At 41.3% G+C, this 144,179-nt stretch overlaps 5 protein-coding genes and 1 non-coding gene across 10 annotated transcripts; 3 read left to right on the top strand and 3 right to left on the bottom strand.

The window, feature by feature from the left end:
- Window positions 1–37,959: 37,959 nt before the first annotated feature.
- Window positions 37,960–63,409, bottom strand: pax3b (paired box 3b). 3 transcript variants are annotated; one of them, XM_038694272.1, is made up of 9 exons: window positions 62,960–63,409; window positions 62,112–62,347; window positions 61,745–61,874; window positions 61,183–61,326; window positions 48,128–48,327; window positions 47,113–47,278; window positions 45,668–45,870; window positions 42,419–42,703; window positions 37,960–39,672 (listed from the first exon to the last, which is right to left on the bottom strand). In XM_038694272.1, exons 1-9 carry the CDS (start codon window positions 63,042–63,044, stop codon window positions 39,655–39,657), a joined length of 1,467 nt encoding a protein of 488 aa, XP_038550200.1. In that variant the 5' UTR covers window positions 63,045–63,409; the 3' UTR covers window positions 37,960–39,654. The 3 variants fall into 3 exon arrangements, with proteins under 3 accessions (XP_038550200.1, XP_038550199.1, XP_038550201.1); XM_038694271.1 differs by having other exon boundaries at window positions 42,424–42,703; XM_038694273.1 differs by having other exon boundaries at window positions 42,424–42,703; window positions 61,817–61,874.
- A 4,675-nt stretch (window positions 63,410–68,084) lies between these two features.
- On the bottom strand, window positions 68,085–71,640 carry LOC119882266 (E3 ubiquitin-protein ligase rnf152-B). Its single transcript, XM_038692260.1, has one exon. It carries the CDS (start codon window positions 71,319–71,321, stop codon window positions 70,551–70,553), a length of 771 nt encoding a protein of 256 aa, XP_038548188.1. The 5' UTR covers window positions 71,322–71,640; the 3' UTR covers window positions 68,085–70,550.
- Window positions 71,641–74,993: 3,353 nt separating this feature from the next.
- sgpp2 (sphingosine-1-phosphate phosphatase 2) lies at window positions 74,994–87,580 on the top strand. 2 transcript variants are annotated; one of them, XM_038693040.1, is made up of 5 exons: window positions 74,994–75,333; window positions 76,130–76,294; window positions 82,864–83,043; window positions 85,318–85,407; window positions 86,876–87,580. In XM_038693040.1, exons 1-5 carry the CDS (start codon window positions 75,124–75,126, stop codon window positions 87,419–87,421), a joined length of 1,191 nt encoding a protein of 396 aa, XP_038548968.1. In that variant the 5' UTR covers window positions 74,994–75,123; the 3' UTR covers window positions 87,422–87,580. The 2 variants fall into 2 exon arrangements, with proteins under 2 accessions (XP_038548968.1, XP_038548969.1); XM_038693041.1 differs by lacking the exon at window positions 74,994–75,333 and adding an exon at window positions 81,816–81,851 and having other exon boundaries at window positions 76,161–76,294.
- Window positions 87,581–88,147: 567 nt separating this feature from the next.
- Window positions 88,148–107,575, bottom strand: farsb (phenylalanyl-tRNA synthetase subunit beta). Its single transcript, XM_038693039.1, has 18 exons — window positions 107,450–107,575; window positions 106,953–107,008; window positions 106,613–106,767; window positions 106,201–106,273; window positions 105,933–106,048; window positions 105,214–105,364; window positions 105,018–105,126; window positions 104,661–104,731; window positions 104,510–104,571; window positions 102,563–102,614; window positions 102,387–102,448; window positions 101,409–101,616; window positions 100,385–100,465; window positions 98,872–98,964; window positions 98,100–98,217; window positions 97,809–97,961; window positions 89,579–89,726; window positions 88,148–89,148 (listed from the first exon to the last, which is right to left on the bottom strand). The coding sequence occupies exons 1-18, from the start codon at window positions 107,505–107,507 to the stop codon at window positions 88,377–88,379; spliced, it is 2,538 nt and encodes an 845-aa protein (XP_038548967.1). The 5' UTR covers window positions 107,508–107,575; the 3' UTR covers window positions 88,148–88,376.
- Window positions 93,181–93,288, top strand: LOC119883630. Its single transcript, XR_005440703.1, has one exon. It is a non-coding gene; the product is annotated as a U6 spliceosomal RNA (small nuclear RNA).
- A 5,325-nt stretch (window positions 107,576–112,900) lies between the features above and the next one.
- On the top strand, window positions 112,901–142,901 carry acsl3a (acyl-CoA synthetase long chain family member 3a). Of its 2 annotated transcripts, none has more exons than XM_038692941.1 (15): window positions 112,901–113,069; window positions 118,580–119,111; window positions 121,301–121,478; window positions 125,391–125,500; window positions 126,685–126,823; window positions 130,703–130,853; window positions 133,150–133,273; window positions 133,357–133,428; window positions 136,317–136,456; window positions 136,607–136,779; window positions 138,303–138,377; window positions 138,811–139,002; window positions 139,204–139,318; window positions 140,525–140,682; window positions 140,801–142,901. In XM_038692941.1, the coding sequence occupies exons 2-15, from the start codon at window positions 118,737–118,739 to the stop codon at window positions 140,956–140,958; spliced, it is 2,160 nt and encodes a 719-aa protein (XP_038548869.1). In that variant the 5' UTR covers window positions 112,901–113,069; window positions 118,580–118,736; the 3' UTR covers window positions 140,959–142,901. The 2 variants fall into 2 exon arrangements, with proteins under 2 accessions (XP_038548869.1, XP_038548868.1); XM_038692940.1 differs by having other exon boundaries at window positions 118,549–119,111.
- Window positions 142,902–144,179: the final 1,278 nt, after the last annotated feature.

Genomic DNA, 144,179 nt, shown 5'->3' with positions numbered 1-144,179 from the left:
GAGACCACTAAGGTCTAACATACCCATAACCATCAGTTACTGTAAAAAATGGCAAAACCTGTTGTGGTTTTAAAGCTGTAAATGAACATCTTAGCATCTAAAAGAAAGAAAGGAAGGAAAAAAGCCTGTGAACTAATCTTCAACAATGTTCTAATGTGTTTATTATAAAGAAATTATCACTTCATTTGCAGCAGAACTGTCAAATCTCTCATCTGCTAATAAGCGCTTTGGAGCTGATGACCAAACATAGATGACAGGCTCTTTGTGTCTCTAAACTGCCTCCCAAACAAATCCGACCGACTCTCCATGAAATCCATTCATCGAGCCATTAACGTAATTGTGTCGTATGACATGTATGAAATCAACAACAATGCTGCACTGCCTTAGCCTATTTAGACATTGATGGACTGACAAACCGATTGGGGAAAGGGACAGAGAGATGGGAATGGGAGGAAGAGAAGAGAAGACAGCTGCGATGACAGAGGTTTATGTGAAATGAAGACAGGTGGGTTATACAAAGACAAAGGAAGGTTATGCAGTGCTTCTTTGATGAAGACAGGAGTTCTATAACAATGTAATGACAGAAAGAAACGTGTAATTTGTTTAAACAAGACTAATAGTCTACAACAACAATAGTGGCTCTGTGAAGCTGTGTTTGGACCAAGCGGGAAACTTCCAGTGTGATACACAAAGCCAATACGGAAGTCCCTTAAACCTGCATACTATCGAACAGACAGCAGGGGGCGACTCTTCTGGTTGCTCCATTAGAAATAATGGTAAAATGAGCCTACTTCTCACCTGATTTATTACCTCAGTACACTTTCCAGATGAGTTTATGGTCTCGGTCACCAGTTTCATGTCTTCTTCAATGCAACATGATGTTCATTTAGTAAATTATGGTCCCATTTAGAGGAAAATAGACCATAAAGCAGAGTATGCTTCAGGGCTGGATTATCTATGATTGACAAGTCATTACCATGGCGACCTGTCAATCAGGCTGGAGTGACACACGACTGTTAGCTCCACCGTCTCGTCCAAATATGGTCACATCCGGTGCCACTGGTTGCAAAAACTCAACATGGCAGCGCCCTATTGGCCAAACTCGAGGCTTCAAAACGGCAGTCCACAAACCAACGGGTGACGTCAAGATGATTACGTCCACTTCTTGTATACAGTCCATGATTGATGCACTGGAGCTTTGAGCCAAATGACAATGCTAAGATGCTGATGTTTAACAGACATAATGTTTATCATGTTAACCATCTTAGTTTAGCACGGTAATATTATCTAATTTCCACAGTCAGTAGGATTTATCCATTAGGGAACTTGAATGTCAATACAAACTGGGCAATCCAAGTTCTGACACAGAGGTTGACAAAACACACAGACATGCTATATCTGTTATCTCTCCCTTCTCTGTCTTATTGTCATAGAACAGCGTTCACAACATTCAGCTAGCAGCTTCTCATTTTTAGCTGACCATCTTAATCACTGGTTAAAATGACATCTGCATCATATCAGCTGTCGCTAATTCATTTTAATTCCATAAGTAACTTGATTTGCCAGAGTTGGAACCTCCTACATAAACTTTCATTCATATCAATTATTTAAGATGATAAATATAATATTTCTGAATGAGCACCTTCAGTATCTGTACTAAGTAGGTCGTGAAAAATTAGGTGTGTGTTGTGTGTCATTTAGGTAAATATAAGTATTGGATCACAATCTGTATCAGCAGATACCTATTCAGGGCCCAGAGTAACTTGGTCAGTACACCCCTAGAGGAGATACATCAGTCTGAACTGAAATCAGTGAAATCATCAGTGTACAAAGACCAATTTACTTAAAGGGTTTTCATGGCACTAAACAAGGCTTTGGCAAATACCTGTAAACCAATTATCTGATATGACATGAGAGCCTTTTATAAAGGATAGTTAAAATAGGACAAGCATTAGAAGCCAATAACTAAAACTGACAGTCACAGAGGAAACGTGTGTGGTTGTTTGTGTGTGTGTGTGTGTGTGTATGTGTGTTTATGTGGTTGTGTGTCAGCATGCTTTCCACACTCACATTCATGGACATTCTGAAATCTCATGGACATGCAAGGTACATAAATCTAAAAAGTACAAAAATAAGAAAACCAGACAATCAGCCCCCCCTAAAATGATACAAGGTCAAAACTGTAGTGCAACATCTCATGTCCTTGTCATGTCTGTGTCACGGGTTAGAGGTCTGACTGCAGCGCAGTGGTGTTGCGCCTCTGTTAATGATGACCCAACTCTCTCTCAGGGTTAGAGTCATTTACTAGGCCTGTTCTCCGGCCTCATTCCTCAGTAGCAAAACACAGCCACTATCCCTCAATGGCACATAACCGAGAGCAGCAGAGACAGGTCATATTTATCACACTAAGCCAATGGTAAATGACTCAGGCCAGAACACTCTCTCTGTACTTCCAGTACATGATCAGTGAATGCAGGAGTAGCACTTGTAAAATGTAAAACATTAGAATGGCTGACACTGTGTGCAGTGCAGAGTTTTTTTCTTACTATTGCAATAATTTGGACCTCTGAAAAAGCTGCTAGTTTTATTACTGAAAGAGTAATAGTAGCATGCAATAGAAGCATACTGCTAACAGGTCTCACACATATGTTGGTCTTTACAACATTGTACTTTACATCCAGCTGCTACAATTAGCCATGGTATCTCTTAGTGGTTGACCTGTTCTTATCTTTTTTTTATTTTATTCAACTTTGACATCAATTTAATCTCCTGGCATCTATTATAGAGAAGGTTCGGGTATGTTTAGTCTAGCTAAGCACAAAGACTGGAAGAAGGGGGGAAATGGTTAGCCTAGTTCTTTCAAAAGTAAAAACAAAGCCGAAACATTAATAATGACTTTGTTCCAATATGATGTGTCATTAACCCATGCAAGTGATCCAGCACAATACTGGCATGGGTACACCTTAATTGAATGCAGCCAGCATTAATGATATTCTAGCATAAACATGTCTGATGTGTCAGAAATTGACTGGCTTGCTAAACAAGGCTGAGTGAAAACAATCTTTTCAAATGACTGTGGGTATAACATATTCTCCCAAATTATCAAAGTATTTTTAAATCTAATTTTACATAAAGGCTAAAATGGAACACAACACTTTGTGATATATACTCCATAATTCATCCTGTCACACCTGTCTATGCCGCAAACACTGACCTTACATTTTAGCCATGCAAACGTCGTTACTTAAGGGATGGCAATAATGCTCAGACGTTTGGTTCACCAGTTTGGTTGGACGTTTGGTGATCCTCTGGGAATATTCATGGTTCCCAGAGGATGAATCCTACCTCAAACAAGCTAAGAAATATTAATAAATATTTTACCTGCTTAACATCAGCATGTTAGCATTTCCATGGTGTGCTTGGTAGCATGCTGACATTAGCATTTAAGGCTTTTTGCTTTTATCAGATTTATTTTTTAGGGACCATGTACAAAGAAACATTTTGCCTACAACTACTAATCATCTGCAAAAGGAAGCATGGAGTTTGAGATCCTTGATGTTCGTTTTTTTTTTATCAGAGAATTCTCCTACTTCTTTCACGTATGCGTCATTATTAGGTATTTCTCAGTAATTCCACAGGTTCACTCATGCTGTTATCCAATCATTATTACATCCAACCACACTCCACTAACACAGATTTAAAGTATCACCAGAATATAAAAAAAACACACTAGTTTATTTATTCTGATTTACTTCACAAATTAGGCCCGTCCCTTAATTTTTTAATGCAGACCCTGATGTCTGTCAAACTGGTACTGTGTGTTCTGTGTTGCTCTCACTCTTTTAGGCACACATTACACTGTATCCAAGAGTCCTGTCACTCTCTTCCCATGAGGCTGGGTTACAGTCCTATATGTCAGTGTTAACTGTAGCCATATGGCATTTCTTAGAAGAGTGGCTGTGGGTGTCAGTCATAGACCAGCCGTTGGGGACGAGCCCACAGGCCATTGACAGATGACAATTACCTGCCATTAAAACCCTTTGACAGAGACAGAAAGAGAGAGAGGTAGCAGAATGAATATTTAATGTTCTAGGGAATATTTGGAGGAATGTGTGCACTGTGGTGTATAAACAGACAATACTAAAGTGTGTTAAGTATTTGTGTATACATAAAGAAAATAAGAGTTCCTTGTGGTTCCTTCGGTTAGGGTAATGGGATGCACTATCTCACAGACAATGTAAAAGTGTTAGGCCAACATGAAGGGTTGCTCTGGTCAGAGAAAGCATTCTCATTTCCTAATGAATAATGTATAGATTTATTTCAGAGACGGGAGAAAATGTGTGTGAAAAATGTGCATGGACGTGTGTGTGTGTGTGTGTGTGTGTGTGTGTGTGATCACAGCTCCTTATGGTCCGCCCTTAGGACAGCAGAGAAACAAAAGCTGCCACATCTTCCTTGTCAGAGGCCAAGCGTTCCTTATTGACATCTTCTGCATCTTCCTCCCTCCTGTCACCCTGCTTCCCCCACCGAGTTGCATCTCCCAGCCTTATTTAACATCAGAAAGGACCTGGTGTCTTCAGTGCGTTGCTTTAAATCTCACAAATCCTCCTGAGTCACTTACCAAACACTTAATCACGTTTTGGGATGTCAACCCTCTCCACCAATATTACTAATCCTCCCCAAGCCACACCGCTTTTGTCTTCTGCTAAGACTGAGGCTTAAAGGGGCTTAGAGCCTTCCGGAGAGGCCGAGTCCAGGTATCTAGGAGTCAGACGGCGCTCCCGTGAGGAGTAAAATGTTCAGGGGATTCCCAATTACTGCAACATTATGAATTGGAGCATGGAATTGCTTCTGTTTAGGAAGAAACCCAGCAGCGTGTGTGTGTACAAGTGGGACCGCACATAAATATTCACATTTCAGCACACACAGAGCAGTGTGTAGCACCCAACATCATGCAGAGGGTAATACGTCTTAATTGGTTCGGTCTGATTATTATTTATTATTATTTGCCTTTATCCAGAAAGCCTCTGGATACACACTCAGGAAACAGCTCTTAATTACAAATGGACGATGACAAACGCCAGGGTCAGCCAGGGCGTGTGTGTGGGTGTGTGTGAGAGTGTGAGAGAGGGAAAAAAGAAAGTGAGAAGAAAGTGGATGATGTACTGTTTAACTGTCTTCCCAAATGTCAGTGAATCGAGATTCGAACAACCCAAATCTATGAAACCAGACGCTATGTTCTGCATTCCTTATTCCTTCTGACCTAGCCAGCTGGCTCATTTGTTTGTAAAAACTACTTTTAGGTGAATAAAAAGAAAGAAATGTTTGAAATCTGGCTTTTAGAACATGTAAAGCTGAAACTTGAATCATCCTCAATAGAGAAACTGGCTTGAAAATAACGCAGAAAAGTTTTTAAATTTGGAACAGGAGTTTCAAACACTAACTCTGTCAATCACAACTCAGTAACTGAGCTTAATTTACTCTCCTTATTGCCTGTTTTTAGCAGTATTTCCCAGGAGACTCACCACAGTGACATAATCTATTGGCCAACTCCATTTGAAGCTTAATAACTGGCAAAGATACATAGCTGCAATGAAATGTACTTAAAAAAAACTTTTTAGTGTTATCTGTACCATCATGCTCCAACAAAATAAACTCTATTCAGTGGTGAATAATGTGAGTCTAAAAACTGACAACGTGCTGGGCCTTCTTGCTGGTGAGTAAGTAATAACTTATTAGCTAGCTCGCTAGGTCTTGTGTTGTTGTGCTCACTTGCTGTTTGCAGAGTTTTCACATACGTTTTAGCCACTAGTTATAGCAAACTTACTGGATAACACATTCGGACATAGGTAGCATAGGTAGCTTTGTTGGAAAGCAGTTTGCCAGTTTCAAACTGCAACATTATGCTGCTGTTGATGGAGAGCAGCGCCAGTGTCGTTTCAGAGCCAGGCAAGCAGGCAACATAATTGTCGACACACTCGTTTTTGATCAGAAGTAGTATAATCATAACAACTGCACGTTTACATCTGTGTCCTTATTGATGAAAGCGGTGAATCAGGTGGGAGAGCAAAATCACAGACAAACAAATCTTACATAATGCATAATGTTGCTTTAAAGGGACAGAATTTTGAATGAAGCTTGGTGTAACAATTTTGACCTACAACACATCAAATAATGCTAATTCTTCCCCACCCCCTCAGTTCACCAAGCCAAAGCTGACAACAGAGCCACAAAAGTTCAATCCCCATTTGGGGGGTTGGTGTTCTTTCAGGTACACCCACGGGTGGCTTAGAGACACCCTGCCGCTCCATCATTAAACCCCCACCACCACCACTGAACACATACACACACTCTTTTCACCCCACTAAAAGGGGTTCCAGGCAGTTGGGTGGACAGGCCTGCTGGGATGCAGGAGTAGTAGGAGGAAGGGGGATGTTGATTGAGGTTGTGTGTGGGTGTAAGTCCCCTGCAGCTAAAAGTACATAGGCTAATTCTCTATGAGCAGTCCCTACAATGCACATGTACACAAAGAGCCACATGAACACAGTCACACACACACACACACACACACACATATTTGTGTCTTACCCTAAAGGTATCCTTACATCCCCTGGAAGATCGGTGTTAAACTGCCCATTGATTTGTTCTGGCTTCTCCTTCAGTGCACATCTTAATTTAGCTGTTCTGTGTGTGTGTGTGTGTGTGTGTGTGTGTGTGTGTGTGTGTGTGTGTGCATTCCTTTCATTCAGAGAGATAAGAGTGGCCTCCAGACATTCTTGACGCCCCCCTGCCTTGCTCTCCCAACTTAAAATCCATCTATCCCTTTATTTCTGCTCCACATTCAGCCTCTCGTCGCATCCCTCCAGCCCCCAACAAACGCACACACACAGTGACTAGTGTTGACTTTATCGTTTTTCCTCACTCGCTTTTGTCCTCTCTCTCTTTGTTTCTTCATCAATTTACACTACATTACAGTTGCCTTGATCCTTTGGCCCTGGATAAACACCATTTATCAAGGCAAGCTGATGTTTGCACCTCTAATTCAAACAGGAAAGTCAGACTAGGGCTGAAAAATGGCATTCCTTTTGGGAGAGAGAAGTCTATGTGTGTGTGTGTGTGTGTGTGTGTGTGTGTGTGTGTGTGTGTGTGTGTGTGTATGTGATGATCCCATCTACCTCCCAGTCTCTCCCAGTCTGACCTGTGACATAAAAACACAAACTTGCGCTCAGGAAGTCACACGTGTGCACACATTCACGTCTCTGACACTTATTTGTACGCTCCTACACACTGTAATACACGCAAACCCACACACTTTGCCTCACACACATACACCCTGACATTTATTCTTCAGCACTGATTCCCTCCCACATGCACCTACACACACACATGCACATAAACGTCCAGGTGCAGAGTCTCCCACTGATAAAGGCCCAGCAGGTCTGAGGGAGCCTAGATAGATCTGCTGGCTCTGTCTAATGGATGCGTGTGTTAACATGGGAAGTAACACGGCTGTACATCTAAACATTTACACTTCTGACTACAGAGGAGAGATTGATCACTGCTATTCTGCCTGCACTCTGCACTTCTTATCACAGAGAGTTAATTAGAGCTTGACATGATGTCAGATGAGAGAGGTGACATTACAGCTCAGGTTGGCATAAATCATTGAAATTGTATTGAAATGCATCGCATCAGAAAGAATGATTATATTGCTGACAAGCCCCTAATTTCACTGACATATACAGATACAATATCCCTGGAAACATAAAATCAGAGTCAATGATGGCACCTTGTAATTAAATTTGACAGGATTCAGTTTAATTTGATACAAATTCTCATAATCATCGTGAAGTAAACTTGGGTTATCACAGCAGCAAATAGTGAGAGGGTACAGGAAAAGAAAAGATCAAAAGCATACGGGCAATATTAACAATAAACGTACAGCAATTCAAATTGTAGTTATAAAAGTAATATACACAAAAATAGATTAAAGAAAAGATAGAAATGTCTCAAAATAATAAGGTTGCACAATTAATATATTTGTGATGTAAAGGTTTAAATTTAAACTATATATTTCTTTTTTAAAAACGGGGTCTCAAATAATCCATTAATCAATATTTTTACATCGACAGTGGATTAAATTAAATGCGTATGGTGAAAGGTGTCACAAACTCAAAGAGCATTATCATCCGACCTGATCTTTTAACTAATTGTTTTTTCTTTTGATTCACTCTCACTGCTCATCAACCTTATTTCCAGCGGCAGCAGGCAGCAGTGAAAAAGCTGTAAAAACGCTCTGCACACTACTCGCCCAGCACCAAAAGGCAGACTAAGTTAGCATAGTTGAGCATTTAGCAGCTAAAGAGCCAGATATTTTTCTTAGAGGTTGGTGGAGACCAAAACACAATTCAAGTGTTTTCTAACAGATTCAATTTAGTATGTGCACTAAGTTGAATGTGCAAATGAAAAAAAAGAGATAAAATGAATTTCAGAATGTTTAATTCAACAAACGTGTCCATTTATATCTTATTTTAATAGTGACTGAGTAAAGGTTGGGTTGAAGGTTGGTAGCTGTCGTTGGTTAAATTCATTTCCCCCCAACATTTGTCTCAGACCGCCCTCTCTCACCAGACCTATAATTTCCTGACTTACCACCAAGCATCACCTACTGGCCCACTAGATGTGGGAGAGAGAAACAGAGAGAGCTGAAGATATGTGCTCTTCCAGTTCACGTTCACAAGTGAGAAAGTGAAATGTCTAGAATGCTTGTCATGAAAGACTTTTGTCAGCAAAGTGCAAAATACTGGAAATCTTTTTCTAACCCCACGCCACTAAGCATTCTGCACTTTAACAAGGGTTCACACACACACACACACACACTTACATTCACACACAAGCCTCAAGCAGAGACTGAAAAAAGAGTAATGAGTAAGAGCAGAAGGCTGGAACCTTCCCTGAACCTTTCCTCTAAGCCGATATCATGCCAAGCTGCACCTGTGATGCTGTGGCTGTTAACTGATAAGTAAATCTTTTCTGCATCTTATCCTCCCTTAGTTAGAAAGACCAACTGTGTACTCATTGCGCCTTTAGGCCCCAAGTCCCTAAGTCCCTGGCTCTGTCACCCTTTCACCTTTGCTCCCATGGGACTGCAGCCCGCTCTAACCAACTGGGCAGCAGAGTCTGAGGCCGAGACGACTATTTAATTGACCCATCTGTAAAAGAAGAGGAGAACAGGGGAGCATTGCTCAGGTCGTCAATAATTAGGGCAGCCTCTGTATTATCAGCCATTGATTATGTGCGAGTCATCATCTGAGGCCCGAGCCAACTCTTGTTCCGCTTGCGTTAGCCCATTGCCCTGGATTGAATGATAAATTACCAATCAATAGAAACAGTTTGATGAATCCCCAATCGGGATGGCACAGAATCTGGATTTTATTTCCTAATTCCCCTTGATGTAGTGGTAAATCTAACTTTTTTATAGGCTCTTTTTTTTTACATCCTGCAACATCACTTCAGTCTTGGCAAGCCTTGGTATGAACCGCTATTAAAAAAAACCCTGTAAAACACTGCTTAAGCTGTAATGTTTATAAATAAATAATTAGCAAAGCACAGAGAGGAAGAGTGGAGGAAATGGCTGTAATATTTATGATGCTGGTAAAAACATGTGAAATATCACCACGGCGACATGCGAGCAGCCTATTCATTTGGTTAAGTGATTGGTGAGTTGAAGATGAAATAATGTGGCTGGGGGTGGGAGTCAGACCCTGCCAGGGGCCCGTGCTGCCAACTGGTTTACCCACAATTCACGTAGTTGATTAAAACATCCCATCCTCCTTCATTACATTAGCTCATGAACTATAGGGCCAATTAGAAAAATGAAAATCATAAAAGCGCCCGCAGCAATCCTTCTTTTTAAGGTTTAAGCAAAATGATGTTGACCACGGGCGCAAATGTCCTCATTAAAGCATGATAACATTAAGTTCCTGGATATCTCCTCCGAAACAGTTCAGGTGGCGCGACCATTCCCTCCGTGCCCTCTCCTCCTCAAGGAGAGCCCGGCCCCAAGCATGTAAATGTAATTATCCAAATGACTGAGGTAACCTTTAACATTGGTATAATCGTGTTTCGGTGTCCCATTTGTACAATTTGCAGGTGGTAATTACATATTTAAATTCTCTTGCCCTTGGATGCATGAAGCCACAGATAGAGACATTTGCTGCAAGTGTGTGTTTTTTTTAAGAGGAAACAGGAAATGGTAAAAACCTCATCCAAAGCATCCTTCCCAGCAGGCACAAATGTAAACACATTCCAATCCTTTCTCCTCTGGGTACACTCCAAAGAGAATAATTTCAATCTTTTATTCATGCTGTTTAATGTAACCCTTTAATCTGGGTGGGAGCCCAGGGGGCTTCTAATCCAGGAGTGCCAGTCGCCTGCTGTGTGCTGTATACCGCTCTGAGTACATGAGCCCCTATTGTGGTCCCAATCAATCACACACTCATTACACCAGCACTATAAATGCCAAGGCGTGCCAACAGCCATGCCCAAGGCCCCAGTCGGCAGCTCTTCCAGATCATGTTTCTGCCAGGCCTACCAGTTTGTGAGCATGATTGTCACTTCGCCAACCTGGCTATACTGCTGTGTCAATATGGCCTGAGTGTGCCAATGATGTATTGTTATGATGCATGGGTTCTGTCTGATGCTGCAAGGCAGTGGCACACAACAATGCTCTCAGGCTGTAAGAGCCTTCTGGTGATGCCAATGTCTGTTCCAACCACCTGTGATTATTCATGCTCATTTACATGAATGGAGAAATGCACAATGGAATGATGGGGTACTGTCAGATTTGCATGATTGGCGTTTTTATTCAGAAGGTTTTACAATTCAAAAGTAAAAGCAGGTTCCAACACCAGGATTCATCTACATAGGCTCGTCTCAGCCACATGCTTTCCACAGTGGTGGTTTTCAAAGAGGCATTTGCTTTACAAGCAAACTTAAAAACACTAAAACTTCTTTTGCTGCTTTTTCTCCACTGGCTGTAGTTGTTTCAAGAAGCATTTCAAGAAAGTGCTAGGCACACATCACACCAATTAACCTCCTCCTTCTTTGCTAGTAATGACCTGAATGGTGTCCAGAGGAAGGGGGCTGATGGACAGAGGGGAGTGCAGGAAGGGGGTGAGATGAAGGAGAGGACCAAAAGGCAAATCCCAGAACATTTGGACCTGCGTAAACCTCACACAGCTGTATTTAGGAAGCACACTCTGCCTAGTGATGACCTTTGTAAAGCCCCCTCTTTCTATTTGATAACAGTGAGTATACTCTGTAGACTGATTTAATGTATAATTACAAGACATGATCCACAGCAATTTCATGTAAATTAATGTCTTGCCATGTCTGTTGCTGATTGCTAGAGCCAGTTAATTTATGACTTTGCATTTGCTGAGGTGCACAGAAGTGATGCATTTTAGATGCATGCAGTTTATTCTTAGAGAGACGGGTTTCCAAGGGACATCATCATGAAATGTGTGGGCACATGGAAAGCAAACCGGAATGAATGAGAGCTTTTGACATGACAAGTTGTTTTGCTTTATGTCGTAAACTGTCACATCGCAAACGTAAAAGGTGGGAAAGGAGGAAATCTCTCTTTCAGCTCAGAGTGAATAAATATCCATTTGCATCTTGTGATGTTATGGGTACAAGGTAGTTTTATTAATCATTTCACAACTCGGATGTATAACGAAATTGTGGTTCCCTTTATGCTAAATCGTGGTGTACTGAGGATGAATTGAGGAGTGTCATGGCATGAGGGAAGAAGCTGTTGAACAGTACCATCATACAACTGCTCTATCCCTTGCCAGACGGCAGCAGGGTGAATAGGCTGTGGTTGGGTTGTTTTCTGTTTCTTGTAGTATCCTTTGGGTTTAGCACTTCCCATACCAGTTTGGGGTGTTTCCAGTTAGGATGCTTTCTGTTGCTCCTCTGTAACAAGTTAACAGGAACTTGGCACTGGAACCTTGCCTTCTTAAGTTCAATAGACATCAGACACCATAATATCCAGAATAAGGGGGTTCTGTGCTTTAACTTTTAACTGTCAGAAGAGCTGGAAAAGGAGCAGGTGTGTGACGGGGAAGCTGAATAACAGAGCGAGAGTGTAGTTGAAGTAAGGAACATACAGGAAAATAGGGACTCTCAGGGAGGGTGCAGGGATGTAGTGTGTGTGTGTGCCCTGTCATGATGACGATGCCGTATGCCGACGACAACAATAAGATAAGATAACATAATTGTAACACTATCATAATCAGCTACTGCTTACTCAGGCAGTCAGTTTTTGTAGCCCAGCATAATTGATGCTAATGTTAATTAGCTATTGTAGCAACTAAGCGGTGAGTGACCTAGGTCCAGATTGTATTATTAAAATAATTAGGCTAAAGGTTCTCTTGATAAGATGAGAGACAAGGCTGTATAAAACAGTCATTTTACTGGCTTTGCTCACAAGAGGGATTTTTTTACATTATCCCTAACTACTGAAAATGTCCACATGTAAGGTATTCTGACAACAGGAAATATATCAGAATCGGAATCAGAATCAGTTTTATTGCCAGGTATGTGTACACATACGAGGAATTTGACTCAGGATTGTACATTGCTCACGATGTGCTTACTTATACAATAATAAAATAATAATATAAAAAAATAAAATCAGACACAAATTACAGAGTAGACAACACTAATATACACACACTTTGAACAAAACAATATAGCAATGTAGCACTACCAGGAACAGGAAGAAAACTAAGGAATACTTCCTTACTGGTAGAGTAAGGAAAGAATTAATAAAGTGAAAAACACATCACCAGAAAATCCAAAGACAAATAGTCACACCATCTGTTGAGAGAGGCTTTATCACATGTATCAGATTAATGTCTTTGTCCAGTAATGGACAATTTGTGGCACAGTTTGTATTTAAATAAGGTCATTATCAGTAATGTACATGATTCATGGAAATATGGAAACTGAGAAGGACATTTCCTATCCTTTTAAATTTCACTTAAAGCTGCAGTAGGTTTAATGAGGTGTCTAAAAGCATAAAGCTATTACCGAATCTAAAGGCACACCCTTTCATGTGCTCTGAACTATTGGATCGGTGTACAATTTATCTGTTTGAACAACGTGTACAGGACTGAACTCTCTCAGTTTGTTCACAGTTTTGGACAGACAAGGCTTAAAAATGGAAAATGGACAGCATACAGAATGTACAGTATACTAATGCAATATCTCAATAGCTTTTACCTAGAACGGTTTATTACAGTAGAGTCAATGGTGTACCTTAATGACAACAATTTAATTGAAATAGGAAAGAATCCAACAATGCATTTGGGTGTTTAAGAGCAATGGGGAAACCTAAAAAGGCTGACAAAAATTCCCTTAAAAGCTATAACCACTACAATCAATACATACAATCCCATTAACACAGTTACTATTACTGCCATTTCCTTTTCTCCCCATTAAAGTGTTGTACTTTTTTCCATTTCAGCCTCCAACCACGGGAAATGAGGTCAAGTCTGACTCACATTCTTCTGTTCTTTCTAAAGTTCATCATCTTCCAGCTCTCCCAACCGAGGGCCAGCTGTCCAATTCTTCTTCCTTTCCTTCTCTGCTTTGATCACCTGTAGCTTGTCACCCCCTGTAGGCCACATTAGGTCACCTCACACACTGACTGGTCATCTGTCAACACATATCTGTAAATCCCCCCCTTAGGAGAGGAAACACAATAAGCTTAAGAGGGTTATTGGAACACTTTCGTCTTACACTCAAGGCAATCACACATCCTTGGAGCTACTGATAACCTGAAGGCTTCATTAAAATGTAATAGCTATCCCTAAATTGGTAAAAAATAGCAAAGCAGATATAGTTAGGTGACGAAATAAAGGAGGTGTAAGGTGTTGGGCCACCACGAGACTTCAGAACAGCTTCGGTGCTCCTTGTTATAGATTATACAAATATGGAAGAATCTGGTGTTTTGATGAGTGCTCCAAAATTTCCAAAAGGTTTAGTTTAGTTAAGATATGGTGACTGTGAAGACCACTGCATATGATTTACATAATTGTCAGGCTCATCACCTAATGTATATCCTTTTTGTATTTATATTGCACTTGGTAAACAGTTGTTATGAAGATCTTCACAAAGCATTAAAAAGATAATTTACATAAGCAAAATTAGCACTATTAAAACAAAGCTGCGATATGAGAAAAAAAGATTAAAAGATATAGAAAAGAAAAGATAGTACTGAAATAGGAAAAACAAATTAAACAAGGGATTTTCAGCAACTTAAAAATGCACTTGTAAAAAGACACCCTTTATATATATGTTTGTTTGTTTATTTTACACACACACATACACACATTGTGTGCATGATGTGTAAAATGTCTACATCGTGAAAACCACGTTTTTTAAATGAGCACTAAAAGTTTCCTTTTATTCCAACAGTTCAGTCAAGCGTAGATAATAGCTGCTACAGTAGCTGTGTTGAGTCCTGCTGTGATTAGTTACATAATCACACCCACTTCAGTTTGGGCCTGTGCAGCGGCTCCTGGCGTCTACTCCCGTCTTCAAGTGGCTAGCTGGCTTTGGCTATCTCGTAGCGAATTAAAGGTCATATCTGTGAGGAACAGAAAAATACACTTCACGCTGATATGACCTTACAGGTTGTCTTTGTGTTGTTAATCTCTGGGCACAGGAGTCAACTGATCAGTTCTACTTCAGTCTGTCTATGCCTGATAGGTAGCTAATGCTAGTTAGCCAACTGTCAGATATCAGGCTTGTCTTGTCTAGAAATACAAATACTTTTCTGTTCTATCTGTGCTCAAACTGATTATTAAAGTTAATATCTGTTCCCTACTTAGTTAGTTGTTGCAGCTCTTTTATTATTTTTTGCTATTCATTATGCTCAACTTAATTATGCTCAGCTTGCTGCACCCAGTCTGCAAGGTTTTTATATTATCCTTCTGGACGTGCACCCGGCAGAAGCGCTTCCTGTGATGGTGACATCACGTACTGATCCTTCGGCTGATGTCTGCGACTTTGCTGCAGTGGAATAAAGACACATGCGATGGAGTTTACTTTCTATTGTGATAGTTATTGTAACACCTCTTGTGAGACCTGGACACCGCTTCCTCTAGTGAGGAGGAAACTTTGATATGTAGTGCCAGAAACTTGTTTCCATGAGATGAGATCTCTCTCTCTCTTTCTCGGCCATTGCCCTGAATGTTTAGGTTGTTTAGGTTGCAATGTTGCCAGAGCACATATTCACAAATAACAATAAAAAATATAATTAATTAAAGATGTGATAATTAAGTTACTTTATACAAACAACAATGGTTCTCTGTTTGTTGCATGAGGAAATACATTTAGCTGTAATGATATGGCACTAAGTAGGAGAGTTTCTGTGTGTCTGATTTAGCTCTCTCTCACAAACACACACACACACACACTGTTTGGAGCAGGTTTTTAGTCTTTCTTCAATTGCTACTGTGGAATGAAGTTAGTTCAATATGAACAAGGCCTATACTGTGTGTGTGTGTGTGTGTGTGTGTGTGTGTGTGTGTGTGTGTGTGTGTGTCTATATATAGCCTATATATATTTATAGTTAGGTCATATATATATATATATATATATATATATATATATGACCTAACTATAAAATATAAAAAAATTTGAAGCAGCTTTGATGTAACTAAGCTACTTTTGACACGTTGCTGTAGCTTAGCTTGCTACATTTCACTGTGGGGTAGCTTCTGTGTAGTGAAGCTTCATTTATTGTAGAGTAGCTAGTAGCTTAGCTCACTACATGTTTGTTACCGTTGACACCCCCCCTTATCTTATGTGTTAAAATGTATCATTATCTGCGTTGAATACATTGTATGTTGCCATGATGTCCTAAAAATATGATGTTTCAAGCATGTTTTTGTCTTTTTGCATTTTGTAGTTTGTAGGGGAAAAAAGGTTACAATCATGAATTGGCCCCAAGCCCCACATCACCAAGCCCTGGTTTATATTTTAGTTAGCTACAAAATACAATGAAACGAAAGATGCCCATCATAAATTCCTAAAGACCAAGATGATGTCCAGTTGCTTGTTTAGTCTTAAATTTCAAATATATTCAATTTACTAGAATTTAAGACTATACTGAAAACTAGGGAAAGGTTGTCAAGTTTCCAGTATAGTTTATATAGTTTAGCAGATAATTTTTATGTCCATCGAGTGATTGTATACACGTTTATTTTTTTTCTTAGAGTTAGTAACAGCAAGAAGTAACAATTTAGAGGATCGAAAACCACAATCATACTTAGAGCGTGTTAAGAGATCTATTGTATACTCTGGGGCCGGTTTGAGTTGTGCTGTAAAAGTAAGTAACAGAATTTTAAAACCACTTCTAAAATGTAAAGAAAGCCACTGCACTGACAGATGTGGTGGGGTTATGTGCCACAGACACCTCTCTTTGTATTTCAACACAAAAATCAAATCAAGGTTGCAGACAATTAGCCTTGCTGATAGTGGACCATTGCCACCATTAATTAGTGTATTTGTCTTGGTGGCAAGCCAAGCACTGGCCTAAATGAACTACAACACCTGCATTTGGGTTGGAACCCCACCACAGAGGTCACCCAAAGACCAGGTGACTGAATTAACTATTAAAAATATGGTTGATAAGACAGCACTAATACAGCATAGGACAGAGAGTTAGGCCTCTGAGCCAGGCAAAAACCCACGTGTTCTTCCATGGACCGCAAGTCATATTGACCTTCCAACAGTGACAGAGATTATCAGGATAAGCATGGCTGCAGTGCTAAAAGGAACATTGTTAAGCCATTTTGCTGTTATTATGCTCCTCCCAGCCTCCTGACATAGAAGGATATTGTGAGAGAATTCATTGACATTGCTCTTTCCTTATTCATGCCTTTAGGACCCTTCCTGATTGGCTCTATTGTCTCTAAAAACGCCGGCTGACGCTGTTTTATCATTTCAATTTAGCCGTTTCACCTCTTGTATTGTGTTTAACTGCAGCTGGGAAAGTGCCTCAGCTTTGCCAGGGGAAATCAGTTGAATTCCAATATTTCTATCATTCTGTATGAGGCCGGCAAACGGCAGAGGTATCAAGGGTACAGACAATGTCAGTGGAGTTGTATTGGCGGCATCCTGCAAGCTTGCCAAGTCTTAGCCCAGCTTTAATGGGTTTTCGCTCAATAACAATGAAGCGACAGAGTGTACCATAAAGACAGAATCAGCCAGTCCTTTCTGAATCTTAATAAGGACCGATGCATTTTAATACGACCGGTTGTGCACATAAGCCTGCTTTCTGTGTCAGGCTCTCATGCCCTGCCAATCAAACAAGTTGCAGTCATTTACAGTCAGGCAAGAGTTTGGGAAAATAGCCCAAAGGAGCTATAGTTACAGTACATGTTTGGCATATGAGCAAGGGAGCAGAAAGGCTTTTCTAATTACGCTGAGGAAGAAAATATGTCCCAAACAAGTCTCTGCTGTAATCTAACCCAGGACAGCCACACCCAGCTACACCATACGTGAACAATCGAAAGTGCATGTTATTTTTCATGCTGTGGATGACATATCAAGCCTTGCACAATCAGTCAGTCCAATATATGAACACGGAAATTAAGTGTTTACAGTGGGAAGTGTGCTTATTGCTGTTGTGACTCAAGTAAAACTATTCATGCATTCTTTGTATCATACACTCAATTATTGATGTTGGATGCAAGTTGAAACAGCTTCTGTGCAAACTCAGGGCATTTCAGCGGGTATGACATGTGGCATGCAAGATACATATATATAGGATGTGAAGCGTGTACAAATATAGGCAAGCAGGTGGTGTGAGCTGAACAGCAGATGCTGTATTGCATGGCCAAACCATGGCTGCTGATATGGTATAAAGTATGTTAGTGGGTCGGAGGATCACGCTGATAGGAAACATATACCTTTCTAGATTTTATTTGTCATCTTCATTCTTTAGATGTTGAGTCAGCGTACAACACTCAAGCGGCAATAAAACATTCACACGCAATGTGGGAGAGAATACAAGTCTTCAAGCCGGATTCAAACTCTAAAAAGAGAGTTTTTGTGCTTTCTCTTGTGTAACATAAAAGGGTATAACAACAAAGTAAAATCAAAAGAGGGACATAAGTTATCACACACATATTGCACCTTAGTAAATGATTTATGTTTTGCTATACAAGATATATAAGACGTTTACCTCCCCCTGATGCAGTGATGGTTTTTAAGGGGAGAGGTTCTTGCTGACTCACTCGCAGAGGCAAATCGTCAGACAAGCACATTGTGTTGATGCCTCGTCAGCAAGGATGGACGGTAAGCTGGAGCTTCCTATGCATCATCGAAGTGTGACGCTCAATTGAGACCCAAGAAAAGTTTGTATCTTCCCTAAAAAACACATTCTTACTCTCTTAGAAATGAACAGCTTACAACGTTAAATGCATATTATTAGTTATGTTATATACAGTCATTTACTTTTTTTTGCCAGTTCTTACTACTTTTACTTCAGTTTCTTGTTTGCAAACCTCCCATGTCTGTGGCTACACTGAGAGCTGGTTTATAGAGCTTGTTGGAAACAATGATATCAATGAAATTGAGTTTTACCCTGTGCAACTGCTGAACACCTGTGCAAAGTGGTAAATTTCAAGAAAAGTATATTTTATTTTATATTATTTTGGTACAGATATGCATCATGGTGCCCAGAGAATGAGTTTGATGAACTTCTGACTCTTCATCTGGTGCCACCAGCAGGCAAACGTTTCCACTTATCTAATGAAATATCTCATTGGATTTGGCGCCAAATCTGGTAAGAAATTACTTTGGTGATATCCTGAATTTTCATCTAACACCACCGTAAGGTTCACTTTTGTGGTTTGGAGGGAAATTTATTAATTATATTATTATATTTTACAATAACCTTTGGATGGATTGCGCTAAAATATGGCACAGACAATTCATGTTCCCCTCAAGAGGGATTGTAAAATCTTTGGTGATCCCTTAACTTTCCATGTAGCACCATCATGTGGTCTTAATTTCAATTTGTCCTATTTTTGGTTTTTGACACAAGACAAAAGATTCACATCAGCCTCAGCTAGAGCTAGCGATTAATTGATAGCCAGGAAAATCAATCAGCAGGTGTTTTGATAATATATTACTCATTTAAGTAATTTATGCCAAAAGTTTGCTTCTTCCAGCTTCTTAAGTATCAGAATTTGAATCTTATCTTTATCCTCAGGTAATTATGGTTATCTGGGGAGCTGAATCTAGAAAAGGGTAAATGAGGAGTTCCTCCAAATGACAGTCAAGGCCTTGTGAATTTGGCTATTAAACCATTATTTTATGTCAAGAGTCTGCGGGAAATCAGTGTGTGAGAGACTGTAAAACAGCGCTCCTTCCTCCCCTGTTCCCCCTCTCTTTCTGTTTTAAAGTCTCCTCCAGTTGTATGCTGAGGGCAACAAATTGCACAGACCCATTTCTCCAGTGTTTGTGTTGCTACAGCGAATTGCCTCATCTGTTAAAAATGGGTGGGTGATGCATCTGGAGGGATGAAACATTTATCGGAGGACGATTTTTCATTAAGGCAAGGAGAGAGCCCCCATCAATATTTCAATGGCCCTGCCTTCCCACTGTGTGTCAGTGTGTGCAAGCCAGCATGTGTGTGTGTTCCACTACATTTTATAATGACCAAATGTCCTCACAAGGATAGAAAAAATTGTCCAATGTACGGAAAATGTGGCAGTTCTCAGCGTGGATTCAGTTTTAATATTAGAATTAAGATAAGATTTAAGACAAGACTGGGGAGTAGTAAAACACTGTTAACAGAAATGGGTAAACTGGCCAAGTTTGTTTTACATTCTGCCATCAATAAACATAAAAATGTTATTTTATTTTCAGAAAAAGGATTCATGTAGGCCTGCACTTTTATAACTCCTTCATGCAGCTGATTCTATTCTAGCATATCCCTCATAATCGAGATGCGTGTTTGCTCCGACCCCGCCGTGCTTCTACACTCTCACGTCCTGTCTCTCCTCTTCTGCCTCCCTCTCTCAGACATCTCTCGAAGTTGCAGCTCTCCTTGCGTTTTCCGTTTAGATGGCTGTTGTAAGCCGCTCCCCTCCGAGCATTTTCAGCTGTCACACTTTTTCACGGTGCTGGTTTTAGTCCCTTGCATCAAATATTCATAGAGGGAGAGACAGGAGAGGCAGGTTTGCCACGTGCTCTTCTGTCCTCCATCCGTCTGACTTTCATCCCTCTCTTCAGATGCACCTTAAAATCTCTTCTCCCTCTCCCTCACCTCTTTGTCCTTCCCAGAAAGAAACCACACCATTCTTATGATATTCATATAGACACTTAAAATGTGTCTGTGATACACAATTTTGAGTGTAGTTTTGTTAGAGCTACTAAAATATTTATATGATATTTATACCTGGGTTCTGGCAGTGCTGGGAGAAGTATTTAGATAGTTGGTTGACAGTAAAGTACAATTAACTTATTTGCCCACTTGAAACACATTCCTGAGGACCTCTCTCCATTTTTCTAAGATCAGTGGCTATCAGGTTCATGTGACTGGTTTTGTTTCTGGTTTGGAATCCACACGTCTTGTTTATTACAGCCATGTGTAACGTGTGCCTGGTTTATTCGCTCCAAACCAGCTGATGGAAACGCACTTATTTCACATTTACTTTTTTTTGTTGTTGTTGTTGCAACATTTCAAAAGTCCGCTTAAAAGTAGCATGACAATTAGATGGAAACATGGCTACTGTCACATTATCACTACATACATTTGTTATGGTGATGGTGTTTCTGCCAACATGACAAATGTAAGTTAAATATAAACTCTCTTTAACCTCTAACCAATATCATCAAAAATGGTGCAGACTATATAAAGAAATGACTATACATAACACCTGAAGAGTATACTTTCACTCAGCTAGGAATATGTATTATAATATGCCCTAATAAGTTTTACCTGGGTCTAGTTTTCCTCCCCTCACTTGTGTGAACTGTTTCCAGTTCATCCTTGTCTTCGTATCAAGCGTTCCAACCTTTTCGTGTTTCCCTGTGTTCTTCGGATATTCAGTTCCTGTTCTGTTGGACTCGTTTAGGATTTTGGATTATTGCCTGTGCCCTGAATTGGACGGCCTACCTGGTTTTGAGCTGCCTCCCTCCATTGCACATAGACCATTGTTAATGTAAAAATATTGTTTGGTGCAGCTTTAAAATATGGATTATGTTGAAATGCCCTTTAATGATGTTTTATTATTACTTATATTATTAGATTAATATTACTGATACATAAATATGTAAGCAGTGTAACAATGTTGTAGCTCGGTGGAGTGGATTTTAACTCCTCTATATTCTGTGTAGTTTGACCTGTAATATTCCATTATGTTCTGGGCAAAAAAACACCAACCACTTATTATTTATTGTAAACTGTAAGTGCAGTTTGTACTCATTATGTAAGGCATGAACACAGCATGCTATATTATTTTTCTCTGCTTTCAGCTTCACTTAAAATGTTTTGTTTTTGTCGTCATGTGCACATCATGTTGGAAAGAGTGCTGCACTGTTCCTTTATTATTTTAGCCAGGAACCTACTGAAGTACACATGTGAGAAAAGTCTGTGCATATCACTCCCCCCTGATGTGTTAACTGTATGTGAAGTGTGACCCATACATGACACACATAACACTGGTACAGACAGTGTGCCGCACGATGAGACAGAGAGATACAGGAGGTGACGTACGGAGATGTGAAATGTGAGGGGGAGAAAAAGTATGAGTGGGAGTGACAGAACTAAAAATGACATGATGTGGGGGTTAAACACACAGGTAATGGAGAGATGAGGAGGGACACGATGGGACGGCGTATGAATATTTTATCTTGCGGTGAGAAGGCGAGGTGGGGAGGTCCATCCCAGAAGTCCTTGTGATGAGTGGTGCTGTAAAAATATTTACCTTAAACACAGCACTGTAGGACATGAGCTGCAAGGGAGGGAGGGCGCAAAAGGAGAGGAGGAGGAGAGCTGTGATGTTCTTCTTTCTTTCCTTCCATCTTTCCTCTCCCTCAGTCGTTGCTTCCTTCTTCACTGCTTCCTATCAGATAAAGTGGGTCAGCATTACACATCAGTACAACACACTGGAGGGGAGGAAGGGGAGGATTTAAGCTGAGAGATAAATGGTGAAGATGGGAAAGAAGTAAGAGAGAGTGCTAAAAGAAAAAGGTGCTGCAGAGAGAGAAGTATAACATTGACACATCGAGAATGAAATGCAAACGGAGAGGTAGAAGGAAGTGTTTGTAGGCGGCTGAGCAGGGATGGGGAATGAAAAGGAGCATGGATGAAAAGGCAAAGATTAATTCATCTTTATGTTTCGGTGGGCCACTAGCAGTGCAGTTCTGGCGGCTGGAGGCCCTAAGAGGCTCCACATGATGGAGAGTCGGCCATTACATGTTTAAAGAGTTGCCATCCAAAACACTCTTCTCTTCGTCCTCCCATCCCCTCTCACTCGTTCCTCATTTAGGTCCTCTGGTTTATGCAGTTTTGTTGTGGGAGTGTGGGAGACGAAGCAATGAAGGTGGAGAGGGAGAGAGAGAGAGAGAGAGAGAGGGCTAGATGAAGAGATTGAGGGCAGGATAAGCTTGGCCATGTGTCAGCCTGCGCCTGTGGGTGTATTTATCTGTATCAAGTATCTCTGAACACATGTTTACCCACCTCGCAGACATCCTAAGGCAACCTCGTCATATTTCCTTCTGACGGCTCAGCATGCCCCACGGTCCAGAGTGACATCAGAGCGGGCCAAAGTAGTCACTGGCTGGTTCTTCTTCCAGGCAGAGCAGTCGCTGATACAAGCACAGGTGATGAAAAAAACCCACGAGGACACGGTTTGCTCAGTTGTTTGTTCGTGAACAAGCCATGCCCTCATGTCTCTTACTTCACTCACCATTTTACTAGAGGAGTAGCGGTCACCATTGGACTAAGAAAGAGGGGGGGGAAATGCATATTTTGTTAGTTCACCCAAAAAAAGTTTATTCTGAAAAATCCACTCACTTCACTTTGAGCTGTTTTTTATTGGAATGACTTTCTACATGTTGTACATGCTTTATTAATCCCACAGCTGCTCTTAACTAATAGTTAAGCGCTACTGACAACATACACATACGGAACAGCACACAAGCCCACATATACACCGGAGAGAAGAATAAATAAGTAATCTCAAAATTGTTTTAGATTTCCAAAGGATGAGGCACCATTATCGACAGCCCTATTCATTTAGATCTTGTTGGCATATATTAGTCCAATTTGAGCAAACCCTTTTTAACTGTAGAATACAAAATCATAAATACCTCCTTGGTGTATTTGCTGAGATAATTCTAGGTTCAAATAAATTATTCATTGATTTTAAACCTCAATGGGAGATGATGACAAGTTATGGGAAGATTTTAAGATGTTGATGAACAAAATAGGCTGCAATCCAGTGACAAGAAGACATTTTGTACATTCAGTCTAGTTTCCCCTCCTCTCTGTTTACCACTACATCACCTCTTCTACTTTCCGTTTAAGCATCTGCCAAGACAAATCCAGCACATCTAAGGCAGCTGAAACATGTGCAGTCTGTGGTGAAGTACCTTTGCCTGATGCCATCCAAACCCACCTAGGTCCCTTTCAGCCTGCCAGCCCAGACGAAAACATCAGGACTTTTCATTCTTTTCAAAAAAAACAAACTATAAAGCAAGATGGTCTTTTTAAGTCTGGCGCCGGGACGCCATCGCGAGCACGTTGTTGAGCTCTTCGGCAACATCAAACGGTTGGCAGAGGGTTTGCCAACCAGCTGGTGCAGATGGCCGGACTCAAACGGGACCTCCTAATGAGAAGCAGGTAGGGCATTAGCAGTCTGGGCAGGGTGGCAGTGCCCTGGAGACCGCAGCAACACACACATGCATGCGGCTCTAACCAGCAATATGCAAAGAGGAGGCGTGTGTGTGTGTGTGTGTGTGTGTGTGAGAGAGAGAGAGAGAGAGAGAGAGAGTCTCTATGTGTGCGTATGCATGCTTTAACTAGTGAGTAGGGGAAATGCCAAACCAAGACAGGCTCTTGACAACTTACTTTAACTTACAGACATATTCACATATCCACTCACACATACAGTAGATCCATAATCATCCCATCGCACAGTCAGGCAGCATACAATGTCATCAGAAGACAGGCTGAAATATCTGTTACAGTGCTGGGAGACTGAGGATTCTCTCCCTCTGGGGCAGAAAGTGGGGTTAATCAGTTCATCAGCTCCAGTCACCAGCAAGCTACCACTGCCACCTGGTGGGCTTATATAAAGACCTATATAATATTATAATACCCTGCTATAAAAGATAATGAGGATTATATTATATTATATTATATTATATTATATATATATTATATTATATTATATTATATTTTTTAATTTTATATTATATTATATATGATAAACCCGATAATGTCATCAGCTTGGGCTTGAGATGTCAAACTTATAACAGAAGCTCCGCTGGACTAGGCATATCATTTCAAATATGTGGGTGCTCATTAGCCTAATGCCTAATGAAAGACACTGAGTTGCATTGTGGGAATTGTAGGATAAAGTGCTTTAGGAGCTTGACCCATAAGGACTAAAGGTCAGGGTATCTGCTGCCTCAATTTTGAATTTGTTTGTGTCTGTCTCGCATGAGTCCCCCACCATTATGAAAGTGCAATCCTAAATCTGTGGAGTACATCAGATGGCATGTCAGTCACTAAAGGAATTTACTTGGGTATGGGAAACCCTACAACTCGGCAGTTTAAGTGTTTCACCACCTCATAGATAGAATTAAATTTCCGCGCAATATTAATAACGACCACAACTGTATATTGGATAACCCAATTCAGGTTATGGGTTTAACAAATTGTGTCTATTGGGAATCTTTGGGGAACAGCTATGAGTTGGATGTTGTATTAAGAGAACTAGAAGGTTGCTTACAACAAGTAGCCAGCAGAGGTCCGTGTTCAGCAGTGTATGTCCTTGAGAGCAGAAAAGCCACTGTAGCAGGAAACAGGCTGTGGATAAAGCTGCCTTCAAGGTCTCCATGTGTTGTTTTTAGTTTTAAAGGGACTATGATATCTTGCATGTTCAGGTGCTTTACAGGAAAATGTCATAAATGTTGTTTTTTGTTATTTAAATGGCTGTTGTTTTATTTATATTTCAACCTGCACAAGGGCAACATCAGACTTCAGTTTAAGTACAAAACTGCATTTATTTATCTGCCAAAAGTATAATGAATGAATGGAACCCTTTATTCCTCTCGTCTTGCATGATGCCACTGACACATACGTATGTGTATGTAACATATAGTACACACTAAAAAAGATGAAACTGTTCATATTAGTAGTTTGCATAAAAAGAAACACTTGTTGTAGTTTACTGCATATTGCTATTATTATAATATAAAGAGTAAAAATGGAAGTTTGTAAATAATTTCAAACTATATTTTAAATACAGTATTGATACTGTAATGAAAAAGAATGTCCTGCAAGCTTCAGTGTCACCTTTAGTTTTTTACATGGTTTCTGGCCTCTACATCAAACTTCAATAACGCTATGAACTGAACTTCAAACTGTAATGTTTCCAACTGCAGTTGAAGGCCGCACAATATGGAGATTCCTTTTGAAACTACAGAAAAGACAGGCTGGAGAAAAACTTTACATTTGGATGTAAATGAATAAACTTCAGTGAGGGAGTAGTGTGAATGGTTTAGTTTCTATGTATTAAATTAATTATGTCAACCTTCTTAGAAACTTTTACATTTTGAAGCAGAGTTGTTGAAGCAGTGGGATTTAAATTTGTTTGCTAGTAGTATCTGTTCAGTGTGACTGAGCCTCTTGCATCTCAAAAGATTTGTTCTTTTCATAATAATAACTTATGCCTTATTCTGTTTTTACGAGGATTGGATTTATTGGAAATATAACGCCATAAAAATCTAATCCTGCCGCAGCAATTTGATAGATGCCCAATATGGCCATATTTCAAAGCAGATTATCTTCTGGGAGACTATAATTAGCGGCCAGTCACCGTGTATGTAACTGTGGCACAGGGCTCTGACAGGCCCACAGATTTTTTTGAGGCCCAGCCAGTGGATAAAATCATGGAAATGTTTATGAACATGATCACAAGCAGCCACAGTTGTTTATGGAGAGATTAGTTTTTTACATACAAACTGTGGTCAGTGCAGTTTGCCTGTTTATTTTCAGCTAAAAAATAAAAGTGTATGGATATATGGAATCGTAAAGACCTCCCAGAAAAGGGCTTTTACTAACACCTTCCAAATAACAACAAAAATATTATATCATAATAGCCATTCAAATAATTTATTTCTTTATATATTAGAGCTATACATATTTGCAAAGTTCAAACTTTTTAAAGTTTGGAAAGTTTTTATAGAGATTAAAAATAAGACAGTAAAAATCTGTAAATAAATTACCACGAAAATGTATATTTTTTCTAGAAATAACTGCAAAACCATCACATAACGCTTGATAATTATCTCAGTCCATAAAAGGATAAAAGGCGGCTCTTTTTCCTCGGCCCATCTCTTTTGTGGACTGTAAACTTGGATCATCTGGGTTCACTATGGGTTGAAATCAGTCACAGTCTGTCTAACTTAAGTCAAGCAGACAGGGATGATGGGCTTTAGGAAACCATTCATTGCAGCAAACATACACTTTTCAAGCCCCATTGAAACACTGACCTGCTCAAATGATCTGGGGGCAGAGTATCTGTTGCAGTTACCTCACTGCTCCCTCGTTTTCCCCTACTTTTTTGTTTCATGTGAACCAACATATCAACATATTGCTGTTCAAAACATATTTTTTCCACAAATGTTGGAAAATGTCCGCCCTGCTGTAATATTTAACTTAATACAAAATGTGTGTCTCTTGTCTTCCACAATGGAAATAAGTCTTGAAAGTTATTGTTTTATCCTTGACATTTTGTAGGCTAGACGTTTGTATTTTAAATCTTTGTTCCTCACAATGTCAAATAAACTAAATACTTCTGAGCTGTAGCTGTGTTAGCTAGTAGGAAGTTAGTTGGTTTGCTAACTTAGTTAGTTAGGTTAGCTTGCCAGGTAAAATTCTGTAGCAGAGTTTATACATACAGAATGGATGATTAACAATACCTGTGCTGGCCGGTGTAGTTCTATGACAAAGGTTAGCTGTAACTAGATAGATAGCTGAAAAAGTTGGCTACCTAGTTACAGCCTGGCTACCTAGCTAGCTAGCCACAGATTTCTTTACTGTTCATGTTTCACTAACGATAACACGCGCACCCACACACACGCACACACACACACACACACTGGACCAATCGTTGCCCTGGACACATATAGTCACACCCATCTAATTGTAATTGCAATTATTAGGATACATTTTATGTGTAGAAAATAAGGAATAATTGACTAATATTGCCAAGACCAAAAATCAAGAATGAACCAGTCACAAATAAATAGTACAATAGTAATGAAAAAGTTTTTATGTATTTGATCAACTTATCAAAAAAACATTTTTTTTTATCAACTGAGGTAAAATAACACATACAGCATAACTAAGAAGCTTTATATTATCATCCATTTTAATTAATTGACTAATAGTATTATTTATTTATATTTTTGACTTATCAGATAACCTTGTACCGGATTTTGCTAGTTTGGGGGCTTAATAGTATGTGATTTCTTTACCGTTAAAAAAGTAAAGGTCAAGGTAGTGTGGCTGTGTGAGTACTGTGTTACAATCACATTGCATGTTTTATGTGCACTTCATGCATATAAATCTTAACAGTTATGTAAAATCTTGTGCAGGCCTACATGCGTGTTTTCCCTTTCGTTTGCATTTCCAGGTTTGTATCTGCAGCGCACATAAGAGCCTGTTTGTTCCCATCCTGTGTGTGTGTTCCTTCATCCCTGCCAGTGTCGAGCCAAGGGCCCATCTGGCTCGTATGAGGGCTGCTGCTTCACGGTGCCTCAGCCTGATTCATGGACGCTGGACAGCCTCAGCTGCTATCCCACTTCCACCGTTTTACATCACATACCTCTCCAAAAAACACTCCATATCTCCCAGCTCCCACCGCTCTCCCACCGACAGGCAAGCTCTACAGAGACGCTACATTTCTCTGAGTAGGTAAAATCTTTCAAAAAATCTTTTACATCTGCCTGTCCATCTGAATTGCGAAATCGCTGCTTGTTCGTCACATGGGACTTGCTCTGCAAAGCCATCTTTTTTTTCCCTCTCCCTTTGCTTTCTCTCAGGGATCAACAATTTTACCTCAAATACCACAAACCCTCCGTGCCACGCCCTTATGGAAGTGATGTGTGCGCAAATTACAACAAACATTCCTCTGTGTGTTGTTTTTCCTTTCTCTTCCCCTTAATTCACTCTGCATCTTAATTACTCACTTTCTTTCCGTTGTCTTTTCAGCTTTCACACTTGCCAACGTGACGCAACCACAAATACAGGGTTGCCAGTTTGTCCTCAGACTCCTGGACAAGCCTCACTGCATTGGCTGTGCAACTCTTGGGCAATTCTGTTGCACAATCTGCAGCCACGAGGCGCTCATAAATTCTCACATATGCACTTATAGGCACTCCCCTGTCAGTCCTACAGCAACAAGACACAGAGCCCAAGAAAAGACAAAGGCACATAAATAGAATGAATTATAAATGGATGCTGACAACTGGATTGGATTCATGTGCTGGTGTGACAGTAACCTATGGCCTGTAACACACTGTGCAGAGGGGCACACTGTCTCAACAGATTCACTTATACTGTGTGCAATATAAAATGCAGTCAACATTAAACTGTTTTGAACTAAAAACACAGCAAGATAAATTTCTGTCTCCTTTTTGCTATGTTTTTTGCTGAAACTACATCAGTCCAACTTTTCAAACCTTTCCTTTAATTTTCGGCTGATGCGATGCAGTCACCACACTGTAAAATTGCCAACTTATTTTCTTTAGTATAAATATAAATGATGAAGTTGTTAGACCTTGGAAATATAAATTGTCATTGAAGATTTGAAAAAAATACTAGTCCTAATGTGATTCTTGAGAATCTGTGATTAACTGGACAGTCACAAATTTTTCACAACTTGTGTTCTTTTGTTGTGGAATGCAAGAAAATCAACATTCAGAGTTGACTCCATGTTAACTTCATAAAAGTCCACTACAGTTCCACTAAAGTGTAAAATGAGTTACATAAAATAAAACGTTCTCTTATTATTAATTGTAATTAGATTAATATGTCATGTCGACTTAATTTGTCCAGTTAAAGTCTTGTAACTTGATGAGGAGACTTAATATTCAACTGATCATTCACATGTTGGATTATTATCATATACTCTTATAAAATGATCCAGACTTGACTTGACTTTTTCCTAACATAATGGAAGTCCTTTTTTGTATGTCTCATATGAGTCACATGGTCTTCTTTTATAAAATTACAAGGTTACAATCCTGACGAAGACTGGCTTCCACTTCAAGCACTCCCCACACTCTTCAGGCATTAAAGCCATAGTTACATATTTATATGGACAGATACCAGTCTGAATGTGGCTGCCAGCAATACAGCAAAACCAACAATAATTTGATACGGTAACCCTGGAGGGATCAGATTTGGCCTGCTTTCCTAGTAACTAATAACAAATAATAAACCCAACTGAACCTGGAAATCATCATTAAATTATGAAGAGGTGAAAATTTACAGATTTAAGTTACTTTAGCTTAGATTGTAAAAAAAAAACAAAACAAAAAAAAGTAATGTGACATTATAAAAAACTTGAGCTAAATTAACGCACATAGAAATTACTTGGCGTTACATTTTTTAACTTTGGATGTGTAGTTTCATGGGGACACTGCGACATAACATGAAGGAGATTTGAGAGCATACACAAAATGTGTCTAAATGGAAATGGGCAGACGTAACACGTGTCAAGTGATTAGACTGCGTAACAGCATCCATTGATATGTACTATGTTCATGGGACAATTTCCATCTCTGCTTTGCTGCTGTTAAATCTCCAGTTCTCTTTTTATATACAGGTAAGTTTAGGATGATTCATCATTTAGTAGCAAAATTTGTAGAAGACAAGGTACTGATACATAGAACTATATGTCAGAGAAGATGGAAGCAACAAGTTCTAAGTGATTTCTGAGCATATACGGTATGCATAAGGGATTCTGGGTAACTTTTATTTGGCATATTTTCCTTCCTTGAATACATTTATAATGCTATGTTAGTGAGAAGTAAGGACAACATCATTCTATGATCTGCTAATTTACATAAAAATAGTCTTTTAAAGAAACAGTTTGATATTTTGGGAAATTAGCTAAGTTATATGAGACCACTATTGTATTTGTCCATTTAATCCTGCTCCTCTTCTTGCTCCTCTACCTGGCAGTGGCCATGGCCAGCCACCTCTCCTCTTTCCACCTGTTGCTGCATAATGGCCAGTAGCATCTAGATTATTTATTTTTTTGCCCCACAACTTCTCCACACCCTCTTTCTTTGTTTTTTGCTTATCCATCTTGACGACTGATAAACACGCCCTCCTTCATCCACAGACGTTTAGCTCTAACAAAATCCATTTGTACGTTTGTGTAGACCAGACTAAAAATAAACTTTAACAACAACATGTGGCGGTTTTAAAGTGGATTATGTGCAAAACGCAGTGACCTCCTGAGGTCATGTTGTCACTGTGAACTTTAGAGGTGCTGGTGGACCGTTTTTGTTACCTTTTGACCGAGCAATGCTAGTTGCTTCCCCCTGTTTCCAGTATTTATGTCAAGCTAAGCTAACTGGCGGCTGGCTGTAGCTACATATTCAGCGTCCAAACGTGGGAACGCTTATTGATCCTCTGATCTGACGCTCGGTAGCAAATAAGTATATTTCTCAAAATGCCAAACTGTTCATTTAAATCAACATCCTGCACAGCAATGGGACCCACAGGTCTGTTTGGTGTTTTTTTTTTTTTAAATGCTGCAATTAAAGTGTTTCTTTGTCTGTCCACAGTGACTGTTACTGTTTGTGAAATCCCAAAAAATCCCAAACATAGAACACATCATTTCCTGTGACCCAAAATGTTTTATGTCCCTGAAAGACCTACTAGTGGAAAAACACAAATTATCTGGCTGTTATCAGTGGGAGATAAAGTAGAAAAACAGATACGAATTTCAGATTTTTCCTTTAAGCTGGGTGAAAAGTAAGCCAAGGGTAAAGTCATCTGAAACAGAAGTAAATCCACATGAGCAGGGTTTTGCTGACAGATGTCTATATGTCGGTCCAGATGACTGTTGGAGGAGATTAAAAAGAAATAAGCCCAGCCAGGATGTCTGTTTTATATTCTAATGTTTTCTCCTGTTTGAGATTGCAATCAATAACATCACCTAGTCATATTAAAATACTTTGTGGCGTGTTACTGTTTAATGATATTAGCCTTGTTCCTCTAGGTCAAACATAGTCCTGCACACAGGAGACCCTGAAGCCACCGTTTAGTCTCTGACAATTTCAGTGCCCACAACATTGACACATGCAGGACATGTGATTTTCTCTGGGCAAAGTAAGCCCCTAAAAGCAGTGCCAGTGCGAGGCTAAAGAGCAGCACAGCGCTCGTATTGATGCAGTCACATTGCTCTTGTTTTGCTAGCCGTCATTTCCTAGAAATTCCTGTCTGACTTCATTCCTTCAGCCCATTCCCTCTGATCTGCGTCACTGTCTGCCAGTTGTCTTTTTGCCTTTACAGAGAAACACATGCAAGCTGGACCTCGCAAACTGTATATCGCTTCCGCTGACAGAAAAAAAAACAGTGTACATATTGTTGTCTGCAGTCATTTTTCTCTCATCATGTGATTTCATTAAAAAATGTCCGCCCTGCTTTTCTGTTGGTATTTATACTCCCCCGCTCTAAAAAAAGTCCCTTGGCTGTAGTAGATTACCCTTAAAATGATACGCTACACAAAATCTGTCATTTGAGTATCAAACACTCACCCAGTGTTGGCTTGACAATGGCTGTAAAAGGTCCATAGTTTCCTTCTTCTCATAGAACAGCAGCTGTGGTCAGATTGGACCCAGGTCGTGGCAACTGATTCAAACCGTGACAAAGTTTCATGATGGAAAAAGGACATCAAAACATTTTTTAGAAATTGTCAAACTTTACCTACATCGTGAGCTCTGCGTCTTATGTTCAGTATGTTTCAAACATAGCTTTGCCAAAATATGGTTAAATTTACAGCTTCCAGCACAACATTAAGAATCCAGGAGGGCAGCGGTGTGACAAGGAAGCAGTGTATTTGAAATTGCTATAGCTATTTGTTTAAAGGGATAGTAAAATTAAGGAACAGTCCACATTTTTGAAAATAAGCCTATCCACTTTCTTGCCAAGCGTTAGATGAAAAGATTAATTATAATGCTACAACCAGCAGCCGGTTAGCTTGGTTTAGCATAAAGACTGGAAACGGGGAAAGAGCTAGCCTGTTTTTGTCAGAAGGTAACATAATGCTCCTAGTAGCACTCCTAAAGTTTGCTACAATACAAACATAATTTATGGTTATGTGCTTGACTATTACTTGGCCAGGCTAGCTGTTTCCCTCTGTTTCAACAGGTGCAATCTTCTCATCTAACTCTTCAAGAAAGATAATAAGTAAATGTAACCAGGTGAACCAGGGGTACGGAGTTCAATAGTGTTATGTGTTATATAATGTTATGTAATTGCTGGTGGGATTACTGCAGCGATAAGGTTCCTCACTTTAAGAGTACTAACGTTACATGGCACCGATCGCGCAAGAGAGAAGAGTTTCGGACGGGCGTTGTAGAGAAAGGGCACAGGATGTACTTCTTGGTTATCGATATGGAGGATATCTCCATAAAGTAAATTAATAATCCTTGAGATCGGCAGACGGAAAAGTGAACTAGCTAGCAGACCAAGGACCAAGACCAAACTGTTATTTCTGAGTTTCTGTATGTGTTGGGCAAATTGTATTCTGTGAATGGGTGTATTTTATATTTTATGGTAAATTCAAATATTTCACCTTGAGTTTAGCATTGCGTGGCTAAGTGAATGTATTTGTTAATATTTGTTTTTTATTTTTCTCTATTTAAAGGCCACTACTGTTGTCTAGTCTAGAGTGGTGTTATCTAATCTAGATTTTGACTGTTTTATTGATTTTGTTGTCGAGAATTTACGTCTAGTGCTCCCGTTAGCAGTAACTGAAGTCTACAAGAGCGAGTGTAAACTAGTTTATGGCAGCTGCTTACATATTGTGGTATGGTTAAGGGGTACTATGGTTAAATCACATAGTTGAGATCAGATGCGATAAGCAAAGGACAAGTAAGAAAGCTATTCCTGTGTTTTGTATAACCACCAACTGCCTTAAATCCTTGACTTAACATGATTAATGCTGTTGTCATTTGAGTCCAGTTGGGGAATAAAAATTCATCAAATTTATTGTGTGTTTGGCCTCATCATTCCTGGCCTGGCCACATGTATTTTCTAAAATGCTTAACTATTCCTTTAACAATGACTTAACAATAGTAGTGTTGAACCCACACATAATTATCTCCCAACTCTGCAGGTCCTCTCAGCTCTACAGACAGTTTTAGCATCTTTTAGCTTATTGTTTTGGTTTACGCCTGCAAATAAACTGTTTTGGTCCACTCTTACCACTCTCATAGTGTTCTTTTCAGCAGAATCAGGGAGCTGTTTTCAGCAAAAAACAGATCATAGAAAGCAAAAAACAACGCTAAAGGAGAGTACATATTGGACTTAATTCACCAGGTAGCAAGAAATAGGACTCCAAATGAATGCTAAAGTTTCCCGTATTTGTTGCTAATAAGTTTGCCTTAACAGCTTCTTTCCGCTGCCGCCAAGTGGCCAAATGATCAGCTAATGTAATTTTAAACCATAAACCTGTGTTGAGCATGTATGTGTTGAGCATATGGATGGACAGTGGAGTCTGGATGAATACTTTCTTAGCCCCAATTAAAGTTCTACTGGTTTGTATTTCAAAGAGGATTCTGCTAAGTGATTTTTCTCACACATAACGCCACAATATTTCCCTTTGTGCCTTTTTTAGTTAACATTAAATAAATAACGAAGAAGCTTCAGTGATTCCCACAATGGAACTATAATATCATTCCAGTAAAAGTCTGGAAAAGAAAAATTGAGGTGAACCATATTGCTATTGTTGGATGAAAACCTAAAAGTCAAACTTCTGCTGGTGTCACCTGAGTAAAACAGAGTTGTTTATAATATAACCACCATGCCTTTTCTTTTCCCCTTGTTGGTTCTGAACCTACAAGATGAATTTAACAAATTAGAGTAAAAATGTGGAAACATATCAATTTACAGTGTATTGTTTGCTGTCTGTCTGCCAGTCTCATGAATGCACACACACTGATTCTTCATCCTTCTCTTTCTGTTCCTACCCCAACCTCAGACCCCCTGAGACCCCACCGTCGATGTGCTTTTCCGTCTGGAGGTCCAGAGGTTAAGTTGTCCACAGCATGTGTTAGTGCTCAGGTCAGCAGCAGCCAGGACCTGTGATGACAGAGTGTGTGAATGCTGGGGAGTGTCAGGGGTTAAGTGTGTGTACAGGGGTTGGATGGCAGGCTGGGTATAGGAGACACCCCAAAAACACTTCCTTCCACCTGGTTACCTCCTGTGCAGAATGAACAGGACTGATAGGATGCTTTGAGGAGGAAAATACAGTGGTCCGGCAATTTATATTAAGGGTTGATGCTGAAAAAAACCGAGTTACTTCACCACCAAGATCACTAAACAGTGAAATATCTCACTTCTGAAGTGAGTTTGCATTTTAGGACTGCAATGTTATGTAAGTGTTGTCAATGTGATGAACAGAGATTGCTCAAAAGTCTAGAAATTATTTTGCAGACAAAATGTAGTATTGTGCCAACTGGCAGTGGTTTAAACAGCCTTTTAACTGGTAAATTTTTGCAATATCATGTATCTTAAATTTTAGCATTTCTAAATAAACATTTGTTACTATAAAACGCAAAAGTGTATACATCCTTTCATCCATTTTAATAACTGTTCAATTTGTTCACGTCTCAGATACATCAAATGGATCTTGTTACAAAATACAAAATACCCCTCAAACAAATGTATCAAACTAAAATACAAGATACTGGGGCCAGAAAATATTTCTATTTGCTATTTTCAAATTACAGGAAAATACATTTGTAACACTAGGCATGCATAAAATGGCATGATCATTCAGATTTTAATAATGTACGCAAAGGCTCTGGGGAGAGAACAGCACGTAGAATATGTATGTATAAGCAAAACTGTAAAAAAAAATATATATATATATTAATAAATAAAAATACTGCAAATAGTATGTCTTGTACAGTATGTATAAACTTGTTTTCTGTCCAGTTCAAAAAAATGGCAACTAAGACCCAACCACGTAGTTGCCTTTAAGAACATCTAACTTTTCAAATGGTGTTAACCGCCTCCTGTGTGGTTGGAATTATTCCTGCAAGTGAGAACAGTCTCTCACCCACTGCTGAAGAGGGGAGGGTTGTGTAAAATCGAGCAAAAGGTATTTCAGATACAAGTAATAGAAATACTGCCCACCTCTGTCAGGACTCACATACAGACAGACACATACACATCTAGATGAAATTTAGAGGTTCCATTTTAATCACTGTATGCTGCATGCCTTTGGACTGTAAAATGAAACCAGAACATCTGGGGCAAAGCCACACAGACAAGTGGAGAACATGGGGAGAACATGCAAACACCAGCCAGCTGGTCATCAGATTCAAACTGAAAACCTTCTGTACCAAGCATCGAGTCAATGTGCCAATGGGTGTCTCTATGACTACATAACAAATTATTTACTGTGCGCATTCAACCAAAGAGCCACAGCACACATGGTAGTGACATAGACAATCTGAAAGGTTTCACACACATGTACACATTTAACATGGTGAGAATGACAGAAGCAGCTGCTAGCGTGATCTGGAGGTCATGTTAGATCACAACACTCAGGAAAAAAACAAATTCTTTAACCCAGGGGGTTGTCTAAGTTGTGAGTTACTGGATCACATGGTTATACAAGGCTATGAGTGTTTCCCTCAATGTGTGTGTCTGTCTAAGAGTGACAAAGAGAGAGTTTGTGTGTGCGTGCATGTGTGTGTGTGTGTGTGTGTGTGTGTGTGTGTGTGTGGAGTTTTCCATTAGCACTGTTTTACTTCTTCCATTTTATATTGCTAAAATAATTTCACTCAGAAGTCTAAACGAGCGCAGCGGGAGCCTATTTGTCCCAGCAGGACAGTCTTTAAAACCATCACTTCACACTATGCAGAACATAAAATTAATTAACACCTTGAAAAATAATTGCACTGCAGCCCAGAGCCAAAAACCCAGCTCCAGAGGACTACACACAGGTGTGAACTTTGAGCCAGCAGACAAGTGAAAGATGTTATTGTTCTGTGTACTCAAAATGCACGTGAGAAAAAAGAAGAAATAATTGTATGCATTTGTAAGGCTATAATGCACACCTGACCAATGCCAGCGGCTTGTATTTGTGTTTTTGGAAGGCGGAGGATTTTTTCCATTGTGAATTTGAGAAAAAGAATGCTTATTTAATCTGGATTTATTTGAATATGGCTGCATGTGTGGAGCCAAAATACCTATTGGCAGTTCTGCTGCGAGGCAAGACTCTAACAATCCAAAAATCTGTCATTATCTGACTGGCAGTATAAAAAAGTTCCATTTAACTACACTCTGGGGTGTATTAAAGAAATAATGGCCTTTTCAGTGCAAGGGAGGCTTCATTAATAAAAGTAATGTTTTAGCTTTGGAATTTTGCAGGTGTGATTTGTCTTCATCTTTAATGGTACGGACTGATTAAGAAAGCAAACAGTGTGTGTGTGTGTGTGTGTGTGTAAGTGTGTGTGTGTGTGTGTGTGCCCAAATGTACCTACATGCATCTATACGCCAAAGTGTGTATCCGCAGGAGTGTTCGTGAGCACCACAGGTGATTAGAGCACCACTGCTTGTACTTTTCCAGAGTGTGTGTGTGTGTGTGTGTGTTGTCGAGTGTGTCTCAGTGTCCTCTCATTGGCTGAATTATTCGGGCTTAGCAAACAGAGCTGACAAGACTATGAGTGATCCTTAACGTTGCTATTGACTTAGACTTTATTTATAGAGTGTGTGGTCCCGCTGCACGAGCTGCACGCAGCGCCACCCCCACGAGGCCTGCGAGCAGACACGATTAATCAGAAGAATGTTATAATTAGGCTTAATACCCCCAGGCTGCATGGACACACACACTCACACACACACACAGAAACAACACTATATGTGAACATGAACATAATGTATGAATGCATGTGGTGCGCAAACACACACACACACACACAGAGTGAGCCCTGTGTACGTAAGCAGGGCGGATGGGTTGCAGAGGTTTTTGGAGGGGCTGGGTGTGCTGTTAGTCCAAAACGCTTTAAGGCTTGTTCTCTTCATCGGAGAGGTTGTTAAACAAAAGTCAGTTTGTTACAGTAGTGGGGGCCAGCGGGGGTATTAATACACACCAATGCAGATGTCTGAGCATTTACAGACATCCGTGAGAAAGCCTGTTGTGTTCAGTGTCAAATCTGATGTCTGGTGATCCCTATTTGGCTGGGCCTATTTTGGTTGGAGGGTCCACATGAGCGCCTTCAAAAGTACATATTTGTCTCCGAGTGCACTTTTCTTCTATAGTGTGAATCATAATCACTGTCTTTCTTTTTCTCAAGTTGTGGCAAAAATAAATACAAAGACTCCATTTAGTAATTATCATCAGCTGAAGAAAAAATGAATACGACAGCAGCTATTTTCAGAATTTTTATTTTATTATAAATAGTAGTAATAATGCGCTTGTACACATGACCTTATGTCATATCGCTTTGTCCAATAATACAAAAAATATATCAAAGGAATGAAAGGACTGGTTCATTCTAACATAGATGTGCAAAACAAGAGTGCTTGTGAAGGCACTGTGTTTGCTTGGATAAATATTGTCACTCACTTGTACGTTGTGGGAAATGTTACTATGACGCTGTTCCCATACAGTACATTTGTGACAATAAATGTGTCTGTCTGTAATCAGTATGCAAAGTGGAAACAAAAAAAGCTCCCAAGCCACACAAAAAAATAACATAAAACACAGTTTTGGCTTTGTCATTCCTGGTCATTTCTGTTTACATTGGCATTCCCTTGATTCATTCTTGTCCTCATGATACTACATTGACTTAAGTCCTTACAAATGTGGTCCCCTCAGAGTCCTATTACAGCAATATTAACAATGTTTCGCATTTGTTTTGGACCCAAAAGCCTTCAAAGGCACATGTGTTGTTCCTTTGCAAAGTCCCAAAGTAGATCCAGAGAATGAATCCAAAGTGTTTCATAAGACTTTAAGAGGCACGTTTGATTTTTTTTGTTTTAATGATGAGGTTGACTCTAAGATACGTGATATTGCACTTCTGGTCAGCTGAGAGAATGGCTGTCTTTAGTCTTAACACTCTCGACCTCTCGTTTTCTCAAATGTCTCTCGGTCGTGACTTGTGACCTGGTGGCTTTTTCTCGCCGGGAGAGGATCTTTAAAGGGTTTTTTAACCCTGTGATCGATCTTGCCTATCCCCCACCCCCCTCTCTCATCTGTCACTTTCCCTAAAGTCACCCCCCTGACCTCAACCGAGTTCCTCTCTAAAACTACAAAAGGCCGGGATCCCTGCCTCACCGTCCGAAACATCAATGAGAGAGAAGGAGTAAGACAGAAAGAGGGGAGAGAGGTGGTGGTGGTGGTGGTGGTGGTGGTGGGGGGTGTTAGAATGAACTTTCTCTGCAGTACAGCTGTGGTGTACATTAGAGTTTCTGATACAATAAAACCCACAGATTCGTTTGCTCACGTTTGTTTTCTCTGTCTCTGGAATTTCTCTCCATGTGTGGGATGCAGAGTTCTCAAATAAATGCAATAGGATCAACAAAGCCCTTTTCTTTTCCCCCTTTCAGCAGATACAATTTGGGGATTAATTTGGAGATACATGGAATTTCATACGTACTCATGTGGCCCTAAGATATGTAAACATGCTCCTTTAAGCATCGGCTCAAAGGCTGGTAGTCTCTGAGGATAGATTTGGGTTTGCTGTCCTCACAAAGACTCCCCAGGCAGAGTCCACGAATGGTGTGTGTGTCACTGGATTTGCCTGTGGAAAGTGCCTCTTCATGGCACCGTTGATGGTCAGAACTCCACTGAGCCAACCACGTTAAGTGCTGACATATCTGCTGTTCATCTACAATACTGATGCAGCAATGTTCAGCCAACAGTTTTTGGTCAGATATTCCTTTTTGTGGTCCCTTCTTTTTTTTGTCCATTTCTCCACCAAGAATGAATAATATAATATCCCGCAATAGAGAATGTGTCCTGGTAAATTGGAGCAAACTTTTGGCCCAGATATTAAAAGATTTTCGTCGCTGTACACACAAATGTCCCTCTGTGAAGTCCGAAGCTCATGATCAGGTGATTTCAGGCCTCAGATAAGGAAGGGCGCCTGTAAAAAAAGAAAGGATGAAACAGTTGTTAAATTATTACCAGTGAGAGGGGATTTTTTTTTTAAAAGGGGCAAAGATGATAAAAGAGATATATGGCTGCAATAAATTTTGGGCATGTGTTTTAGCGTGCCATTCCACTAACATATGGCTGTTGTTAGCATAGCATGTGCTAACAGCGGTTTAAGGTGTAAGGTCAATGGAGGGAGATGTGAGAACAGAAGTGTGAGGATACCTCAAATAAATAGAACAACTAGATACCTCACACTCAGAAGCAAAACATTTACAATTACAGTAAAAATTCAAACTGGGAGAATCTTAAATCCAGGGTGTGATGTGGGATAAATGGAACATTTATATATATATGCAATATTCGGGTCTCCCCCCCAAGAAATGTTTGACCACATACCAAAACAATCTCAGTGTCATACTTTTCAGTTAACTGTTCACTTGTGGTTTCTGTAAATTGTCTTTCCTGACAAGGTCTAAATGAGGCTTCAACGCCTCCTCCACACTGCTAGCACTACAATTATGGTAAAGAAGTTCTGAGTGATTTGTATATTATTTCAATGAACATTTAATAATGTTTTGTATAAAACGCTGCAGTTAGCACATAAAATACTTATAATGTAAAATACTTTTCAATTGTTACATTACAAAGTTGCTAAGACCCCCAAATTCAAGAAATGATGCGCATGCACATTTTCCATAGCAGACTTCTGATGTCATCACTTCAGTGTCATAGTTATAAGCAATTAGGAAGTATCAATGGGATTTTGAGCTGTTAAAGAGGTCTCCAAGACCTCAAACAGAACAATAAACAATTGTTTATTTTTTTAAATCTATCTTATGGTTCTCTCTAACACCAACTGTGGTTGCAGATCTTTGCTCTGAAGCACAGGAAGTGGTGTGTTTTATGTCTCTGGTTTCTGGAAGACTTGAGCATTTGGTGTGAGCTTTGATTGCCACCATGGCTGAACAGGTAAAGAAAGTTCATCAACAGAGGCTCCAAAGAGAAAGACTCTACAGTATTGGGCGCACTGATTGACAGGTGACCTCTGCAAAGCGCTGCGCAAAAACACCAGTGTAATGCCGGCTTAGCAACAGAGACATTACCTAAATAAAAACAAATACGTGTTTTGTGGATTACCGCTGTAGTTTCCGTGAGGCAGCCCGGTGAGAGCTACATGTCGTCAAAATTTTCAGCAGTACGGACCGGTCTCTTACACTGGAACCTGGAGCAGCACCATTCAACACTGCTTCCCCAGCTGACCTCAGTCCTAGCACCTGTTTCTAATAGCCGCCCTGCCAGAGGCTATTAGGATCCGTCCACCCCCAGAAAGGACCTTTCCTCTGCAGCTCCAAACCCAACCGCACACCGGCTATCCAGTCGCACTGATTAATCACATCAAGATGGACTGCTCTGGTTTGTAACGCAGTGGAGGTGCGCGTGCTGTCCTGGTGGCTGCCTTTGAGCTTGTGTGTGTGTGTGTGTGTGTGTACATGCACAGTGCCACATGCTAGAGGTTTTTCACGTGTGTCACCCTAATTCTTAATTCTGTTCGCTTTGAGATATTGGACCGAGATATTTCATTAGACATTTGCTGCTCTCGGATATTAAGTCAGATATTCATTTGATACCTGCCGCCCCACGGAGCTATATGCAGTCAGGCTCGCTGGACCGTTGCCACGCTCTTTGAAGGGCCCGGTTGTCTCGAGGTTGCCACAAGGTCAGTGGATGAACCTGATTGGTCAACCCCCTGTGGACCAAAATTGGAAATGGCGGCCGCTGTAATCACGCTGTGACGGAAAACGATGTTGCCTTCCAAAGTTCGATGGAGATTTGTTTGAAGTTGATTTTAACCCTTAAAGTAACAGTAATAGGAAGTGAAAAGACCCTCTCATTGCTGTACAGGTAGGTATTCTCTGAGGGCAAACATTCTGAGGAGGGCTATCGCACACAACTAGGGCTACACTTTACCCTGATGGCCGCTGACAGTACAGACTACCTAACCGCAGATTTCAGTGTCAGCGCTTCACAAATGGAATCAGATCTGCACAATTAACCCCAACACTTGAGACTGCACGACTGGACCCGGAAAAATGTTTGCTTGCTTTAACAAGCAGTACTGCAGCGACCTGTGTGTTGTCAGCTTTTTTTTCCATCCCTGGAATCAAAGCAAGGAATTTGCGGTTACAAGTTATGTGTCTTAGACCACTGGACTACCAGAATGCCTGATAATCATACACTGTATCGTCACATGTTTTCATCTTAATTCTTTCACTGAAAATAAGTGATTGCCAGCGGTTTGCAGTAGAAAGTTGGAAAGGTCTTCCAATTACATAAAGTCATAGATTAAAAACAATCCTGCGGCTTTGTTGTTCAGCGGTCACGTGATCTCTAAGCCCTGAGACAAGTTTTTTTTAAATGCTGACAGATATGTTGCTGTTTTGTGCACCAGTTACGTCAAGCATGTCGGTGAGATCCACACAACTACTGTTAACACTTTGTAAAATCATGTTTGATTGTTTTTTCTTAACAAATGAGTAAACACTAGGATGTATTGTCAGTTGTAGATCTGTATTTGATGCTCTATTGATGCTTGTATGTTGTTCTTCAAATGTAAGTCGCTTTGGATAAAAGCATCTGCCAAATGAGTAAATGTAAATGTAAACATATAAGCAAAGATTACTGTGTACCTGGGTGTGGAAGTAAAATGTGAGAATAAAAAGGTGAAGTCTATTGACCTTACTTTGTCCGTACTGGCCGTACTGGTAGGACGCCACGTGGTCCACGGTGTAGCCCGGTGAGCTGTAGGAGGGGGTACAGTAGGACTGGGAGCTGGGAAGGGAGGGCAGAGCCGACATGGAGGGAACGCTGGTGAGACCCTCCAGGCCCTTGATGTGATCCATGCGCTGGCTGCAGCTGGCGGCCATGCCAGCAGGGGGCTCGAGGCCGCCCGTCAGAGGGGAGATGGCGTAGTCGCTTTGGGGCTGATGTGGCACACCGCCCGGGTTCAGCAGACCCATCACCTGATTGGAAGGAAAGAAAGAAGGAATGAAGGAGAGAGTTGAAAGTTAAGTTAGTGTATTTTGTATTCTGTCAGAGTGGATGGCTCTAATGTTAGCAGGATTTGTTGTATTGTTGTTGCGGTAGTTATTATAGTTGACAAATGATTTGTCTCCTATCATTTGTTGCTCATGTAGACATCATCAATGAGATTATAAAAAACAGTCTGCAATTTGGAGTTTTAGATTTGGAATTGGCCCTAACGTTAGCGGGTAAAAACAAACATACTTTTTTACAAATAAGACATGAGGGGCGGAGCCCCTATGTGTAAGATATGTTTTTCTGTTTTGTTTTTTGTTTCTGACAAGGCTTTATAACACATTACATATCCCTAATATTTAGAGTACAAGCACAGAAGTGTATGTAATTCGTATCAACACACACACTGACACAAACACACACACTCAACCACACACAGGAAATCCCCCTGTCGCGGACATCAAAAGGCTCCCAGCCAGCCCGTCCCAGACAGAGATAGCACCAGAAAGGAAGAATTAAGCAATTTGTCTCAGATCCACGGCTCCACTTATTCTAAAATTCCTTTTTGACACTGCTCCAAAAAACCATGGCACAAGATAACTTATCTCCGACAAAGATATGCGGACAAAGATAACACAAAAGAAAGGTCTGTGTGAGCTCGGCTCTGTTCGACCTCAGGATAGATTTGCAGTTTGAGAAATCCGTTAGCTCTTGACCTGGTCTTTATTAGCGACCAGATAATCAAATTTGGGGGAATATTCCTTGGCCAACAAAGAACGGAAAAGAGCCGAGGGGCAAAGTGTTTCAACTGGTTTCAAAACAGACTCGATACCACCAATCCCCCCTTCAACGCTTACTGAATTTACCTGTCCATCATCAAAAATCTCAGTAAACCGTTAATGAGACATTGCAACTGGCTTTATCACTTATGAAAGTAAGTCTAACTGAACCTGCTACCTCCAAATTTATGATATCCCACCTCCTTCTTAACAGAGCAAAGGCCTCAAGGCTCTTCCAGTTGTCCTAATAAGAAGCAGGTACGCTTCTCTTTGGGTCCTCTTGGAACCTCTAAGTGACATATTATTCTACATCTACACACACACATGGTACTGCTTAAGTCATTTCCCAAGTAGGGGAGGTGAATGGAGGAGTCCATGTTGTTTTGGAGAGGGGAGTTGTGTTTCATCCCGGTAACGTTTTCCTAAAAAATTAACCTGCGTTTGGAGGCTTTGGTTTTAACAGAAAGAGCGTAAGGATACGCTTTGGCTTAAACAAGCCACAGGGATGCACACGCTTTGAACTAGTGACTTTCCTGCTTGTGCTCTTGTCTGTTTGCCTTAATCACCTATAATCCCTCTCTCCCGAGCCTCTCCCTGCCTCATGAGATGGCTGCTAGCTGGTCCATCCAGGGTTTTTCATATTGTAACGCTGCCGTTGCCAGCGGCCTAAATCAGAGCATCCAGGAGTTAGCAGGGAAGAATGTCAGGATCGGGGGGGGGGAACATCTGAGATGGGACATTCCTTCCCCGCTGTATGAAATATATACAAATAAATTAGAACCTCTGCTTTCACGTGGAGGAATGTCGAGGCAAACATTTTCAGAATGCAATCACGAGAAGCTTCCCTTAAGGCTATAGTATAGTGGGGAGTGTATAGCAGTGTTATATGACCGCGAGGATGCTAGCTGTAAAGTATAAGTAAAAGCATGAGGACAGACTCGGCCAATAGTATTTTCAGAGGAAGGGATCCCCTCACGGCACACACCCCACACACATACAACCACATAACCAAAAATGAAAAAGAAGCATGAACTTATTTGTGAATAAAATTGCTCCTGTTTCCCTGTATCGCTGCTGCATTCAAAATAATAAAAATAAATGCAGTAATCAATCTTCCAGTCTAAACAGAAGGTTGAAAAGTTGACTTAGCCATGCTGCTCGACCATGTCGTGTAGTATCTGTGTAAAAGATGTTGCAGAATCCTTAACTGATCCTCAAAATGTCATGGAGTTGATCAATTATCTACACTGTGTGTGCGTGTGCGCCCCTGCAATGATGTGGATCCTTGAGCATGTGTATATTGGTGCGAGTGTGTCTTCACACTGCGGCGGCCTGTTCTCTGAGGAGTCAGACTGCGCCAGGCTGAAATCTCATTTTCTGCCTGTTAGGGTCTCTAACTCCTCCGTCTCCTCTGTTGTAACCTCTGTCTAGATGCAGAGACCTTGGGACTTCATGCCTGAATAATTGGCTGTAATTGTCTCTTCACTTCTCATTTGTCACACCCTCAATTGTCCTCTGTCCTTCTAGAGTCATCTTACTTTTCTGCTCTAACAGTGAGTGACCCATCGTCCAGTACAGTGTACAGTTGGTAGACGAGTGGATGAATCAGTACGCAGTAAGCAGCAAGTGTGTGTATTTATATGTTCCACACCTGGGAGAAATATTACTTGAGAAGGGTGTTTGACTTTTTAAAGCTCTTGATGTGTTGTGTCTGACAGGGTGAATCATGCGTATCTCAACAGGGTTCAACTCTTTGAAATCACGTTCAAATCTAATTCAGTTCTGCCTGGCTCTGGTGCGGCATGTTATGGGTATTATCCATGCAGGTAAGACTATCTTGGTCTCAAGAGGCATGCGGAGTGTCAAACACGCAAGTCTTATTCCTGTCATATTAATACACTGCAAGAAACACAAACTTAAATCTTTGGACTAGTATTACCTTTGTGGTTTTCTTACAACTATTTTATGGAATCAAATCAAAAGTTATCCCATCTCACAAATTGATGTGTTTTACTTTCTTCTAGGAAAAAATTCATAATCTTTTAAACTTGAGACTAAATGACTTTTCTCTTAGGGGTGCAGTCGGCTGCTTTATTGATTGAGCTATATCCCAATTCCACGTCTGACTCAAATCAGTTCAAATAGATGTATGTTAGGCTTCTGTCTCACCTGTGGAGAGAGTCCGTTTCCTATGGGATTACCGGGTCCTCCAGGGCTCACAAAGCTGTCTGAGTAGCCTGAGAAGGAGTGGCGTCCGGAGGCGAGGCAGTATGCAGAGCCTCCGTCACCCTGCCCTCCACCACCGGAGGCTTGGTGGCCCGAGGAGGGCGGGAGAGGCTGGGGCCGATGCACCGTGCTGGGGGGCTCTGACACTACCAAAGGCATCACAGATAAAGTTCAAACACTTTTAAGGATTCTCAATTCAAATTTGCTAAGTGGCTGATACTGGGAACTGTAAAAGTCACGTCTGTTCAAAATGTATAAACGGTTAAAGTTTTTTAAAGCCTTTCTCATGCAGAGTTGTGGGTGATTTTAATTTAACAAACAATTCTAATATTAACATTTCAACAAATAATGGTTTTGTGTTTTGGTTAGTAATTTAAGTTATTTCAAACACACAAAGGTTTTGGAATCAAACCAAATGAAAAATGCAATGTCATTAATATAAAAACAGATGTTTCTTAAAGAGGTGGTATTATGCTTTTTGTCTTTTTCCCTCTCCTTTATGGAGTTATATATCTTTTTTGTGCATGTAATAGGTTTGCACAGTGAAAATGCCCAAAGTCCAGCCCAAAGGGAGTTCCCATCTCCCACAGAAAACACTGCTCTGAACTGCCTGAAAACAGCTCGTTTGTAGTCCAGCCTTTACTTCCCTGTGACGTCACAAGTAAATACGTGTCATAACGCTCGCCAAGCAGCTAGTCCGACACGCCCTCAAAAACACCAGTGGAAAAACAGTGAGCTGCAGCACACCTCTCCTCTCCCTTCCAAACACTAGCTCCCCTCCAGGCACTCAGTGGACATAAAGTTGTTACTGTGATGTGGAGACAGAGCTTGGTTAAAACTTTATGGATGAAAGATACTTTTGTTACAGATTAATAACTCACCACTCTGAAACTCTTGCTCCAGTCTAAATTGCCAAGCTGGTAGCAACATGTACAGCTGAAATGAAGCTGTGTTTACTGGCTTCTGACCTGCCACTGACCTGCCCTTCTCTGCTTCTGATTGGCTAGTAGTCCTTAACTAGGAACTGCGCATGTGCAACTCCCAACAAAGATCATTGAGAGACAAGATGTATCACTCCATAGCTAAAACGAAGCCTTCAACACAGGGTGAAAAGAGGAGCTGCAGCATGTGTAGTATGACAAAAAAATATGGTGTTTTTTGAAAATTAAACCATGTAAACCTTTTCTGGTACAACCCCTGAATAGCATTTGGAACCTGAAAATGAACATAATACCACCTCTTTAAATAAAAATATATGTGGTTTATTTTTTCCATCAACAGCAAACCCTTTGCTCATAATAATAATAACACTTTGAACTGAAATATGATTTGCTACACTGTATATTTCTAAACATGTGAACTGTTAGTCACTCTGTCTCATCGCTTACCTTGTGCTATAGATGGAGGGGGGTAGCTGCTGTCAGAGAGCTGGTAGGGGGGGATGCTGGACATGGCGGAAGGTGGGAAACCCCCTGGGATCAGGTGATTAAATGCCATTAGTTGATTGGCTCCTGCTTGCTTCCTCCACCTTGCCCGCCTGTTGCTGAACCAAACCTAGAAAGGCAGTGATGCCGATGTTTGATGAGTGTGTGTGTTCTGGGATTAGACCAGTTTTTCTGTCTGCAATACTACAATCTTACACAATCCATTGATTGTATTAGTAAACATATTTAAAGGAACACATCACAATTAAACAAGCTGCAGCTACTGAGACTGTATGACGTTCAATTTGTTTGAATAGTGAACACGCTCACTCACACAGTAACATATATTGTACACTAAACAATGACTTCTCCCACAGGTCTATCAGAGTCTGAAGCTGAAGCAGAAGGTGAGAGACAAAGTGGGAAAAAAAGGTCTGCGTGTGTGTGAGTGACATGCCGTGTCCATATGGAGCGGGCTCACGCTGGGCCAGCTTACACTTCCCATATGGAGCCTGTGGAGGAGAATTTACTGGACTCCAGATCAGAAATAGGAAAGTCCAGATTGGGCCCCTGGGAGTGAGGATGAGAAGTGGGGGGGGGGGCTGTGTGTGTGTGTGTGTGTGTGTGTGTGTGTGTGTGTGTGTTATTGTGTAGAGCAAACACGGATCAGCAGGTTGCCTCTAAATGGTCAGGGAGTGCGTGCCACAGGGTTTATTTATGCAAAAGGGATGTTCGCATTGTAAGGACAGGTCATCATGTTGGTGTGTTAGGTCGTACAGAGGTGAATATGTTACTAGAGTGTTGCCGCCATCTTGTAAAAATTTTCTTGTTTTAACTTCTGTTGAAGGATTTCATGGTAAAATGTGCAAACCAAAAACCTGTCATATGAATTCCTGTGTTTACCAAGCTGTTTTATTTTACCCGACATTTTGTAGATATTGACAAAGGATATAGTGTTTTTGCATGCGCCCTGTCATACCTGAACCCTGGCCTCGGTGAGTTTGGCCCTCTGAGCGAGCTCCTCCCTGGTGTAGATGTCAGGGTAATGAGTCCTCTCGAAGGCCCTCTCCAGCTCCTCCAGCTGCTCTGCCGTGAAGGTGGTCCGACTACGCCGCTGCTTCCTCTTAAGTGGCAGATCAGGCTCTGACTCCACCTCTGAACCCTCGTCTGAGTGACTTGCTGTTCAAACACAGGAGAAAGAAAAATAAGAAAACAGTCAGGATGACTGTTTGTTTCTTCCTTATAACCCCACATACACACATTCAGCTGAACAGCTTCATCAGAGTCACTATATAAGACCCTAAGAAGAACACCTGACCTTGACACCACCACCTGATGGTGCTTTAAGTGTATTTTCTGTCTCCTTACTATTCAGCAGAATGGCTGCAGAACTGTTAAGTGATTTGCTCTCTGTTTTCACTCGTTTACTTATTGTTATCACTATGATACTAAAGGGTGGGTATTTTCTTTTCTTTACACGCTCCCACACACACGCACACACACACAAACACCATCAGCCATCGGTCTTCCACATGGTCTTGTGGCCAAACAGACCTCCATTCAGAAGGAATATTCTGAGCCTAAGGAATAATCCCACTGGACAAGATTCCCAGGGCACCACAGGGGGGTTGGTGGTCTAAAAGCTACACAAAAGGCTAATTTGGATCCAGGGGCCATTCTTTGAACGTGCGTGTGAGTTTGTGTGTGTGTGTGTGTGTGTGTGTGTGTGTGTGTGTGTGTGTGTGTGTGGACAGTAGCCTGGACACACTATTCAGTGAATGCTGGCCTATTTATTGGAAAGTAAGCTAAGCAGGAGAAGATATGAATCAGTGTTCTTTTTGTCTTATTCACAGATTTTCAGTAAAAGGTTAATTAAAACTATTGAATTGAATTGATACTGTCCAAGGTGACATCTTCTGATTGCTTGTTTTGTCCAACCAACAGTCCAAAGCACAAAGTTACTACATTTCCAATTATGTCAAACTGAGAAATCAGAGAACCTGTAACCACAGAACAGTTGTCCTTTTTGCTTGATCAATGCATACACATTTGTTAAAATTGTAGATTTGAGAATAAGATTGACTAATTTATTACGTGTCTAATCTTTCAGAAACAGTTGAATCAATATCCTTGCATTTGAGAAATACAAACTCGTATTTTTGACTCATCATCGAGTGTGATCTTCTGCCTGAGCTGAGCTCTGTGAGTGATATCGTGTCCTGACAGCTTTTGTGTTTCTGCATTTCATCTCTGTCTCCAATCAGTATTAACACTATTGTGAACTGTGTTCTATAAGCCAGCAGTTTGGTTTTTAGTACTTCAAACACTCCATTGGCTCCCTTCGAAGTTCACCAAGGCCAATGCACCCACTTTTTGTGTTACACGTAATTAATTCCCCCTCAGCATAGGGGAAGTTTTGTGTGCAACACTGTATTAGTTCCCCCTCAGAAGCAACAATAAAATACAAGAGAATCCAAATAGCTCAGGGCCCCTCATGTGAAACTGATCCTCTCTCCCCCATCGGCGATTTTCTCCTTGCAACACCAATAGCAGTGGGAGTCAACTTAACATGCATTAGGAGCAAATTGGTAAAGAAACATTCAAGCATGAGGGAGGCAATAAGTAAAATATTTTCAAAGGGGGAGCGAGAGAAATGGAGACATTTCCATAAGCTTCTGCTGAATATATTGCAGTGTTGCACTCACAGATAGCCAGTTCTTTTGCAACCTCTGTGTGAGTTGAGCATTTTAACAGTGATGAGGGTGCACAGCTCTTCAAATGGATGTAGAGAAAAAATAAAAATGGACCCTGTGTTACAAACTTCAATTCACTGTGCAATGCACTATTTCTTCAACAAGATGACAAAAGCTTTGACAACTTTGCAGGCCATGTCGCAACCAAACAACAAACTCTGCAACATTTTATATGACTAGAGGTGGTAGTGGACTCGTGTTTAGATGGTGGGGAAGGAATTCGGTTGTGGAGTGTGGAGCTTTGGAGTTTTGGAAAGGATGGCTGAAAAACAAGAGATGAGGCCTTTTGTGGCCTCCCCCTCTCCAGTTCCTGCATGGAGGAGGGCCGCTAGGAATGCTTTTTCACTACCCCCCTCCCGACTTTAGCAGCATGCACGTTCCTCAGCATTTCACAGGGATTTGGGCCCTGGGAAAGCTGAGGCAGCCGGGAAAATCCTTAATCACTTTGGAATTACCTATCGGTTATGACTGCTACCCAGGTTTTGGGAACTTTTCAAAAGAAGCGACAGAGTGGCACCTCTGAAGTCTCGGGAGTCTAGTCATGATACAATCCTGAATCATATCCTTTATAGAGGCCTCAAGTGGGCTCATTTGTTTCGCCTCAGCTCGTTGGATTGCAACATCACTTGATGTTAAGATACAACAAGATATGTCGATGGGACGAAAAGATAGTGATGTCTGTGGGGAAGCTGGGTCAGTGCAACATAATGATACTAGGAGAGCAAATGCATCACACTGAATATCATGCAGCTGACAGGTGGAACACTAGGGGATGGGAATGGCTACTTGTATTAAAATGTGTGAAGAAAACATTTTTTCACTTCAAACAACAGTTTCAACAGGAAACTCTCCCCACAAACACGCTTTTTGCACTCGGGCACGCCACCTTCTTTAAACAAGCACCACCTTCTCCTCCCTCTTCTCGCTCTCGTGCTCCCTCCTTCTCGCCCTCTCTCGCAGCCTCTCTTTGTCTCGCTTCTCCCCATCTCTCTCTTTTCCACCCATATTTCTCTCTGTGACTCTCGGGCTCTTTGTTGCTCCACAGAGCTGAGGTCTTTGCCGGCGATTTCCACGCTCCATCTGTGGAATCCGTCATGGCTCCCTCGGCCCTTCACTGTGGAGGGCTGTCACCTGCCCCACGGGGGAGCTGGAGGGGGGGACATAAAGAGGCTCCACAGAGGGCTTGGGGGTGGGGGGGGTGGGGGGGGGGGGCACAGCCGGGGGGCATTCTAGCCCTTCCCCCTAAAAAACCACCCCTTTCCTCCAGAGGGAACTGTAAGAGCACCTGAGGGGGGAAGAAGGGCAGTGGAGAGGGGCAACAGGGGCTGTTGTTGCCGATGTAAATGTACCCATGGGGATTGTCTGTCTGGGCATTTGTGTTGGTTTTTGTTGTTGTGTTTGGTAGAAGCGTAGTACATCCAGGGTTTGTGGGCCCTCTTCAAAGCATGGACACTAGTTGAGGTGAAAGGAAGAACCTCCCCTATCTTCTCTATTTACCCCAAAACACTAAAGCCCTGTCTGTCTCTTGTTTTAGCTTTTTTGGTTCTTATAGCTGTATGCCATTATCCTTGAAATCATTAGGGAGCCCCTAAAAGTAAGAAATTCACCATGAATGTTTAACATTTTTCAGTTAACTGTGAATATTTAAACAGAAAAATCTGTCTGAAAACTGAATGACAAAAATACTACTTGCATTGCAAAGTAAATTTTTTTTTTTTTTTAGGAGATCACAGCCTTTTTTTCACCTCTTTGGACACATGTTGACAAATAATCTGGGTGAAAATCACTTAAAACTGATCTGTGACTTTTAAATGACTATTGGCTATTTTACAGCAAATCACTTGAAAATCAGTGATGACAACATGTAAAAGTAACTGTGGATTTCAGGGAGTGAATACAACTAGTTTTGGTGATAAATTTGCATTTGTTTTGACATGCTTAAATCCCCAATTAGGGAATTATATTTTGTAATATAACTGCAAAGCTTAGATTGCTGTAAAAACAAAACCCTAAAAGAAGTTTATTCTACGCACTCAACATGCAGGTCTGCACAAGCATCCACCACGTGCCTAAAATATAATGTCATGCAAATTAAAGTAGCAGGTGATGAGGACTCATGGGGTGACACATGGGGTGTAGAGGTTGTTTTGATAGCAAACTTCTGCCAAGATGGAGGGCAGCCACCCTATCACCCCTGAAGCTCACTACTCCCCACAGCTTGGCTCAGAAGTTCATAAACATGACACCTAAACTGCCGCACTCTAACTAACCTTGTACACGCATGTCCACAGCGCTGGGCATCCCCTGATTCTATATGCCTTTTAAAGTTACGTTAATCGAGCTTGTCAGCCCTGAGGCGTCTCCACTTTAGCGTCCATTAACAGTACTCCCCCCCTGCTCACATCCCTTTAAGAGTGGTCAAGCAAACACACACACATACACACAATACTTTCCCAAATGATCTTGGTAATGATGAAATATAATGCCAAATCAGCATCAGGATGTAATACTTCTCTTACTGAGACAAGGAGAAGAAGCGGGAAGGGTACATGGGGAGAGAAGAGGTTGAAACTTTCCCCTGCTCCCCAGATCTATTCCAACCTTGTAAACCTGTGGTTTCAGAGTGCCCCGTTTGCCGTCATCGCCTCGCTATCCCTAAGATCTGATCACATCGATTTGGCACTGTCAAATACCCTTGGGCAATCAAATTATCCACTCTAACCGTCATATCGCTCCCTGCCTGTATACATATGCTATATCTTAAAATGCTGTATTTATAGCCCCCGTAAACACTTGACTTCTCTCTGTATACTTTCACCCCACCTCAGCTTAAAGGACCGAGAGGGGTGCAGACATGGTGCTGGCTCTTGTCAGTTCATCGCAATATGAGAAACTATGGGCCTTAAAAGGGTAAAATTATCTGAGTAAGAGAAGGCCTGGAAAAGCAGCCTCGGTAAGATCGCCCGGGAGCCGAGGAGCATTAAGCCGCAAAATAAGAGAGGAGCAGTTGGAGGGAGTGGGGGGAAGGGGTTAGAGGAGAAAAGAAAACTGTTTAATTTAACCAAACTGAAGCCCTGAGAGGCACAGTGCATGGGACTCCAGGCCAAAACAACCTCTCCCGAGCCAAGAAAGCCCAAAATGGATCCTGCCGTGCAACGCCATCCCAGGGAAGAGAAAAACAAGGGGGAGAAGGAGGAGAATGGAGGATTTAGCTGAAACAGGCTGCTGGAAAGACTTCAGCATTGGTGATTTTTTTGGGGGGGAGGGAGTCGGATGGGGACACAAAGGCTTAAATATGTCCACTGAGACATGAGACAGTACGCATTGAGCATGTATGCTAGTGTGTGTGTCAGAGACAGATAGAGAGGGAGTGAAAGGGGATGTGTCAAACTTGAATTTGGGGACTTGGGGGAATTGACTGACCATATGTGGACTATTTACACCCCTCTGCGGACATCCCAGTAACTCTTCTGGGGCTTTGGTTAATAGCAAGAGCAAATTGAGCCTCTGACACGTCGCCCCCTTTTTCTCCACCTACCCCTCTCAAAAAACACAAAACAAAAGGCAGAGGAGACAAACACAGCATTTATTTGGGCGGGCCAACCATGCCGCTCCTATTCAGGAGCCGAGGGACTAAGTGACTGGCCGACTGCATTAAACAGTATATAGAAGTCAAGACAGGCAGATGCTGGGCCGGATAATGGCTTTACTGACAGCTTATGGACCCATCTGTGACTCTTTCTGGTGGGTTAAGAAAAAGATGGTGTGTGTGTGTGTGTGTGTGTGTGTGTGTGTGTGTGTGTGTGTGTGTGTGTGTGTGGGAGGGGTGTTGGAGAGCAACTCACTTGACTTGCTGAGGAGGAGTTTCAACCCTTACAGCTGCCCTGTAAATGAGAGTGTGCCAGAGCTGTGTGTGTGTGTGTGTGTGTGTGTGTGTGTGTGTGTGTATGATGTGAGCAATGATGTCGTAAATCACAGCCTTGTTATGCAACAAAAAAATTACTCAACAAAGGAGTCTGATGCTGTCAGCAAAGAATTATGGGAGTCGTTGAGCATGTAGCAGGAAATGGTTACCTGTCATTTGTAGCTAAATGTGTTTCTAACCCTGTTTCCTGTGCAGCGCTGGGGGAGAGTGACCCTCCGTGGAACTCTGACCCTGCAGTTCTTCTCTGTCGATTAACTCTCACAGCTCCAGTCAGCAGGGAACTTGTTAAAATCCAGCAAGGTGAGCTATTAGCAGGTTAACCGTCATTCTCAGTTTTTATAGCTGACAAGGAGGATGTCTGACAGCTTCTGTCTTAATTCTGTTGTCAGGCTGCCCCTACTAACTACAGCAGCTATTAGTCTTCCGTATGAATTGTGAATTTCCAAGGCTATCATCAACAAGACGAAAGCAGTGCAAAGGTACATACAACTGTAGCTGCATGTCAAGAACTTTCCCCTTAATATAGTGGCCATGCTTAAACAAAGTCTGGAATTGAAAAGTGAGGAATTCGATCCAGGGTAATTAAATTTATGAAATTTTAACCCCAAAAAATGCAACTATAATAAGATCTAGTGAGACATTTCGAATAGCAGTAATGGACTTTATAATGCTGCATTCATGTTATATGGGTGAGGGTAGATCTGAGTTTCCTACTTTTTACCTCAACCTTCAGATGGTAAATATTACTAAGGAACTCCTGGCTTGGCAGTGAATCCCTATTTCAACAAGGAAATACCTGTAATCAAGTTTCACAGAGCGGTACATTCATTCAAAAAACCCAAACAAAATTGATTATTTTCATCGGAGACTGCGTTTTGTAGCTTGTGCTGTAAAGCTCGAAGACCAGCACGATGAAGTGTGAAACACAACTCTATCAAGAAAACCACAACTCTCAGTCTGCTTGATGCCTCAAGTATGAGAGTGTGCACATCGGTTACTACAAAAGATATTCCCACATGGCATGGCATGACTACAGCATAAACACACATTGTAAGCCGCTTTCCCCGGCGCGACACAGAAGCTTCTGGGATAATTAGTTAACAAAGCTCTGAATGAAAGTCAGGCTTCATCAGTCAGGTGATTGACAGCTGCCTGTCCCCTATCAGCAGCATAGATGCTGCATTTACTGGCCTCTGGCTGGCCTCTGCAAACTTTGACACTCAACCCTAACCCCGATACACACACATTAAAAACAACCTGGCTCACAAACACAGACAGATGCATGAGAGGAAAACACGCACTCACATTCTTCCTTACTTTCTCAGAAACACACGCACAAACACTCTCATGCACATTAAAAAACAACCCCCCTCCCCTTCCCCCCAGCTGTTGTGCCTATAGTGCATACTCGCAGCAGATAAAGAGGGGCCTTATTCTAAGGCGAGCCATTCTACTTGACCTTCGCTGGGCCTTTTCACTCTTTCACTCCCTTCAAACCGTCTTTGGGGCTCGCTCACTCTCAGCTCAATGTGGCTAGTCCATCACGGGTGAAGGCTGGGGCGCTGCAGCGGGTCTTGAAGGGGGAATACCCCCAAATACCCCCTGCCCCCTCTCCCCTATGCACACACGCACATACACACACACGCACAGGCACCCTCCCTCTCAGAAATCAGCCCAACTTCAAAGTTGGTGTGCATTCATTAATTGCCCTTTGAATTGATATCAGAGGGTCACAATAAGAGTGTGAAAGGAAAAAGAGGCTTTAATGAAGCATAGAGCAGCCATTCATTTGCAGATAACTATGTTTTCATGCTTGAATAGTCATCATGCATGGGCTTATTAGAAAAAACTCACGAGAGAGGGAGGAGTGCAGGATGAGGAGAGAGGGACAGAGAGAGCCCCGGGGCAGAGGAGAGTGATTTGGTGCTCGCCACTTGGCCCTCGTGCCCCCTTTTGCCCTCATGCCCAGGGACTCTCTGAGTGACACATTCATTCTTTCAACGGACAGACAGAGCCCTCTTCACACTTGGCTCAGGCCAGTAATTGCCAATAGCTATTATAAGATCCATCGAGACCTTATTGGTTCTGTTTTTGTCCGATTTGAAGAGACAGAAACTGTTGTAACAGACAACTCATTACGGCAACAGCTAACGATTATTTTCATTATCAATTAATCTGCTGATTATTTTCTCGATTATTCGATTAATCGTTTGGTCTATAAAATGTGTATTAAAACACCACATTGGAGAAGCCCAAACCAGAGCCTAAATGATTATTTTTCTGTTGATCGTTCAATAAATTGACAAATCATTACAGCTTTACAACTTACTGAAATCATTCAAACTGAAATCATCATTCAATCATTCAAAATTTGATATTGTAAATACTTCATTGTGCGTGCTCAAAGTCTTTGCTGACTACAGTTAGGCATATCAGAGCACTGCCTTATATGCCACGGTAAGTGAGAAAACAAGGCTAAACGCACAACCATATAATAATGGGAAACTGGAAAATGTGTCAAAAGTCACTTTTTATCTTGGATAAATGTTTTTTAATCAGTGAACACTTGACAGTCTGAGTACCTAAAGTTCCACTGACCATAAGATAATAACTGCAAACAGCTAATGTAGAAAAATTAATGTGAAAAGTCTTCTCAAAGGCCTCTGGAAACACCATCATCACCTTCTGTGCCCTCAGCCCATTCTCTGCCTCAGCTTCCGCTCCCTCACTTCTTCTTATCACTCCTCTTCCCTCAATCCTCTCTTTCCTCTTCTTCTCTCCCTTGCCCTGGCACTGATCCAGTGTGTGCCCACATATTACATTTGCAGCACGCCATCCTTCACCCCGAGTGGCAGAGAAACCCAAGTTCTCCATTCACTCGCAGTATTTACACAAACAAAGTCCTACTCCGTTTCTGTGACAAACCCAGCTAAATCTTTATGGCTCTTTCATGTATTGTCTGCTCACGGTTCCCTTTTGTCCCCCGGCCATTGGCCTGGGCCCTGGATACAATGAGCCTGGGGGAATGGAGGCAGATTGAAGGAATGCGCCTCAATAAACCTAATTATGACATGATGACTGCGCTCACCATGGTAGGGGTTTTTCAAAGATCCTGGGCTTATTCAATTAGCCCTTTCCAGGATCCCCTTTCACCAAATAAAGTTATCCCTTTGACTGTTTGCATTGCAGAGTGGAATGTGTGTGTATGTGTATGTGTGCGCACACATGGCTGGCCTAAATGGAAATGTATCGGCCCTCAACAAGGCTCCTCTGTATTATCTGGCTAATTTCACCTAACGAAGTATGGACTCTAAAAGATACACTGTGAAAATGTGAAGCAGGGGGAGGGAGGAGGTGGGGACACCATGACTGTTTTAATCATTAACTTTGTCTCCAGGGTTAATTACTATGACGCTGGGAGTTTGGTACAGCCTGCAGGCCAGCTTTACTGCCAAATATATAAATATTTGACAGAAAATGGAGAGGGGGTGGGGATTTTTTGAATGGGATTTTTTTCAGTTTTAACTTATATTTACTTGTTGTAAAGCTTTTTGGAGAAAACGGTGGTTTAATTTATATTTACATGTCAAAAGATAATTTTAATTATTACTGATGGATATTCAATTAATTGAGCAACAGGCTGTGCACTCATTGTGTAGTGCCTTTTTGAAACTCTCACCTTTGACCATATAATTGCAAACACTAATGCTCTAAAGCCACCATTCAAAAAAGTTGCTGCTAATCACAAAAACAGCCAACAGGTAACTGAAAAACAGGGCTTACAGTTTTGGTTTGCACATTTTTTATCCAACAAGGTAAAAATGTGCTGGTGTTATCTTGGTAGTTTGGTGTTACTGTATTTCATTTGCTGATATTATAACTTGTATGGAAAAGTTACAATAAATATGTCTTGTTACAAAGCAGGCAGCTTATAAAGATAGAAGTGGTACCAACTTAACAAATGAAAAATATTTAAATTAGGCGTTGCTACTAATCAGATGTTGCTGCAATCAAATTTTAAGCATGCCATAATTAAATTGTAACAAAACATATTTATAACTTAATTAGAAACGTTATGGAACTGGACTGACTTCCCTTTGTGCGCTCCGCAGGATGGAGCCAAGATATGAAACGAGCTGTGCGCCGCAGGCTGAGAGAAACAGAGAGAAAGAGTAGGAAACAGAGGGAGAGGGGCGGTGTTGCTCTCCAGATGAAAGTGAGATGAAATAAAAGAGTCGATTTAATCTGCTTGAAGAGATTTGAGGAGCAAGTGGTGGAGAAGGCGGAGGAGCGGAGAGAGGGAGGGGTGAGTTTTCGGAGTTGTGCGCAGCGCAGGACGGGTGGCCGGGAGCCCCATTGTGAAGCTGCGCTCCGGGCCAGACCGGGGCTCTCCGGGGAGAACATTGGTCCCCATTCACTACAAACACTCTTTAATACACTCCCTCCGTCATTAAATGTGACATAGCACAATATCGACATCATTTAGAGGACATTATTAATGTTCGAGAGGGCAAGGCCGGGACTCATCAAAGAATCAATAATAGATCATGAGTTACAGGCTGGAGACGTCTCAGTAGCATTAGCGTCTTTCTTCAAGGCGGAGAGGGCCGCTTTGTTTTGTTGACCAATTACAGTCTGAATATTATGGCAAGCACAGCAATTAGGCTTCATTAAAAGCTGCTGGATCGGACAATGTTGCTATTTCCTTTTAAGCACTGAAACGACAAATGCAACAGCAAGAAAGTTATTCAAAGTATGCTGACGTCCGAAAAACCACATAAACTCCGCAAAATGTATGGACAAAGCTACATTATAGCTTTTATTGGTGACTTAAAAATGTTTATACTGACATGTCAGATTTGCACTTTCACTTACAGGGGATACACGCGTCTCAGCACATATTACATTAGACATTTTGCTACTTTGAAAATGGCATGAATCGAGGTTAAGTGTTAAGCGTATGTGTGCGCATACACGCGTGTAACAGCGTTATGGGGGTGAGCACGCATCCTTGGGCAATACGTGAGTGGATTTCAGAGGCCTCAATTATCATTCTGAATGACAGTCGGCTCCTTTAGCCGACCCCAAAAGGAAACATTTTGTAGGTGAAAACGGCCATTTTCTCTCGGTGAACGGGCCCTCTAAACCGTGCGGAGGCTCCCTGAATAATTCATCCTTCATTGCGGCCTCATAGTGTGTTTTGTCGGGCTTTTCTGTGGAGAAGCTCTCCTCTCCCCTTCTTTTTCTCTGACTGAATTATAAACAGGTTGCCTTCTTCTTTAGCGGCGGCCAAAGCTGTTTCCAAGCTGGCCTTTTGTCCGCGCGCAGCCCAAGCGTGAGCCCCAAATAGACTCTCGCGCCTTTGTCTCCCAAGTTCATCCCTGAGCGTCCCGTTGTGCGCGCGAGGCGTGTCTTTGTGAGGAGTTGGAAACCGTTGAACAAATGTTTGATCAACTCATCTGGGGGACATTTTGTCTCCTCGGACTAGACTCGTATCTCTCCTCGACGCAGAGGGACGAAAGGAGTGCTAACAGGGAAATGGTGGGTTAAACGTTGACATTTCGCTGCGTTGAGAAACAAGTGGAAAAAGATGTGATGGAAACTGGGGACCGTTTAGTCTGGTGCTTGAGGTGGACGTGATGGTTTATGAAGTGACTGGCTTAACAGTGTTAAAACAAGGAATATCTGGTAGGCATTCAGACCTATCTAAAAAATATAGTTACAGTATCGCCAGTTCTAAAATTAGGCTGAGGGTGAATTATCACAACTCACATCCAGCGTTTTTCCCCATTTCAATTTAGCTGTCACACACACTGAGCCAGACTGAAAAGCATAATTACATTTTCCAAGGTGAAAAGAAAAATGTTTAAACTGATTTTATCAAGTGAAGGGTGACAAGCACATTACCAGCACAGCTTGGTTTCTACAGAAACAGACAGACTCACCGTTGAAAGGACAGATTTTTAAAGAAAAGATGTATCCATTATGGAGGTTGTAATAATTTGGGAAGTGCCAAATTAAACGAGTAGCTAAGCATGACGAATCTAATATAATAATAAACGTACGCAAAACGTAAAGTAATGACATTCAAAATTGGCTAAGTAAGGCGCTAATGTAGCTACAGAGCACCCACTCTCAAATGACCAATTAGACTCTGTTTAGCTGAACTGCAATGAGGGAAATGAATAAAACATGTCGCTTTATTCCTTGGCCTGCAGCACATCCAGTGCCACTTTATACAGTATTCAACAAAACAAAACTGACTTGGGCCTACACTGTACATGTCTAAAAGAGGCTTTGTTAGCAAGGTTTCTTACACATTAATGGCCTATATCTTCTGATAGAATGAGACAATACTACGCAAATCACTTGATTTGGGTAAACTATTCCACCTCGTTCACATCCTCTAGAAAAGAGCTAAAACAACTTACCATCAAAAGTTGTCATTGTCATTTGAATTATGTGAGCAGCACAGCTGGTCACTTCTTACAGTGGACGCTGCTATTTCAAACACTAATAAAATTGATCTGTTGCATAAAACAATAACCAAACTATAAACAAACAGCCTCCTAAGCAACGGGCCAAGAGAAATGTGAACTATTTCCATCATTTAGCCTGTTGTAGCATTACACTTAAATATGGCGGGTGGATTTATAATCCTGTGGGTAGAGTGTCTTTGTAATTTGCTAATCCACAAGAGCAGCATTTTAAAATATGTGCATCCTAATATGCAGACTTACTGTAACATGGCTATTCATCCACACTGCTTTTAAACCACTGCTGGACACACACCAACTGCACAGTCTCCCTTCCCGCACAGAGCCATCACCTGCTGTTTGATTTACGGCACGGCCTCATGGGAAAAGCATTAGCCGGAGAGATATGGTCGATAAAGAATTCCTAACAAAGGACGACACGCACTCCCCACCCCCATCCAACAACTTTACGGCATGCTAAAACTTCACATGGAGGCTAGTTATACGAGTAAATAAAACCATTCTCTTTTACACTCTGCCCAAAAGCAATCAACAGGTTGGAGGTGTGGAGGCGGAATACTGCTCTATAATTGAATTCACTGGACATTATCCCAGTTAAGGAATATAGGTGAGTAAATAGCCTGTTAAGCTTTCACAATACTAATATTTCCTAAAACGCAGCTTAAATTGAAAGTTGAGCAGTTGCATATTAAATAAAAAAAAAAAAAAACTTCCCTTATGGACTCACTGAGATGATATCTGTTCAAACAGGATTTCACTGGGCTCTAATGTGTGTGGGGTCAGTGATATGGAAAAAAGATAACCCCAGCCTAAAGTTAAGTGCCAACAATTTTCATCAGCATCAGCCACAATAACTCACATCTGTCTCCTAAGATGCCTTCAATGCTGTGTTTGGCCCTCCGGTCGTTTTCCTCCAACTCCTTCTTCTCGATTTCCTCTTCATCGTCCTCATCATCGCCTTTTCCCCCGAACTTACTCCGCATGGTGCGACTGATGGAGCTCACTGCGAAAGTTCGTTCAGAAGTGGAAATTACAAAAAGATAAAGTAATATAGGCTATATACATGTATATAAAGAAAACAATCTTACCCACAAAGTAGGCTATTCATTTGCTCTACATTACCATTTGTTTAAAATACAAAAGCTTTAGAAAATGATCAAGATGATGTAAAAATGAAAACACTGAATGAAAGAGTAAGTTTGTCAGATTTTCTAAAGGGGGAAAGTTTTTATTTTTTTTTTAAAAAACATTTTCAAGGATTTTATATAATAACTTGTTGGGGTGGATTCTAAAAAATATAGAATATGAACGATGAAGTCCACCTGGAAAAAATCTAATAAAATCTATAATAAATCTAATACTAATAATAAATCTAATAATATTAATAATAAATAAATAAATTCATTTCTTCCCTTTTTTACCTGAAGGAACGTTGTTGCGGTCACATATCCCATCCTTCAGTAATTTATCCCGAATCTCCCAGCTAAACATACCGGGGTTTTCCCGCTTGTATTCTTCTATTCTCTTCTCTACGTCCGGCGTTGTTCCCTGCTTCAAAGGTCAGAAAAGTCGCAGTGTTTATTCACATTGTTGTGGCCCTTGGGGCACAATACATACATTGCCTTTATATGCTTTAGCTTAAAAATCAGCAAGTTCATCTTTTTTGTTGAAAAGTTAAGCATTTACTGCATGAATTAATTTCAAAAGGTTTAGCCTATATATTCTATAATTTTGCAAATTACAAGTACTGGCACAGGAGCGTCTGATCTGCTTCCCCCTGGTTCATACCTTGGGTTTGCTGCCACCGATGGCCCCGGGTCTGATGGAGCCCGTCTCCTGGTACCGGCACAGGATTTTGGACACGCAGCCGTGGGAGACCCGGAGCTGTCGGGAGATGACACACGGCCGAATGCCGTGGTGGGCCATCTCCACGATTTTATGTCGGATATGATTGGGCAAAGGTCTGCCGTTTATGAAAACCCCTCCGAGCTGGTTCACTCGGCCTTGACCCAACGGGGTAGAAACTACATTGAATCAAAATATGAGAGGAACTTATTACCAAAGTGGCTACATAACACAACGAGTACAGTTTTAACTGATCCCAAATAGGCTACAACAGAATAGGCCTACACCAATAACAAGATATTATAGAATGACGCAGCACTTTTATTAAACGCAATAACTTATAGGCCTAGTTAGAAAATTAGCCCATTGAAATATTGTAAGTAGGCTACTTGTGAAAATACAAAATCATAATGTTAATAACCTAGGCTAATTATTTCACATAGGCTACAAGCAAGTTTGCTAAAATCTGCTAAAATTATTACCACAACTTGTGAGGAATACAAACAGTAAAATAAGCTTTCAAAGTAGCAATAAAAATAATTCATTCGCCTGCATCACGAAATATGTCAGTTCAGCTAGCACCCAAGTAAGATGTAATTCTTTAAGACGTTTGGGTCATATAGCCTAACTGTAGGCTACAAAGTTTGTGTTTCTAAGCCGAGGTATGGGACAAGACTCAATGACAGATCTGTGGCTACTTAAAAGCAACAGTGACTTCTTGCACTGAACCCCAAATATCTTCAGTCAACATCCAGGGCTGGAACCTTCCTTTTGGCAATGTGATGCTTTACCTTCCAGCGGGAAGCCACTGCGGGGGTAGTTCTGGGCCAGCGTGGGTCGCATCATCCTGGGTATTGACCCCGCCAACGCAGTCATACCTCCACCACCCCAGTGACTACAGAAACCTCCTCCTAACGGGGAGGCTGCTGCTCCAATACCGAGGCTGCAGCAGGAAAACGTCGTTGAAATCGCCCTTTCGCCAGTGAGGAAGCTTTCCTGGAAGGTTAGCCTCGGTTATGGTTAGCCGCAACCGGGCTACAGCCAAGCACCAGTGTCCCGGGACAGCCACAACCCTCTGAGGAGTCAAATGTGACGAGAAAAAAGTAGAAAATTGTATTTTTGGATGCTATTAAAAGTTCGTTTCTTATTCTCCTCGGTTTTATTCGACAGTATTCAGGCTATTGGCAGTGTGGTTGCCAAGGCGGTGTAGCTAGGACGAAAATATTGTTGTTGTTTGTTGACACCGGTTCAAAGTGAGAGGAGACAGTCAAACGTAGCGGAGCTCTTCTGTCTCCCCGTCAGCGCTCCCGGCTGTGATTGGACGAAAGGGTACACCCGGTGCGCAGCGGGGCGCGAGGATTGGCTGAGGCTGAAAACTTTCGTCCTATCAGAGTCTCTGTCACAGCTCTGCGTGGACAGGACAGGGGCGTCAATTCATAAAACCCAAAGCTACGGCAGTCACTGAATGTAGGCCAGTCTTTAACCACCAAAAAGTCCCCAAATCTACACTTGCTGATTGAACTCTAAGGAAGAAAAGCATCAAATGAAGACTGAAGAAGTAGAATTATTTGGTTAATGTGGTAAATTATTAGTAGTTCCAAACTATTTTGCACAGCCGCACACTTGGTCTTGATGTGAGCTTTTTCCAGTAGCCCATATCATTGTCGCTAATTCATATTTCCCCTTTATTCTGAGCTTTAAAAAATAACAAAATTATCGAATTAATACTTTGGCATAGGCCTGTCCGACTAACAGAAACCCAACACTGTCATGTAGCCTAATGCAACAAACAAAAAACATATAGCCTAACTATAACTTTTGCTTGTTAGGATACATATTGCGTCTTTATAGGCCTATGAGGTGGACAAAATAGGAAAAACACCTTCAGTCAGATACAGGACCAGCACAAAGCACAGTCTCAAAATAATGAGAAGTGAAGAAAAGTGTCTCAAGATTCTCAGTCCCGACAAAAGTAAACATTTAGAGTAAGTAACATAATTATTATTGGTGGGTTGATTTTAAATTAGTTTAGGATTATTTTGTGGCATTATATTTTACTTGATTGACAACAACCGCACTGAGCCAACTAGCCTATAGATCCATGATTTGACACCAAACTTTCTAGCCACCTTTTCCAAATTCAGTGAGGACTGAAAGCTCTTCATATGTAGTCTTACATGTAGCCTAGGCTATATACACACACAGCGCAACATGACTTTTTTCGGCCATGTTTTCTGCTGAATTTATGCTTCATCTCAGCTCTCACATGTAGCCCTAATTATAAAACCAAGACCGAACCTTCTGGCCTTATCCAACAATAGGCTGCAGTAGCCTAATGAGGCACTTGTGAGTTTTGCATTTGCAGATCTTTACGTATAATTGATAAGACCAAACAAGACACATCACTGAGATTCCTCTATTCCTAATTGTGCCACCTGTCCGTAATATTCCTCTGCAAACTGTTTAACGCATGCTATCACACATGACCCCTAATTTGTTTCCACCCCATGGCCTCACATATGACACAAGTGTGTGCACCTCAAGGAATTTATTGTGGTTTTCAGACTGAGCACCAGTCAGCCGAGAACAGTCTGAAGGGGGACGTGCGCCACAGCAGGATACGACGCCAGGGCGGCCGTAAAGCCAGTCTAGCTCTGTGCCACTAAGAGAAGTGGGTGTATTTTCACCCTCAAATGTCTAATAATCAATATTGTCACCTCCCAAAAAAGGAGGTGTTTCTTTGAAAGTCCAGCTATGGACCCTCTCTCTTGTAGGCCCTGAGTGTCGTGAGCCACAGCAGTCCCTAATCAATCACTGAAGCAAAGGTTCCGCTCCTGAGATCTGAAATCAGACAAAAGCTCGTTTTATTTCACTGTCCATCATCCGAAGAAAGGCACCTCCGTCCTCGCTATTTTAGCATCAAAGTTGATCCTTTGCACCGACGCACGAGAAGATGAAACGTTTGAAAAGACTTGGACTAATTCAAATTTGACTCATTTAATTTAATTCTTGTTTTCGGACACATGGCAAAACAGCAGCATGGGTCATGTAGCCTATCTATAGGCAATGAAGCTACAATATCCAAGACAATAAAGCAAAATTGATAAACATGATCAAATATGAGACCTAGGCCTACAATAGACACGGCTTTTCCAAAGCGTGTATATGTGACGCATGAGATGCGATCGGGTTGGCGTGGAAGAATATTCCGTGGATGAGAGTGCAGGAAATAGACTATGTTTTCTGCCTCTGGTCAACGCTGGGAAAGCTCTGAAACCTTCGTGTGACTCATGCAAAACTAAAGCCGAAAAGCGCCCCCAGCACCTGATCAGCCCTTTCATGTCTCAACCCACTCACCTATGAGCTACGGAGCAATAACTGAGGCCCGACGGGGGGGTGCCCACCGGAGTCCCTGTCATTCACCTTAATTTACGCAGGGAAGAGATATCCCACTGGCTAAGTAGGTTTCAATTAACATTAACACTTTTGATGACTTTGGAAAAAGCGCCCTTCAAGTGTTGACTTTGCTTTCAAAAACGCGAGTGGACAATGGGTGGATGCTGGGTTTAAAATAAGCAGGGCTAACGGGGGTCTTTCACCTGCTAAGGAGGATGTCATTATCTTCAGGCAGAAGATTATTATCATGCCCAAATGAATGAATCCTGTTAGTTGACATAACATCGCTATAAAGAGAGGGGAAATGTGAGTTTGTTTTTGACTGATTTTACATTTGTAATAAACCAGACACACATTATTATGGGCTTTTGCATGCAGGCTTTAGGCACATATAAATGAATAGGCCACTGTTAACACGTGGGCCTCATAAATGTTTTCAAAACAGAATACATTTAAGGATGAACTATTACTGTATAAGCAGTTAGTTACAGTTAAAATTTGTTTGTGTTTCTCGTATCTGTACTGACTTATTCCTGAAGGAAGAAGCCATCAGTCTTTACGCTGATGAACGTGACGATTTGGGAGTGTCAGTGATCTTTTTGAAATTGGATATTTCAGCCAAGAAGGGGAAAAAACAGAGGGGGCAAATGGAAAACAGGGAAAGCCATGATGCATACCTTCTTAAAAAGCGACATTGAATCTCCGTGTCCAATCCATTACCGGGGGATGAAATTCAAAGTCAGAAATCTCCTTGATGAGAAATAAATCAGTTGCATCACATGCTCTGCGTGGACACAATGTGTTTGTCAAGTCGTCAATTAGTTTATATTTCACCAGATCACGGATACAACAATTCATACAACGATAGAGAGGCTAATAAAATTTTACTATGTTAATAAGGAATAATTAAGTGTATAATAATTTATATTATGACTTACAGTGAATCTACTGCGTTGGCTGCGTTATTGTAGCACATCCTTTAATTAACTTTAATATTATCTAATATTATAAAATGTTATTGTCCTTGATATTTTTATCTGCAATGGTAAAATCTATCTACATTCTCCTAAGATAATATAGTTTATATTCAGGTATGGCAGAACAGTGAGATAAAAGTAGAAATCACATCACAATTCTGCAAATTAACATTTTACTTATAGGCTAAAAGTAGGCTGTTGTAGTCTACACTGGAAATAGGAGTGAATTATAATCTACTTTAAGTAGGATATCAAAACTGATACAAGTCATTTAAAATGACCCCATTCAAAGAGTTAGCTTTATATTATTGGAATATTATTAGGCTACAGATTCAAACTTAGGTAAAGCTTATTGTAACAACTTTATAGGCTACACTGCTGGACGTTTTAATCTGATATTTCATCATTTCTGATCATATGTTTTATGTAAAATCTTGATCAGAAAAGTAGCAGCCTATAGCTGGGAAATAAACAGTGTAAAAAAGAGAGTAAAAAGTAGCCTATTAATGTAGTTGAGTGAAAGTATAAAGTTGCATATAACAGCATTAGTCTATAGTAAAGTAGTAAAGGCCTACCTCAAAATTATAGGCTACTTAAGAAACTTATAGTCTGGTTTATTAGGCTACTTCCATATTTTAAAGGTTAATTTTGTTTTAATTTTTAAAACACTCAACTTTGCTTTACTGTCTCTTGGCAAACTTTGAATGTTTGAAAGTTTTGTTGAGTGTTTCATACCAGGCCTTTCTGTACTAGTTTGAGTGATTTACTCAAAACGGAATAAGCATGTATATGTATTAATGTAGAGATAATGTTTTATTTAGCATCAGCCTACATGTGGGAGACATAAGCAGGAAAAAACATAAATTATTAACATTATTAATTATTAACTAGCCTAAAAGTGGTAAGATATGTTTATTTTTCTGTTGTTGACTGACAAAGTCACTTGAGAACAACAAGAGTGCAAGAAAGTTAAAAGGTTATACAAAGAGCAGAATGTCTGTTGAGAGGCATTAAAATTCATTAGCCCAGCATCCTTACAAAAACATGCTGTCTGATTTTATTTGTTGTCATGGCTAATTTGTAAACACAAATTTACCTCCAACTCTTTTCCGGCAGGGCCTAATCACAGTAGCTGATTGAAAAATACAGCTAGGCTCAGATCCAAAAAGCTGTAGTGTTGTGCTGCTGCACTCATCTGACCAATCAGTCAACAGAGACTTGTTTACAAGGTGCTGAGAATGTAAAAGAAATGTGGGAGGTATATTATTTAAGGCTACATACTGTGTGACAGCCTGAATTTATGGGGCGTGAAAGTTCTGCTTAATGTAAAGTCTGTACGTCCTAAATGGTAACCTGTAATTGGATGGTGACTGGTCAACATTGGTTTATATCTATTCTGTTTATGAGGGGAAAATCTTGTTGCTGAATGGCTTAATTTATATCAACTAAAAGGGAGCCTTGTATGAACAAGTAAACACGTGATATTAACGACATCCAGCCCATATTGAAAAATGTATTTACTTTTAATCAAGTTTTAGCCACCAGAAGTTTACACAACTAGACCTGCATGAGAAATGAAAGTTGACACAGAGGGTTTCTCTTTTTATAACATGTAGCAACATTTGTCTTCCAGTAGGGGGCATATTTGATGCACAGCAGCAAGGGCCATATCTTCAGTCAAGCATTGTGGGTACCATCATAAAATACTGATTGGTAACAGGCTATTCTGTCAGCTGTCACTGTATTAAGACAAATAATTAGTGCCATGGTTAGTCATGTTTCCTTTATTATGACTGAAATGTGTTTATGTATGTAAAACAGCACATAAAGAACATCTCTCTGTGCAAATACATTTGGTACTTTAACAACAACCACAGATTCTCATAAAAACCAACAACATTTTCAAGGTCCTTTGAAATAAATACAATATGCTTACATTTGTCAAAGGTAGACCCTGATACTTGTGTCAAATAAGAGGGTGAAAGTGCATCATCAGTAAGTTGGGAAAAAAGTTGAGCAGGATGATTGAAGCAAGCATGGGAATCAGATAGAGGAGGGTGGGGTTCAAGAATCATGTTGGATTATTTTTTGCTTTTGTGAGGTAGGGGTACCATGAGTGCGCAAGGGTAATAAGTGCTTACATTAAATCACTTTGGTATCCGAATCATCTCCGAATTCTATACTAAATGCTGACAGGAAAGTCAGGGAGCCTGAACATAACACAGGAGTGCAATACACATGCTTCATGGAGCATCACACGTTTGTCCAAATTAGGGTCTTACACTGCACCACAGATAACTTTTTGCTATATTCAAGAATAATAAATAAATAATTGTATAGTTTGTAGCAACAGTTACATACACAGAATTTACCAACGGTTCACAGTAATATTCATAAGAAGAAGTTCGCTTTTTTGATTACACTGTGTGGTCTGAAGCTGATTTCACTGAAGTTCATTCAGTGTTTCTGTTTTGAAACAGATGTTTCTGAGAGGGGGAAACCCATATCAACCGAATTATATTAAGTTTTAGTTTAGCAAAGTTAAAGATTTGCATTGTGTAAGTGCAGGCACTGAAATAACACACGCTTTCTCGGCCCATACTGTAGCATTTTGTTTCTTTCTGATCTCAGCCACACAGCTCATGGGGCTCTTTAAGTTTTCAGAGGTAATGATGACTCCTAACAATCTCAGAGGAACCAGAGTGACACCACATAGTCTTTTTATAAGATGTGCACCATGTCTAGCCTGGCCAAGAAACAGAGATTCTCACATGTGGCTTTGAAGGAAGAAGACGAGTGAACTTGAACATGGAAGCAGCGGCAGGCAAACTTCAGCCTGGATTGTACCTGTTTAATTCATACTCATAGTATCTATTCTGACCTTTATTCAAAGCCAGATGCAAAGACCCACATTTTTCACAATTATAAAAAGTTGCTGATTTGGGAGGCAGCTCCGTGTTGTAAACCCTGTTTTCAACTTTCGATGTGTGAATAATGTGACAGAAAGAGGAAATCCCTGCCGACACCCCAGCTGGACGCTGTCTGTGGCAGGAGGCCCATGCATGATTTAATCATGATTACGGTGACGTTTTGCTTCATTCAGCAACAAGGTGAGGCACACGAGTCAGGAAAGACAATGTCCCTTCTGTTTAAAAAAACAGTAAAAACAGAAAGTCTTGCCCTTTCAAGAGCTTAACATGCACAAAAGTAGCCAAACACAGAGTCAAAATCACAAACTATAGCTTTGAACCCCTTTGAAAAACCTGTAGGAGGTGCACTTTTCATTGTGAGAAAGAAAGCGGCGCCATCCTGTAGGATAAATTAGAACACAAGGATGAGGAAGGTCTTCAAGAAAGGCTGATCACACCTATCCTATACCACTCACCACTTCTCTGTGGACTATTTACAGTTTGGATTGTAAATACGACTTCTTTGTAACGGAATGACATTTTAGAGGCTTCTCGCACAAACGTCCAGGCCTCCATAAAAAACAAAATCCACCGGCTGAATACTCAAAAGTGAACATTGCCAAATATCTGTACAATACAATAGTGCTTTGTTGAGATATAAGAGTGAATCATCTGTGGACTGTTATCATACAGTGAGTGGCATAGTGGGTTATGCATATTATCAACCAGGATAGAGAGGGGAGGGGATCAAACCCTGGAAATAAGCACTTCACATTCAGTCATCAAACCAACCACAGCTCAGACCATCACCAGGGGTCTAAAAGTCTTGGACAAGTTCACTCATCACGATGCCTAGTCAACTGGGCCTACTGTAAGTTCAAGTGCATAACTTGAGGAAAAGATTATCAAGGATCATGTCGCCTATTGCTCCAAACAATATGAAGGCCTTTGGGTGCTTGCTGTACTGATAAAAGGCCATTTTGGATGAGAATGATTTCTAGAAAAAGTAAAGGGACCCGGAGTATCAGTTGTCAGTATTATGTACATAACCACACACCCACAGTACAACATCTTCATCACTAGTCAGAGCCAGCAGCCTATCAGGCGTTTCTCCTGGAGTTACTGGTGGCGGATGCGCGGCCGGTCTCGTGGTCCGGTCTGTATTTGAGCCAGCAGATGAGCCATGTGACGACCACCGAGAACATGGCCAGGATGCTGGCTACCGACAAGCAAATGGGTCCCGCCGGCGAGGGAGGAATGCTGTGACTGTGCACAAAGATCAGGCCCATGAACAGCAACACCAGCATGGACAGAAAGGAGAAGATCACGCAGACGCAGCCGGTGGTCAGCGCCACTCGCTTGCAGCTCTGACAGCTATCGTAGCGCACCGAGTCCTGGGAGAGGGTGGTGGCTGTGGACACGGTAGTGGACGGGGTCGCCTGGCTGACGCTGGTCGTCCCCGACGCCTCCTCCCGGCGGAGGGCGACAAGAGCTGGGTGCAGCGGGGGAGGGTACGGCGGCAAAGCGTCCTGAGGCAGGGGGTCCGAGTCGATGTAGAGTGGAAAATCCTCCGTCACCTTGGTGTTGTTGGGCAGGTTTTGTATCCGATAATCCGGCACCGGAGTCCGGTGGCGACATACGGGGCAGCTGATGCGCCATGGCCTCTCCTCCCGGAGGTGAAGCGTGTTCAGACACTCCTCGCAAAACGTGTGCAAGCACTCAAGGATCTTAGGAGCCCGGCGGTCAAGGTCGAAATAATTGTAGCAGATTTTGCATTCGAACTCCTCATAGGGAAACGCCGAGGGGGCCTCGCCGGGGGGTTCTGCTCCGTTTGGTGCCAAATCTACCTCTGCCATGTCATCTTTCGCCATTCACATTCTCCGGTGAACACAAAGGGAGCTGGCGGACAGATGCTGATGACGGTGCACGTCTCTCCTCCTCTCCCCCTCCTATCCTCCCCGTTCATTGAAACGCCATCATCCCCACAGGCATTGTTGATAGGTTTTCATAATCCCCACCGCGTCCTTTATGAAGAGCGGTGCTTCTGCTGCTCAGTCTCAAATGATCGGGATCCCGGTTAAATATTAAAAAGCCCTCATTCCGTGTTCGGCTGTGTGGGAAGAGATGATGTAATGGTGGTGACTCCGATGCTAGAGCTCATCCATCCAGAGAGTCCGAGCATCCCACAAAACAGAGAGAGAGAGGGGGCGGGGGGGGGGGGGGGGTTGTCGCCTTAAAATCTCGTTAAAGAGAGAGTGTTGTTGTTTTCAGTGCTCTGTGTGCGTAGGGAGCAGCTATGACAGCCATGCTCGGTCGCAACTCCTACGTAGGCTCGGCCATGCCAGACCATAGGATGCGCTAATTTGGTCAACTGGGGGCGTCAATTTACTGTTTCCTGTAACAGAAAGAATCTAAAGTCACACAATGTGCCAGCAAAACTTAGAATCAAACATGGGTCTGCATTGTCTTACATTACAAGATACTAAACGGAACAATGGCAGATGACTTATTCAGTCCATAGGGCCCATAAAAAGATAAGAGGTCAATTTGATTTTTAAAGAGAAGTGGCTCTAACGTTTCTGGAGATTAAATCATGTCAGATTCATTTGGAGTGTGGAGACTCCAGGCATCTCAGAATGGTGCTGTAGAAAACCACAAATATTCCATTATGTAGGTTTTTTGTAGAACCTGTTTTGTGTGTATTATGTTTAAATACTACTAGTTGTATCGCTGCTTTTAGGTTGTCCAAAAAGCATTTTCTAATCTTGTAGACCTCACCAACCAGCACATTTACTCCAAAGTGGGCATACAAACTTTCAAAAGTAGCATTAATGTTAATCACTGTTAATAAATAAACAACAAAAACATTGCAACCTTGTTTTGAGAGAGTAGAAATGGGCCATCGAAAGGGGTGAAATCATCTCAAAGATTGGGGTTTATTTATTTATATTTTTATTTAACCGGGACAATTCGCATTATATGTACTGTACCAGATATCGCTAAAGCTAATTTCCATCTGCAGTCCCTGGGCAGGTGCTAATAGTATGCAAAATATTTAAAAAATCTTTTTAAACAAATCCCAAATCCAAACCTTACATTTCATAAATATATACTGTAGATAAAGCTTCAAATAAGCTAAATATAACAAACTTAATGTATTCATGTGGTTAACTATTCCTCCAACTGATACTCACAAGATGTGGTTCTGAAGCCGATAGCTACAAATTCTTAGTGAGATTTCTCTTTATTCTATTTGATCATCATTCCATTCCAGTTGATCAGGCTACACTTAATCCATCCATCCAAATCACTCAGACCCATCTATTAAGTATAAACACATTAGTCCTGATTTGACTTTTTAATGAGGTTACAAGGCACATGATTGTTGTTACATGCTATATTGTCAGATAAATGGCATGTGGTAATTTCCCTGCTCACCTGCTTGATAAATCCATATTTGCTGACATGACAAGTGAAACGTAGATTCAGTGTTCTTTTCAGCACCTAGACAGAGAACAGCATGCGAAAGTGGGCAAATGAACAGTTTCATAACAGGAGGGAAATTAAGTTCTGAACTAAGGGGTTACACACATTGTCATAGTCGCCTTTGATACATGTTAAGCCTCACAGACCAAAAACCCACGGAACTTGACCTTAAGATAACTCGTAGATAATAGTGGTAAGAGTGCACCACTTCTCTGACTGATGACCAGGGAGCTCCAAGTAGGCCTACATAAAGTCAAGTTTATAATTTCAATGCTTCATTTTAAGATTTAACCACATTTTCTGGAAAAAATAAATTGGGGGAAAAAATTAAAGATGTTCAATAAAATGCTAAATTCTCTCTCAGCCACACACACACACACACACAGGCCTGCATGTAAATCCACAGTGTGTCCCGTTATGCAGAATATAAGATTAGTGTTTTGTGCCCAAAATTATGATCATTTACTGCAGAAAACCTCACAGAATGACCTGTGCGAATGAAAGTTGCACCCTTATTTGGCTGTGTACTGTACTGTTATCAATGTTGTTTCTCAAACAATATATACAGACTTGGACAAAAGTGTTAAAGAAAGAAAATTGAAAATTAACTGATGAAAATCAGACATTGCTTTGGAATTGTGGTTCAACAGAATTATTTTAAAAAACAATCTGGCCTAGACAAAAATTATGGTACCCCTAGAAAAGATTGGAAATAATTTGACCATAGGGACACATTAAACTAAGGTGTGTCCTGCAATTAGCATCACAGGTGTCTTTAAACTTGTAATCAGTCAGTCTGCCAATTTAAAGGGTGAAAAGTAGTCAGTGTGCTGTTTGGTGTGTACCACACTGAACATGGTCCACAGAAAGCTAAGGAGAGAGCCGTCTCAGGAGATTAGAAAGAAATGTTAGACAAGCATGTTAAAGGGAAAGTCTATAAGATCATCTCCAAGCAGCTTAATGTTCCTGTGACTACAGTTGCACATTATACAGAACTTTAAGGTTCACTGGACTGTTAGCCAACCTCCCTGGACGTCGCAGCAAGAGGAAAATTGATGACAAATGGAAGTGACAGATAATACAAATGGTAACCAAAGAGCCCAGAACAACTTCCAAAGACATTAGAGTTGAACTCCTGGGTCAAGGTACATCAGTGTCAGATCATCAGTCGCTGTTTGAGCCAAAGTGGATTTAATGAAGGACAAGGAGGAGGACACCACTGTCATAAAAAAAGCGAGACTGGAATTTGCCAAAATGCATATTGACAAGCCACAAAGCTTCTGGGAGAATGCCCTTTGGACTGATGAGACAAAACTGGAGCTGTTTGGTGAGTCATGTCAGCTCTATGTTCGCGGACGCAAAAATTAAGCATACAAAGAAAAGAACACCGTACCTGAAGCATGGAGGAGGCTCGGTCATGTTTTGGTGCTGCTTTGCTGCATCTAGCACAGGGGGTCGTGAATCTGTACAGTGTACAACGAACTCTCAAGACTATCACGGCATTCTGGGTAAAATGTGTTGCCCAGTGTCAGGAAACTTGGTCTCAGTCGCAGGTCATGGGTCCTCCAACAGGATAATGACCCAAAACACACAGCTAAAAACACCCAAGAATGGCTAAGAGCAAAACATTGGACTATTCTGAAGTGGCCTTCTATGAGCCCTGATCTAGATCCTATTGAACATCTGTGGAAGGAGCTGAAACATGCAGTCTGGAGTGCTATTACTTTTGTCAGTTTCAAGTTATTCCAGGGACCATTGTGGGTTTTTCTCGCTTTACCGGAAGGGTACCAACAATTTTGTCCATGTCTGTATGTTGAACAATGTAACTGATCCCCATATCATCCGATGGTGGTCCACTTCATACATTGCTTACAGTTCTCAGTAATCAAAGATACCTCCACACATGCCCTGCTATCATGGGTATGAATTACACCTTTCTTTCGCTTGCTATAAATACTTTGTGATAACATCTGACCCATCCCAGTGTAAAGGTAAAGGACAAACGCTCCAGACAACCGGTTCAGCCTACTTCTGGCCCCGCCCCTCTGCTTACACCTGTGCAACGCACAGCAGCCGCACCTGTTCGGAGCTCTGCGCTCTGCCCGGGCAGTTTTCACCTTCCATTACCTCTCCCGCTCAGACAGTCCACATCAGCCTGCTACTGCACTTGTATCTCTTTCACCTGGCATGCTGGAGCTCCTGGCTTACCTGCAAGACTCGGAGCTCGTGGCCCGGTTCCAGAGACTATGTGGACTCATCCCCGTCGAAGCCGCGCATGCCGGCCGAGGGAGGACGCGCACTGCGAATGGAATCCCGGTCCTCGCCCACGAAGGGAGATGGGACCGCCAGGATAAGAATTCAAACTATACACATAAGCAGAATGGACATGCTGTTGGTGTGAGTCGCTTGCTGCGCAAAATTGATCCTCTCAATATTTAAGTTCATTAACCCTGTAATTTGAATTAAACTAAAATGTTCACTGGAGTGACTATTAACCTTTGATTCCCACACAGTTTGAGATTAATTTAAAAGGAATAAATGGTCAACGTTAATGTGTTATTATTTTAAAACACTGCCATTGACTTCTGAAAACATAGGAAGTAGGTTAAACACGCAAGAGGTTTACGTGGCTAAGAGCTTACTACAACGAATTTTGACATGTAGTTAGAGATGTTTAAACATGCAAAGTAAACTGTGAATGGCTTTTCTCATTTGACTGGGATGAGATCGGGTTGGACTGGGTGTCTGTCAGCCACCAGATCCTCCTGGCTTCGGAGAGATACAGAATTAGATAACAGAGAGTCTGTGTTACAAATTGGAGGTGTGGGATTTGAAGGATGGGGTGGGTGTCTAAAGAAAGATGACATCTGTTTCATTATAAGAGATCCAGTGTTTTTGGAACTTGATGATTACTAGAGACTAAAAGTTTTAGGCCTCTGCTGCATTGATATTGTCTCTTGAGTCTCTAACTCCTTGGAGTGCTACGTTAATCAGATGAATAAAGAAATCCAATACATTTTGACTTGCTGGCTGGTATAAATCATGAAATGTAATGTAAAGAGCTGCAAAAAAGGTGAAATGTGTTTAACCAAATTGGGTGTGACTGCAAGGTTGGCTGGTTGATCTAATCTGATACCTTTCCAGGATCCATGTTTAGGCATATTTTGTGTTAATTAGTGTCTGTTCTCTGCAGGGCTGTAGCAGGCCTCAGCAGTATGAGGTGAGGAATTGGCTGTTGCACCTTCTCTTCCTGTTCTCGTCAGGCCTGGGGCACGAACTCTTTTACATCACCTGTTTGCCATGCATACACTGGAACCTGGACCCATTCCTATGCCGACGCCTGGTCAACATGTGGACAGTAAGTCACAGCTGGAAAGGAAATGTGTGTGTGTGTGTGTGTGTGTGTACACATGTCAGTCAGACCACCTCAGCGTGCACAAACGCAAAGTCTGGTGCCCATTCATTCAACAATGCCACCTCTCTTCCCTTTTCCTCTTCGTCTCCCTCTCGTCACCTTTCAACCTCCTTTCATCCTTCTCCCCCCCAGTGACCTGTCTCTGACACCACCATGTTCATACATCCCCAGGCCTGGAGGCCACTTTGGCCAGCCTGACTGGGGCCCCTGACATGGTGACACATCACACATGAGGACACATCAGTGTAAAAAGGCCGCTAGGATCTCTCCTTCAGATGTTTATTGCGATAGAATCCAGCACATTGCGACAAGAGACCCCGAAAACATGTCACATGGGATCCCAGAAGGAGTATATTTTGCACTTCACAGGCAGACAGACACAGACAGCTATACACCCTCACTCCTGCAGTGTGTGTGATGGGCAGTCTGTTTTTGTGCCCTTTGTGTCCCTGCCCCGAGCACTTGGTGGGTGCCCTGTGTCTGAACTCCTTGTTAAGCCCCTCCAGGGAAGAGATACCATTCTTCTGGCATCCTGGCTGCACCAGGCCCTTGTATGAACTCCTTTCAAACACACATAAACACCAACACACACACATGCTCGCACCTCGCCTGCTAAACACACTCATTGCCCTCCCTCTAGTTAGACATTACCAGCTTTACTCTGTGTTCTCCTCCCCCTAGTCTACCAGCAGAGTGTTTTATTGGCCTCATCAGCCCTCTGAGCTTTCTCTCTCTGGACTGACCATTTGGTCTGTCAGCCCTCGGGGCGCTTTACCCCACACTTCTAACTTCTAACAGCACCCTGCCATTGTGCTAGTGGAGTTATCTAAGGTTCATGGAGGGCTGTGCACTCTCTCTCTCTCCTCAGTCGCTGTCTCACACACAAATCTGGCAGCTCATGCCAATGACTAAAGTGCAATGATGCAAATTAAGACTTGTATGCATGAGAAAATACATTACAGGCCCATGAATGACACACATACACACATTATACACACATGTACCTTTTGTGCCCTTCACTACTCTCTGTTGCCTTACTTGCAGGGTGACTTTGGTTGACTTAGAGAACAATAACTGTCATTAACCATATGGTCATGAATTACATTGCTGTGTGCATTATTGTTGCATAGTGTTATGCAGATTATACACCTACTGTGCTGTTTGTAATATCAAAAAGCTCAACTTTACATAATGACATACAGGGCATACACTATGATGAACTGAAGAATGTCTGGAAAGAAACTGCATGTAAAGTTTCCACTGTGCTCACAGAGATGCTCATACTCAATGACACAAACTCACTTAATTCCCAGAAGATAAAACCTTTTCAGCTATATGGCCTTCTTCTGTCATGGATCAGCCTTCGGTGAGGACAGCTAGACATCAGACAGTGTTCCCTCTGTGAGTTAGAAGACTTCTCATCACTTGAGAGAGTGCGACCCCGTCCTTGTAGTGATGCTGCAAGGAAACTGTGGTCACTGCTGTTTGTACTGGCATAATGACTACATTTTTCTGCTACAACATCAGGGTGCCTAAGAATAACCTGAACAATAATTTAACAATTTTCAAATTATAATTGACATCAGTTAGTAACACACCATGAGCAATAAATTAAGAAAAGTATTGTATTAATGTGACGAGACTAAAGGCAGGGACACGCATGATTAGGCAACAATGAATATGACGAATATGTCTGTTTCAATCTGGGTCAGCTGGTGTTGACAGTCGCAGATAAAATCATATATGTAAAGATTCTAACCTTCAGATTTAGTCCAGGTTGGCTGTCAAAGTAAAAGATCTGTGCAAGTTTCAGTTTTGCCCCAAGTGAGTCTACAACCGACCAAGTAAGGTTGTACTTAGGCGAAGCAGTGCTTTGAGCTAAATACCAACATCAGCTAACTAATTACAATGACAATGCTAACATGTTGATGTTCAGCCTGCAGGTTTAATGTGTGCCATGTTCACAATCTTAGTTTAGTGTTTTAGCATGCTAACATTTGCTAAATGGCACTAAACACAAACTACAGCTGAGGCTGATGGGAATGTCAGTCGTTTTGCAGCTATTTGGCCATAAACCAAAGTATTGCAAACACTTTGTCACTCAGATCAGGTTAGCATGCTGACGTTAGCATCAGCCTCAGAGCATTTTCTATAAATTAGGTTATTTATTTGTATTAATGGAGAAGTGAAGGCCCACTCAGCAAAAAACGAACTGCGACGAAATGTATAACAAGTTTGTAAAAGACCACAAGAGGATTGTAAGTCAATGAGCAGGCAGACTGAGCACAACTCCAGACCCAGAACAAATTCTGCTGCCTTATTAAGGCTTTCTCAGTACATTGCAGGAACCATACCGTGGGGATTTGGCATATTGGCTCCACAGTCATAATATAGAGGAACTCATATGCATTTCATATCTGCAGAAAATATTTCTTGGTTCAAGAGAGCAGACAGCAGCATTACTCCCAAAACACCCATTTTAAAAATAAACCTCTATTGTGAGTTGATGATGAGTTCTACAGTCAGTGAAGTTAAACTTTTAGTGGCTTTACTTTTTAAATCTTAAAAGATGTTTATAATGTAAAATGTGTAATGTGTAAAAGAATTTAATAAACGTATAATTCATCATGACCAGTGTTGGAGAGAACCTTTCCAAAATGCATTTCTGTTAGCATAGCTTTATAGCTTCATAGCTTTCCTTTACCATGGTTGTGACTGTGCTGTTATGCATCACAAAAATTGTAACAGTAACCAAAATAGCTATTTATTATGTTGCAGTGGAAAAGAACAAACATCTTGTGTGTTTTCTCCGTACAAACAGTGACCTGTGCAATAGCCCCTCTTCCCTACACACACACACACACTCACTCTGATCCACATGTTGACAGATCAAAGTCTAAAGCTGCCCTGGCCTCGATCAATACACTTAATTACGAGAAAACACACACTCTAGCACACCTGTTTGTGTGTGTGTCATGACCTGTTTTTAACTCTTCCCTTAATCTGACCTGCTTCAACCTTCGACGTGACTCGTGCAAAGAAACCAATAAGATACACTGGCTTTACTGGAGGCAGTTGAATATGATATTTGTGTCGACTGTGAGGGCGGGGGTTGGGGCGAGGGTATCATCTCGTGCAAGCGCTTGAACTGGTAGGCAGATTCATTGTGTCATGGCAGAGGGGGAACACAGTCGATGTTGTGCACACAGTATATGGCTTGTTGTATGAATACACGGTCATGGTGAAAGGATGGGGTCAGACGTGCTAAATGGGTTTACAATTGTCTGTCCTCCGTTTATTGTCCATGGTACCAATTATTCTGTCTGGGTGCATGAATGTAGGTACTTAACAAACGTTTTATTCAGGCACAGCAAGACGAGAAAGAGAGATGGGGGGAAAAAAAAGATTTAGCTATTGACCTTATTGTTGGAAGTCGTTCTCTCCCTTATGCTCATATAAGTTAATCTCTGTCAGCCTACAATGGTCTGGGGCTGTTAAGGCACCAGAGTTCCAAGTTAGAGACGACGGAGATAGAGCCTTAAGGCTGTTAGCTTACTTTAGCATAAACACTGTCAATGCCAATGTAAATGTCAATTTTATTTCTATAGCACATTTAAAAACAACAGTTGCAAAGTGCTGAACAGGGTCGATGTCAAATACATAAATAACATATACAAAAATTACTACAGCCAAAGTGAATCACAGGGAAACAAAACAACAACACTCTAAAACATCAGAAACCAGGTTAACGCAGGTTAAAACTACTGCAAAAAGGTACGTCTTAAGCAGCGATTTAAACGTTTGTAGGGCTTTAATATGCACGGGGAGGCTGTTCCATAGGATGGGAGCGCCCACTGCAAAGGCTCTATCGCCCTTATTTTTTAGCTTTGATCTCGGGACATCCAAGAGCAGCTGATTTGTTGACCTCAGTGTTCTAACTGGAGAACGGTGGCTAAGAGATCAGCCAGACAAGGTGGCGCCAGACCATTTAGGGCCTTAAAAACAAGCAATAAAATTTTAACATCTATCCTATAACGGACAGGTAGCCAGTGGAGGGAGGCCAAGACAGGCGTTATGTGTTCACGCTTTTTTTGTTTTAGTTAAAAGGTGAGCAGCTGCGTTTTGGACTAACTGGAGGCTATTTAAAGATTTCTGATGTAGACCCATGTATAATGAATTACAATAATCCAGCCGAGCAGTAATAAAAGCATGGATGACTTTTTCAAGGTCTTCGGGAGGAAGATAGGCCTTTATTTTAGCTAGAAGTCTTAACTGGAAGAAGCTGGTCTTGACGACTGCACTGATTTGCTTATTGAAAGTGAATGAGGTGTCAAAAATAACACCAAGATTTTTAATCGAGGATCGATTTTGGGAGGCTAAGGGGCCCAAAGTGCCAAGAGGGTCACCCAGTATGTCTAAACGTCCATACGTGATGATCTGTTTTATTTTCATTCAGAGTGAGGAAGTTTAACTCCATCCAGGTTTTTCCCTCCTTTAAGCACTGAAGGCTAGGGAACCTGCTAGCTTGACTCTATCCGCAGTTCAGAAAACATGCCTATCAGGACCTTTTTAAAGTTAACTAATTCACCTCACAGTACTACTTTGGGTTATGTCAAAATACCTGCAAAACAAATAACATTCCATCCAGCCTCAACTGTAACTCAGTGTATAGTGCCAATTAGTAAATGTTAAAATACTAAACGATATACAATATGCCTGCTGAAAATCAGCATGTTAGCATAGTGACATTTACTGCTTTGCTAAGCCTCACAGAGCTGCTGGCATGGCGGTAAAATACTGGTGTTGCTACATTTCTTTTTATGTATGGATTAAATAAGCAAGATACAATGTACAAATGAGATGTTGAGGTGCCGTTTTGCGTATATTAAAGGGAGCCAGGCTAGCTGCCCCCCCCGCTCCCAGTCTTTATGCTAAAACTAGCCTAAATGGGCTGGCACAGAAAGTTTCAGAAATGTGAGTATTTCCCAAAATTTCAATCTACTCCTTTAAGGTTAATCTTAATGTCACAGCATACAATGCTATTTTAAACAATTGCATAACTTGGCATAACATGACAATGTCCACATGCACAAAGCCAGGTTCGTAAAGAAATGTGTTTCCCAGTTTGGTGTGAAACAGCTTGACTAGCCTACACCTGACCTCAACCGCATTCAACAACTTTTGGATGAAGTGGAACACAGGCCTTGTCACCCAACATCAGTGGCCGATCTCAATAATGCTCTTTTGTCTTGTTGTTGGCTGAATGGAAACAAATTCCTGCAGCCAGGTTTCAAAATGATGTCAAATCTCTGCTGCCACTCTTCAAGGAAATATTTTGGATATTATAGCAGCTTTTTAATTCTCCTAGTTTTTGAATTATAGAGTGTAATCTCTGGTGTCCACATATTTATGTCCATTTTCCATCTCTTTCTTTGTCACTTTGTCATCCCTCTCTATCTGCCAGCCTCTCTGTGTCTACAAGTTGCTGCACTAACAGCAGGTCAGTAGACTCACGTTGATTTCTCATTTGCCATGGTAACAACAAGCATTTCCTGATTACAGTGTCAATAGAGATAGTAATAACAACCTTTCTATTCTCTCCCTTAAACACACACATTAGTGTCCTGCTTGCTCTCTTTGCACTGCCTCCCTCTGCTCCTCACTAAGACAGCCATTCATTAAATATACAAGGCAGAGCTTTAAATAAACCTGGAGCTGGAGCAGGCTGCCCCTCCGAGGGCCGCTTGGGATCTCATGAAAAAGAATAGGCAGCATATTTGGCAGGAGACACACACCCATACCTATACACCACCCCATTCACACGTGCACACACACACACACACACACACACACACACACTTGCACTGACTGTTCAAGAGCCGTCTGTCTGACCCCACCAGCTGAAGACGCTGTGTCAGCAAACCCTGCTTTCGTCAATTCTCAGTTTCTTACAATAGATTTAGTTACTGTATGACTGCAGCATCTGCACTTTATACCAGGGTGGGTCGTCACTCTTTTCTCTTCCTTTTGCTTTTTTTGTTGAGTGGGAATGTGATGAGAGTGGGGGTGATTATTTATTTATAAGAGTGTGGTTAGTTTTAGAGCATAGCCTAATCAGAATTTGACTTCCTCTACTCATTATTTTATTATCATCTTCCTCCGTCTCTAATTTGTGCTTTTGTGGCCAACACACTGCAGTACTCTTCAATAGTCCTTTCTGGTATTTCACTGTAATGATGCTGTAGACTTATTTATGTCAGGTATAGATGATAAATATATACTTCATTAAGCTAGCAATACTATTTAAATTCCCTGCATTCTTTAAATAGAGTCAGTGATGCAACAGACAGAGACCATATTAATGCTTTTTTTTAATTCATCCGAATTCATGTTAACTAGTACAAAATCTGATATAAATGTTAGGTTTTTTTTCTAAAAATTACATCTGAATATGACCTGAAAGATATTTGGTGGGATCCTACTTCTAAGAGACACATGTCCTCTCTCCTCAGGTGGTGATGTACATCGGCCAGGTGTTGAAAGATGTGTTGAAGCTACCTCGCCCTCTCTCACCCCCTGTGATCAAGCTGGAGACACGTGTCGATGCAGAGTACGGGCTGCCCTCCACCCACGCCATGGCCGCCACCGCCATCTCTTTTACAGTTTTACTAAGTGCTCCCTCCAGGATACAGGTGATCACTGACAGCTGTGATGAAATATAGTAAAACAGCTCAACTCTTGGCAGCTGTGAGCTACAGTACTTATTCACAAATGTATTATGCTCTGTGATGCTTTCAACTGCATCTCAGGAGTCAAAGGCATCAAAGTCATCAACCAGGAGTCAGTGGATGGTGAAGAATGATCAAGGAGAAAACTAGTGGGTGGATATCCGTGAGATTTGGTTCACACGGTCATGTTCCCCCCAGGAACCAGCACCTTGGTTCCATCATACTAAGTTCATGAGCAAATACCTGGAAAACTAAAGACATTCCCATAAGCCTCTGCATGTTAAACATTATACCGGCTAAACATTAGCAATTTAGTATTGTTATTGTGACGGTGTTAGGAATGTTGACTCCAGCATTTAGCTCGATGCACTGCTTTGTCTAATGACAGACTCATAGAGCAGCTTGCACGGCTGTAGATTCTTAGTCTTGTTTTGCTATACGTTGCCCATGGTGGAAAATTTATTTCCATGCTTCGATTTTTACATTATATTTTTTCTTACTTTCAAAATCTAAATACAAAATCTTTCCTGTGAATGATTATGGAAACAAAACACCATTATTGTCCCATAGTATTTGTCATGATTTTACTCAATAATAACCAAGGTGGATTGAACACTTCCAACTGAGGATTGACAACGTCAACAAGCTACAGCGTCAGTCTGATATTTAGAGATGACTAAAATGATTACTGTAGGCCTACATCGTTTCTTGATTGGCACCTCTGATTACTGAAACTGTGGTAGTCAATGGTTACATTACTCATTACTATGAGAAATGATATTACAGCCATTCCTGACTGCAAATGATGTACTTACACCTCATTAGAGTCAGGAAGCGTAGACCCTAGGTATCTCATTAACACTGCTATTAGATTGCCATTGAGTATTATGGATTCCTAGCAAGGCACCAGTGAAATTAGCCGATCCAAATGAGGAGCTTCACTCAAATCAAAGTGTTGAATGTAGTACAATTTGAGGCACTGGGAGCCTGTGGACAGCAGCTTGCTTACTGGTAGCTGAGTGGGGTGAAGGGAGTGGCCCCACTGTCCATCAGTGAGTCCTGACTGAGCTGTTGGACAATGGGCAGGGAGGTGCGGGGCCAGCAGTCACCATCAGTCACCATCAGCCACACCCGTCGCGCTGCTGTTTGGTCTTCTGATGGACTCAAGTGAGTCAATGACTGTCAGTCTCCACCTCCCCACCCCTCCTCCTCCTGACTCTACCCCTCTTTATCTCTCCCACTCTACTGCCAAGTCAATAAAACACTCAGTGGCCCAATCACAGGCTGTCTTAATCAAGCGCTGTTTTAATGAAGGCTTGAGAGAATGCTAAATCCTTCAGTTAGTAGTTTACAGCCTCTACAGCTGTCAGCCTGATTTATGGCCACATCATTTCAGCTGTTTGCCTTCATTTTCGGTTGCCTCAAGGTCATAGAAGTCATCTCAATAACCCAGAGACAACCCATGTACACTAGAGCACTTAACTGTGGCCTGAAATTCCGCAAGGATTCCCCTGAAAGAAAAGAGCATGCATAGCTATAGATGAGTAGCGGGCTGTTGCAGAGGCTCCTGAATGGCCACAAGGCCCTGGGGCAACTCGCCTGGTTCCCGGAGCAGGTCGGAGGTCGCGACAGTCAATCACAGAGTGACCCCCTCCTGTTCATGGCATCCTTTGTGGCCATTCAAAAAAACCCTCTCTTCATGAACTACCACTCAATAGGCTTCCAGCTGCAAAAGACAGGAAAAGACACAGGAGGAAAAAAAGGCAGGGGGGGGGGCACAGGAGGGGAGGGTGGAGGAGGTGAATGAATACACAAGGCCTCTCTTCTCACTGTTATTGAAATGGAGGGGGAACAAAACCTGCCGCCATAGGTAAATGAGGGAGGGGAGAGTGGATGGTGAGACAGTAGAGGAATAATGGAGCAGTGACTTGATGACGGGCAAGTGACAGAGAGAGGAGTTACACGTTGCCATTAAGAGGATTGATGAATGGATGATTTGATCACAACCTAACAGGTTGACCAAAAAGAGGAGGAAGGGTCAAAAAACAAATCACAACTGTATTGTTTTTTTCACTAAGGAATGTTAGGAATGTTAGGCACACGTGACACATACCATTGTACTTTCACAGATTCAGCTTTTATCAACCTGTGGTATTTGTTAGTGTGTGTGTGTGTGTGTGTGTGTATCTACTGTCACCGTGATGGTTAGTGATATAAGTGTGTGTTTTTGTGTCTCAGTTCCAGTTCGAGGTGGGTCTGCTGATCGCAGTGACGCTATCGTCTTTGGTGTGTCTGAGCCGCCTCTACACTGGCATGCACTCAGCTTTGGTGAGCTAGTCCCTCCGCACGTGTGCGCACACACTACAGCATAAAATATTCAAGCTCAACGCAGGATTCATAATTCATATGTGTCTGGTTTAACTGTCTGGCGGGTAATATTTCTTTCCTAAATATACATAAAAATATCAATATTTTGAGAAATACGCTTATTCGCTTTCTTACTGAGAGTTAGATGAAGATTGAAAACACACTAATAAATGGCTGTTTACATAACACAAGGCGAAAGCCAGCAGCCAGTTCGCTTAGCTTAGCAGAAAGACTGGAAACAGTGGGAAAGAGCTAGGCTGGTTTTATCCAAAGGTAACGAAATCCACCTATCAGCACCTCTAAACCTCACTAATTAACACATACACTAACTGGTCACTTTATTAAGTACACCTGTTCAATTGCTTGTTAACACAAATAGCTAATCAGCCAATCACATGGCAGCAACTCAGTGCATTTAGGCATGTAGACGTGATCAAGACAACGTGGGATGGTTGTTGGGCCAAACTGCTGATCTACTGGGATTTTCACACACAACCATCTCTAGGGTTTACAGAGAAAGATCTGAAAAAGAAAAAACTGAGGCTACAGTTCACACAGGCTCACCAAAATTGGACAATAGAGGATTGGAAAAATATTGCAAGTCTCGATTTCAGCTGCGACATTCAGATGGTAGGGTCAGAATTTGGCGTAAACGACATGAAAGCATGGATCCATCCTGCCTTGTATCAAAGGTTCCGGCTGGTGGTGGTGGTGTAATGGTGTGGGACACTTTGGACTCCTTAGTACCAAATGAGCATCGTTTAAACGTGACAGCCTACCTGTGTATTGTCCCTTTGACCAGTGTACCCATCTTCTGATGGCTACTTCCAGCAGGATAATGCACCATGTCCCAAAGCTCAAATCATCTCAAACTGGTTTCGTGAACATCAATGAGTTCACTGTACTCCAGTGGCCTCCACAGTCACCAGATCTCAGTCCAATACAGCCTCTTTGGGATGTAGTAAACGGGAGCTTCGCATCATGGATGTGCAGCTGACAAATTTGCAGCAACTGTGTGATGTTTCCAACACCTTGACAAAGAATTAAGGCAAAAGGGGGTCCAACCCCCTCAGTATTAGCCAGGTCTACCTAATAGGGCAGTGAGTGTATAATCTGTAAAACAAATAAACATACAAATGACAGGCTGTGGTTTTACAGGGGTTGTGTGTCACAGCATTTGGGAAGTTATACAGTAGGGTTTTTTCCATATTAAACAAACACAAGGCAAGGCAGATTTTGTTTTTGTCTGACAGCCAGTGTATCTAAGCTAAGCGAACTGGCTTCTGGCAGTAGCCTAATATTTAACAGGCAGACTTGAGAGTGGAATCAATCTTCTAACTCTTTCTCGCAAAGACATAGACAGTACTTGTATTTCAAACTATTGCTGTAGGTGTTAAGTGGTAAAATATTCTCAATGTCCCGTTTTCAGGATGTGATCTGTGGCGCTTCCATCTCAGCCATCCTCATGTTCCTCACCTACCCATATTGGGACACCTTGGACCATTTCCAGCTCACCAGCTGCATCTCCCCCATTGTGGCATTGTCATTGCCCCTCTTCCTCAGCTACACATACCCAGAGCTGGACCATTACAGCACCACGCGAGGGGATACGACGACCATTCTAGGAGTAGGGGCCGGGTGCTCTATTGGATACTGGGTGAATGAGAAGCTGGGACAGACGTTTGAGCCCCAGGGGGTATTACCTGTTCCCCTACCCACACTGACGGCAAATGCACTGGCACTAGGTGCTGCCCGATTCCTTGTGGGTGTTGTAGCATTAATAGGAACTCGACAGGTTGTGAAAACACTGAGCCTGCAGGTGTTGTATTTCTGGTACAGAGTGCCAAAACATGACGACAGTGCCAGAAGGAGGAGAGAGATTGAAGTGCCGTATAAGTTTGCCACATACATGACTGTTGGACTTGTCAATTCTATATTGGTCAACAGAGTCTTCATTCTACTGGGGCTACTATGATCTAAAAACACAAGACTCGTGTAACGATCTTAAATTACAACAACAAAAATGTACCTCTTATTTATTTGTGTGTATCAAATGATCTTTAAAACAAGGAGCATCCTCTGGTAATGATTGAGTGTAATTATAACTGAAATAAAAATAGTTTGCAATAGCTTATGTGACTTTCTTCCCAGTTTGATCATTATTTGAATTGTGTAGTCAAGGCTGTAGGCTCGCTGTGTTATTGCTCTTGCACTTAATTTCAGAAGCTACAAGCGCAAAAACCTTTCAACATGGAGGTTGCCGCTTCCAATGTGAGAACTCCGCCCAGAGCCAGACAAGCTCATACCAGTCAGGATAATCCTACCAAAACCAGTTTAACTGCAACTTGGCAACTTCACTTCAATGGCACCTGTCTTTGTCCTCTCACTCAGCAGGTTAAAACAGGCCGTCTGCTGCTACACCATATGAGCCCCCCAGGCCTGGTTTCTGTACATTCAGGTCTGACTGAGCAGTAATGAAAGCGTTAACCTTACTTTGCTACAGTAGAGTCTGAAGGAATGCCGGAGTACCTGTCGGACTGAATTTACAAGACATCTTGTTATCTGCACAGCTCACTTTCATATGGGAGGTTACTGGCTGCACCAATTTCCCTTTGAATTGACAGTAAAGATACAGTGGAAGCCTGTGAACTCATTACAGGATAAAAGCATGCGCTACAAATAAAAGATTCAAAGCACTCAGTCGAAAGTTAAATGGCTTTATTTGATGTTTGAAGGCAAGAATCTTTTGTACTTGTATCAAAGGATAGGAACAGTCTTTTCAAAAGGAAGGACCTGAGCTGTAGTTATTGTATTACATGGATGCTGGACTACTGGTTGAACATCGTTTCATATTGCATTACCGATCTTAAGCCAAGACCAGAAAACATTGGATGGTACCATTCAGTGCATTTATTCTGTGTCTGTATGATTCAGATCTTATTGAAAGCCGCCACGTCCACAGACTGAACATATTCCTCGAAGGCGGTGATGGCTTCCTCCAGCAGATCCGTTCCCACTTTATCATCCTCCACCACGCAGCCTATCTGGAGCTTCTTGATGCCGTAGCCCACTGGGACCAGCTTGGACTGCCCCCACAGCAGCCCGTCCATACTGACGCTGCGGACGCACTCCTCCAGCTTGCCCATGTCCGTCTCGTCATCCCAGGGCTTGACATCAAGCAGGATGGAGGACTTGGCGATGAGAGCTGGCTTCTTGGACTTCTTGGTGGCATACTCGGCCAGGCGCTGCTCCTTTATCCTAGCCGCCTCGGCACTTTCTGCCTCATCGTCTGACCCAAACAGGTCAATGTCGTCGTCGCTGGTGGTGTTTGTCGAGGCGGGGGGATTAGCTGGGAGGACAAACTCCCTCTTAGCTGATGGGAGGCTGGCTTTCCCCCTCTGGAAGGACTTGATGTGATTATACCAGCGCAAGAGGTGGCAGAAGGTCGATGAGGGAGCAGAAGGGATGGCGTCAAACACTGCAGTGTCAGCCTGGGACACCGCAAAACCCTCCATGTAGCTTTTGTCTGCCAGAAAGTTATTGAGAGCTTTAAGGCCAGCTGGCGTGCTCATGTCACCAAACACAGTTTTTGTGGAAACTGGGCGGGAGGAAGGGGCCTGCAAGTCTTGCGCGGGGAATTTGTGCTTGATGACTTCCTGCATGGGGACGTCGTGTGCGAGGGTGGTTTCAGTAGTGTGGCCACTGGAAGAACCAAGGCAACAAAGCAACAGGTAATGAGTCACTGGCTTTAATTACCATGCACTAACCCCAAAGGCATAAATTAAGTCCAGGCATGCATGTACAAGCCCACACGCAGATGCACACCATTCACGTCACAAACACAATGGAGTCTTGTTAATTTTTAATTCTTCTGACTTTAGTAAAAACAGCCTCGTTTCTTAAAACACAGGGACAAAACACAGTGATGCAGAACAGATTGGGTTTTTCTTTTCCTCTTTCCTTCCTTATGTTTTGTTCTCGCTGTAGTTGTCTCATGCACATGCAACACATAATCTGCAGCACACTTCAATCACAAAAACCCAACACCCGTTATCTTTTTAACAAACATATTTTTCTCTTAAATCACACTGCTTTCTGTTTTGATCTGAGAGTACAAGGAAGGTGAAATCACAGGAAGGGCTCGATGTCCATCTCCAGGGCCGAGCAGGGCATGGTCAGCTCAAAGCGGTTGATGACGTCTGGGTGGAGGACACCGAGACGCCCTACGCTCTTTCCACGGACAAAGATCTCTGCGCAGCGACCGGGGAAAAAAGTGCAATCTGAGAGAAAAAAAACAAAATTTATTAAAATTTTAAAAAGTGACTGTGCCAATGTCTCCACATTGGCTTCACTAAAGCCCGGTCTTTGTAGCATCCTTTTTAAAACAACAATTATCACCCCCACTAGCTTGCTTGCAATCTGTTTGTATCCTGACAAACTATTTTTGACCAGTGTGTTACAAACGAGCCATCTGTTTGTTCTGGGTGTTTCTTGGATCATGTTGCTGCCACTATTTAGTTGTACACTTGTAGATGCATTTGCATTTTGTTGCAGATGCATTCTTTCACATATTATATCGCAGAGATCATGAGTCAATCGTGCACGGTCAACGGTGCTGTGCTGCCTTTCTTGTTCCTGGACTTTCTCTTGATAATCATTAGTTCACCCACATTGGTCATCCATGAACATTTACCAAATGTATTGCCAAAACCTAAAAATCATCACTTCCTTTGTACCAGATAATTCTTCCAGTGAGCCCTTACAGATGGGGAAAAAAAAACAACAAGCTTTAGGGAACAGGCCAGAAGCTGGATCGCTATTGTCGTACCTCTGCAGGTCATTGGACCATAATCTGATATTGTGCCTTGGTCACTTTGGCACACACATCTCTCTTCTTCTGATTAAAATCTGATGCTCCAGTTTGTATGTCAGCGTCGGGAGGAAAGGCCACATTTAGGCCAGATGGAATTAAAAAATCCTTCATCAGCAGTGAGAGGAGAGCTCACTTCGTCAGTGTGAGAGGCGTTTGCTCACTTTGTTCAAAAACACTGACATGCAAACAGACAGAAAGACGGACTTGTCAGATTTCACAAGATACAGGGGTTGCCTTGACAACAGCCCCACACACAGAGACATGGCATTCTCCCATAGTGCATTGCTTCTTCCCACGCTGCCTTGCTAATGGGTTCCAGAGCCCACTGCTTAGATGTTCACTCATTACTATGGATGAAGGCTTACAAAACACATGGACGGTACTTTCAATTGTGTGTGTGAGTGTGAGGAAGCAACTAAAGCAGGGAAATTCTACCATTTATTTCAGTTGCCTGTTCTGTGTCCGCAAGGTGTATTAAATCTGTGGATTGCGCTTGCGTTTGTTCACACGTCATCTACTTGTACCATCAGCGGGATGCCATGGCAACTATATAAATAGCTCTGGTACATCTTAAATAACCAATCAGTCAATGAAAATCCTACACTTGAGCCAGGCCACTTTCCGCCCACTCTCCAACTTTCAGCAAAGCTTTCAGCGGAAAGGAGAGTTAGATGGTTGCATCAGATAACCAATATAACTGGCGTGTTAGTGCCATCATTTTGCCAGAGGATTTGTTACTATTTTAGACAACTGGACAGAGAATTCCTGCAGGCTCTTACTGGAGCAACGAAAACCTGCGGTGAAACGAATGTCTCGTGCTGCGTTAAGGAGCTGCCAACACACACAAAATGATGATTACTCGAATTTCTACTTGACTTTCAAGGATGATTAGTATGGGTTACATGATTTCTGAAAGGTGTTTAAAATCATCCCAATAACAATAAAAAAAAAAGGAATTGTTCCAGTTTAATTCCAGGTCATATTTTCATAGTTGTGGCCATCATTTCAATTGGTTACGATAACATTGTGTGAGATATAGGAATGCGGTGACGTCTTTACGATGGGGAAAATATCATCGATATAAGTATGAGATTCTGGAGAAATCCAACACCATGACAAATTCCATAATATAGCGCGAACAACGACACAGTAAGTAATGTAATCAACGTGAGCCAAATTGTGGGTTAGCAAAGTGGCGCTACAGTTGCTGCTGTGAAGCTAACATGCAGAGAGGATAAGCCGGTCCCAGAGCCGGCACACCAGCTCCAGAAAGCAACTCAACTCTGTTAACCTCTGTCCTCGGCTAACATCACACAAACAGCATGTCTTGGAGAACTACAAAGTAAGCTGAATGTCTGTGGGCAAGCCATTTAATGTTACCTGACACACAGATCATGGCTGGAATAGTTGTTGTGTGGCTCGGTCGGACCCACTCTGTTTGTTTCCCCACTTACAGAGCCAGGGTTGAGTGCAAACACCAGATTTAATTTCAGCAAACACAGAACGGACAGCTACAGACCCCGAGGAGATATTTGCTGAATTGGAAAAAAAGATGTGTATTGGATTTGAATCGCATTCCCTACATGTAAAGGACAAGGCTGGCGATATTCTATATTTTTGTCAACAAATCCCGTGAACAGGCCAAAACTGACCGTGTGTTAGTCCATCTAAATATTTTCCGATTTCTCCAACCTGTCAGCGTCTCTCAGCCCCAAGCCTCGTCACATCTAGTGAAGACATACATTTTAGTAGCATGTAAAGAATATTTTGTTACATTAAAATAAAAATTTTAAACAACTTTCTAAAACATCCCTGTAGTTTAACAAATGTAACTCAAACAGGAGGAAATGGTGCATTTGTTGGGGCTATTTTCAGCTGCGGATTAACAAACATTTGGTGTTCACTGATGCATTTTTTATTAGTTTTAAAACAACAATGGAGCTCTGTGGCACACAGGGATAAGACACATCAGGCTTTAGAAACAGACACAATTGGTTAATGGGTTCAATCCATTTTGGCTTTGGTCTTTTAATGGGATTTGATAACAAAAATATAGAAAATCTTTTCCTTGAACAACAACAGTTTGCTAGATTAGCAAAACCACTAAACTAAGCGCTCCCAAAATGTCATCAATTATCGTCACTGCACAGAAATCTGACTTCAGGGAGGTCAAGGAGGTCAACGTGGAACGGAGTCGGTCTGTAAACTGTGATATTTACAGAAGATGTTTCGGTTCATGATTTTACCGTTCTTTAATTTTCGCTTCGCTTTGATAATCTGGGGGTTTATTTAAAACCTGCCTAATCATCGGACTATTTCTTGACCAGTTGGACTTCTTATGGCCATAACTACCAAAATAAGACTCAAGTTTTTGTTGTTCAATTATCTTTTAAACTTGCTATACCAATATTACTATAATATATATCAAAAGACTGAAAACAATGTAACAATATGGAAGGGGTCTCTTGTAGTTAACCTAGAGGATAATTATCATCTGAATCTGCAGCTTGCAACTTTCCTGTTTTGGTTCACTCTCACTGCTCTCTCATAGTGCTGTCTTTTGCTGCAGCAGGCAGTGGTTTGCAGCAAAAACTAATCTCTAAAAACCCAGTGTAAACTACTTATTTTGTTACAAACAGCAAACTGACACTATTTTGTGACGAGCTGGTGAACATAGTGGGACATTAAGCAGCTGAAGAGCCAGATTTTTCCCTCAGCAGTTGGTACCCAAAAACAGAGCTAAAAGAGAGGGAATGCTGGACTTCCGAATTACCAGGCGGACAGAAAAACAGGTCCAAATGAATGCTAATGTGGCAGTGTAAATAAGTAACTGTTTGCTAAGGAGTTCACCATACCAACTTGTGCTTGCACAGGCAGCACATCTAATAAATTGGATTCGATACAGAGAAGATTAGCAAGGCCCCTGCGAAAGGATGACATGCTTAAAAGGTGATGTCATGTAAATGTTCTGTTCACAGCTTGTTTCTGCTGCCCCCCAAGTGACCCCCCAAAAAAAAAAAAAATCAGTCACTGCAGGTTTAAATTAATGTAATAACCATCAATACTAACCTTCTAAAAATACATATAGGACAAAAGACTTCCCGTCAACTGAACAAAAAAACAGAAAGTCATCTGATAGTGGTCTCTTTCCTAACAAAGGGTGTACAGGCCAAGACTTTGCATTGGACACAGTTGTTAAGTGAAACACAGGCATCTGTCTCTAAGTGGTTTCTTCCTCCACTCCTGGTCCCCTGACTCATTATTTCATCTTCTTTTTCCCGCTGAGTGGAGGATACTCAGCTGACACGTACTCCCTCAACCACTTGCTCTCTCGGTGCTGGGAGTGATGGTGAGTTAGCTGAAGTGCTGTTCACCCTGCTGATGGACACTTCCTGAGGGTTGTGTGTCTGTGTCAGGTGAGCTCTTAAGACTGGGGTCATGGTCTTGTAATGGGGTTAAGGACACGGTGACATATGTGGCGTGGGGGCGGGGGGTTAGGCTAATGGCGCATGAAGTGTGGAAAACAAAATGGCACAGAGGATAGACGGAGTGGAAATGTGCGTTTCCAGTGTGTTGTGCATTAGTGCGCACTGTGAGAGCATGTCCATTTCAGCATTTCAGATGGACAGTCTAAGCACCCCGTGGGTGGGTGCTGTATGTGCCAGTCTGTCTCCTTGCTCTGCTCTGCTCTGCAGTGGGCGACGTGACTCCCATGCAGTCCCCCTACACTGCGGAGTTTACACGCTCTCACAGCCTTTCTTGCTTTCGCCTCCAGCCGTCGCTCTGTCGCTCTCCTGCCCCCCCCGTCTCATCTCATCCCTTCTTCCGCTCCCCTGTCTGCCTTTCCTTCTCCTCACTGTTCTCATTCACTGATACTTGAGCCCATTGATTTGCAGTCTGAATGGGCTAACAGAGCCAAAGTAGATATCCCACAGTGTGACCTTGTCGGAGGCGGAGGGGGAGCTGGAGTGAGAGAGAGATGGTATGGAAAGAGGAAGGACTGGGCGAGGAATCCAAAACTCAAAATGATGTATGAGAGTCTCTCTGGGAAAATGGGAGCCAAAATACATACAGCTTGGCCTGTGCGGTGCTTCAGGTGGAACCTTTCTGATTGCTAATCTCACAGGAACGGCTCAGATGCATGAGAAAGATGAAACCCAAATGAGTCATACCTCTATCTGCCTTTCACACGTCGTCATTGCAAGTATTACTGTGCCAGTCACATGCCACCTCTGGTTAATGTACCTCTGCTATGAAAAATTTTATTAAACTTGCGCTCCACAGTTTACAGGTCTGTTGTTTTTTAATGTGTGAGTCCAGCTCATCAAAAGTGATACAGATGTGGAGCGCTGATGCAACATGACTGACCGGTCCATCTCATTAATGATGACTTAAGAGAGAAAACCTTTCAAAGTGCACTCGTACTCAGATGCATTACATAATTAGACACAGTGAAGCTGTCTGAAATGAGTCCTTGGCCCACTACCCATGAACCACGAGTGCTGATAGGATACCTTTGATTTTTATTGAGCAAAATGATGACAGAACAGAACACGTCAGTGCTCTTCGGTGTCCTTCACCGACTCAGAGTTATCCTGACCTATTAGGGTAAGGTGACGCAAGTGGTGATTTTGGAGGTAGAACAGAGGACAAATTAAATGGAAAAGAGTGAACTGCGGTTTAGAGGGGATGAAGAACAAGTTTCCCACAGCGGGCCGGAGAGTTTTTAAGTCAGAGCCCATGACTTAAAAATGACACCTGTTCATTAACGGCTCATTATTGTCCGTTTTTAAAAAGTACTTTCTATTTCAAATGGGTTAATACCTCTCAAATAAAACCATTGTGTACAACAAGTTGTCAAACACATTCTACCATAACCCTATAAAGTTATCCATTTGTATACTTGGAATGATTTTCTCCTCTCCGGACTAAAAACTCTTAACTTAAAAGTGATGCTCAGCCCCACAACTGTCATTGCTAGTTGGAACCTTGAAAGCTGCAGTGATGGCATTATTTCTAAAAGGAAAAAAATATTTTTATATCTGTAAAAACAGCAGCATTGTGCCCATTAAACTTGCGGGTAAACATTAAGATCTGATGTCTTTAGAGAGTTTTTTTTTTTATTATTAAGTTCTTTTTAAAACATTGTTATAAAAAGAAGGCAGGAGAAGATGGAGGCCCCGCGACCAGTACAGCAGTGTTTCCCACAGGATTTTGTGAGACGAATTTGGTTTTGTACATTTTAAAGTTAAATGCATTAATCTGGTGCACTTTGTGAGCAAAATTAAGAGGCTAGATCTATATCCAAGAACTCTGTGCTCTTGTAAACAATTTTGTGTTCTAGTAAACAAATTGATCATAAACACATAGTATAGATATAAATGACACAGCAAAAATAAAAAAAGTCTATAAATTTATTTTGTTTTTCCAGCAACCCAAAACCAAAGACTAAAGTAATTTCCCTAACATTTTGGTGTTTCTTTTTTACTTTTAATGGACATATTTAACATGTTTTATACTTCTTATGAATATAATCAAATTAATCATATTTATATACTGTGTGTACATTGTGTAAACACCTTATTTTGAAAATGGGACAGACATATTCTCTGCAATTAATGGGAAAAACTACACAGTGAGACATATTTCTATAAAGCGAACAATCTCTAATCACAGTCACAGTGTTAATTAAACAGATAGCACTTTAGATACAACGCTTAAGTGGTATTTGTGTGACTGGCAGTGACGCTATAAGTCACAAACAAGATCAAGACTTTTAGGGGCTGAGAGCAGTCGAGACCAAGACCGAGGGAGAGCGAGACCGAGTCAAGACCAAGACCAGTTCCCTGCACTGCATTGCATGGCACGCAATAAAATGTGGAACGAGATCATAGGCACTTCTCAAATTGATCTGAAAGATTCCCATTAAAACACCCACATACAAACACTAAGAGCTGAAATCAACGTAAGCATCGCGGGGAGGGGGGACAGTCGTTAATTAGGGTGATTGGTTGCATTTGAAGCAATACGTTTTACTTACAATCAAAGTTAGGATGTTAACAAATCAGACAATGCAAAAGCAATTTATTGATATTCCCAAAGTTATAGTCTTGAAATAAAATCCCGAGACAAGACCGAGTACAAATGCGGTCGAGACCAAGACGAGACCAAGACCATCAAAAAGTGGTCTCGAGTACTACAACACTAGCGCACACACTACACGATTCAATTTGAATTATTCTGTCTAAAGACATATAGCTGTGCGTATCTGGGGGTCTTTATGATGCTGCGTAAAAGTCTGGCCCATTGATTTCACGACAGTGTAACTAATGGTTTAGTGACACATGTCGGGTTCAATCACTTCTCCAGTGCCTGGGCAGATCAGTCTTAAACAACGCCATAATAACCCTATTGTTACAACTCAGACTTTCACTCTACCCAACTTTCTCAACACATGTTGAGATAAATGTGTAGAAAGTTATAACAGGCCAACAATTTATTTCAAAATTAAAAAAAAAAAAAAAACTTTCCAATAATTTAATAACTATAACAAATATAGCCCAGACGACACTTGATTTATTTCGATATTTGGGAGCTTTAGAATAGATTTCCAGACTTGTCAAGGAGCACTGAAACTGATCTGGAGGCTCGTGGTTGCCTGACTCCATACTGAGTCACTTCATGTTGCTTTTTCCTTTCATTTGTCACCTGTCGGTAAGTACTGATCATGACAGTTGAAAAATCCTCCTGTTAATGCTCTCTGGACAAACCTTTCGGACACATTTTGCAAATGACCTCAAACCTAGTTCAGCATTGCTGTACTGCTGGTTCTTGATTCCTTATCAGCCGATACACGCACCTATATGATCTATCCTCAATAAGCTAATATCAGCTGATTGATCAGCCTTGCTCTAGTTACTATACAATGAAGCAAAAGTCACAAAACTGATCAAGCAGTTAAAGGCTGCATACATTACCCTTTAAGCTCATCAGAGCTATCTCATCAAAAGCCAGCATCTGATTATAGAAGTACATGCTGATATCGCCGTCTCTGCCACCTGGGTCAGTATTAGATGTTTTCTCTTGTATTTCATATTCTTTGTCCATATACCTACTCTAAACCAGCCACCCATGTTGAAGTTAATTTTGAGTTGAAGCCAAATTGTGCATGTGCATGTCACTGCCATGGAAACTGTGCCCCCTCAATAAGATGGAGTACATGACGCCCTGGAAACAAACAATGCAGTCGGTGCTTGCTATATACTGGATTTACATAATCTCAACAAAGCCTGCCTTTTAACCTCACGTGACTCAGACCTATTTGTGCCCCAGCTTGGCAAGTAAATAAACATATTCTAGATCACTCATCTGCCACTGGGATTTTCTCCCCCCTGTATACATGTAATATAATAATTTACCACCAAAGCTAGTATATTCCTATAGCCCTGATAGCTGGTTTCCATTCCCCCTCCCTCTCAAGGCTTCTTACCCTCTGCAGCCTGGATGTGGTAGCCATCCCCGTGGACAGACTTCACCTCCAGCAGCTGCATGGTTCGATCAAGCAGGCCGTGGATTACCTCGAAGCCCGGACTCTTGTTGTAGTAAACGGCACAGAAACGCCGGCTGTTCCTCGCCCCAACATCTGGTTGGTGGGATGAGACACACACACACACACACACACTCTCTCAGTGAGGCAACAGGGTTTCAAAAACAGTTTTGCGGGTGTGTTAGGTACAGTGTGTGTTATTTTCTCCATCACTTCACACATGCAGACAACTACCTTTGGTCTCATCCTTCAGCACCACGTCAGATATCTCAAACAGTCTGAGGGGAAGGGGCATCTTCCTGTTGGCGGCAAGGGTTTTCAGCAGGCCTGGTAGCAAGGTGGTCCGCGCCACCTGGTGGTGACAAAAAGTGGTGACGCTGGATTCTACAAAAGAGGAGAAGAGGGCCCTCTTCTGGAAAAATGACACTAACTCTAGAGAGCGTGGGAACACCTATCACTTAGGGTCTGTTTGTTTGACTTTTAATGAATGTCTGTCTTATTAAATGAGTCCTTTTCCTTTTTAAACAGCCTCTCAAGGTTTAATGAAAGTCATTTTTATTTGTTAACGGGTGAAATTTTGGCACTGGAGGATTATTTGCAGTGCACACTAATCTGCAAACACTCTAGTTTGCGCTGTGGCTGGAAGATTAGTTTCACTGTATTAACATTATTTAGCAATGTGATTTTTCAGATGGAAGAGAACTACCTTAAAGCATCCATTAATGATACAATATGAACATTAAATTACTTAAAAAGTGACCCTGCTAATAAATTCTAGCGCCCACAGGCCTTTAGGTCTTCTGAGGTCAAATTTGGATCCTTTGTTACACAAATTGCTTTTCCCAGAAGGAAACTGATCAGTTAACTTGTGAATGGGTAGAAAATGACGGTTAACAAATGAAACTAATAAATGTATCTATTTTCTTGTTTCAAACAAAGCACAACACTGCTTTACATTGACATCATCATCAAAACATTGTGGAGTTTTATTTATAATCTTCTTTACCTGGAACTCAGCTGTCTTGGGGTTGGAGATATGAGCCGCCCTGGTCTCTGAGATTTTCTTTCCAAGCTTGTCCGCTATATCTTCTTGAGAACACTGCAGCAAGAAAAAGCGGACAAAGTCCTTTGAGACCATCTCAAGCAAGGCCATGTAACTTTCTGGATACAAGTGACGGTTATGGGATAATGCTACATGCTACTGCTAACCATTTAGCTAACTTTACTGTTACAGTAACACATACGGATCACAGTCATAATGTTAGCATGGTGACTCAGTAATGTACATTATACAGCAATATTTACCCAAATTTTGCAAACATTACCTTACATTAGGTACTACCAGACTAAATAAGCCAGTAGTAGCAAAACCCAGAGTGTTCTGAATTGAACAACGTTTTGATTTACTGCAATAAATTCAGTTTTTCATTTCTAAGAGGAAGATTGTGTTACTTCTTCCCTCAAAGATGCACAGACCCACTTTAAGGGAAGAAACTGTGTTGACATAGGAGAAGCATGCGGAGAAGAGAGTACTTCTGTTTACATTCCTGGACCATGGCGGACCACAGCAAACGTTCAAAGGTTTGGCTTAGCTTCAATAAAAAAAATTTACAACAAAGCAAAATCCAACACCTGCAGTAAGGAGACTTTGTGCAAGGGAGGAGGCACCTCCAATTCATAGTTTTCACGTGATTTCATATTCCAAGGAAAACACTCCCTTGGAGGGCAAAAGACACGTTATTTTCCACTGCCTGCTAAGCAATTGGTACACTGTTACCTTGTGTTTGTTAGTTTTGTGTTGCCAAAATGCTGGACGGTTGTTGTGCTTTCGGATTTACTAATCGAGGAGGAGACAAGCCTGGGCTGTGTTAGGTGAGGGATTCCCCAGAAGGTAAAAGTAAACAATTACAGCAGTAGAGCGGCAGCAGGGACCTGGTGGTTTTTAACTGTGCTGTAACGTTATATGGATCAGATATGCCCAAACCTGTAGTTTGTGTTCATATCTTTCTTTTTCTTAAGTTGAAAGGTGACCCATATAAAATTTGACTGCTTTTGCGGCATCTCTACGGGGGAGTCGCGGTGTGAGCTGCTATGTTGGTCGGTTGACTGAAAACTATGAATATGATGAAGCAGACACACATGAATCTGAAGGAATATACAGCTAACACTAATAGTAGTAACGTCTCAAGCTCAGGTACAAAAGACAGATGGGCTGACATTCCCCTTTTATATTGAAGGTAAACGAAGGTCTATAAATTATGCCAATATTTTTTTTTTTCTGGATACGAGTTCCCAGTGATGCTCCTCTAGGACAGAAACTCCTTTGACTTTAGCCATGAAGGGGAAGATGAGCAAGGAGGAACTGGATGAATGCCACAGAGCGAAGAGTTGTCTTGAAGGGGCTGGAATCAGTTCCGAGATTCGATAATAACCACATTCGATAAGTAGAATCGGAATCCATCAAATTGAAACGATACCAACCCTAATTACATTGGTGTATCTTTGTGTCTTCTTCTTACCAGGGTAAAGGTGAGGGCCTCTGTGAATCCAGCAGCTGCAAGGTCTTGTCTTAACAGCTCTGTCAGTTTATTCAGTGGAAACTGTAAACAAGAAAATACATAAGAACACAAATAATATTTGATGAGATACAACGTTGGTTACCATAAAACTTTGATTTATAGCCCAAGCTTTTATTTGCTAAAATCAATGAATTGACCCGGTCTATATTTGGAACAGGCATCCATAAGGGACAGGCTTTTAATTCCTTCTGCACAAAACTGAAATAGATTTCTATTGTGACTGCCCCAAGTGCTCTTTGTGTCTGGGGCCTGTGTGCTGTGTGTGTGAAATGAATATTACTTGTAGAAAAATGAGTTTATCAAATTATGATCTATCTCCGACAGCCAGCTTTTATTTTGTAGGCAGCAAGGTAACGAAAACAAGCATACCTAACAAGTTCACAGACAGTGAATCGACTATTGACCACATGACAGTATTCATAGGACAGGATTCATTCTTATTAAAGATTGTTTTTGATTGTTTTAATCAGTGGACCCTTACAGACAAAAGGAATATAAATAATCAAGGAATGGACACATAATGGACTTAAAGAGCGCTTCAAAGGTAGGGAGTCTGCACTTTGTTTCCCATCTCTTGTTTACCATGCTGGTAAATCTGAATGAATAAGACTTGAGCGCATCGTTTCCGTAAAATGAACTGAATGATTGAATTGTGGCGAATCAAACTAATCTAACGGTGTGTAGCATGTCCATACTGACCAAAGTTTAAACATTTATATTTGCATTCATGATCTAAGCAGCTTAGAACTAGCTCAAGCGGGCAACCCAGCGGACTTTAGAAGGTTTTATACATCCAAAGAACTTCTATAAAAACCAGACCAGGCATCTAAATGAGAGCTGCGTTTATCTGTCAAAATGTGTTTCCACACCAGGCCAATAAAGGGGACAGGCGGCCATTTGGGACTCGGCTATTAATCGAAGTTTTATGGTACACATGAAAACATGCAAAAGAAAGTCCAGGCACCTGGTTGGCTATGGTGTAAGTGTGTGGTGTGGTGCGGGTGATGTTGTTGAAACCGTAGGCCATGGCGGCGTCCTCCATTATATCACAGGCGTGGATGACGTCTGATCGCGTGGGTGGGATCTCAACCTCGATCTCATCACCAACACCTGTAGGCTGGGAGCGCAGGCACATCCTGGTCAGTAGCTGGGCGATTTTCTCCGTTGACTCACTGTCAGGAGAAAATAAAACACAACGCTGTTTAGTCTAAAGAATCACCTGTGAAGCTGCTGAGGATACACCGACACCAAGGAGCTGTGGAGCAGGTAGCGCTTTCCCATGTAAGATGTGATGAAGTGTATGCGAATGTTTTCTGATAACAGGAAACAGCTTTATTCCAAAATGTAGAAAGGACAAAGACTGATCGTTTCCAAAGCCATAACGTGGCTGGAAAACAGGTTATGCAAAGAATTAAGGAACTTCTGAGTGAACTGTGTGATTTACTCGGAAATTGTCAAACTAAATTAACATTAAAAATGCAACAAGGAAAACTTAACTACAGTGGAGAATAAAGAAAAGCTGAAATGTTTGTCATGTGTAACGAGTGGAAGAGCACAGTGATAATTTAGCAAATTAATAATAACATCAAGTAACAAGTTAATAAAGGTACATCACCATATGACCAGATTTGTTCACAACTGTCACATCCATGTAATTTAACATCATTTGTGGCATTCACCAAATGTCTTGCATTTTCAATTCTCTCATAAGTGAGAACAAAATTTACCAGTGGTCGTACAAGTCACGGACAGATTGTCTGAAACAAATAGGCTACCGTTCACTAATTAAGAAATTCAGGTTGCTGTCAGGCACAGTATTCTCTGCTGTATCAGACTGGGAAGTCCGTCAATTTGCTGAGTCATGTTAATGCAAAATTGAATGCATCTTTTTCTTTTATGCTGTACTTTGACTCTTGTACAGTGTACGTCCAACTTGACTTACTTGATGCCAACTTTACGGTTGATGGACTCACTGGACAACTTCTCCTTCCTGTAAGCCAGCTCCTGAAGTACAAACCAGGAAACAACGGCAGAGAATTAGGAGACAACAGTGAAGACATTCTTGTCACATTACAAAAAAAGGACACAGTGCAAGATGATTGTAGTAAAATACAGTACTGGGTATTTGTAGGTCTTGCCGTCTGGGTACACCACCTCCCCCTCCTCTACCCTGAAAGAGAAAGAGACACAAGAAAATCTCTCTTTCACTGTTAATACTCTTAAACCCAGTCACTTATTAAAGTTGTATGATGGAATGTGGTATGTTACCACCACTTAAAATGAAGACAACAAATCAGTTTCTTGAATATAGAACATACAGTCCCCTACAAAAGTATTGGAACAGTAAGGCAAATTCCTTTGTTTTTGTTGTTCATTGAAGACATTTGGGTTTAAGATCAAAAGATGAGTCAAGACAAGAGTTCAGAATTTCAGCTTTTATTTCCTGGTTTTCACATCTAGATGTGTTAAACAACTCAGGACATATCGCCGTTTGTATTAGACCACAGCATTCTTAGGTGAACAAAGGTAATGGAATAAATAATCTTAAAGTAAATAACATTTAATATTTGCTGGCATAACCTTTGCTTGCAATAACTGCCTCAAGCCTGCGACCCATCGACATCACCAAACTGTTGCATTCTTCGTTTGTGATGCTATTCCAGGCTTTTACCGCAGCTTCTTTCAGCTCTTCTTTGTTTCGGGGTGTTTCTCCCTTCAGTCTCCTCTTAAGGAGGTGAAATGCAGCTCTGTTGGGTTAAGGTCAGCTGATTGACTTGGCCAGTCTAAAACCTTCCACTTTTCCCCCCGATAAAGTCCTTTGTTTTGTTGGCAGTGTGTTTTGGCTCATTGTCCTGCTGCATGATAAACTTCCTCCCCATTAGTTTCAATGCATTTCTCCGTAAATTGGCAGAGAAAATGTTTCTGTCCACTTCTGAATGCATTCTGCTGCTACTATCATCAGTTACATCATCAATAAATATTAATGAGCCTGTTCCAGAAGCAGCCATGCACGCCCAAGCCATGACATCACCTCCACCATGCTTCACAGATGAGCTTGTGTGCTTCAGATCATAAGCAGTTCCTTTTTTTCTCCATACTTTGGCCTTTCCGTCACTTTGCTAGAGATTAATCTTGGTCTCATCAGTCCATAAGATTGTGTTGCAGATCTTTTGCGGCTCATCTCTGTACTTCTTTGCAAATTTCAATCTGGCCTTCTGATTCTTCCTGCTGATGAGTGGTTTGCATCTTGTGGTGTGGCCTCTATATTTCTGCTCTTCTTCCAACAGTGGATTGTGACACCTTCACCCTGCACTGTGGAGGTTATTTCTGATGTCACTTACTGATGTTTTGGGGGTTTTCTTCACAGCTCTCACCATATTTCTGTCATCAACTACTGTTGTTTTCCTTGGCCGACCTGTTGGACGTCTGTTGCTCAGCACACCAGTAGTTTCTTTCTTTTTCAGGACATTCTAAATTGTTGTGCTTGCTATGCCCGATGTTTGTCCAATGGCTCTGGTTGATTTTCCTTCTTTTCTTAGCTTGACAATGGCTTGCTTTTCTCCCATAGACAGCTCTCTGGTCTTCATGTTGGTTTATCCTCTTTAACAGGAAATGCAGTCTTTATAGGTTTGAACCAAGGATGAAAACTTAGACTAGTCATGCAGAGCTATTTAATGTTTGGACAATCAACCTAAAAGGCAACACCTGGGCAACAAGAAACATCTGTCAGCCACATGTTCCAATAGTTTTGCTCACTGAAAAATAGGTGGGTTCAAACAAACGGTGATATGTCCTGAGTTGTTGTTGTCACATCTAGATGTGAATACCAGGAAATAAAAGCTGACATTCTGAACTCTTGTCTCATTCTCATCTTTTGATCTTAAACCCAAATGTCTTCAGTGAACAACAAAAACAAAGGAATTTGCCTTACTGTTCCAATACTTTTGGAGGGGACTGTATGACACAAAACCAGGGAATGTCATTTCGTCCGCCTTGCGTTCAGCAAGTTCTTGTCCATCTCCATGGAGATGAAAAGCTAGTATTTTAGATCAATATGCAACTTACGTGAAAGGCTGTGAACAATACTCGCTGAACATGGTCACCATCATGTCCAACACGATCTTTGCCTGGAGAGAACAAGGTCAAGTCAGTTTTCATCGCTAACATTGACCGAACGACATATGATGGCATTTCTCGGTTCTCCTCTCAGTTGTACCTTGGTCAGGTCTGTGGCCGTGCACTCAATGAAGACATTCTTTGTCTTGAGGGTGATCTTTGAATGATCCCCTGGGGGGGAAAAAAACAAATACATGTTTACTAGTATACGGCAGGGGGTATTTTATTATCTCGGAATACTAAAGTTCATTTTTTCTTTGTTTTTCTTCTAAAACTTTAGCTCCTGTTGTTTTTTTAACCACTCGGTTTAACAAGCCTGGAACGACGGTAAGTCACATCTCTGATGTTTGTGTCTGTGAGATGCTTCCATGCAAAATACTAATCCACTGTGTGCAACAGAGGTCGAAAACAAAGCCAGAAATGAAGGCACACACATAAAGGCAGAAACAGCACTCACCATTGATGATAGGAGGCATGGACAGGACGATACCATTGCTGTCGTAGATGATGGGGTACACAGGCTTGTCTTCAATAATGTGAAGGTAATGCTTCAAGTGGCTGTCTGTCTGTATCAATCGAAAGAACGCAAGGTTAGCACCGCTCAAAAAGACAAATCGCTCTTCTAACTCGCGTCCTGCCAACTAGCTGTTCACCTTGTAGAGGCTCATGAGCTGGGTAGCAGTGTACTCCTTGGTCTGGTTAAGGGGTTTGAAGCTGATGTCTCCAGGAGGTTTTGCTGTGTATGTGAAAGGACCAGAGAGGGTGTCCAGGTCATGGGTCCCGATGGCCACCAGGCTCCTCTTCCTGCACCCAAAACACAGTTAACGGTTGAATAATGTTAAAGAGCTGTTCCAGCTGCTCTCAAAGGGATAATAGTGGTGTGTTTTCGTATCGTAGGCTGTGGCTGCACAGAAAACACTCCAGTAGGATAAATTCAGTGTTACTTTTGGACAATTTAGGAAATCTCTTAATAATAAAAGAATGAAATTATACAAGCACTGTCCTAAATAGTAACATACTGTATTTCCAAACTTCATTCTTAGAAAAGCAATATTTGTTCTCACACTGATCACAGTTCACTGAACATATTATTGGAAACAGACGCTTATAAGTACTGTTATTGTAGAGCTGAAACAATTAATCGATTTATCGAGCAACAGAAAATTACTCAGCAACTATTTCAAGTAACTTTCTAAGGAAAAATGCTGAATATTTGCAATACATCGAGAAAATGATTGGCAGCTGAATCGGCCCTATTTAATTGTTCACATCATTTCCTCAAAGCTTGCACTACACCTGCCCTGTAACACAAATGGCATCACAGAAGGTCTTTCAGGTTTTAAGTCGTACTTAGTGAAACAGCTAATCTGACCTGCAGACGTTTTGGTGGAGTTTCTCCTGCAGCTCGATGAAGCTGTCATAGCGCTCCTGTGTGAAGGTGATGTTCCTCAATACGGCTGCCACAGCATAAGGTCGCACCGCCGCCGTCTGCACACAACAAACTTATAAGTAACAAACTAAGTGGAAACCATGGTAATACACAGATTTATTTAACTTGTAAACCAAACCAATGATAGATTCAGGCAATTGGTTATTTTCCAATTTGTTTTTCATTGTAAATGATGACCATTACCACCCACCTCTTTAGTAATGATCAGCTTGTGAGGCTCCCCGCTGGCCGGGCTGACACGTCTGTAGCGAGGTGCTTCCAACCTGCAACACAAAAACAATCTCTGTAGCTACAGTGTAGCAAGTGTGCATGCACTATACCCATAATGGAGAAGCACCTTGCATTTAAGATAGCCTGACAAAACCAAAAACCCAGATGTCTTCGCCCACAAGAATGTTTTAATGCAAACAAAATATAGTCATGCATTTTATTCCTCAACATATCAATCCTCCTTGCTTAGGGCACTGAATAACGCTGTTATGCTTCTCTGTTGTGTCAGCACTGAATGAAACTGGTCAACCACTGCATTTAGCAATCATATGTCATTAACCTCGTATCAAGCACAGCAGTATGCCAGTTCTATCACACAAGATACTACTCACTTATTCTTGAAGACCTGCAGTCCACGGACCAGCCCCTCCAGACACAGCAGGTCATAGCGGTTAGCTGGTACATCAATCTTGTAGAGGATGATGTCAGACGCCCCTGATGCCTTTGAGTCACCCTGCTCTCGGGTGATTAACTCCTTCTCAGAGGTCTGTAAGGGGGTCAGCACAGAGTTCACTGGTTACATGTCACAGTTCAGGGGATGTTTTTGACACAAATGTAGGCCTACTGGCAGACCGTTCTCATGTTGGATATTTTGACTTAATGTAATCATGAAAAAGGACACATATATTTGGATACACTGTGGTTTGACATCCTTTAATTTCGTTTACTCACAATTTCATCCAGCTCCAGCCCAAATTCAAAACACAGCTCGTCAAACTCCTCATCGGCTAGAACAAGAAGCAAACAGCCATTACTAAAAGCAGTTTTATATTCACCGGCTAATATCTTCAGATTGCTGTTGTGAACAGACTGCTAAAATCTCAATGACAGAAGCCGACGGAAATGATGCAATCACGTTTACATTATCTTCAAAGATGTGGTGCACTAAGAGTACTTTTTTAAAGTCACAAACATCAGCAGAAATAAGCGAATGTTGAAATTTGTATTTGGCACAAATTTCAATTGAAATGTATGTTTTTCTCATTCACGATAGTCATACTAAGCCAGATAAAGTTAGCTGCTCCTTAGCAGATGCTGCGTTGCTAGCCGTCAAGCTAATGAGTTCAGGCAGCACTCTGGGTTCTCCTGCCTTTTAGAGCCGAAAGAACATTTGATAACCAGGCAGGTCATTTGGTCGTTACTTGAATATATAGTAAATAAGACTTTACTGTATGTTCTGCCCAAAGCTTTGAAGAGAAGATCCCTTTTAATTCCGACAGTCGGCATGCTGGCTGCTAATCCTCCTCTGCCCAGTGGAAAAAGACCCTACTAGCCGGCTATAGCTGTCTTGAGAGGTGCCTGAGTTAAATCCTGTTAAATTCGAAACATTGAAGCCACAAATTTTGTGACTACAATGTAATCCATTTGAAAACAAATGTAATTAATTCCATCTGAAATAAGGTCTCTAGTCGTAACCACAGATAAGACATACCAAATAATAACCATGTCCCATGGTTTATTAATAATACATTAATAAATACGTTATTATTATCATAAATTATCCCCTTTAACAATAACATTAAATTATAATGTGCTCTTCAGTAAAGAGACCTTGAAATTTACGATTTAAATGTGAACATTATAAGATGCAAACAATATGCAGCACAATTTCTTAAAAGGTCAACAGGTGACTGGAACTATTAATGAGACGTCATATTAAACAATCCCATTCAATTGTCATAATGGGTATGATACACTTAAATATACTGTGAGGACAACAGGCCAAATAGGGCACCTTTCAGGTAAAGCAAAATTTCCATACATAGGTGTCAATTGTATTTGGCAAGGTATAGCCATACCTGGGTTTTTAAACAAATAAATATACCCTAAGAAAACCATTTTTATTGCATTGCATTAAAATAGATAATTTGTGCTCAACATATCTTTCCTGGGGGAAAAACCATAGGCTATTTTTTGTTTCTTTCTTTCTTTCTTTAAATCACCCTCTCACCCCTTGTGAGGTGATATGTGTCATCCTCAAGCTCGGGTCCTCTACCAGAGGCCTGGGAGTTTGAGGGTTCTGTGCAGTATCTTAGCTGTTCCTAGGACTGCACTCTTTTGGACAGAGACTTCAGATGGTGTAGCCTACCTGGAATCTGCTGGAGCCACTCTCCCAGTTTGGGGGTCACGGCCCCAGTGCTACTATTGCCACTGGCACCACTGTTGCTTTTACTCTCCACATATTTCCTTGCTTTCAGCCCTTGGTATTTTTTTAGCTTTTCGTGTTCTTGACGTTTGTAAATCAATCTTGTTCTGTCGATCCCAAACAATATTATCTCAGTGATTCTCAACTACTTGGATGGTGTCTTCTGACCTTGGGACCTTCAGCCCATGCTCATGGCAGATGTTCCTGTACACTATGCCAGCGTTCCATGTACGCTGTTCTTGCCTACATCTTACACCTTGCTGTTATGTGCTGTACTTTCTCAGAGGCATCCTTCCTCCTGATGAGATGGTGGATAGTGTCCTGGGGGATCTCCTCCCAGACTTGGATCAGGGCATCAGTGAGCTGCTGGACAGTATGTGGCACTACTTGGCGGTGGCGGGTGCACTGATACATAACTTCCCAGAGGTTCTCCGTTGGATTCAGCGCTGGGGAAGTGAGGGCCAGTCAATGGCATCAGTGCCTTCATCATCCAGGAAGTGCTTACACCTCTGGCCACATGAGGCCAGGCATTGTCCTGCAGCAGGATGAACCCAGAACCACTGCACCAGCATGAGGTCTGACACTGACTGTGAGGATTTCATCCTGGTACTTAACTGCAGTCAGGGTACATTTGGCTAGCACATCGAGGTCTGTGCGACCCTCCAAGGATAAGCCTCTCCAGACCATCACAGTCTGTCACATGTGCTCAGTGTAAATCTGCTCTCATCTGTCAAGAACGGCTCCAATGGCAGACCTGCCAATTCTGGTGTTCTCTGACAAATGCCAATCGAGCTGCACGGTGCTGGGCTGTGAGCACAGATCAAACTAGAGAATGTCGGGCCCTCATGCTACCCTCATGCTAGTTTCTGATAGTTTGGACAGAAACATGAGCACCAGTAGCCCACTGAACATTTGTAGGGCTCTGGCAGTGCACCTCCTGTTCCTCCTCACAAAAAGGAGCAGATATCGGTCCTGCTGCTGGGTTAATGCCTTTCTACGCACCTGTCTAGCTCTCCGCGTGTAACGGCCCGTCTCCTGGTATTTACTCTACGCTCTCTTAAGAGAACAATCAGTCAGAACAGAGGAATTATCTGTGGCCACCACCTACAAAACCATTCCTCTTGGGGGGGTTGTCTTGCTGTCGCCTCTTCAGTATTCCTGTTGTTAATTTTATTTGCACCAAAACAGGAGACATTGATTCACAATCGCTTTTGCTTCCTAACTGGACAGATTCAGATCCCTGAAGTTAAATGACATGATGTTCTGTGATGAACAAGTGTTCCCTTTTTTTGAGCTGTATATAGCCCATGTAGTAGTCTATTAATATTGTAGTCTATAGTTTGCACTGTGTGTGTTTGCCACCATATTATGTATTATGTAGCTGAATGTATCAATATCAGAATGATGCGGGGCAGGAAGACAATCCGAGGCCTATAAATCAGCCTGCATGGTTGGGGCTTAGTGATATACAGTAACTACATAATGTGCCAATTTGTGCCAGATTTGCTTTGCTTTTCTGTTTTTTTAATCAGCCCTTAATTATCTCCCGAAAATTAGAACGTAATTCAATGCATTTCTTTCAAAGCAGACTTTCGACTTCACAAAAGTGTGGATTGTTTCATCTATAGTTTTAGTATTGTTTTATCAACGAGATTTTCGCAGAGGAAGCAAGCACACAGATTATAAGAATGCTTTTATAGTTTAACATTAACGTTATGTGTTATGGAACTTCAGATTATTCATTGCACTGAACTGAGAATGTCTAAACAAAACGAGCATATAGTTTCCCTCGTAAAGCAAACATTTATTTAGCGAATCTGATGATGTTATAAATGACCACTTAGTCATCCATGTTACTGTTTGGAAGTTAGATAAAGGCAGACTGTCACCTTTTTCAAGTAAGCTGCTCTTACAAATATCTACGCTATTGATACTGTAAAATCAAGATCACTGTAATCAGTTTAACACATTTCTCGCTTCAATTTTACATCTACTTGACTCGAAATGGACATTAAACTGAATGCAGCATTGCAGACAGTGTTTTGTCCTTGTAATCCATTTTTCCATTGAATGGATAACCTTTGAATATTGCTGGAAATTGTCCCTCTCCTTAAAGAGTATTAAATAAATATAAATTATTATCATAACAATTTAATTATGCATTGCATTTTCATGCAGACATGCAGTCTGCCAAATTATGTATTCCCATCCATAATGCACAGATGATGGCCTACCATCAAGTGTTTAATTTTGTGCATACTTCACATCATGACTAACAACAGGGGTGAATATGGAGACATTGTTGTTTTCCTAACAAAAGTTATAGTGGGATACAAAATACAAACTGGGATCCAGAGAATGTCTAGTACACTAGAGCTTATACTGTTCATTAAGCATTACAAAGAAGTACTGTATACTGGCTAAAGTTAACAGGAATGTTTTGGTTTTTTTGTATAATAATTTAATAAAATTATAACTAAGTTACTGAAAAGATCCTGTTACTGAACTAATTAACTGTAAGTTACTGAAACTTACTAAAACATTACTACATTATATACTAAACCACAGATTTTGAAAGCTTGAACACTGCCTTTGTCTCTTTGGTCTAGGATTGAATGTGTCCCTCTGACAAAACAACTGGCCTCTGCCTGGCCCCCCCAAAATTGGTTTTGAACCGCCACTGCTGTTACACCAGTGAACATGCCCCAAGTCACAGCTAGGGTTTCACTTAATACCACTCTTGAAAGTGAGGGATTTTAAATCAGTCTCTCTCCCCTTACCCACTTGCTGCACTAGTTAAACACAGCATACATCTGTCTTTTCCGCGTTTTCACTGTAGCTCTGCATCGCGAGATCACGATGTATCTGTTACTTTATTAACAAAAAGTGGGGAAATTTTTTTAAACATTGCAATCAATCCACAGTTAAAGGATCCACTCTGGGTATATGTTAAAATCGTTTTCAGCATAGTAGGTACTTGACATCCAGACACATTTTGCTGACTCCCCTGCATCCATGCTACGTATAGGATACACCATCAGCACGGGGGCTTTATGTATTTCATTTGTCACTGTCTTCGGTTTTTTGAGGTTATTTATATTTGGTCAAGACAGTGGGCGTTAAATAGGCCTAGTTGAATATATATATCGTCCAGCATCGGCTTTATGTGACCTCATGCCCTAAACATGAGCATTTTAATGTAAAGAACGAGACTTGATTCGTGCATCCACTTGTTAAAAAAATGTCCCATTTCTAACAGAAACGTTTTATAAACAATGATAAAAGAGTTTCTGACAGTTTATTTAAAAATCAGCAGTTATTATTCAAGTAGCTTTCTGACTTACAATGAAATTCAGAAATCGTGTCCCCAGAAGGTTGGCGATTCGCAGGATATGTCTGTTTTGTTGTCAGATGTGTGGTTGTCTCTGACTGTTGTTGCGCGCTGCAGTGGACTGATGGAATGGTTTTAACCGGGATCAATTTCTCACTGTGTCCCGCCTGCAGCCTTTAGTGTCCTTTCTGTAGCCTATAGCCTTTGGCTCGGTTTTCGTTTACTTGTGGGTTTTTGCGCGTCTGTCCAGCAATGTGCTCAAATGTTCATCCTTGTCACTTTTGCGGGAACCTTGCATTAAAATAGTCACACTGAGGCCAAGACCTTTTAACTGTTCCCAGAACACGTTTTAAAACAAGAGGTGATTGTGCTTTCTGTGTGGTGGCTCCGAGGCTCTGGAACTCTCTTCCTTTAGCCTTGAGAGCCTTGGACGCTTATGGAAAGTTTTAGAAAACACCTTAAAGACACATCTTTTTAGACAAGCATTTAACTAGCCATATGGTTTTGTATTTTATGTGTTGTTGTTTTTTATTTGTTTTATTATTTTATTCTATTTTTTACTGTGAAGCACTTTGTGGCCCCTCTTGTCTGTGAAAGGTGCTATATAAATAAAGTTTACTTACTTACTTACTTTCTTGCTTACATAAAAGGAGGCTAAAAGACGTTGGTTGCTCAGATGGACAATGTTCATCATTCTCTTATTGACTGCCATAGAAATCTTTTCACTGACGAAAATTAAGAAAATAGCCTACATTGTCCAGAAAAAATAGGCTAAGTTTGAGCTTCTTATCTATTTTTTTTTCTTTTCAAAACTATAATTTACATAAACAGGCTATTTATAAATAGAATTAATTTTCACGGAACAGGTGCATCACATTTAATCTCCTCTCTCTGATTTAACTGACGGTCCTTTAAAATTTTGTGAGCGTGCGTTGTGCAACTTGTGTCTGTGTGCGTGAGTGCCGTGCGCGCGGCCTCTATCTCCTTCTGACACTAGTAACCCATGCAGTCACCCCGAGCCCTCCTGTCCTGTGGTCCGGCCCCTAGCACGCGCCACCTCCACGAATCCAATCATAACGCGGGGAATGCCTCCCCCCTCCATCCATCCCATCCATCCTACAACAACGCGGCTCGCGTTCGCGTGTCACTTCCGGGCTCAGATTGCAGAGTGCAATGTCAACGCTTACAATACGGTGGATGAATTCATTTGCGGAGCAGATTCATGCGGGGTTTGAACCCAGCGAGGCTGAAAGGCGGCTCTCCTCTGCTGTGGCCGGGATAAACTGACACCCGGGCAGAGAAACATTCACAGGTAAGGTTCTTTCTCGTTTAGGTTCTGTTTCCTGGTGCGCATACCCAGATGTGCGGGATGCTGCAGTTGCGCCAAGTTACCCAAGATGGACAGAGACAAGGCAGGAAGTAATGAGCTTTATTCTACTAATTTAATTTAGGCTCCCACGTTTCTGAGTTTATTTCATGGTATTACGGATGTAGCAAGGTGCAGGTACTTGCTAGCTAAATTAACTCACTGTGCCAAGGTGTAGGAAGAAGAGAATAAGAATAAAAGGACAGAAACTAACTAACATATTTTTACCCTCAGCTGACCACTCCGAGTAATAATGTAGGTCAATGTGCTGTTCAAATGACATTGCGGTTAAACTGAGAATTGTGCTGTTAAAGTTAGTCAAATAACATTACACGAGGCTAACTTCTGAGATACGCCCATGCTTAGCTTAGTGTGTTGGACGAAATTAGACAATGGCCTCGTATGTCCATTGTCTTAAACATTGTTTTGTCACTCGTGAAATGAAATTTGCAGTAGTCAAATAACCAGGTCGCAACACTGGTTTACATATTTTATTTTGAAATTCCAAACCAGAAATGATCTTGTCATTGTCATGTTCTTCTTCACATTCGTAAGAGGGCGTGGATGCTTGAACGTCTGTGGCTCAACGCCGAGAGCACTGTGATTATAATGATACCTAAATTTCAAATATGTTGTTTTAATTATTAAGCTTTAATCTTAATAAGAAATGATTCAGAGGAAAGTGTCATAAGGTTTTCAGTATCTCCCTAGTGCATATACTTATTATTATTTGCATCTTTTTTTACATGAAAGTAAATTTATATAAAAATCACACATTTAAAAAAAAAAAAAATCTAATGAACTGCAGACAAGTAGGACACATTTCAGCATCTATGGCCATAACTGAAAATTTGTGTTACTTCACAACAATCCTCACTTTTCCAACCTCAAGCTGCTTGCCACTTTTAAGATCTGTTTGCACAGCTAAAGTGAACTGGCCTGTGGCTACAGTTATCAAATGATGCAGGTCCGGTGGAGTGCTCCTGTACCTACCATAGACTGTATGGTACCTACAGACAAAGATGCTATTGTCTTGCAGGGATGGTCCGATGTGATTAGAAAACACAGACACACACTTTTTCTCCCTGGTAGCCATAATTCTCAGAAGTGCAAGTGGGAGGACACAAGTCTGCATTATTAAAACATATCTAAAAAGTAAAAAATCAAAAACACGGTTCATGAGAGCAGAGTCTGCTGAGTGATGAGCGAAAGAGGAAAAGCTTTCTTGGTTTTATTTACTTATTTAATTTGTGATAAAGAAACTTCAAACACAATCAAATACTTTTTATTGATTTTAGCTGTAGTATAAATAATCAGAAAACCCAAGTCAAAAGCATTAAGAGAGCTTACAGTAGAGAAAGGAATAGATTGGTGACAGGTATGTCTGCTAGGAGTTTATGTCACCATGTGCCCACAAAAGCAGAGAAAAGCTGCAGTCTGATCCACATAATCCAACCAATTGTGTTTCGTGCTTTCATACTTAAAATTATCCAGTGCAAGCTTTTCAACATATGTCACTAATTGAAATTGGCAAATACACCTCATGTGTGCAAATCTGTCCTGCACCCCCGCACACCGACGCATATGCACAAACACGCCACATACATCTCCTCTTTCTCTTTCCCACGCACACACGCGTGCACGTAGTCCTACCCTTGGGAGCGTGTCGTGTGTTTGTGCGTCGTTTCACCACAATGGCCACGTTGAACTTTCTGCAGGACTTCAGCCCGCCTGCTTAGCTGAGTGGGTGAAGGCACGATGACGTCGGCACACAAAAGATCCCATTCACACAACCTCTTGAGGAAGCAATGATTCCCTCATGCACACACACACACACGCGCCTGCTCACCCCACCACTACATAGACCATGTCACCATATTACTCAATTAATCCAGTGAGTGGAGGCTGCCTGCAAAGCGCCTGCTTGTTGCATAAAGCCACTCATTGAGCAACTGCTAGTCTACACATTGCGATTACCTGTTCCTCGCTATTAAAGGTAAGAGATTATCAAGCTTGCTTGTGTATTGTTATGGTGCTAATGAGGGTCTTGGCTTTTTACAGAGGCAGAGAGGAATTTTGCTTGTTAATCAGGTTGTGTGTGGTTGGATCTTTTGGGAAACTCCAGGCCTTGCCTGCTTATCTAAACCAAGGTTGGACTAGCTAATGAGTACTGCAAATGATGCATGATGCATATTAATGAAAAGGAAGATGTAACAGGTGATTACGATTGATACTGACATATTGTTATACTCACACAGATGCATGTTTATGGCAAATAGTTTATGTTACAGATTTAGTTACAGGTTGATGTCCATTGTTATGTATGCATAAGTGCCTTTTATGCAAAGCTTTGTTGACATTCGACAGTTATAGCCACCTCCCCTCCATGACTACATCACCTCTCTGCCCTTGTATAATCAGACTAATGGTACCTGGCACTGCACACAATAGCACTCCCCACTGTTACGTCACATACTCATGGCGTAGTTGTGAAATGATGAATTAATATTGGAGTATTATTAAACTCAGGAGAACAGTTGAATGACGTCTTCTGTGGCTCTGACGGGAGCTTTCTAAAGAGTGAAAACAATCTTGGATTGAGTTTGACACTTCAAATTTGTAACTGAGTCTGGGTTACAAACTGGGGGTGTGGAAATTGGAAGGTGTGGGTGTTTACCAGTCAGGGAGAGTCTAACAAAAGACTTTATGGAGTTGCATTATGGGAAATCTAAGTTCTGGTGTTGCCAGGGCCTTTGACCCATTTTAGGGAGAAGAAAATCAGGATATATCATCCTACGCTGCTTTGATTTTGACCAGCCATTTTAAAGTGCTTTCAGATTAGGTCTATACTACTTTCTTCTCAATACTATTGTTTAATATTCTGCTTACTTAGTGTAGTTGGTGTGAGAGATCCGGGTTGAGTTCCCATACACCAACACATACACCAATGTGTCCCTGGACAAGACTTAACCCCTAGTTGCACCAGAGGCGTGCAACCTCTGACATACATAGCAATTGTAAGTCACTTTGGATAAAAGCTTCAGCTAAATGAATAAATGTAATTGTAAAGTATGTTAGTTGTGTTTTTTTATGGTGTGCAAAAAGTGATGGAAATCAAAATGGTGGGTGCATTTAAAGCGAACAGCCTAATATATTTTTTACAGCAGCCCTAAAACTTTTGTTCATCGCCTTCACAAAGCAGCAGTGGAAGAAGTTAACATCTGCCAGCACCATGCTCTGCTGATTCTTTTCCTCTAGTGTGACAGCGTGTTTACCCCAGTTGACCGCACGGCTCCTCTGTGGCATTGACCTTGACTTTCTGCAACAGCCACAAAAAAAAAAACTGGTTCTGCAAGAGACAGTGAAACCAGCAAGCAAACAGTGGATGATAGCGGCCGATGGGGTAAAGCATCTGCTCCACCATGGTGCAGCTTTTGGTGAGCTGTGGTGGAGCAAGGCATCCAGGCCAGGAAACAAGACACCAAACAGAACAACAGCCATGTGGAGAAACCCACAAGGAACAGACGGTAGTCTGGGAGAGCACTGCTGGTAAAATCATTGATTAATTCATAAGTCTCAGAGGGACACTTGAGGCATGAGTATATTTGGGAGACAAGCGTGTACAGTGTGTGTCAGTGGGTGGTTTGCGGAGAGGACAGATGTGGTGCTTCAGATGAGCCTCTCCCTCATGAATAATGAATTACTGCTGCTAGAATAGTCTGCTGTCGGCCTTCAGGGTGTGTTGGTGCGTGCACGCTTTGACAGGGGACAATGTTTTTTTTTTTTTTAGCTGCACGTTTACAAAGACAGTTGATGCGACTGAATGGAAATGTCAGTCTGCATAATGGTCTTTTTCACACTGGTGGCGTCAAATGGCTGTTTAGGGTTCCTAAATGTTGTAATATCTAATGGGGAGGGGGGGGCAAGGAGAAGTGAAGAAGTTTAGCTATCATTGGTAAGTCCGGCTCTCTTAATTGTGACAGAAGCACTTTTGCAGTTATCATACCCAAGAGGCAAACAATAATAGTCATAGTAATCAGTAATAATCGGTTATAAAAATTATGTGGTATCTCTAAGGGCACGAGGCACTCATCTAGGGCCTTTTACAGATCCTTGAATCACAATTTTCTACATTGTCTAAGTCCAATATAAGGTCCCACTCTGCTCAAAGATTGTTACTTGTTTGCGCTTCTCTGTGTAGAATGATGTTAGTGCAGAGTTTGACACTAGAAGGCTGTTTCCACATTCCTCTCTTGTTTGTGAAAGTATCTCAGAGCTCACCTTTCAATCTCAGCTTAAGACGTGTGCATACGAGCAGGATTTTGAGACATCAGTACTGACAAAAATGAAAAGACAGAGAGACTTTTAAGAAGGTTTTTAATTGTTCATTAAACTGAGTTGTGGAAAAAACATATTGGACACATTTTTTTTTTATGCGCTTAAAACATCTTTAAACTAAGATTAGCTACAACAGTCAGTGAAATACATAACCAGAAGTTTGTACTGTGATCATTCTCATCAATGCAAGAGTATCCAAATGTCAAACCATACCTAGCCTTATTTATAAGAAGCCGAATGTTTACATAGAAATGCTGCCGAATTAATCTTGATTGCAAAGACTGGTGTTGGCAGACATTGTTTAAAGTGTAGAGAACCAGTGCTAACAGGAAACCTGTCTGCCTTGGTGATGAGATAACCTCAACACTGATCTCTGTTCAGAACTCTGGACAGCTCTATCAGTCTCCATCACCACCCTAGAAATCAGTATTGAGTGTGTGTCAACAGAAACTAAGATGTGAGATGAAATTTAAAGAAAATTACATCCTAATCTTACATCATGGAGTTTAATGGGTAACGTTTTGGCTAGTGGCTCTGCTGCTTGGCAGTACACACACCTGAGCTACAGCTTGTTCTTTCTGTGTAATTATCTGTCCAATTTCATGTCTTCACTTTCTCTTCTGTTGTCCTCTCTTTTCAAATCTTTGTGCTTATTTGTCCGTTTTGTTCCCTGCTGCTTTCTTTCTTCCTTCTCTCCCTCTTTTCCTTTGACCCTTTGACACTAACAGTGCATGACAGGACAGTTGCTTGTGCTGTACTCATGCTGTTTTCGCAGTGAGTGCGCTAGTGGAAACGGGGGCCGCAGGAAGGATAAGGAACATTTGAAATGCAGAGCCGGTCTGTTTGTCACAGTGTGGTTTGCCAAAGACAAAATTTCTCTTCTGCTTTTTGCGGGCTCTTGAGTACATGTGACTGATCGTTATGTTTCGGTTTCTGAATGTGTTGAGATTCCTGTACTTTGAGGCCCCAGAAGCTCAGGATCATTATTCGTGCAGCCCTAAGCTTATTTTGAAACAAGTTTAACAATGAAAAGGAACTGAATGGAAGTTGCTGCTGTAATGCCAGGTTAATGTTGTTCATTTTCCAGGAGTGTGAACCTGTGGGCATTTCTTTGCCAGGGAGGGTGAAACGGGCTCTCTAAAAGGAAGGAAAAGAGAGAAGGGGACAGAAGAAGGGGGCTGGCTGCAACAGCAGGAGTAGGAACTTTTCTCACAGCTCGTCTTGCGCCACACTCTCTCCTCGCTGCTCTCCCTACATCTTCACAGCTTCACCAAGATGAAGCTAAAGGAGGACCTGAACCCCATGCTGCTGCTCCTCTTCCACCTCATGGTATGGATCTACACCTTCATCACGTTCCTACCGTCCTACATCCTCAGCTGGGTCTCCAGACCTGACGGGGGCTTCTACGGCTCTGAGAAGGAGCGAGCCAAACGAGCGAAGGCCCGCTCAGTGCTGGGACGTCCCGAGGGACCCTACCGAGCGGTGAGCGCCACCAAGAGGTTGGTGACGTCGCTGCACCCAGGCGTGGACACCCTGGATAAGACGTTTGAGTATGCAGCCATGAGGTTCCCACACAGAGACTGTCTAGGGACCAGGGAGGTGATCAGTGAGGAGGACGAGCGACAGAGCAACGGGAAGGTGTTCAAGAAGGTAAAGAGTGATGCAGAAGGTGTTGTTATACAAGCAGTGAGATAGTAAAAGCACGCAGCAAGGGGAGAAAAGTGTTTAGGATAAAATGGTACTTTAAAGGAATAGTTCAACATTTTGGACACATGTTGTTGGATGAGGAGATTGATACCACTCTCATATGTGTTTGTTAGACTAAGAGACGTAAACAAAGCTACAGGCAGTTTGCCTAGCTTAGCACAACGACTGGGAGCAGGTAGCTTCATGTTTAGCATACAGTTATCAGTCTCCTCGGGTAACTCTGCAAGAAGTCGAGTAAGCAACATAATTTGATGTCCACTATGAATTATACAAATAAAAAACAGTCAGTATAAAAAACATGAATGAATCTGCTGCCAAATGTTTTCATTCTGTGTTATAAGGTGATCAGAAAGTCATAGATTGGAAAATAAATTCCATGACTGACTATTTACAGTATGAAAGGATGAAGGTTTGAAATGGGCCTGGGTAAGAAAAAGAAAGGAAACAGACATTTTGGTCTGGCTGGATTATGGGAGTATTTCACCAAGTGGGGCCCTTGTGTAACTCTGAAAAATCCCCAGCAACGTAAGGAATGCTTTCTTTTAATTCTTTTTTTGTTTGTTTGTTATTGTGCTAATTGGAATGACAGAATAACTATTCTAATCACAGGTGTAATTCTTAACAATACTATCTCCCAAATACACTGCATATATATATATAAATAAAATTACCACCTATAAAGGGCCTACCATATGGCTCTATGGGATAAAACTGCATCAATGGTGGCTCTTAGCCCCAAGACATTTGTTCCCACTGAAGATATACATTTTTAAACACAGCTCACAAGTTTCATTTAAAAACGCCTAAATAATTTACTAAAAGCTGGGTAATGTAGATTTTAGCAGCATGTTACTAAAAAAGTGCTATTTTTAAGCTCCAATGAGTAATTACAGCTCCAGGACGGTGTATCCAAAATAATAATAAAGGAACCTGTCACATTGTGCAACAGCATGGCCCATTCATAATGTAGTTCTGTGGCACAGAGGAATAAGATGTGTAAGACTTTGTCTACACAAAGTTGTAAATAGGATCCGTTGATTTTAAGTTTGATTCTTTTCACGGGATTTGAAGAATCTTCACAAAGGATAGAAATTGAAAAATAAATAGAAGGAATAGATTGAAATACTTCCAGTCATTACTTACTCTCGTTACTCGTTACTTCTTTCTTCTAGTATCTTCAACCAAGTCCAGTTGCCCTTGACTTGACCTTCTTTGGATAACTATGACCTAGATGACTGAGAATCTTCACAATCTTCGTTACTCTCTCAGCTTACAGCTTGTTATTTTTCTAGACCAAATTCCATTGACCCTACAGACCGGTCAGAGCAGGGAGAGAAGTATGAATATGGAACGAAAACAGGAAACGAGACAGAGGGGTTGGTATTTGTTTGAGTATATCCAGAATGTGTTCAAAAAACAAGTGGGAGTGTGAAAAAGAAAAAATCCTGGCTAAGAACAGACAACATGTAGGCTACTAACATGTTGTCGTCGTAGCTTTTACAGAATGTCCTAATTTATACAAACGCCTGTATTCAGAGGTTATCTAACAAGTTGCAGCATTATACAGTGTAAACGTTACCCAAGCAGAGAACTGTATGTTTTGGAGTACGCACAGTGAGGAGTTAGCAAACTTTGGCCTAACCTCTGAATTACAGCACTAATCCGAACAGCCTGATCCTTCCAATCCATTTAAACCCCGCTGTTGCTGCAAGAGAACATGTCTTAACTGTTTAGCTCCTAGTTATTCTTTTTCAGCAAGTGGTAAACAGTACTGTATGGTCATCATTACTGTGCACCTTTCTGTGTTTGTGTGCACTACCTTATATTACCATTAGGAGCCAGTATAAGCTCACTGATACATGCAGGAAGCTCTTAGGCGTATTTGTGGCCTTTTACTGTATGTCATCAGTGTGTGAGTGTTGAAGAGTATATCCAGAAACCTGTGTTTATCTGTGTTTATCTATGTTCTTCTGATGCAAATGATGACCATAAAATGCTACAGTGTGAGAATAACAGCAGAAAATGTTTGGCAAAAAACCCCACAACAGAACCCAGTGTTGCATACTTGCCGCATTCACCTTTCCTTCCTTTATCTACTTTATCGCCCCCACCCTCCCCATCTCCCCCGCCAGGTGGTTCTGGGTGAGTACCGCTGGCTCTCCTATGAGGAAGTCCTCACTGCAGCATCTCGACTGGGCAGTGGTTTGGCATCACTGGGTCAGCGGCCCAAAAACAACATCGCCATCTTCTGTGAGACACGTGCCGAGTGGATCATCGCTGCCCAGGCCTGCTTCATGTACAACTTCCGATGTAAGTCCAGCATGTCTGTGAGCATTGGCGCACAGAATCTCTTACATACTGCATGTGAAATATGTAATTAGTATGTACATGAAAAATCACTCAAAAGGTAATAAGAAATAACTTTCTGTCAATGAACTAATTGATTAAATAACTAATGCAACTAATAGTTGCAGCTCTGGTTTTTATGGTTAAAAGACAGTTTTCTTTCACATGGACTATATTTGGTTTCAGACCTTTCCCAGATTGTTAAAAGTCTAGAAAACACTGAAATCCTTGGAGACATGTACTTGAAGTAAGTGAAAATAGATTTTCTTAGTAGACCTGTTTACCCTTGTAATACATCAAGTATAATCTTTTATTCTTGCTTTTTTTCTTATAGGAATTCATGTTTGAAACTGATAATAGTTTGAAAGAGTATTTTTGAAAAGGATGGGAGCCTGCAGTACAACACACAGAGACGTTTTGGCGTGAAAATCATGGTCATTAATGGTGTAACAGCATAACTCTGTCCTTTACACTATAGGGTACTTTCACTTTAGCTTGTCCTGTTATGTTCTCTTCAGTTTGGTCTTTCCCACTGAGCATCTTCCAATAGTATCTGAATGAAGCTGATTTATAGTTCTTTCTGTTTGTGTGTGTGTATGTGTGTACGTGCACATGTTAGTGTTTGCAGTGGACAACTTGTAACATGCAGGGCCCAGCTGAGACAGAAGAAGGTCAATTTGTCCCTTCTGCTTTGCTGTTACATAAGTGTCCTATTTCTCCTCACTCCTTTTTTTTTTGTTTCATTTCCCTGTGCTGGAAACACACTCAAATACTGACAACAGTGGATTTTTATTTTATACATGTACAGCGTTGCCACATATACATTGGTTGTACTCTTAACAAAAAGGCTTCTTTTGAACTGGACAGTGGTTCTTTCAGCTTGTATTTCAGCAGCCATCATATTTCTCATTGAACAAACTAATCGAAAGTGTCAAATGCTCTGCCTATCCCATCAGCCCAAAATAGTTCTTAATTTTTATTCAGGTGAGCAGGTCCAAATGGACCGTTCAACATTAGCACATGGCTGGCTTTTAAAAGGGAACATTAAAAAAAATACTTTAAATAAATACATCTCTGAAAAAAAACCTTTTTATGTTGTTAATGTTGAAGGACAAGTAAACACAGTAAACCACAGGGAAGGCTGAAGTTTTCAGTATTGATGCACTTTTAACCTATAGAGAGCAGTGCAGTAGCAGCAGCTTTCTACACTAAAGATTTACTCTGTAGTATGTTCTGTACCAAAGAGTACTTCCTTTAATATAAGCGTCCACAGCAGCACTTTAAGTTCATTTAATCTTTTTGATGGTTCCTGAAGGGCCCTTCATTTTATCTGTGTGCTTCAGCTCATACTCCATTAAACTGTCACGCTTTGAAAATACGCTGCAAGGACAAGCCAATAAAGCATCTTTTATAGAGCAGCTTTCTCTTTTACAAACACAAACACTGGGTTAGTGGAAAGCTCGGGGCAGTGGATAACACATATGGGGGGCTGCTGGGTGATGGCGTCAGAAGAGGGGTGAGAGAGTCTACGTGAACATCTGATGTTGATAGAGGCATCAAGGAGTCAGCCAAAGGCCCCCCAGTGAACTCAAACACTTGGGGGGGGGGGGGGGGGTGCATTGTTTATTAACTGGATATTGGCTCTTTGTCAAAAGTCATATGTGCTCATCTTTTGTGAGTGCTACACACTTGTCATATGTGTGAGTTAAGTAAACAAGATATAACTATCCGCAGTTGCACAGCATGCATTCTCAACATACTGCTGTTGTCATATAAAAACCTCATATGTCCAGTTTTGTCTGCTTTTTACATCTTAATGTCAGTTGAACATCATTTTACATGTTCCCCTGCTCAGTCGAGGAAACTTGACTCTTGGGACCGTTTAAAAAATGCAGAGTGACCGAGCTAACATGAAGCTGAACATACCACAAATTTTTTGTTTTCTGTATGAAAATGACGTGTGTGTGTGTGTGTGTGTGTGTGTGTGTCTGGGGTCCAATCTAGTGTTTAGATCTCACGGCTGGAGGTGTCATGGCCCTCATCCACAGTCACACACACACAGTAGCAGAGCAGGAAGTATTGGAACTCCATGACGCAAGAATGGGATGTCACTAAGCCCTGTCCCATAAACCCCCTGTGTCTGTGTTAGTGGAGGGACTGTGTTACTCTGTTTTTCTACCTCTCTCTCTCTTTCTCTTTCTCTCTCTCTGTCCATAGCTGTTGTCACCTTTCTCTCCTTCTCTTTCACTGTCACCATTTTCTCTTCCGCTCTCCGTTTATTTTTTTTCTCAGATGCGAGGATTGACCTGAAGCCAGTTTTGCTTCTAGTGCTGTGATCTTGTCACCACCACACACATAGCAAAAACTATGTATTTAAAGTCCCCCTTCACTCAAAAGTGTGTTTTGCTTATTGTTACTTCACTTAGATGTTTGAGCTTCGCTGTGCAGAATGGTGTACTGTATGTGCAGAGTTTGTATTTTATATATCTTGAAATATGTCTGGATGGGGTCTTTAAGGAGTGAGCTGACTGCTCAGACCATCATGACATTTGTTGTGTCAGGATCTGTCTGATTCAACTCCGCAGATGATGTTGATTGAGGTAATCGTATATAATTGACTGAGGCAACAGTTTGAAGACCCTTTTCCTGCTACAACATGACACATGCCTCCATGCACAAAGCCAGGTGCAGGAAGGCCTAGATTGGCCTGCACACAGCCCTGACCTCCACCCCATCCAACACCGTTGGAATGGACTGGAATGCGGACAGTGGGCCACAACCTATCACACAACAACAGTGTTGGACCTGGCTAATGCTCTTGTGGTTGAATGAGAGCAAATCCCTGCAGCCAGGTTCCAAAATGTGGTGGAAAGCCTGAAACCAGAAGAGTGGGGGCTGTTATAACAGCATATTGAAGCTCATGGTTTTGAAAGGGGCATGTTCAATATTAGAATTAATGAGTGGTCTGTGGTCTTCCCAAAGAAACACAATGCAATGTAATCACTATATCATAAACACCACATTGACTCCTACGTGGACGCGTGTATATAAGCACACGTACAGTACCAGCGCTCCATCAGACAAATGCAGTTAGTCATAACACACCAACGCCATCGCAAACCAGTAATGTTTATATCCTCAAAAGAGCTTATCAGGCAGTGAGAGCCGCTGTCCCACTGGCTCGGAGGCTGTACTGAGGCCTCTTGAGGTGCCTGATGATGTCATCAGTGTGGGCGGAATAGTATTTTTTGCAGGATTGTCACACTGTATGACATTTTTCTCTCTCTAGCCAGTCAAATTTCCGTCTGCATCTTCAAGCCTTAAAATTTTAGAACTTGGCTCAGATATCTGGCTGTCATTTCGGGAAAAGGCAGACAGATACGGAGTCATTGTGAACAGTGAGCCAGATCACAGAAAAACAATAAGATGTCTGAATCTGTTTATTCTATGAACTGTGATGTGTGTGTGTGTGTGTGTGTGTATTTTGCAGTTGTTGGCCAGAAGAATTACAATAATCACAGCAGCTTAAGTTGCCAACACTTTTAGCCATTTTTGGCTGATACAGCTTTTAATGCCTCTGTTAAAAGATTATTTTTAAACAAATTTGAACTCAACAACTGACAGCATCTTTTTAAACCCTTTGCAAAGTGACCAAGGCTATGTATTACAAAGTCAATTCACTTTGCCTTTCCTTGAGTAGCCATATATATACTGTAGATAGGTGCTTGTGCTGTATTAGCCACCTGGGCTGTTAAATTAAGTCTAGAAGCCGTGTTACATTACATGGTGTGTAAATATACTGAAAAAACAAGGCCAGTAGAATATTATGATTCAGTCATTTTTAATAATAGCATTTTTTATGGATGTGTGTTGCAGTGGTCACCCTTTACTCCACACTGGGAGGTCCAGCCATTGCTCACGGGCTGAATGAAACTCAGGTCACTCACATTATCACCAGCAGAGAGCTCCTGGAGACCAGACTCAAGGTTAGAATTCACACTCGAACATATACTAAAAATGTAAAATTATTCTTGGCAGATGTGTTACACACATTTAAACATTATAGGAAATATGGCGTTCCTTACACAGCTATAGGCAAGCAGCAGTATGTGAGCATCTGTAGCATACTGGCTTAGTGGCAATAACACCTCATGGGTTATTGCCACTCATGTGTGAGGGACGTGTAGGTGTACATATGTAACTGTGTCTGGATAGTAAATGAGGATCAGCACTTATTAGTGCTTTTATATTGTATGGAGAAACATTCCACTTGAGTATTTGGCATTGATAGAAGGAGCCATAGCTACACTGGGTCATCTTTCTGGAATGCCCAATCCTCCCACAGACTTATCATGAGCGTCTGTACATTGTTAGTTCAGTACTTCTGTGGTAACAGGCAAATAAGACAAATAGCATCAAGCAGTGATGAATAGTAGTTGCCACATTTGTGTAGCCCAAAATCAAATATCTCAGCGGTCCATACAGGCCAAAACCAGCAACAGTTTCAGGTCCCAAAAAGCCTAAAGACATAATTAAAATTGAAGAGATCCCCCATCAATGAAGCTTTAGATGGGAAGTTGCAAAAAGAAGTTTTTTTTAGTTAATAAATGCTGTCAAAAATAGAATTGTTTATAAGAAGTCCAATATAATATCTGCAATCACAGCTGCAAACAAATGGTTACAAAGGGTGACACAAGTCTGCACACTCAATTCCTGAAAATAAGAAGCTATGTAATGTTAATGTTAAGGTGGGTTTATATAACTGGTCCAATGTGTCTCAGTGGTTCCTGTCATCAACATGCGTCTGGTCTATATGACTAGAACAATAACATTAACTTCTCTGGACCATCTATCCATCAGAGAGAATCTGAGCTATTGGGTCAGTGTAGTGTATCACTGTGGTGACACAAAAACAAGGAGAAATGCATGTGCTAGATGATGGACCATTTTGGACAGATTCAGTCCACCAAAGACAAATGGTGCTCTGGCATCTCGCCTTTTATGAAGGTGGTATAAACAGAGCTCCTCGGCTCCCGCTCACACATCCCCTCTCAGCCCAAATATTGATGAAGAAGTCGAAGAAACCTGGTTTTCATCGTTTGCTAATGTGTACATAGAATTTGTATGCTTGTCATATTTGTGCTCATGCTTCCGTGTGTGTGTGTGTCAGGCTATCCTAATTGAAGTTCCGAGGCTGCAGCATATCATTGTAGTGGACAACACACCGACCTCATGGCCCGGCTATCCGCGTGGCATCAGTGTCCACAACATGGCTGCTGTTCAGAAGCTGGGAGCCAGGCCTGAGAATGGTAAGTTTGTATGCATGTGCGTGTCTGGAAAACAGTTGACCAATTTTCCTGTCATGGAAAAGTCATGGCCAATTTGAGAAAAAGTAAAATGTCCTGGAAAATCGTGTGTTGAACCCAGCGAAGGTTTAGAGGATGGCATTTAGCCATAATTTGTTCACTTATGGACAATGAGTGTAGGTTTAATCACTATCAGTAAACATTATAGAGTATTTAAATCTCATTAATACTGTGTAGTGGCCTAATCAGTATTTAATACATTAATATGCTGCTGTGTGAACTCCTGAGGGAGTACTGTAGCAAACCAACTACTGCAAGCTGTCAACACAACACTGACATATTATCACCTTATAAAGGTGATAAGGCAAACAGTTGCTTATTTCCAAATTCAGCTTATACAAAGCAACATTAGCATTCATCTGGAATCATGTTTCTTATCACCTGATGATTGCAAATCCAATATTTAGGCCTACTGTCTGTTTAGCTTTGTTTTGTCTCCACCTGCTGTTAAAGAATATTCTTAGGTGTCTTAATGGATGTAACAGGGAAAGGTGAGACAGGTCTAGCTTAGAGACATTAGCTGCCCCGACAAGTGTTCACTGACCCTCGAGCCCTAGTTATTTCTCATGTAACTGTCCTTGTTAGGAAGACGGCAGTTAGAATGATAATGGAGAGACAGTAGCTCAGGCATCAGGCTAGCAGATATCAGTGTTCTCTGGGAATCTTACAAGGTTGAGTCTTACAAGAATGTTTACAAGAACTCACTGGCTTCAGAGATTATATAGTATAACTCATGGATAGAATAGATTCCAATATGACGAAGCATTGGAGTCTAAACATCAGATAGATTAGCTGTTGTAGGTTAAGGCAAGCTACAGATGACCTAATAGGGGAAACGTTACAGGCACTAGGGGGAAGACAGAAACATAAAAGGGACCAAAAAATGTTATTCTTCACAACCGGACCTCGCTGACAATATTTCAGGCTTTTTACCTGCGAAATGCACCACCATGTTCACCTGCTAGTCGATAACTTTGTCTGTGTGCTGTTGTAGTTCTGAGCAGGTAGTATATACTGTACAGTATCAGAGTTTTTTTTGTAGTAAACAGCTGCGTTTTGCATCTGGAAATGATAATGAACCAAAACAGCAACGTCACAGGCTGTAAAACCAAAACGAGTTAAAAGAAGCTAAAAAGTTTCTTAGGGCTGAGGGTAAATGCAGGGTTGGTCATAATTTTGTGTGGATCTGTCATGAGTGACCCCATTCACATACACTTAGTCATTGGATTTATTCTTAATATAAAAATATTAATTATAGCAGCTTTAAGACAAAACAGTCAGTCAGCACCTTCAAAAAAGGCCTTTACACTGTATCAAAATGACCACCAGCCTTTCAAAACCTCTACTTTATTAAACTTAATGCTTACCCATGTTTCATACTGTGCGTCTTCATAATTTTAGAAGCCCAGTTTAAAGCTTTTAAAAGTTATTAGTAGATAGTCCCACTCTAAATGAGATGGTCATGGTTTGGGTTTTCTTGGGGTAGGAGGGTGGGGGTGGATTGGTATCAGTCCCATTAGGTCATGTGAATGAGGAAGTGTTCACATCTGTGTCAGATTAAGGCCGATACGATGCTTATTCATTTTGGTGGATAGGATGGATGAGGAGAAATCCCCCCCCCCACCCCGGCCTTTATTTTGTGGCCCTTTGAACTGAGTGACCCAAAACAAGAGAAGCTGGTAGTGTCATGTGCAGATAAAGAGGGAAGGAAGTATGTTTATGAAGGGAGGATGTAGCACTGGGATACAGGGGAGGGTCATGTTTACGTACGGCGCCGTTAACTTCACATGACATCAACTCAGAGCACACACTCCTACAGGCCTTATATCCAAGTAAGAGGAAAGAGGAAGAAGAGAGGCCTTCCCCTTCTTTATGCCCCCCCCCCCCCCCCCCCGTTAGATTTTTCGGGGGCCTGCTGCGGTCAGACATCTTAGTTCTGTTTTTGTTCTACAAAATGCTGAACAGAGAGGAAAAACAAGACCGATCTCTCATTTCCCACGTAAAGAGTACACCGCTGCTAGCCTAGCAAACACCAGACAAGTTTTGGTTCCCCCTCTAAACTGATTTGATCTTTATTTATTTATTCACACCCAGGAGACCCATGATAGGGATCAGAAGGCAGGGAACTCATCACTCTCTGCCCTGCCGTCTAGACATGAGACTGTCCTATCAGCTATCTCCGAGTTATGCATTCCTTGATTTGAAGAAACACTCACCACAACCTTTCTTTGTCTTGATAAGAGGCCCCTGATTGTAAGCCTCGCCTACTGGCAGGCAGCGATGTAAACAGTCAACGGTGGACAAAGGGAATCTTAGGGACACGTTACGACCGACTTCAGCTCTGCATGAAAAAAAACCTGCAACCCTCTCATCGCTGTGCTGCATAAGCTGATAAGCTTTCAAATTCATGGATCTGTTACTCACGATGGACTTCCTGGATTGTATTTCATTGTCCCACTGAGGCTTAAAACAACACACCGCCGCCAGCACAGCCTCTTGCATTGTTTTTACACAGAGTTGTTTTCAGTCTGAATGCCAGATTCCAGATTCTGATGGCAGGATTTGTGTCCCACCTTCGAATGTGGTCATTTTGAACTGCTACAAACACACATTCCTTCAGACACGGTTGGATGGACACGTAGTATTAACTAGGGCAGGGTAATTATTAAAATTTTTATCTCAATGATTTGATTTTGGCTTCCAACGATTTAACAATCTAACAAAGTTAATCGAGATAAAACAATTATTGTGCCACATGCCAATGATGCTCTTGTTTTGTCTTGTGTTATGAATGATACCAAGATGACCTGGGGTTACAACTTGTTAGTCACCATTAGAAGCTTAAGCCTGCAGCATTTTACACTACGTGAATTAGCCTAGCAGCTAGCAGACTTTTCCTCTACTCATAGCTTAACAAATAGCATATTATTTGTACTTATACTAAACCAGGTGTAATCAATATTGCTTTACCTGGTCTGTGCTTGTAAAATATCCACCGTGTCTGCGTCTTCCAACATAATACCGGATTTATACATTTCTTACACTGCGTTGCTGTCATCCCCTCGCACTCTAAGATGCTGTTTAAAGTTAATAATGTTGGATTACTATTTCTTATTTCATGGACAATTTGGGATTTTGATAATAATAAATTAAGCATTCCATTTTTAAAGTTCAATAAATGCATGATGTTTCCCAAGTCAATCAGTAATCATGCTAAATAATCATGATGTATTGACCAAAATAATCGTAATTACGAACTAATTTGTTAGTCTACACTTCAACACCTTTTAGTGTCAACTGAACAATCACACTTGCTCGAATTAGTATGCTACTTGAAAACATGCATGGATGCAGCGGAGTGGAGATGGTGTTTTTTGGCTAGCAGTCAGACACAAACTCCTCTTTGTGCCAAGAGGGGCCTGATTTTTTAATATCACAGCTGACTATTTGTCATCCATGTGTGTGAACCTTTACACAGTTTACAACTTTTCAAATATTTCCTTGGCCCTCGACACCCGCTGCATTTCCTTTCATCAGACACTGTTTATCCTACACACGCAAGAAATGGAACACACAGAGGCTATTACCTTTAAACCAAGAATGTGTCTGTGTGGATACTGTGTTTACACATGGGTGCATTTTTGTGCATGACTGTTACAGTTTAGTCTGTGTTCTTGTCTGTATGTGTGTGTGTTTGTGGTGAGTTAATTTATATTATACACACATCACAGTGTCGTGTTACAAGCCGGTACTCTAATGTTCTACAGTTCTATCGTGTTTGTGCATGTACAGTATGTATGTTTTCTGCGTTTCACATTACAGCAGCACGTGAGCGTAAGCAGCCGCTGCCTTCAGACATTGCGGTCATCATGTACACCAGCGGATCTACAGGCATACCAAAGGGCGTCATGATCTCCCATAGCAACATCATCGCTGGCATCACGGGCATGGCCGAGCGGATACCCAACCTGAGGTAGGCATCACAAACTCGTCCAAAAACCATATAATACACACTTGGAAATGTGATATGAGACATTTCAGGACAACGGCTGGTCAGATTTGTAATCTAGTTTATTCCTTGATCAGATAGTTCCTCATTTTTTTTATTATAATTTTGTCAATGAAAAAAGGTTCCTGTGTGGCTGCTTATGTTAATCAACAATTTAATAATTGAATAGTCTGACTTGATTGTATTAAGTCAAAAAAGATCAGAAAAAATGTTTACAGTAAAACTTTCACTGGTCTGGTATGCTCAAACATGTTTTGACAAATAAATGCAGGTCTCAAATAGACGCCAGGTCTGGTTTCTGTAGACCTTCTTTGGATGTATAAAACCTCTTAAAGCCCACCAGGTCACCTGCTCAAGCTGCTTAGATCATGCATACAAATGTAAATGTTATAACTTTTGTCAAAATGGATCGTTCAATCGTTCAGTTAATTTCACGGAAACAATTCAGATTCACCTGTATGGTTAACAAGAGAGACAAGAAAAGGCACTTTTTCATACTACTTTTTCAAGTAGTATGGCTAAAGTAAACAGTTTGATAGTAGCCCATTTCCCATCTTTGCTGAGCAAGAGTTTTGTTTGAAAGGAATTGAAAGCCTGTCTCTTATAGATGCATGTCCCAAATATAAGTTCAGTGAGGTCAGTGACTGAAGCAAATAAAAGCCTGGGCTATTAATGGAAGTTTTATGGTATATTCCTCAAGGCAAGGTATCAGAAAAGGTATTATTTTCATATCCATACCAAAACCAAAATCATATTTGCACTAGCACTACTAAGAGTTAGATGAGAAAACTGATGCCACCCTCACGTCTGTACTGCCAGCATCCAGTTAACTTAGCTTAGCATAAAGACTGGAAACAGGGGGAAAACAGGATTCACCTACGAGCACCTCTGAAGTTTACTGAACTCTAAAGCTCCTTCAGTTAGAAGTCACTGCCCCCGGCCAAGACAGAGTCCAAGACATGATCCCCCATAAAATCAGAACCTTTTGTTTTTACACATACGTTTACGTACAGACAGGGGGGCGAGAAGGCGGATTTTGTTTTTCTTTTGGGCAGAACCAGCCCACCTGTTTCCCCCGTTTTTATGCTTAGATAAGCTAACCAGCTGCTGGCAGTAGCTTTATATTTAGCGTACAATCCTGAGCGTGGTATTAATCTTGCCATTTGGCTCTCGGCAATACAGCAAAGAAGTGTGGGTCCCAAAATGTTGAACTATTCCTTTAGCCTGAACCAATTTAAGCCATTTGACTGGGGAACTTTTTGTGGGGGGTGAGCTGCCTGGGAGGAAGTGATGTGTCCGGTAGACAGTCCAGGGCAAAAGTCGTAACTTTGTTCTTTTTACATTACTACTGTTGTGAGCAGAATTATACGCTGTTTCCTTTCACTATTACTGTCTGCCTAATGTGAGCAGGGTGCCGTATGCACCTAAATCCATTTATGCCTGATAAAATCAATTGCATTATATCAGCACAGGAAGGACAATAACTTTCTCTCATCCTGCGTTTCAAACTCCCCTCTTTGATTAATCTCTGCCGTCACTGGCGAAAATCAGCTGTAAGATGGTGTGATAGCACTGTGTTTAAGGAAAAATGCCAAATGCTCTTTCAGGCTAACTTCCTGGTCGAGGTTTCCATGTCAAGTGAGCACATGCACAAGTATGAGTCACCCAGCTAGTGCCATTATACAACACAAGTGTTTACATTAAAACAGAAACCGTCCCTTCGCTCTGGTGAACGATTTGGGGGTGAGAGGAAATGCAGAAGGGAGGGAGTTCAGTATGAGTGGAGGGAAAAAAACTGGGAGGATGTGAGTTTGGGTGAGAAGGATGGAGGTTAGAGGGGTTAAGGATGTTACGATATCTATCATACGTCTAATGAAAATGATGGCTTTCCCTTCGGCATTAAGTAAGATGACTGTGCAAACCTCCTCCTCGTGTATGGCCTGAAAACACGTACATTGAAATGGGATTCCAGAGAATTTGGAGTATCCAGAAGTACTTGTGTTCAGATAAATATGTGGCCAGTAGATCATTTCCAAGCAAAGGAAAACACCACCCCCATTTTGTACAGATAAGCATTTATCTTCTAAAGATTATTATGAGATGATATATGATTCCAGAGGTTGTGAAAGTTTGTATTAAAACTGATTATATAGCAGATCATACAGTTGTACTTGTATAAATTACATTTATTGAGCTTGTTGAACTTACGTAGAGCTAATACTTGAATGAGCTGTATATAAGAGTGTCCTTGTGTTTACAGTGAGGAGGACACCTACATTGGCTACCTGCCGCTCGCCCACGTACTGGAGCTCAGTGCAGAGCTCGTGTGCGTTTCTCACGGGTGCAGGATCGGCTATTCCTCACCTCAGACCCTAGCTGACCAGGTACAGTTAAAACTGAAACAGGACTGCATTTACATTTCATCATAAACTTTCTATAAACTCTCGTTTCTTTTTCCCACCCGAAGTCAACCAAGATCAAGAAGGGAAGCAAAGGAGACACCAGCGTCCTGCAGCCCACGTTGATGGCAGCTGTCCCGGTACGTCATTGTTATGTTTGAGAAGCCTTAGCCAGTTACAGGATATCTAATCCAATCGCTCTTCCTAAGTCTGTGTTTCAAACAATGCTGCTTGGCTTCATTTGGCAGCAAGTCAGATTTCACTCTGTCTTTGTTCACAGTCCAGCTGTGGAGACTCAGTGACAGAGTCCAGCAGACCCATGCCTGCTGGACTCTGTCTCTGGACTGACTGTGACGTAAACACTCTCTGCCTCCTACTGCTGGCCAATGCTGTGCTTCATCACTAAACAATGTTAGATACCCATGGGCTATAATGCCATATTTGAGGTTGGCTAGTCCATCTTGTCTTTGAAGTATATTTGAGTGATTAATCCATTTCAGTAGTGATGATGCCAGGATGGGCTTTACTTAAAACCGTGCACCGCAAGACTAAGGAGGTTAATCCGACCTTCTTAAGGGCTTTATTAGTTTTAGGAGGAGTTTACAGTTTGAGGAAACCAATAAGTAGGGCATGCAGTTTGAGCTGAAAAGTGAAAGTTTGTAGTCAGGCTGTTACCAAGAATGTATCTAACAGTATCCACACAGCCATCAAAATACTTTGACAGATCTGTGCACTCAGAATTATGAGGATTAAAGCTGCAAAAATGTATATTTTTATATGAATAATGCAGTAAATAACTCTCTATGTGAAAGGGGTTCTTCGTGGTGACAAACTCACAGAGATTTATTATTCAACTCAGCAGACTCCTGGGTTTTAGCTCATTTTGAGCTATTTAAATAAATAATGAATAAAACCCCACTGTACACTATCTGTCCAGCACCAAATGGCTACAGACAAAGCAAGCAACTAGCTGGTAAACATAGTGGAGCATTTAGCAGCTAAAGAGCTAGATATTTCCCCGAGGGGTTAGTGGGGACCAAAAACAGAGCTTAAAAGGTGAATATTGGACTTACATTCACCATGTGGCCAGAAACAAGAATGAATTGTAAGGCCAGGTAAATTAATTTGTACAGCAATTTTCAACAACAAGGAAATTCAAAGTGTTTTATACAAAACATAGCCATAAGAAAAGAATGCTAATGATGTTCTGTAAATGCTAGAGGTGTAAACAACCAACTGTTTCCTATAAAATTCACCATATTAACTTAGGCAATAATGTGTTAGGGTTTACGGTTTATGATTCTGTTTAAACTTTTGTCGTAATTTTCTGTAGGCTAGCACTAGATAAGTGGTTGGCATTGATAATAAGGTGCACACATGTTTTACACCTAATATCATATCAGCTACTATGCACCACATTACAAGAAACTGTTCTCCATACATCATTTATTATACTTTTAATCTATAGTCATTTGTTTAAATGTTGTAGAGTGCATCACATCGACAGCAGGTCAATGAGTACTGAAAAATATTCTTTTTGTGTGTGGCTAATTTCCAGTGACTATAGTTGATGAAACTGTGTAAAGGAGGAGTTACGTTCCATCAGATGAGTTTCTATAATGTCAAGCATACGTCTTGCAAAAAAAAGATCTTTCACCAAAGATGAATACGCAGTTATGAAGTAACTTTAATAATTGCCGTGAAGATTCTTGAGAACTTGAGATGAAGGATGACAAAAAACCCTTGACAATAGGAGATTATAATTCCATTGCTCATGCTGGTTATACTGTACACCAACAATGTGCCCTTGACGCTGTATTCTCTCCGTCTCTCTCACACCATGAGCTCAGCCCCACCCCCAGCTCCCAGTGGTCATAGTGTAAAGGGCAGAGGGCCCCAGTGTCTGGAACCATTCACAGCTGTAAACAGAACGTGAGAAAGCCCCATGTGGTTATCCCCACGACACATACACTCATACACACTCACACATATTCTCGCACACACACACACGTACAAATTGTTTGCTGTGATATGACAGCAGGCTGCTGCATGAATCCTATGTCGACTTCCTCTCTCACTGCTTTAGCTTCACCCACACAACCATGCACAAACACACACACACATACACACACTGACAGACCAGATGGTTTTAATTATTTTTTTCTTTGTTTGTGCCCTTTACCCTATTTAACTATTAGTCCAGCTTTTGAAGACTGATTTGGATGAAGAAGCGTTCTTGATCTGTGGGTTTCAGTTATCTCTGCTACAGTCCCTTTGATAGTAGGAAACTCAAAGAATCAAGTCAAGTTAGGCTCACAACTGTATTGTGGCCAAGGAACAAAATAACATCAATTCCTTTGATATTTCTGTTCCCAGCACGGTCCTGTTCATGTCACCAGTTTAATCCATTTCATCCAGTTGATCCCAGACTAACAAATCCAAGCCAAATAAACAAAATTCCCTCTCATACACCCACTGTATTCTAGTACCAACCAGATCCAGCCAAAGATGCTGAGGGGCTGGTGAAAGATTTCAAGCATTTTGCTGCATAACCAAAAACTAGCTAAAAGAAGACAATCTTGGACATGGATGAAAGCTAATGTTGCTCTGTGTCAGCTTGATGTTTAATTAGGTTAGAGTTTGCTAAAATTTTAGCCACAAACTAGTGATATGTGGTGGCTGTGTGTCTTTCAGTTTTATCCTGCCCCCTAGTGGCCAAAACTTGATTTCTGCCGCTTTAAGAAATTTGTCGTTTTTCCATCTGCAATGCTAAGTGCAAGTCCTTTTCCAGTTTGTCAGAATCGCTTTTTCTTTTTTTTTTTACTTTTTACAGTAGTCAAACTAAATCATATCATATAAATCATAATCAGCTTTGTTTTGAATCATCGCAATAAAAAAAATGGCTAACAGAAAAAAGGCCCTAGTATGTAGTATATACTTGCCTCTGTAGTTTAGATCCAGTACACTCATCACTTCTCTTTCTTTCTTTCTGTCTCACCTCCATTTCTGTCCCTATTTCTGGTTCCAGGAGATCATGGATCGTATCTATAAGAACGTGATGACCAAGGTGGAGGAGATGAGCTGTGTCCAGCGAACACTCTTCATTCTGGCCTACAACTACAAACTGGAGCAGCTCGCCAAAGGATACAGCACACCTCTATGCGACAAGTGTGTGGATGAGATGTTACAGTGACTTTTTTACAAGAGTTATAAAGAATTTCTTCAGTCAGTAGAAGAGCATGTTATTCTCAGGTTCACTCACTTGTGCGTTCTCCCGTCCTCTGTTAATCCACCACTGCCTTCTGTTTATCCTTCCAGGCTGGTGTTCAGGAAAGTTCGGTCTCTGCTGGGAGGTCGGACGCGAGTTTTGTTATCAGGTGGAGCGCCGCTCTCCGCAGCCACGCAACGCTTCATGAATGTGTGTTTCTGCTGCCCGGTGGGTCAGGGATACGGCCTGACGGAGACCTGCGGTGCTGGAACCATTAGCGAGCGTAAGCAGCAGTGAGAGTCGCACAGTAGTATACGGTTAGAGACAAAACAAATGGGCATAACAATACAGATATTTAGGCATATCAAGCAAATCACAAATAGAGAGTAAAGTTGGCACTAAAACCTAACTCTGTGCTTCACAACTGCTTGTCACTGTTACTTTCACTAAAATTGGTATTATAAATTAATTTATATTTAAAACTGTAGACTATACTGTACTAACTAAATATAGACTGAGACCAGAAAGTATTAATTGATTTTTGGAATTTTGGAATTTGTGTTAAGTTACTCTTTGAGACTAACTTTGAAAACTCAGAATATCTTTGTCAGCTCAACTAGGAAACCATGAAGGAAACCAAATAGTTTTCACATCCCATGTTCATCATTTTTCCTGATAGGAAATTAGCAAAATTATTAAAAAGCCACCCTAGCAGCTTGGTTATATAGATTGCATTGTCAAGTGGTGGTTCCATCCACCACTTTGTTATTAACTGAAACATCTCACCAGTTATTGGATGGACTGCTATGACATTGTTTACCTTATGCCAGTGATGATCCTGACTTTTACACCACCATGAGGTTGACTTTTGTGGTTTTTAGTGAAATGGCTCTTCAACTTTTGGTCATTAAATTTGAAAACCATTAATGCCATCAGGTGAAAATGTTATACCTGCTGAACATCAGCCAATTAGCATTGTGATTACAAGCATGTTAGCATGCCGACGTTAGCATTTAGTTGTAGCACTGTTGTGCAGAGAGCAGCTAGCTTGGCTCTGGACTGTTAGTCTTGTTTATCTGCAGTAACCTTTTTATATACAGTGTATGGCAATAGCTCAATGTTTGAGGAAAGACATATATCAACAGTAACAACTGCTTTGTTAACTAGAACAAAATTAAAATAGTAATTTGCTCGCTAAGTAGCACATTATTTCTGAGCAACTTCCCACAGTTGATCAGAAATAAACAGTGGAGTTTCCACAGCGTGCAAGCAGAGATAAAAGCAGTGGGAGGACATAAAGAGGGAGAGTGAAATGTACAGCAGTGATGGGAAAATTAATGAGAGGAAAATCATAAGTAAATATATTAAAATACAGACAAATGATCCCCCCCCCCCAAAATGCAGATATTGCAGCTATGTGCTTTACTACGTTATAGCTTCTCGTAAACAGGGAAATCATTCTCCTATCTCTTAGTAATGTGCGTAAAAAAGAATGCTTCTCATATCTGCGGTGGTGATGGTTGTCCCAATGATCTGTTTTGAACTTGGTAGCTTATCTCTTGGCTTTCAGTGCCAACACATTTGTCAAATAGTGGAAACACTCCCAGCCTTTCCCAGGCAGACTAAACCAACAGAGCGGCCCACTGCCCGTCGTTTGAGCCAGGAGAACACTGTTTTGTGGACAGTCCTTTGGGATGGGGTTTCCATGGCGAGGCAACACGTGAGGTCAGGTTGCTATGGTAATAAATGTCATGCCTTGATGCTTGTGTGTTTCCTTATCGCGTGTGTGTGTGTTGTCTGTTCCAGTGTGGGATTACAGCACTGGGAGAGTGGGAGGGCCGCTGGTTTGCTGTGAGATCAGGCTCAAAGACTGGGAGGAGGGTGAGTGTGACTGGAAGAGGAGCTACACACAAACACACAGAGTCTATGATGAAATGATGATTCACAGGGATATACATTAAACCATGTGCCTTTTGTTTCCCACATGGGAACACTTTTCTGAGTTTACCAATCCATCCACCATTATTCATTTCCTGTACTAGTGAGATTGTCAGCATTTAAGGAGAGATCACTGTGGCGGGTCTATAACCTTGAGGGAACCTGAGGGATAATAACTCATTGTACTGAAGCTCCGTTCAACCTTGATACTTATCAAGTTGAGTTTACTGCTTGCTTAGCTCACAGAGCGGAAATAGAATTTCAAAGTAAACATGCTGTCAGGTTTTTATCTCCACTAAATTATTATGTGGCTGTAAATTGTTTGCTTTACTGCTGTTTGTATTTAAAGTCCACTGAATTCAAACTCTCCTTGCAGGTGGTTACCGTAGCACCGACAAGCCGCATCCAAGAGGAGAGATTCTGATTGGTGGACCCAACGTAACCATGGGATACTACAAGAACGAGGCGAAACACCAAGAAGACTTCTTTGTGGATGAGAACGGCCAGCGGTGGTTCTGCACAGGAGACATCGGAGAGTTTCACAGAGACGGGTGCCTCAAGATAATTGGTGAGGAAAGGTTGGGTGGGTGGAAGTTTAGAGGAAATATAAGTGGTACAGATGCAGATTACATCACTAGTTAGATATACACAGTTTCTTCTCCCCAGCTTCTTCCCTTCGTCTTAGGAAATACAAACATACCCACATTTGTAGAAGCGCACATGGAAACACACGTGTTATTACAGGCAGCGGCCTCTGCTGTGTTTCCAGATCGTAAGAAAGACTTGGTGAAACTGCAGGCTGGAGAGTACGTCTCCCTGGGAAAAGTGGAGGCCATGTTGAAGAACTGCCCTCTAGTCGACAACATCTGTGCCTATGCCAACAGGTGTGTGTGTGTGTTTGTGTGTTTGTTGTTTGCTTGTTTGCTTGTTTGTGTGTGTTCGTGCATCGATTCAAAAGACTAGAATGTGATTCTATTGTTAATATCTGTCTATTGATATATTATATAAATATTAATGTATTTTTATTGGCTGTGTGGGCTTACATTATTAGTTAGACGCAAGAGGACCAGTAGAAGTAGTTGCAGTGTGTAAAAACTGCTGATTTTATGGTAAAAAAGTAAAGATTAGATTAGATTCAACTTTGTTGTCATTAGGCAGAGTACAGATACATAGCTAATGAAATCACTACAACTCATCTAAGATTCTCTAGTGACAAACCCGCAGAGAATTATCACCTAATTCCGCTGCTCTGTCAAGCTTTCTAGCTTATTTTAGCTAATAGTTTTGTTTTTTTCGTTTTTTTGTACTTAAATGTTCAGTCTCATGAGCCAGCAAAGGTGGTGGCTGCTTGCAAGTAAACATGGATGTAAAGAATGCAAGTTGCAACATGTTAAGAATCGGAGTCAGGTTTGCAAAAACAGCTTTGCAGGATAAAGGAAATGCATTCACCATGTTTGCTAAAGCTCAAGGATACACAATGAGGTTTGGTGAGAAACACTGAACGTAAACAGAAACTTTGTTTGTTTACAAGAAAACTCCACAGGGCAACTTGACACTGTTATTTACTGAAGCATATAAAGCAATCTGTAGTTATGTTTATTGGATTTCTTTTGACAAAAATAATTTCTGTTGGTGTATAAACTTTTCTGGCTACATGTTTGGTCACCTCATCCTGACTGATTATTGCCATAATTTTTACATAGCTTCTGTTACAGATTTACATTTACATAACAACTGATTTTGAAGGTGTTTGTGTCTCCTGCTCCATTTGATGCCATATAAAAGCCTTTTACACTAGAAGCTTTTTGATTTAGATTCTGAACAACATATTTTTGCACCCTGAAATGTTGATTCAGTTGTGTCATAGTGCAACAGAGCAATCTGTCCAGGCATGTATTATTTGTGTTTCTTTTTATGGACAATGATCACACTTGGTGAAGAATTAATGGCTGGTGCATGCTCCATCATCACATGCGGCCGAACAGTTGCCAGAAAACACACAAAGACCAGTGTTGCTTAATAACTGCAAAAGACTCTTTTTCTTTCACTTTGACACACCTCTTGTCGTCTCCCCTCTTCCCACTCTGCAGTGACGAGACGTATGTGATTGGCTTTGTGGTGCCCAATCAGAAGCACTTGCTGGCTCTGGCTGACCAGTACGGTGTCCAAGGCTCATGGGAGGAACTGTGCAGCAGTAAAGCCATGGAGGAACTGGTCCTCAAGATCATCACTGAGGTGGCTCTAGCAGGTGAGATGAGGTCAAACTTTAGCTTAGAGCTCCAGACACACGTGGGTACAGATTTTTACCATGTTGGGACCTTTTAGTGATGAGTCACAAGTTAATGTTTCGTCTTCCTCTGTTGCAGCCCAGCTAGAGCGCTTTGAGATCCCTCGCAAGATCTGTCTGAGCCCAGACCCATGGACTCCAGAGACCGGATTAGTGACTGACGCGTTCAAGCTCAAACGCAAGGAGCTGAAAACACGTTACCAGGACGACATTGAGAGAATGTACGGTGGGAAATAACGGACAGCACTGTCCGTTCTCAAAGTACAGACCAACACTTGACTCTGAACACTCCTAGTACCCTCTCACAGCTCCCCTGCATCCTTCCCCATGAACTTACGAGCCACCGTGATCTGTCGTAAATCCTAACACTCCTCTCAGAGAAAGAAGGATAAAAATAAGGTGTTACCAATTCCAACACGGAACACTTGAATTAGTAACTAAAAACTAAGTGTTGAGGAAAACGAAAAAGAAACTGCCTTTCCCCTTTTTCAACCGAGGTGTATGACCTCTGTGTTGAGAATTTTTATTGTTCCAGATGTGAGTTATGAAACAGTTGACGTTGTCTGTTGAACTCATTCTGAGTGCCACAGCAGAAGCTCAGGTCGGGTAAATAGGTTTGTTGCTTTGTGTTCACCCATGACACACTAGAGTGGTTGGTGTATGTCTAGATATGTCCCTTAGTTCAGTTTGATCCTCTTTTAAACTTTTTGCAACTTAAAGGTTTCAACTTCCTCCTTCCTGCAGGTCAGGAGACGGTTAACTCTTTTGTTTTTGTTGTTGTCAGTGGTTTATTTTGTCCCCCACCGACAGTCACACTTTGACTCCCATGGTCGTGGGAGGGCTCCAATCAGCACATCTTGATACCAAGCACAAAGTCATTTGAGGGCAAATGAGAGCGGCTTGTTAAAAATGCTAAGATCATATCAGGTGTAACAATTTGTATCTTTTCATCATCGACATTAAGGCCATTGTCCTTTTTATAGGAAAATAACAAAGATTGCACCTAATATTCTTATTTAAAAAGAAAAGAAACAAAGATGCACTGTTGTTTAGTCTGTTGTATTTTCCTATCGTGATAGTACTTAATACTTTTGTATGTGCTGTACCACATTGTGCACAAAAACGCACATTTACATATTACAGCTCAAATGACTGTGTAATCATTGTCATAGTTGATAAATCATAGTAGAATATAAAAATGTATCATTTCTGTCCAAATAAGGGCATTGATTACAGATAGGACATAAATAAAACATTCTCAATGTGTGTGGCTGCACCAGTTGAAAAATGAGCCCACTTCTATAAGTGTGACTTCTGTGTGTATGGCTAACATTTATTCTGCAGGACTGTCATTACCATCTTAAAGCCTTGTCATGTATTTCTGTCATCGGCACAAGTATGACTAAGTGGGGCGACTCATCCATGTCCATACACAGCACAAACATGACCCCAACATCCCTCACAATGTGACACCTGTTGCTTTCTCTTGTGATTCTGAGTGGCGTCTTTCTAATTTCCTGACTGTTTCTGCCTAAGTGTACATATATGTATGTGGAGCCGTGCTCGGCGGAGGAAGCACATGCATAGCCTCTATTTTAACTTGAGCTTTATTATCATAGACCTGTTTTGGAGCACCACTCCCTCTCTGTATTGAGAGCCTGCCTTGTAACATAAGTGCATCCAACTATTTATTTGTAATTTGCCTTTGGAAAAATACTCAAATGACATAAATAAAGATGGTGTTTGGTCTACATGCAGGAGTATTTTATTGTTTTGGAGAAATACATTTAATGTTTCTGCCAGAATGACCAAGTCTAATTAATTTAATTTAGAGTATTACGCACTATAATTCTTCAGCCCCATTGGGTGTGAAAACGAGGCCTACGTGACCAAAAGGCAGACACATTATGGCGTTTATTTATCTGTCTGTACAGCTTTTCAATGCTCAACAAGTATGACAGTATTAAGGCGTAAATTCCCAGTGTTGTCAGACTGATCCATGGCTGTGTCTGGTGGACAGGGCTGGGCTCAGGCAGACTATCAAATTAGATCAGCCATTTGGAGATTTCATTTTTAAAAGAAAGGGAGCCACCCTTAGAATGACCAAGAAAACACTGTAAAAATCACGAACAGCTGAATCAAGTGCAAATGTAAAATTCAATAAAACAGAAAAAAAGATGTCTACCTGTGAATTTGATGCATATTACACTTTTATTATAAGTGTTGGTCTCTGTTTTTTCATGTTACTAAACCTATTTTCCAAAATCCTAGCTTTAATATACAGTAGCATTCTGCACTGGTGAAATGTAACCTACAACAAATACTCCAGTAAATCAAGTACCTGACTTAATTAACCCAAGTACAACTTTGAGCTATATACTCGAAATACTCGCTTTACTTTCTATTTTATGCTACGTTATACTACTGTCAGAGGGAGATTTTGCACTTTTTACTCCATCACATTTATTTGACAGTTAAAGAAACCGGTTACTTTTTATTAAGATTTTACATTGGAAAAAAACATGATGTGCTTATAAAATACAAATGCTTTGTTCAAGACTAAAGAAGAGACTCATGCAACAGGCAAGAGCTTCCCATCCCTATTGGCAGTGTGTAATTGGGGGCCCTTGTCATGTTTCAGACGTGTATGAGTTGTTAGCAGTTACACAAAAAACTTAAACAAAAGAAAAGATTAATGTCCAAATAAAGCATAAATACAAATTTGTGTAGCAGAACTTGTTGTTTTTACTACTTTTTTGTGTTTGGAGGGGCCCAACACCTGGGTTGGGAAACATAGACTAAACCACCAGTTGAAACTGCACATACTGTACATATTGATACATCAGCATAAAAAAATCTAATAATGGCATGGAATCATGGTGTGTCTCTGCCTCTTTCCTGAAAGAAATAATTTGCTTTTGATTGTCGTTGCTCTGCCATTTCCACCTTGACTGTTTTGCATGATTTTATTCATAGGCTTCAGGTTCATTTGCAAAGAAATTGAAAAGTCATGTGTGATGAGATGAGGAGATGTATTTGGGCAGAGACAAACGTTGTAAACTTTCTGAGCTTAGCCCAAACCTAGGGGGGCCTCTGGGAGAATTATTTCCCATTTACTCCAGCTATATGCACTATATTTCAAGCCATGTGAGATAATAGAAAGCCTATAAATCTGTACATAATTTGGGTAAACATTAGAGTTACCTATGGGAAAAAATTATTCTCTTATTCTGTAGGGCCTACATCCAAATTTGTGTTTAATTGTTCCCCAACTGTCAACAAATATGAGAGGCAAAATTTGTCTGATGCTTTTAAGTTACATGATATAGGTAGGGTGGAATTTGGCATTAACAGCATTACTAATCTTGAAACCTATTTTTGTTACACCATGCTGGAGTAGAGTTCACAGAATGAACGCTGACAAATCTGATACATGCATGCCATAATAAGCAGGGCTG

The sequence above is a fragment of the Micropterus salmoides genome, unplaced genomic scaffold (assembly GCF_014851395.1).
Source record: "Micropterus salmoides isolate LMB-PRFRI ecotype aquatic unplaced genomic scaffold, ASM1485139v1 Ms_hic_scaffold_3, whole genome shotgun sequence".
In the NCBI taxonomy this organism is placed as follows: Eukaryota; Metazoa; Chordata; class Actinopteri; order Centrarchiformes; family Centrarchidae; genus Micropterus; species Micropterus salmoides.
The sequence above is the reverse complement of the archived record's forward strand: the minus strand, read 5'-3'. Positions and strand labels throughout refer to the sequence as shown.

What these genes read in the sequence shown, in the direction of transcription:
- sgpp2 (XM_038693040.1), top strand. Translation starts at nt 75,124, where the DNA reads ATGCTGGAGCTCCTGGCTTACCTGCAAGACTCGGAGCTCGTGGCCCGG. An exon ending in GCCTGGTCAACATGTGGACA is followed by an intron (nt 76,295 to 82,863) that starts GTAAGTCACAGC and finishes CTCTCTCCTCAG; the next exon opens with GTGGTGATGTACATCGGCCA. An exon ending in CTGGCATGCACTCAGCTTTG is followed by an intron (nt 85,408 to 86,875) that starts GTGAGCTAGTCC and finishes TCCCGTTTTCAG; the next exon opens with GATGTGATCTGTGGCGCTTC.
- LOC119882266 (XM_038692260.1), bottom strand. Translation starts at nt 71,321, where the DNA reads ATGGCGAAAGATGACATGGCAGAGGTAGATTTGGCACCAAACGGAGCA.
- pax3b (XM_038694271.1), bottom strand. Translation starts at nt 63,044, where the DNA reads ATGACTGCGTTGGCGGGGTCAATACCCAGGATGATGCGACCCACGCTG. An exon ending in CAGTGGCTTCCCGCTGGAAG is followed by an intron (nt 62,348 to 62,959) that starts GTAAAGCATCAC and finishes GATTCAATGTAG; the next exon opens with TTTCTACCCCGTTGGGTCAA. An exon ending in GAAACGGACTCTCTCCACAG is followed by an intron (nt 42,704 to 45,667) that starts GTGAGACAGAAG and finishes CCTTCCAATCAG; the next exon opens with GTGATGGGTCTGCTGAACCC.
- farsb (XM_038693039.1), bottom strand. Translation starts at nt 107,507, where the DNA reads ATGCCGACTGTCGGAATTAAAAGGGATCTTCTCTTCAAAGCTTTGGGC. An exon ending in CTGCAGGTCTTCAAGAATAA is followed by an intron (nt 106,274 to 106,612) that starts GTGAGTAGTATC and finishes TTTGTGTTGCAG; the next exon opens with GTTGGAAGCACCTCGCTACA. An exon ending in ATGGACATCGAGCCCTTCCT is followed by an intron (nt 89,149 to 89,578) that starts GTGATTTCACCT and finishes TGGTTCTTCCAG; the next exon opens with TGGCCACACTACTGAAACCA.
- acsl3a (XM_038692941.1), top strand. Translation starts at nt 118,737, where the DNA reads ATGAAGCTAAAGGAGGACCTGAACCCCATGCTGCTGCTCCTCTTCCAC. An exon ending in AGCACACCTCTATGCGACAA is followed by an intron (nt 136,457 to 136,606) that starts GTGTGTGGATGA and finishes TTATCCTTCCAG; the next exon opens with GCTGGTGTTCAGGAAAGTTC. An exon ending in GCTCAAAGACTGGGAGGAGG is followed by an intron (nt 138,378 to 138,810) that starts GTGAGTGTGACT and finishes CTCTCCTTGCAG; the next exon opens with GTGGTTACCGTAGCACCGAC.